Source organism: Misgurnus anguillicaudatus, chromosome 11 (genome assembly GCF_027580225.2).
Source record: "Misgurnus anguillicaudatus chromosome 11, ASM2758022v2, whole genome shotgun sequence".
In the NCBI taxonomy this organism is placed as follows: Eukaryota; Metazoa; Chordata; class Actinopteri; order Cypriniformes; family Cobitidae; genus Misgurnus; species Misgurnus anguillicaudatus.
In genome coordinates, this window is record NC_073347.2 from 2344131 (window position 1) to 2464782 (window position 120652).

At 39.1% G+C, this 120652-nt stretch overlaps 2 protein-coding genes across 2 annotated transcripts; one reads left to right on the forward strand and one right to left on the reverse strand.

The window, feature by feature from the left end:
• Nucleotides 1-6926: 6926 nt before the first annotated feature.
• Nucleotides 6927-27290, forward strand: LOC129416784 (filensin). The gene is made up of 8 exons (XM_055171170.2): nt 6927-7431; nt 8602-8662; nt 11894-11989; nt 16092-16178; nt 21714-21827; nt 22430-22650; nt 22981-23072; nt 24794-27290. Exons 1-8 carry the CDS (start codon nt 7043-7045, stop codon nt 25672-25674), a joined length of 1941 nt encoding a protein of 646 aa, XP_055027145.2. The 5' UTR covers nt 6927-7042; the 3' UTR covers nt 25675-27290.
• An 8253-nt stretch (nt 27291-35543) lies between these two features.
• pcsk2 (proprotein convertase subtilisin/kexin type 2) lies at nt 35544-89167 on the reverse strand. The gene is made up of 12 exons (XM_055170553.2): nt 88790-89167; nt 86853-86957; nt 78256-78369; nt 77797-77905; nt 77451-77488; nt 71805-71881; nt 66061-66149; nt 64642-64817; nt 59924-60139; nt 56037-56137; nt 47078-47305; nt 35544-36696 (listed from the first exon to the last, which is right to left on the reverse strand). The coding sequence occupies exons 1-12, from the start codon at nt 89006-89008 to the stop codon at nt 36207-36209; spliced, it is 1962 nt and encodes a 653-aa protein (XP_055026528.1). The 5' UTR covers nt 89009-89167; the 3' UTR covers nt 35544-36206.
• Between the last annotated feature and the right edge of the window lie 31485 nt (nt 89168-120652).

Sequence of the window (120652 nt, forward strand, 5' to 3'; positions counted from 1 at the left end):
AGCTTTTCATCTCTTGCTTAAACCTATTGCAGAAACTCTTATGATGCTGTAGCTGCTCATGATGATCTTGCTCATGTCAAAGTCTTGTCAAATTGATTCAGATTTCATGCCCTTACAGGAGAGTAAGCAAATCACACACTAGATAGTGAGTGGAAATGTGTATAGTGCATAGTTTTGCACACTCTCAAAAAAGTTGTACCTAGTTGTCACTGGGGACTTTTGAAAAGGTACTATTACAGTATGTACTGTAGATACAGATTGAGGTACCAGTATGTAAGGTACCAGCGTGTACCTTCAGAGAGCACAAATGTGTACTTTTTGAAAGGTACCATTCCAGTGACAACTTTTGTACCTTCATGTGCCTTTTTTGCCCTTGTGTCTGCTGAATTTTTTTCTTGTTATTCAAAAGAGATTGTTATACTGTAGGTTTTGAAGCATTTTCTGCACCTGTCTAGATAAGGTTTCGGCTTTGGACACATCCCTTGTTTCCCTATACCTAATTTATCTTCTGTTATAAAATAATTGATCACAATCTAAATATAATTAAAAAAATGTGAGTAATAAATGTGCATTATTTTAACAGGCTTTATTGTAAGTAATAAAAGATCTTTATTCACAGTGTTGGGAGTAACGCATTACAAGTAACATGCATTACGTAATAATATTACTTTTCTGAAGTAACAAGTAAAGTAATGCATTACTTCATAAATGTACACATTTTTATTTGATTGACTTTTTAAAAAAGAAGTAATGCGAGTTACTTTTCAGTTTAATTACTTTGATTTAAAAATAATAATGTACTGAAATAAACTGAATGTAGTCATGTAGAATTATGCACTTTATGAGTGATTAAATTATTTATATGAATCATTAATTTACGTACATTACTTGGATCTGCTGAAAACTGATAGTATTGGGTCCTACCTAGTATTAACCTGATTAAGTTGTATTAAGACCACTAAATAAAGAATGATCATTGTGGGTCAAACATAGCACACAGTGATTTACTTTTCATTTTGTTTAACTTATTCAATGTCCTGAGAAGGCTTAATAGAGTGGATTGGAGTACATCACATTCACAGTATATTGTTTATGCGCATAAAACGTCAACATGCCATGAATACAAAGATCGGCATCAGTCATTTTATGGAAAGGCTTACTTAGCACTCTGTATTATTCTAAGCACGTGTCATTGCCTTTCCAAATTAATGCAATGTGTTTGTTTGTATGCCGTGAAGTAACAAACTAATTCAAAAATGATTGGTAGACGTCATGAGACTGTCTATCCTGTACTACTGTTTGAACCACAGTGAAACCTGGTAACCTATTATAGGTCCTTTTAGGTCATCTCCTAAACTCTTGATTTGTTTTATTTCTTAACAAAATAAGGAAGTTTGTGTATCCTTCAAAACATTGGATTCAATTAAAGTTCCCTATGGAGAAAAATGCAGGAATTCTTTCCTTAAAAAAACTTAATTTCTTTTCGACTGAAGAAAGAAAGAGAAAAACATTTCATTGTGGAAAAATACATTTGAGTTAATAGCTACAGTTGTGCAGATGGAGGTTGCAGACTGCATGACCTACATGGCTGTGCTGTAATCTGTTAGGTGAGTGGTAAAATGTCAGCAAGCATTACACTTACAAGGTCAGATCACAGATCAGCAGTATAAGAGGACGACCTGAACTACAAGATAAATGAAAACCAATGGAATACGGATGGTATTATTAAGAATTTGCTCTGATGTTAGAATACTTTTGATACAGATGTAAGTCAAAGAAAGGTACAGACAAAGCCACTGCAAACATCTAATGTACTTGAATCTAGGAGGTTAGACATTTTTGTCATTGCTACGTTTTTGGCATAAGAAGCAATGCATTCATTTTCAAAATGAAAAACTTAGTAAGGATTCTTCAAGGATTCTTTATTAAATAGGTCACAAAGTTATCATTGGTTTACAAGCAGTTACTGTGAACTTAAGGACTCTTTGATGTTCTTTCCTGTTCATCTTCACCTGATCAAGAAGACTAAGCAGAAGATAAAGCCTGTCAAATTAAGTTTTTAACTCAGGGTGTTTGTCACTACCTCATTCTCTGTGCCCTCTTGTTTTTCCCCTGTATTCACCTTCTGGACTTTACCCATGATCCCTCACTCTCCCTCACCTGATCATCATCATCAGCACACCTCCCAGCAATTGTCATCAGTCACCATATATGCTCTGTTTGTCTTCCCTTACCTTGTCGATCATTATTTTCTGTTGTTGATGTTAATGCTATGTTCCTGTTTTAGTTCCAGTCTTAGTTAAAATATTAAAGTATAATTTCATGTATAACCTTCAGTCTTCATCTCACCTTCATCCTTCACCACACCCTGACAGAGTGATCGACCAAGACAAGATTGCCAGCATACGTTCTCCAGAGGACTATAGGATCTTCACCATTTTCCAGGATGGCCGGCCTCTAGAGGATAGTGATGCAAAGTCCGATTCATTTTCGCAAAACGGCTCTTTTCGGATAGTTCGGCTCATTGAACCGGTTCAAAAAGCCGAAACACCGGTTCCTGACGTCATCAAGAAATGACATTACTACGCATTTATTGTATCAATGAAACATTCAAATAAAGTCGTTTGTCAACACATTAAAACATTTAAATAAAAAGTTGTTTTTGTGAAGACATAGCTGATTTATTGCCTTGCATTCACAAGTTAGTAATGTTTGTGGTCACAGTTTAAATCGCGGATCATAAATAAGTAAATGCCAGATATAACTGACCAGTTTTGACAAGCCTACAACTTGAATAAGATTCCTAAAATACACTGATGCACAATTGCGGATGTGTGTAAATAAACTGTGTTAAACTCATTGGTCTTCCTTAAACAACTACAATATGATTTGCATGCAAAATAAATCGTATCAAAATGAAAGCTTTCTAATAAAACAAGCATATCAAGAAACTAATAAAACAAAAAACTTTGCGCATCAGGCTCGTTCAAATCCTCGGTGATTCACACGCAGTGTCAGCAACTCATCCATCAGAATTGTCGGCAATCCTCGCCTCGGCAATCATCAACAAACTTTGTTCGGTTCTTTATGAGTCCGACGTACTATTTCGGCTGTGTGTCCTGCATCATCAACCCGGAACCTATGCCCAAAACTAAAGTTCGATTCAGTTCGATTTGCGAACCTGCTCGACTGGTTACTTCCTGAGAACCGGCTCAAAAGAACGATTTGTTCAAGAACCTAACATCACTACTAGAGGACTATATGCTGGAATTCACGGACAAGGCCCATCAGGTGAGCTGGAGGAATTCAGCCCTGAACAACTGCTTTCGTTTGGGACTGGATTGTGATCTTCAAATGATGGTTTTGCGCAATCTTTGTAAAATGTCCTTTATTGACTTCTTAAATTATGTTCTCCAATTAAACGGCTCAAATTTTGAGATAGATATTGTTCCTGAGAATAAATTTAATGGAAATGATCCAGTCCCAACCCCAAAACCGCCCTCCAGTTCACCATATCCATCACTCAGTACCTTCCACCTCATCCTACCTTCACCAGTGTCCGGTTATTACCTCTGAGATCTGCAAACCCCTGCACCAGATGGCCATCACCATTCCTGCCTCTGTTCCCCACAAACCACAGACTCGCCCATTTGATCCCCGCGAGCAGAGGATTCACTTTTTTGTTCCCTGTGAGTTGGAGACTCGCTCCTCTGATCCCCGCGAGCTGAGGACTCCCATTCTGTTTCCCGCGAGCTGGAGACTCAATCCTCTGAATCCCGCGAGCCGAAGACTCACTCATCTGTTCCCTGCGAGCTAGAGACTCGCTCCTCTGATCCCTGCACAAAGACCTTCACGCTCGTATCTATATCCCATGAGAGGAAGAATCAAAGTTTTATGTCTTGCCTGAAGGATAATCAGATGATGTCTGTGCGGGTGGCCGTATCCCGAGTCCGGTTGGTTATGGTCCCATGGTCCATCTTGCATCTGAGGTATGTCCTCTGAGTGCCGTGCTCCCCATGTTTGCCATGGTCCTGTGGTGTACATGGTCAGCTTACTGCTCTTCTGTTTCCTGTGAGTACACTCAAGCCAACGAACCTGAATCGCCTGACTTTCCTGAATCTCCAGAATCACCTGGCTTACCTGAATCACCTGACCTCCCGGAATCGCCTCTTTCACCTGGTTCACCCGAGTCGCCTGGTTCACCCGAGTCGCCTGGTTCACCCGAGTCGCCGGTTTTTACCCGATTCACCGGTTTCCCCTGGTTCAGCCGAGCACCCTGAACTCTTTACCAGGCCTAAGATAGCCGTTATCAAGCTCCCTGAACTCTCTGCACGGCCAAAGATGGCCACTCCCAAATGCCCCGAACTCTTGGTCTGTCCCAAATAATTTTCTGGGGGGGCAATACCACCACGGTCGCAGTGACCGTAAGCTCTTCGTGCTTACCTGCCTTCAGAGTCATGGTCACTGTGACGGTTGGTGCCCTGCCGGCGGCTCCAGCGCCTCCTGTCCTGCCGACACACCCGAACTGCCCGCACCTCCGTGGCCACTAGTGCAAGCAGCACCCGGCTGCCCCCTCTCCATCTGGGCCATCCTGGGGTTTCCTTTATCCAGTCCCAACCTCCAGGATTCCCATCCCCCTCCCAGGTAGTACTTTTATTCCTTTTTCAAGCACGTGGACACGTCTCCCAGGAGGGGGGAGTACTGTCACTACCCCATTCTGTGTACCTTCTGGACTTCATTACCCATGATCCCTCACTCTCCCTCACCTGATCATCATCATCAGCACACCTGCCAGCTATTGTCATCAGTCACCATATATATATACTCTGTTTGTCTTCCTCACCCTCTCGATCATTATTTACTGTTGTTGATGTTAATGCTACTTTCCTGTTTAGTTCCAGTCTGTTAAAAATATTAAAGTATCATTTCATTTATAACCTTCAGTTTTCATCTCACCTTCATCCTCCACCACACCCTGACAGTGTCAATTACATTCAACTTTAAATGGATGGGGATTTGTCATCTTGTAGTTTAATCCTGATTTTGAAGCTTAACACATATAATCCTCTTGGAAATGTACATACTCCTGACTCCTATGTAAAATGTTACCTTCTTCAGCATCAGTGAATGTTCATATTTTTTGTCATTGTTGTGTATGAGTCTCAGCTGTCTTCATTGTGAAAAGAATCTCAATGCCATACAGTCAGTATCGACAGGGGTCAAACATTAACGACTCAGATCAAACAAGAGACTCCTGAACAACCATCACAAACTATAAAAACATAATTGATCATCCAGGTAACATTGGACAGCATCATGAATGACTTTCACTGCTGCCCTATGGATGCGCTGCAAGAGATTTGCGCTGTCTGAATGTGTTTATTGAAAAACACTGTTTGGCTGTCGTCTTTCTGCAGAGTTCTGTGTATCACTGCGAGAGTTAACCGCGGTAGACACAGGAATATTCTGTATTGTGTACTGTCAATGCTAAATGACACAAACCCCATCAATCTCTCTGGGTGATTCAGTGAACAGGCACTCAGCGTTAGACACATTCAGTGCAGTTCTGTTCACTGTACACCCTGTTATTTGCTTCCAGACGGTCTGGTCTCTTACAATGTCAAAAGAGAGAGCGTGTGTATTTGGATAGTTCAGCCAGCCTTTGCTTTGAGCAATCACTTGAGGCTGCTCTTGTGTGATATTCATTTATTGTGACAGAGAGAAGCTTCATCTCCAATCAAAGCACGGCAGAGACCCCTAAAGCCCTAAAGGAAATGATTCACCCCGTACTGTTTCACCTGAGCAGGACCACCGAGACCTCAGAGATCCAGACAGATCACAGACAGCTGTAAGCCTATTAGAGCCCAACAGCTTTAAATAACAGATGCTTTCAAGAGGTGTGTATAAAATAAATCCACACCTGATATCACACAGTCTATATAAATGCACAGATTACTACATTACTTAACAGCCAATAACTAATATAAACATGATTATTTCAATCGTTTTCTTTAATAGTAGGACACTGTAAAAAATGCAGAAAGTCAGTTAAATTACTATTTTTAGTTTTGACCTCTGATAAGTTGACCTAGTGTACAAAAACAAATTGAAATTGTTTAACTTAATTTGTTAATTTAAAGTAACATAAAAATATATGTTGATATGACAAAAATGCTGCGTTTTTACAGTGTAATAATAGTACATGAACTGTTGTCTTACCGAATCAAAGTGTCAGTCTGTTTTGTTTCTTGTTGAACACTGGGATATGTCATTATTCTGCTTTTGATATTATATAATAATAGAATAATTTGTTTTGTTGTTTTTTATCTTGCAAAAAAGCATATTGTTAGGGGGGACATGCAAGTTAACCATCATGTTTTGTTTCAGACTTTATATTAGCTACAAGCAACCTTTTTTTGTAATTGCAGATGTACCGTTACATACCACATTAACATGTTTTAAAGAAAACACGTCAGACACACTTACAGGGTTTTGCATTTCAGCTTTTCATATTTCCTAGCCTGAAGTGTGCTACGAACCCCATTAAAACCATCAAAACAAACCAGCCAACCAGACTGCGAGACCATCTAGCCACCTAAGATGTTTTCATTTAGCAGGACACAAGGATAAATTATAATATAAGCAGGAATAGACCAATTATTAGCTGCGTATGTAACAATGCCAAACTGTAGGCGAAATGTTGTTTGTCCCACGAAACAGCAGTCCATGCAGTTTTTCATTGTCAAGCAGAGGGCCACAGAAGTCCATCACTTTGATTGTAGACAAAAAATGCACTGATCTGGACACAAAAGAAACGCTCAATAGATTATTCTACTCAACAAAGCCTCCAACAATAAAGGCGATTTTACCCCCCAGGACTCCACTGGAAGAATCCACAAGTGACATCATGTTAAATAACAGGTTGAAAAGTGCTTTAGCTATTTGGCCCCATGGAGTTTAGTCTACCATGAGACAGCAAAGGTTGAGCACCCAGGTTTTCACACAGTAAAGGTGCTGAGGGGTAAAGAAGAACAAGACCAGCATGTTCAAAAGCAGCTACCAGCACGAGGTGCGCAAACAGAAGTACCAACGCTCTGACGTCTTTGAGGAGCCCAGCAGCCCGGAGACAGAGACCACTCCTGGCGTCGGACCCTCCGCCGCCTCTGTTTCCGGCTGGGAGAGCCTACAGGAGCTGAACGGCCGTTTTGCACGTTACATCAATCGGGCCCGTGTGCTGGAGCAGCGCAATGCCGTGTTTCGCAAGCAGCTGGAGACTCTGGAGCGCATGGAGGAGGAGTACAAACTGGAGGAGGCCATCAGCGAGCAGATCAATGTCAATAGACGCCGCATCAGAGAACTGCAGTCTGACCGCGCCAAGCTGGAGAGAGAACTTAAAGATGCTGAACGCATGCTTGATGAATACAACAGCAGGTTAGAAAACATGAGAAATACATGCTTTTATTAATGTTACTACCTAAAAAATACTATACAGTCTGATGGGCATTATTATGAAATAAACCCAGACAGCACTTGATAAACTGATGATTAACTTACAGCAATGAACTGACTGTATAATTTATCCTGTTGCTTACCAAATATATATAAAAAACATGGACGTGTTATATTAGTTTAAATTATTTTATTATGATCAAATGTTGATCTTTACTGTAGATTACAGCATTTAATCTAAATGATTTGTATGCACACTGCCACTGTCCGGCAAATTTAGTTTCAACCCTGCTCCATCACACCTGCCTGTAATTTTCAAGTCATCCTGTAGACTTTCCTGTAGAGTTGGTTCAGACGTATTCAGTTGTATATCCACAAGAAGAACTGAAGACTCCTGCACTAGTTAACCATCATATTTATCTACTATATAACATATTATGCTTTAATATCTACATGTTGGGTGTACTCAAATAATCACATGATGTAGTGCATCTCTAGATCATTGAATTCTCTCATAAAGAAGCTGGCCTGTTCAAGAGCTTTTGTTTTCATACAGTATATCCGGTTTATATCATAGACCAGTGGTTCCCAAACTTTTTCAGCGTGCGGCCCCCCTTGTGTACAGTGTATTCCTTCGCGGCCCCCCAAAGAAAATTTGTGACAAAAACTGTTATAAAATTAAATTTAAATTTTTTTTAAATTTTAATTATACCAAAAAATAGTGCTTTTGGTTAGTAGCCTTATTTTTTTTAGGTTTAACTACACCGAATTCATGATAAATTAATGTATGTCATAAAATGTCATAAAACTGGGCCCCCCTGGCACCATCTTGCGGCCCCCTGAGGGCCCCGGCCCCCAGTTTGAAAACCACTGTCATAGACGACCAATCCATTATTAGAAAACCTTTGGGTTCTTATTTCAAGTTCCTTTGGATAAAAGTTGAATTAATAATTGCTAATAACTGAACTCTCTCTTTAGTCAAATAAATAAAGCTGTTAAAATTAATTCTGTGTTTTATAATTTATTAGGCAAAAAAATCACAACACAGAAATCATGCTGTAGCTACAGGTCAGAATAATCCAGAACAATAGCAACATTAACACGGATGACTGATCTGTAATAAACTGTATTACAACTCTTTGTTGTTTACAGATACAGAAATGAATGTGAATATCAAGAGCAGCTGAGGCGCTCACTGGAACAGCTCAATAAGGTAAATAATAACTCACCTGCAGTCTTATACAAGCACAGTAACTGCCCAACTTTGGCAACAGCAACTTTTAAAAATCACCAGTATTTAAAGGATTTTTCAATTTTCATAAAAAAAATCCTGATAATTTACTCACCTCCATGTCATCCAAGGTGTTTATGTTTTTCTTTGTTCATTCAAGAAGAAATTAAGTTTTTTGAGGAAAACATACAAGGTTTTTTAATAGACTTTATTGTGTCAGGATCCTGCCATATCCTTGTTTGTATTTAGATCTAGTTCAGCATGGCAGGGTTCTGACAGTACAATGTTTCATGTGGGAGATGCGTGGTTTTAGTTTTGGTTTATTCTGACCACGCATTTCCTGGGTCTCATCACTTTTTACCCGATCCCTTACCTGTTATGATTTTCACCTGTTCCCCTCATTAGTTCTCTTATTTAAAGTCATTGTGTTTGCTGTTCTGTGCACGTTCGTTTTGTATCCTGTGTCCCTATGTTGCTTGTCTTGCCAGTGAGTACTTTGTTTAGTCAAGTCTAGTTTAGCTTTTTGTTTAGTGTTTTAGTCTTAAGTATATTTCCTGTTTATGTTGTTTGCCCCCTTGCGGGTTTTGTTTTTCCTTTTTATAATAAAGTGTCAGTATTTATTTATCCCTGTCTGCAATTGGGTTCATCTGTTTCAATTCCTCACATATTGGACCCCAACAGTTCGAAGTTTCAGTGCAGTTTAAAATTGCAGTTTCAATGCAGCTTCAAAAGACGATCCCAACCGAGGGATAAGGGTCTTTTCTAGCGAAACGATCATCATTTTTGCCAAGAAAAATAAATATGTACTTTTAAACCACAACTTCTGGTCTTGCATTAGCCGTGTGATGCGCCAAGCGTGACCTTATGCATTACGTAATCACGTAGAAAGGTCACGAGTTACATATGTGAAACGCACTTGCGGACCATTTTTAAACAATAAACTGACACAAAGATATTAATTATTATCACTCCACATACAACAACATCTGAACGCTCCTCTTTCTCCACACTTGTAAACACTGGAGCGGTAGTATCACATACGTCATGTATGTAAGGTCACACTGGTGCGTCACACACGTTTTTTATTTTTCTTGGCGAACATGATGATTGTTTCACTAGATAAGACCCTTATCCCTCGGTTGGGATCGTTTAGAGTCTTTTGAAGCTGCGTTGAAACTGCAATTTTAAACATCATTGAAACTCTAAACTGTTGGGGACCAATAAAGTCTTTTAAATTGAGAGAAATCCTGGAATGTTTCCCAAAAAAAAACCATGTATTTCTTCTTGACTGAACAAAGAAAGACATCAACACCTTGGATGACATGGCGGTGAGTAAATTATCAGGATTAGTTTTCATGAAAGGGGAATATTTCTTAATGAATCATTACATCTATCGAGTCTTAAAGTCAGTACAAACAATTATTCGTCTAAAGACAAAATTTTATACACTGTCATAAAAAGGTTTAAAACTGTACATTTTCTGTCACTGGGGTGGTACCTTCAAAGGTTCCACTTTGTACCTTTTATAGCTATACAACACATTGAAATATTGTACCTTTTGGGGTACAATATTATACCTTAAAGGTGGAGTCCACGATGTTTGAAAAACGCTTTGGAAAAGAAGACGGGCCGACTACCAAAACACACTTATAGCCAATCAAATCAAATCAAATGCCGGGTTGTGTATGTGTGGGGCGGGTCTATCAACAGAAGGTCCAGATTCTATTGGGGCAGGGGCGTGTTTGGTTTGGTGATTTCAAATATCAACATTGGCTTTCAAACATCATGGACTCCGCCTTTAAGGACCTATTGTGTTAGCCTGGCTCCGCCTTCCTACATGCTTCCGCTTTTTTATTTTGCTTCAGTACTACTTCTGGGACTGCTCTGTAGAGTTTCGTTTTCTCCTGCAAAAATCTGCAGGACCAATCAGCGAACAGATGGGGGTGTCTAAGAACGATGACGTTGAGGTCGTGCGTCAGTTTGAGTTGTAGTTCAGTAATGGCAGCGGAGAAAGGCATGAGAAAAGCTATTCGGTCCGTTGTTGCAAAACTGCCGAATATTCAGAAGTTAAAGCCGGAGAAAGAACCAGGTTTGCTAAGTTTTGTTTGTCTGATTATTCTTACTTGTTGTTTCCGGACAGTTTCGGTGCATGATATACGTCACGACCAAACGTTAGCGATTGGTTATGGCAGATTCAGAGTGACTCTGGGCAGATCCAATAGTTTTAAACTTCAACAGAGGACCCTCCTTAATGGAAGTAACGCTTTGCAAAGGAGCGTGGCCAGACTCTCAGTACAAATGAAATGAATGTATGAGAGTCTGGTTGGACCAGGCTACTATTGTGTACCTTTTAAGGACCAATTTTGTACCAGATAAATGTTAGTGGTACAAAACATTTAACTGTACCTTTAAAGGTACACAATAGGTCCTTAAGGTATAATATTGTACCCCAAAATGTACAACATTTCAAGGTGTTGTATGCCCATAAAAGGTACAAAACTGAACCTTTGAAGGTACCACCCCAGTGACAGAAAAGGTATCGTTTTAAACCTTTTGTCTGACAGTGTAGGTGGTATACTAATAAAAAACACTTTCAATATAGCATTGTGTAATCACATGTGTAGATTTATCAGAATCGAGTGTTTTAATCTTGATCAATCCTACAGCAAATTAAATTCTGTTTATTTGCATCCTGTAGCAATATAATAAATAAAAGTAAAATAAACCTGTCAGGTGTGGAGGTGGACAGAACCCACGTGCAGGCAGATTTTCAACAAAGACTTTATTAAATAACAAAGAAAGACAATAACTTGCATGATATACATAACAAGCCAAGGCACACGAGATGGTATCGAAAGATACACAACAATCCAGCACAAGACAGCAAACACATAAACTAGGCAACAAGAGCATGCGGAGGGCATGAACTAATAATTGTATAATTAACAAGGAGACAAGGGGCAGGGTCAAGACACAAGAGAGGAGAGCACATAGCACATTGCCATGTGCTTTCACATAAAACATAGGACGGCTATGATCCTGACACAAAAAATGGCATCAACAGGAGGCAGGATCATGACAGTTACCAAAATAACAAGGAAAATATGTTTCCATCCCTATTATTTTTTATTAATTATAGCTAGGATTAAGACATTGAAGCAGATCATTTGTAATAATTTCTTTGCCACGTGTAAAATGACTGATGTTTTGCAGGAAGCGGACAGTGGGCTATTGAAGAATCTTGAATATCAGATTCAGCTGCAATTTCTCCATGATGATGTCAATGCCACCAAAGAGAGGCACAGAAAGGTAAGAGGCGAGCGCTATTTGCTTTCTTCTGTCTTTTTAAGTATACTGGAAAGCTCTTGTATGAAATTGGCTGTGGCCAGCAGAAGTGTTCACTGAATGACAAATCAGTTTTGAAGCACAGATGAAAAGTCACTTATGAATGCTTGTTGTGTAGAACGCCAAATTAAAATCACAGTAAATCTTTCAGAGAACAATCCTAATTAAAATCCTGATTAGTACAAATCTTTGTTCAAAACGAAACTAAACAACACTACTAGTCATGTCAATAGTACATGTTTTGGTCTTTTCACCATAGTTTCCCTGCACATTTAAGTCTCTAGTTGACAATATTCCTTTTGTCAAAACAAACTCTAGCTCAAAAAGGTGTTAAACTGTTAACATCGATATTTCCAGTCAGTTTTTGGAAAGACTGCTGTAAAGAACCTTGCAATTCAAAAACCCTGCAGTGCGTATGTGGCCATTGCGAATCAATAAATGTTGCATATGTTTGTCTTTGCAATCCATTTCAAAATGTAATTAGGTGCTCCGCCTCTCAATCGATGTGCATTTTCGAGTGACATCTCTAATCCCTCAGCTTTTCCAACCTCTTCTCTCAGTTCCTAATGGATAATGCAAAGTCCTCATCTTTGTTGTTGTATAATTTTATTAAAAATATTTAAGATTACAAAGAAAAACAGGTTGGAAACATTTTAGATTTTTACACATTGTGTGTGTCGTGCCATTTAAGGTGTTATTTCATATTAAAATAAATGAAAGGGACAACACAAGTTGTGTTAAAAACAGTGATACACTGTAAAAAAATGTCTGTAGAAATTACAGTATTACTGGGTATTACTGGCAACTAGCTGCCAGTAACTTACCGTAGATTTTACTTTTATGTTATTTACTTGCAACATTTTGTTCAAAGTTAAATGAACATGAAACATTTTTAGACTTTGTCTTCTACAGTAAGTTACTGGCAACCAGCTGCAAAATTACAGCAATTTTTTTACAGTGTAGGAGTAACGGGTTACGAAGTAATTCCATTACTGTAATTCTACTTTTAGCGGTAACGAGCATGTAACAAAGTATTTTTTTTAAATCATACAATTACAGTTACAATTACTGAAATTTAAATGAGTTGGTTACTCGCGTTACTCTATTTTGTGATAAATGAACACTTGCAGACAAGTGTTCATTTATCAAGACAACTTGTGTTGGCCCTTTCATTTATTTTAACATGAAATAACATGTTAAATGGCATGACACACACAATGTGTAAAAAATTAACACATCATTTTTTTGCAGTGTAAAACAAAACGTATTTATGCATATGAAACAGCAGCCAAAGTTTTCTTCTTGGTGTGTTGTAAGCAGTAAATTAAGTTTTAGTGCAATGAAGCTTACACGATTCTGCTTTGCCAGTCTCTGCAGGTGAATAATGAGTTTATACTTCACAAGCTCGCCATTCTGCTGTTTATAGCAATGACTCAGAGTATTATTTTTAATAGTCTAAACCAACACAAAGTAGTGCGGTCAAAGTAGTGAGTCTAAACCAACACAAAGTACTGAGTAGTCTGATAGATCACTCATACTTGAGACATTAGAACAAAATATATCATAAAAAATAATGTTTCCTTTTCAGATACAGACCGGGTTTGATATACGGGATGCCAAAAAATGCCAAAAGCATTGCCTTTGTAAAACTACCCCCCATACAATCCTAATTAGATTTGTGAATAATGTATGAATTTATCATTTATCAAATGAAATGTTAACATTTTCTAGGTATTATAATTACTAAACTATACATTTTGTTGCAAGTACAGAAAACATTGCACACACAAAGCCTTTTCTCATCTTGCGAGTGTGCACAGAATTGCTTGAACGGACACGTACACACCAAATTATCTGGAATTATCACAGTCTCAGCATGTATTCCTCTTATAAACACAGTCAGTTTTGTTGAGAAAGAAATTGGATGTGTATCATTATATTGGATTAGTGTAATCGATCTTAAAGCAGTCCCGGATTAACACAGTGTAGTGCCCCAGGGTGACCACATTTGAAGTCCCCCTCCCCAAAATATATATATGTACACAGTACTGTGCATATGTCTTAGGTCACCATGCTAGCATTATATTTGTTGTTTTTGCAATGGTATAGTGATCATTTATAATTATTTTTTAGTCTCTTTATTAGAATACAACCAGAAAATACTGTAAATGTGTATGTAGTATTAAAAACTGTGTAAAAGTGTGAAGTAGAGTAAACTCCCCTTCAGGAAACTGCAGGATCTCTTAAATCTAAATCAAATTAAATCCTAATTTTTAATTCTAATCGAATGACTTCAGGACTTTAGTCTCTTCAAAAAAGCTCAAGATGTTTAATGCCAAGAGAGGTCACACTAAATACTGACTGATGCCTGAAGAAGACATTTAGTTCTGAAATTTGTTTTGTTTTTAATTTTGTGTACATGTTTCCTGTATTTTCTGTTTGTATTTTTAAAAATAGTAAAAAATAAATATGGATGGATATTAAAATTTGGCTAATACAACAAAGCTGGTGATGATGGCCTAAGACTTTTGCACAATACTGTATATATTTTAAAACCTTAGTCATTCAGGGCTCCAGACTAACTTTTGAATTAGTCTGCAATGCAATTATTCAATTTTTTCTAAAATAACTGCATTACCAAAAATACTAAATAGACTTAACTCTATGCAGTTCCTGCACATGTCATTATGCACGATAGATGAAATTTAGAATAGGATGATATGAACCAAATAATTCTAGACATAAGATACACACATATTCAATAAGTTATATCCAGATAGCATTGTAATGAGATGAGTGGCGTCGCAATATATTGTATCCTTTACACGTTTCTCAACTTTTATCCGGTTTTCCTTAACTGGGCACTGATGTCTGAAACCTTTATTCTCATCTATAATGTTTTTGGTGTTAATGTAGACTAAACGTTCTCCTTCTCTCTTTGTCTCTCATCTCTGCAAGGTCTTATTTTAAACCCACACGTGCGCGTCTTTTCGCAGTTCTGAGTGAGATGTGTTGACTTTGCTCGGGCTGTGTAGACCCATCAGTAGATTCAACTGAGCGCATGGTGAAATTTAACGATTGAGCGGTTGAAACCCGATCGCGCATTCCGTATTTTTGTCACGAGTGCGCGCACATGCACAAGTACTTGTAAAAATAATTTTTGGTTGCAGTCTGGAGACCTTGGTGCCCCCCTATTGCCTGGTGCCCCATGGCACTCGCCCAATCCCGTCTATGGATAATGCGTCTTGTCTTAAAGTAGCAGCTGTTATGTAAATAATGTTAATGAAACAACAAAAAATTCACAATATTACACAACTCTTGGTGAACTTTAAACACTAAGAAATGAGATGTATTGCATATATTAATAACTAACATTTCATTAAAAAAAATGATGATAATAAAATGAGGCAGGTTTTGTTATTATTGTGTATTGTGTAACAACCTCCCCAAGCAAAAACACTTCATCACACCATCCTCCTGGACATTTTTAACAATTCAACCACTGAATACAGAGCATCACACAGTTACATACTATGAAATCAGACTTTGTGGGTTATTTTTGCCACATTTATGCACATCCTTCATCGTGTGAATTTTGGTCTATTTTAACTGAACATTTTAAGTATTCATATCTACAAGAATTTAATTAATTTTTGTTCATCTTTTAGTTTTTTTTTTATTGTGTAATAAGTACATATAGATGACGATTTGACACAAGGAAACAAAAATGCACTTCAAGCAGAATATGCTGTATCCCAAAATTACTTTGAAAGGTTTAGTATTTCTAAATAGGAAATGACAGAATATTTGTAAGAAAGGCTTCAGCAGCTTTTGTTTGCAGAAGTAAAGAGCACTGATATTTTGTAATTTAATGCAATGAAATTGCAGACAATTGAGAGTGACTTTAGTGTCCGAGTACTTTCCCATGGCCACTATATGTTGGAGGATCTACAATGCCATTTTTGTGCCTAATTTATTATTGTTACTGCCTAATCGTTCATTGAATCTTCTAAATGCTGAATATCCAGTACCTGCATTAATTTCTTCTCTTGTTGTTCTCCAACAGAACCTTGCAGAGATTCAGACGTATCTTAACATTTTGCATCAGATCAACCAGACTATTCCTCTCTTGGCGAACGTGTCGGTCTCAGAGGTAAGGTGACCTTGTGGCTCTCAACACCTTTTGTGCTGACTGTCTGTGACACGCAGAATAAGATTTGGGAGGCAGCGATGCCCTTGCAATTAGCGTGGTGCTCTGAATGTGTCCTGAGTCATCAGTATCTCTGTGGCATGACACCTTTAATGGTCCTGTATTACAGCAATGCTTCTGCCATGAGCAGCTGGGGTGCTGACAAAGGCGTGTCATATTACAGTATATACAAATTTAAAATCTGTACCCGAGGTGCTTAGAGGAAAGAGCAATAATAACCTAAAAATGCTTGCTTAGATTTTGACAAGTCTGGAACTTCATCTATGTTAAAGGTGCAGTGTGTAATTTTTATAAGTATCTCTTGACAGAAATGCAAAATAATATACAAAACTATATTATCAAGGGTGTATAAAGACATTTTATAATGAACCCTTATGTTTTTATTACCTTAGAATGAGACATTTTTATCTACATACACAGAGGGTCCCCTAACATGGAAGTCGCCATTTTGTGCCGCCATGTTTCTACAGAAGCTCTTAACGGACAAACTTTTTTTACGAAGCTGTCTCCGAAGATGACATGTTTGTCTGGTGGTGGCTACCCATCTTCTCTATGCGTTTTAAATGCAATGGGTGAGCAGTTAACTGAGCCATTGGTTGCAATTTGCAACCTCACCACTAGATGTGGCTAAAATTTACACACTGCACCTTTAAGGAAATGAATACGAGACTTTGCAGCAGCCTCTGTCAGTGGTTGACCAATATGGTGGCGATTATATACACTGTCTTTTCAACCACATGTTGATGCAAATATCTAATCAGTCAATCATGCTGCAGTAAGTCAACGCATTTAGGCATGAAGACATGGTCAGGAAGATCTGTCAAAATGGTTTAAGTATGTAGAAACAACTAAATCTTGGGTATTGACTTTTTCAAACAGTCAGTGAGCATGTACTGCTTCTGACACTTTCAATATTAACATGAATCATAATGTATTGCTATTACTGTATATTAAATCCAAATATTCACTAAATGATCAGACAATGTCTTCCTTTATCATGCTCGTCTGGAACACAGTAAGGGTACATTTTTATTTTTGGGTGAACCATTTCTTTATTCAGTTATATATCACCCTCCCTGTGGCCATGTAGTAATTGGGTGCTTTAATAGGCGACATGCTATCAAACTCAATCTCCCTTTCGTGCCCGTGACATTTCCTTGCTTTTTAAAGGCCAGACAAAACCACTAACACCTTTACAAGGCGAATTCAATTTGGACTGCAGGTTTATGAGTGGAAATGTAAATTTTAGTGCAAGTAACAGCCAAGGAGTCTAGGTTGCCAATTTAGCCTGTATTAGTGATGCAATAACACTTAAGACTTTCATTGCCTGGTTGGTTCAGCCATCACAATGAATAAAATAGACATTTCTAGAAATGATGCAATTAGAAAAGAGTTGAGAAGTTGATACTAGACTGTTTTCTCCCCAAGTGCATTCCGGTATGGAGAATTAGAAATACTACTTCAAAAAACTCAAATCAATAAATCACTTTAAAGTTGAAACTTCAAGTTAAAAGTTAAAATGTTAGTTCTTAAAGAACATGCATAGCTTCATATAAAATTATCAGAATTGTATAAGGTATAGAGTAATTCCCAGCCAGCCGTTGCATCAGTACCAGGTGGTACTTTGGAATGATCTGCCATTGTCCATGAACCAGAATTATCCAGTTTAGCAATCCCAGTGCTCCCAGTGCACAATATGTGTGCTGCTTAAGATACAAAGTTTATTAACACTTCATCAACAAAGTGATGGTACAGGGTCACTTATAGTAAACTTATCTCATACCTGTAGTCCCTCTAAACAAACTGCTCAATGCTTTCGTCGTTGTATTTATCACTCGGTTGTGGTGATGTTAAATTTGTGAACGAATTGTTCGTTTTGAACGCATCTTTTAGGTGAACGAATCGTTCTTGTTCACGCAATCAATTGACTTCTATTTTTCGTTCACTGAAATCTCCCTCCACTCTTAAGGAGCACGGACAAATGAGGCGCGGCCTTCTTTTTTAATTCAAAGAGTAACAAAAGTACGAGCCAATGGCAATCCGGTATGAGCTGTGTCCGAGCATATGATTGGCTCAACGTTCTGAACAATTACGCCCTTCACTGAGTTGCTGTTTTACTATCAAGGTAATTACTATAGTAAAACATGGTATTTATGTTTAGTATAGTTTTACTACAACTATCTTGGTCACTCTGGTTAATGTAGTAAAAACAAAGTAAATGTGTGGCTACTGTTGTTTTGTTAGCGTGATCCAATCGTCTCTTGAGTGTGGGCTGTTAGGAAAAATATAATTGGTTTGAGCTGCTGAACGAATCTACCATTTCACTGAACTTTAATTTTCATCTGAGTCTGAACAAAGACATGAGCAAAATTACATGATTTATGAACGAGGATCTCATTACTGATTAAACCAGAGGAGGCATGCCAATCACAGTACCGCATACAAGTCTTTATTTACAAGAAATCCAGATTAGATGTACACTGTATGTGGGTCTTAGTATATGCTGTAGCTTGATAAAATTATGCTTCGTATTTCACAATTTGAGCTTTAATAAAGCATAATGAGTTTTTGTAAAAAATGTCATTGTCTTATAACACATAAGACACACTTCTTCACCACCTACTGGCGTATTATGTAATATAATGAAATGGTCACTAAACGAGTCAGTGAACAAATCTGAACGAATCATTTTGGTGAGTCCCTTAGATGAACGAAAATTTCCAACTTGACAGTACTTTTACTTTCGCTTCGTTTTCTCAAGTGGTTCGAGAGTTGAGCCTTGTCTACTGGGTTGGACGGTCTTTCAGTGGAATTTTATACACTTTTGGAAGTTAATTGGCCAAGATTTACATCATGTTCTCTTGGAATGCATTAAAGAAGGAACTTTACCATTGAGTTGTCGCAAAGCATTGCTAACGCTGAATCCAAAAAAGGAGACCTTGCATGCCTGAAAAATTGGTGACCTGTTTCATTTTTATGTGTGGATTTGAAGATCTTGTCAAAGGCACTGATTAATAGACTTAAATAATATATGACATATAATTGTATTCCTATATGCACAATCTTTGATCATTTATTTTTAGTGAGAGACTTGATTACAATGACTAAAAAACATAAATTAGACATTAGGTTTTGCTCTTTAGACCAGGAAAACGCTTTCAACAGAGTAGACCATCATTATATGTACTTTGTATAACATATTAGGCTGCTATATAATGAAAATTATAATATGCTTAGAATGAATGGTTCTTTAACTAGACCATTCGCTGTAAATTGAGGCATAAGGCAAGGATGTCGTCTGTCAGGCCTTCTTTATGCATTATCTAGAGAACCTCTTTTGGTTGTTTTGAGAAAAGTTACGTGTGCTTTCCTGAAATAGTTCCTATTAAGCTCACTGCATATGCAGATGATGTTACAACAATCATTAGAAATTCTGAAGATATTAACAAATTAGTTTCTTCCTTAAATGATTTCCAGAAGGCATCATCTGCCAGTATAAATTGGGACAAATGTTAATCCTTAGTGTAGGGAGAATGGCATTCAAGTGGACCCTCTAAATTGTGACCAGTGTGTTTTGAACAGAAATGGGTTGAATATGCTTGGAGTATACTTTGGAACTGATCAGTGGGCAAAAAGAATTGGAAGGGTCTAATTGATTGTGTAAATGGATGAGTCCAACGATGGAGATGGTAAGGTTAAGGAGGCAAATGCTTTTTTAATAATAATTTGGCACAAGTTTACTGTTCTGGGTCCTCCTAAAGATTGCCTTAAAACTATTCAAAAATAATGTATACATATTTTTCTGGAATGGCTATCATTGGCTCCCGCCTGGGATACTTTACCTCCGTGTGGCAGAGGGAGGTCAAGGGATTATCTATTTGGAGTCAAAGATTTTGACAATGAGGTTACAAACTTTGCAGAAACATTTGTATAGCTCATATGAAGTGCCCTGGGTTTGGAAAATCTATACTTACAGACAGTGGAGGAATAGGTATTGATAAACAATTATTCTTAATGCAAAGATCTTTCTTCAAAAATGTTTCTGAGCCAACTTTTTTGTTTCTTTATGTCAGCGCTTAAATAGTGGGAATTGTTTGAAGTATTAAGAACTGATGATGAGCATTATGGTGTGGAAGAGCCTGTTTTTTTTAACCCTCGTATTAAACCTCCATCAAACATATTAGACCATTTGATTAATAGATTTTTTAATGCTGGAGTCACCAAAATTGTTAATTTGATTGATTTAAATACAGGTCAGTGGAGAACTACAAAATCTCTTGCTGACCAGGTTGGGTTGAACTCTTTAAGAATTATAGAAGGATTTGTCTGGGTATTTAAATCATCCCTTCCTATATCAATTTTGTAAATCATATGTAAAAACAATTGTGTTTTGCAGACTTCCTCAATTAAAAGTGTTTCCCAAAATCTACGGAATTGATGAAAATATTGATTGTGCATCCTAATTAAAGGGTTATGGTGAATTGGTCTTTGAATGTATTGAGAAAATAAATATTGTATGATATATGTGTTTAAAACCTTATTCTTGAATTAAATGAAGGGAAAATTTATACTGGAGATGTCATCTTTCAATACCTGATGAACTTTCTCTATCTTGGAGACTTTTGTATAAACCTCCCATTCCTAAGAGATGTGGAGACCTTCAGTGGAGGTTGATTCATTGTATTATTGCTTAAAATCGGTTAATTTGCGAAGGTGGATAAGAATGTTACATCAAACTGTCCCTTTTGTGGTGCCTCAGACACTGTTACAGTATTCATGTGTTTTGTGATTGTTACAGACTTGTCTATTTTTGCTTTATTAAAGGTATAGCGGAGGATTTTCTCGAATTTTAGAAAAGAACCGCCTTCTCCACTTTTTTAAAAAAATGCAATTGCGCAACACTCCTGATTGACAACTAGGAGGACCAAAAGTCTTGATGATCCACCCGAAAAAGAAAATCCTCCGCAATACCTTTAAGAGAAATAATAACAAAGTTAGGTTGTATACTAATAGTTTATTTATATTGGGATGCCTCTATTGTAGATCTATGCAAGAACAGTGTGTTCTTGTTAATTTTGTAATTGGTCAAGCTAAATCAGTAATTCTAAAAACTCATCAGGAGAAGACTGCAGGAAAAGCTATCTGTTTAGTATACCTATTTAAGTCTTTAGTGGAATCACGAATATAATATTGAATATACTTATTATACACACTGACAATGTGCTCTTCTTTAATAGGCTTTATGTCCAGCTGCACTACTTCCTGAACTTCAGCCAACTCCTTGTTTCCTGTCTGCCATTATTGGACAAACTGATTAATCCAGGTGTGCCTGACCTCAGTAGTCACAACAACAATAATCAGACACACCCGGATTAATCAGTTTGTCCAATAATGGCAGACAGGAAACAAGGAGCTGGTTGAAGTTCATATTGTTTAACATTAGTCTCTCTCTATCTCTCTCTCTCTCTCTCTGTGTAGGATCAGGCTAAGCTAAAGGCTCAAAGACAAGTTCCTGCCATGAGGAATCAGTTGGAGGAATACAAGAGCGCCATCTGCCAGCTGCAGGCTCAGAAATGTCGACTGCAGACTGAGGTACTCTATGACAGTGAATGAGAAATGATTGATGCTCTTTGACTGTCTACCTTCGGAGATCAGTATAAATTAAATCATTAGTAAACTAGCACAGTACGGCGAACAGATGCAATATCTGAAATATTTTACCTTTGTGTTGTAATGCAAAAGCCAAGACTGTCAAAGAAAGCGGAAACTGGAATAATTATCTGCTACTAAATATAGGAGCACTCTTTATTCCCAGTAGGAAACTGAGTACTTTTGATAAATGTTTCAAATAGTTTGCTGTTATAAAAGTAAAACCTACTGTTTTAAAAATATAAAACATATATTTTACATAGATCGGATCACTTCACAGGTGCGGACATGATTATATAATTAGAGTTATCCATTTATATATATATATATATATAGAAATTACATGTGACCCTGTAGGAACAGAGCTGCATTCCATTTTCTGATTGTAAACCATTTGAGAATTGAAATAATTGAAAAACTTTTGGCACAATTGTCTCAAGAATATTGCATGTTTATTCCAATAATTATTGATGACTCAATTTATTCTTATTTTTTAGCTTTAATTTGTACTACATAACTGGCATTTGTTTAAATGTCTCTTTCAGACCTCTGTGGTGGAACAAACCATCAAGACCACACAAGAGAGCTACGATGATGAAATTCAGCTCTACAACGAACAGATTGAGTCCCTCAGGAAAGAGACGGAGGAGGCCGAGAGGTCGCTGGAAAAGTACACCAACCACTGTCGACAACTGGCCACATATCAGACCTCTCTGGAGAATGAGCTCGAGAGGTACAAGAGAATCATTGAGAATGAAGATAACAGGTAACAATATGACAAAGTCCCTGAAAGCATTTCACACGCATCAATATCATCACACAAGTGGCAAGATTCATCCATTTATTTTTTAATGATTGTTGGTGGTTTGTAATTTTACAATTGGTCTACATACCACACAGTGGCAGTATAACTACATTTAACTACTAGAGCACAGTAAGCTTAGTTCTTAGACTCTTAGACAGATATCATTCATTAATCCAATGTATGTTTACAAGCCTTGCACATCTATAATGAGCTCTTTCTGTAATGTTATATCAAACATTAATATTATCCTGTAATATGTTTTTAAATTTTGATTTTCTCTCACTGTCACAGACTGAATTCAGCAATAATCGGAACACCCGTTACCCTGTTAACAACCAATTACAAAAACACCCAGAGTCCTAGCATGAGCAGGAAAGCAAAAGGTGAGAATCTTTGGGGAGGAGGGGTTATGTAACACGCATGCATCATTATGATAGTCTTAACATGCGACAAATCTGCAGCTGCCGCTGGCTCGAGTGAAGATTTGCACCCACGCAGCTGTCGATCATGCCCACTCTGTCTGTGTGTCTCAGGCGTTATCCCTTCCAGACCGGTTCAATTCTGAAGCACAGTCCAATTGCTTATAAGGTCATTGCGTGTTAACCGTGATAAATGGCAGTGCCCTTTATGTGTGAGAACATTGATGAGTGTGAGGCATCTGAGTAATTGCTGTTTGTGCTGAACCACAAAAGGTTTTTTGAGAGGAAAAGAAAATGGTTACAGGTTGTCCATGTGTTTATAAGCATGGCATTTCGCTTTATGAGTCATTACTATAATGCTCTGGTAAAAATACCAGCTTACACCAGTATACTCTCTTTACAGTACAGGGTTTAGCAACAAAAAAGTTTCCTTTTCATCGTTTGTAACATCCCTTTTCTGCTACACAGAACATTTAAGGAACATTTTTTGAAGCGTAGATAAGCACAAATTTCCACATGTATGGTCCAGACTGGTTTCTGCTTGTTAGCACAGTTGTTAGTTTAGTGGCTTTTTGCCAAAACGTTGTGATCACACATACCAGGTAACCATATCTGCATGAGATAATATGTTTGCATAGAAATTAGCAAACCTCAAACAAGCCTGTGATCTGTAAGGTGCAACTTCAGCTAACTTGGATATGACGTGAACTACACTCCTTCACTTTCATTGAAAGATGCTCCCGAAAATCGCTTATGATTTGCATAAAGGAAAACTTTTCTCAATTTTATCACGTCGCTGGACACGTCTAGTTCCTTTCGCCATTGGTCACTGTCGTTTGTGTTGTCAGATGTCGCCAAGCTCCCATCGAAATGAATGAGATCATGTCACTCTGCCACTGCTAGTCACTGGCGGTCTGAACAGGGCTTGACACATTTTCGAATGCAACCATGCACATAACTGAGCTCGCTAATTGTTTAAACTGACATACAAGTATGTTTGGACCTAAGTGCCAAAGCTTGACTTAAAGGAGCATTTCACTGGTAGAAACATTAATCTTTATTGAAAGTGTGTCATATTTGTAGTCGAAATGTAACATACATTTAGAATTTGGTGCCTATTTGACCGAGAAAAGGGGTGTTTGTAGTCTCACCTCCTTAACAAAGATATTGGACTTCCTTCTTTCAATGATGCAAAATGATGATTTTTACATCATTGAAAGAAGGAAGTGCAACACTGAAATCTGTATTTCTCCTGTCTCAGCGGCAACTGAGGAAATGATGCACGACCATTCAAAAACATGACTGGGTTCTAACTTTACAAACCTTTATGCAAATGGGTGAAGTGTCCCTTTAAAGGCGGAGTCCACAATGTTTGAAAGCCAATGTTGATATTTGAAATCACCTAAACAAACACGCCCCTACCCCAATAGAATCTGGACCTCCTGTTGATAGACCCGCCCCACACATACGCAACCCAGGCAACGATGACGGTTAGTAGACACGCTCCTTACTGCTGATTGGCTACAAGTGTGTTTTGGTAGTCGGCCCGTCTCCTTTTCCAAAGCGTTTTTCAAACATCATGGACTCCGCCTTTAAGCATACAAGAATGTTGATTTTTTTAAAAAAAACATTAGGAATGGATTACACTCTTGTTAATTTCTTTACATTTCTAATTTTATTTATAGATATTACCCAAGCTATCCAAGACATTACTAACATAAAGCCTCGTCAAAAGAACTTAACCAATAAAGTGTTTAAGAAGAAAGAGATCACTTCCAAAGGAGCTATAGATAGCGGATTGGAGGAAAGGACAGCAGAAGAGTTTGAGAAAGAGAAGAATAGAGAGGTCATGGAGGAACAGGTTGTAAGATGTAAGGAGCATGTTCCTCGTGAAGACGTGCCTGATGGAGCCCAGATCAGCAAAGCCTTCGATACTCTCTGTAACATAATTCGTGGCCGTATGAGCCAAGTGAAGAAACCAGAGCCCATCGCTGACTTTTTCACCAAGGGACGTTACGTCCTGGTCACGGGCGACTCTAACTACCTGGACCCTCGCTTCTTATCAACCACCCCTTCCGCCAGCCACATCTATGTTACAATCCGAGATGATGCGATGCCTTACGATCCTTACCGGACCGGTACACCCTCCCCTCCCCCTTCCTCCCCATCTGGACCAATGCCCCAGCCCCTAACCCCTTCCAAACCTTCAGATGATACAGAACCAGAAAAAGGTAAAGATGATGGAAAACAGATGAAAGATGGAAAAGGAAAGCCAAAAGAGCCAGAACCAGGCCCTCATGACAGGCCCAGCCCTCCTCCAGGACCCAGGCCACCCTCATCCCTAAATAGAGGCAAGAGCAAGACCTCGAAGGATCCGAGTATTTTCCGAGGCCCCCCGCCCCTGTCATCGCTCAGTTCTATTCCCCCTGACTCCATGACATATGAGAAGGTAGAAGTAGTGGAGTCTGTTGAGAAGCTCTCGCCAGACAATAAAGTGAAGGGCTATGAAGAGACGACCACAGTGGTTGAGACCATGATTGAAAAGACCAGCAGAAAGAAGCATTGAGACAGATCTTCTTGAGTTACGCTTGCTACTGCAACATTAAACCTGCTCCAGCTTGCCTCCAACATGCTTTTAACTCTTTCCCCGCCAGTGTGCCACCTGGTGCATAATAGCAGTGTTGCGGAAAGCCGGGAATACTCGTCATTGGCAAGGAAGCGTTTTCTCTTAATTGACAAGTTATGAGTTGGCGGGGAAAGAGTTAACTACTGCTGCCTGTTATCTCCTGCATTATTGCCTTTGGCCTTTACTGTCTGAAAACATGGGAAGCCAAAATTGAATTGCCCCCCCTCACATACATAGATCAAAAGACTACAGAGCAGTCTCAGAGGTGGGTTTTGAGTCATAGGCCCTGTTCTAAAGCTTACTGTTCTAATGTTTTTCATTCTACTGCCAGATCATTTGGAAGTAGTGCTCATTAATAAAAAAAAAAGTACATGGGAGTCTTCACTTATAATTGATAGTTTCACAGAGCAAGCATGTTGCTAAGCTAACAACACAAAACATAAGCAAAGACTAATTGGATTTAGCAATTTTTATTGGTACTTTCTAAACTTTCTAATTTATATAGAATCTATAATTATATTATAATGAACACTTCTTTGTTTGCCATTTCGGATGGATTGTTTCTGAGGCTTTTCGCAATGCATTCTGGGGTCGCCTTTTCTATCAGACACATTTGAAGTATTTGACCAAGTTGAGTTTTTGCTCCCTTTGTGTTAGGAGCACATATATGGTGCACTTCCTTAGGCAACTCACTAGGTTTTAGAACAGAGCCACTCAACCATTTATCGCCCTCTTCATTTCTCTGTGGTCACACCAAAGCTATTTTTGGCATTTCTTTTGCTATGATTTGTTTATTTGGTTTGCCAACATTCATTGCCCACAGCAGAATTGATGTGTATTATCTGCACCACAAATAAATTTAAGACATTTCCAAAAACTATTCATCAGTACTGTGTGTTTGGTGACTCTACAGATGACATAGTAAGATGCACATGGACATATTGAAGGAAAATAAAGCACATAGTTAGATATTAATTGACACTCATACTATAACACTGAACACACATTAACTCTGTCAGTCAGACTCGTGTCAGATTAAAACCAACTGAAAATGCTAAGAACCAGGATTTGTAAAACTAGACTTGCTTGTGAAAGTCCTGCTGGTCGTCACACAATAGTCATCTCAGAGTGCATTGAAGAAAAAGTTAAACTATCTTTCAAATCTTGGTCATATAATGGAGTGTCCCATTTGTAAATTGCTTGTTCGTCTGCCTCCTACTGACACACCATTGACATGCATAAAAAGCGTTATCCTACAAGTGTAAACCTGGTGTGTGTGTGTGTGTGTGTGTGTGTGTCTATATTAAAGTATCACTCTAAATGGGAATCAGATACATAAAAAATTTGTGGAAAACAAAATTTGCTTTGTAATTCTGGAGTGACTTTATAATATTGACAACAGCAGCAAGGCTTAAAACTGAACAGCAAACACAAATCTATAGCGTGTCTTTTTCACTTCACTCTGTGTATGGTTGGTTTTTGTGTGAGCCAGCTGCAACTCATCAATTTTTCATGAAAGAGATTGAGAAAAGAAAATATATTGACATTCAAAAAGGCCTCTGACTCTGCTTACTTTTTTGTCAAAGATTTTTTTTTTTGTATTTGGTCAAACCACCAGTTTATAAAAACGGATCAATACTGTGACTCTTTTACAGACAGTTCATGTAGAACAATGTCAAAACCTAGTTTTCACTTCCATGCAAAATGGGTCTACAGTGATATTTTACATTAAATGTTGAAACTAATCTCTTTTTTAAAAGTCCCCCTGTAGTCAATAATTTTACCAATTAAAACTAATTTTTGAGCATCAATAAAAATGTTATCTGTCACAGTAAATTCTTAAACAGCTTGAATGTAACTACACGCTTTCCTCATTTATTATACACAGATCTATGAATATGCAAATTAGCCCTGCCTTCACTCTTTCATACCACCTTGGACCATAGATATATATGCAAACAGATGCTGCATTCTGCAGTTTCAGACACATAACTAGTAAGTCCATTTTCAAATAATTTATAAGTGAACTGCGCATTTGCAGTATTTTTTTCAGAGCTGGTGTTAACAGGTTAAAGCATTCACACGTGTGAGGATCACAGTAGTAGAGCTGAAGAAGTAGTGCTGCAATCGTTTCAGTGTGGACTCGATTTTGATGGTTTCTTTGGAAAACTCCAACGCATATATTAAAGCATATTAAAAACACCACACAGACATATAAACAAAAATAAAAACTTGATTTTCATCACAGCGGGACTTTTACTTTGGTGATGCAGTTGTTTATCGCATACAAAACCCATAACAACACATTTTATAATTATATGCCGCAGTAAGACATTGCTTATCTACTGTAAATATCATACAGCTGATCTATATTACTTAATGGTGCCAAAGAATGCATTGAAATAATTGTTCTTTAATATTTACATAAAAGGTATGTAACTTTATTAAGTGCAAAAATTATCGGGAAACATCTTACATGTCCATTTAACACCCTAAGATTTGTCCTTTAAATGTAATAGTCTATTTTTGCCCTATTTGGAAGGGTCATGAATAATAATGTTGAGCTCTGCTCTCTCTGAGGCTCATGCCAGTAGCTCACATTAGTAAACATGTTGGGGTGTACATCTCAACTGTTAGATCACAGTTGGTGTTGTGTTGAGATTGGCCTGTTTTTTAGCAATCTTTTGCATGCACAAGGTTTACAAAAAAATGAGGAAACAAACACGTTTGAGGCTCACACTGAAAAAAATGATTCATTGAATTTAATACTTTTTTAAGGTAAGTGGTTGCAATCAATTTATTTAAGCTACATTTAAAAAAAAGATAAGTAAAATAAAATATAAAACTTTTGTTTAAATGTAGCCCAAACAAATTGATTGCAACCACCCACCCCAAAAAAATTATTAAATTCAATGAATCATTTTTTTCAGTGCAAGATATGTCATTACCATGTATAGAACTCCTATTATTCATCTGTGCCTACATAAATACAGTTCCCTTTCAGTCGGTCACTACGACGTCGCGTCGTGGCCGACGAATTGGGAACTCGCTTAGAGAGACCAATCTGCTTCGAATACTACAAAAAACGCCAATGAACTTGGCATTGAGATATTTGCATAATGCTGGCGCCGCCCCGCCAGGTGCGTATATAAGGCGCACGTGCAAATGAGGAAATCAGCTTTTTATCGCTTCGAAAGCCGGCAGTATCTGCTACTGAGAAGCTACTTTACTCTGTTGGGATCGATTGCGGAAGTTGGTTGGACTGGCAGTACCACAGCGGACGCTTCGCAGCATTCCACAGGCTCTGCATCTTTTTGTTTTGAGTTTAGTGTGTGCGTTGCCTTTCCCTGTGCGCATCATCAACTGAGCATCTGAGTGAATTTCCCTAAAAGAGTGATACGAGAGAGCTTTGTGCCTTGTTAAAGGCAGCCACTCTCTCGTATATCCGGCGATTAGCGTCCTTTTCAGGATGGCTTTTCGTCCGTGTGATCTTGGATGCGGGAAGTATATGGGTCCGAAGGACGGTCACGAGCGTTGTCTTTCGTGTTTGGGCATCGAGCACGCAGAGGCAGCGTTCGCTGGGGGTAAGTGTTCTCACTGCGAGAACATGTCCCTTGTGGATTTGCGGAGACGGTTGTCTTTCCTCCGGGAAAAACGCAACCCACGTCCAGCGAGTTCCGAACGCCGCCACGGAGCGGCCGTGAGGCTCTCAAAGGACGATCTCCGCATCACTGTGCTGAGCCGGTCGGGGGATTCGTCCTCCGGCTCTCAGCCTCCTCATCCACAGCCGGTTGATGTGCCGATGGAGACTGTAGAGTCGTGTTCTGCGATGTCTGCAGGATCTGTCGTGCCTCCCTCCGGGTCCACGGAGACCGCAGCATCCGAGGGTGGGCCCTCTCCCTCTGAGGATCCGGATGTCCTCCCCCCTTCCGGACGGGTCGTGACGCCGGATTTCGATCCAGAGATGGTGGCCGTGCTCTCTCGAGCGGCGGAGACCGTAGGGTTGGAGTGGGTTCACCCCCCACAGCCCGAACCGTCCCGCCTGGATGATTGGTTCTTTGGAGCTGCCCGGGTTTCACAACCCTCTCCGCCGGTACCATTCTTCCCCGAGGTGCACGAGGAGCTGACTAGGACCTGGAAGTCACCGTTTTTTACCAGATTACGGTCTTTTCAGCCCTCCCCCCTCACCTCCCTCACCGATGGAGCTGCTAAGGGTTATACGGGGATCCCCCCCGTATAGCGTGCGGTCGCGATGCAACTGTGTCCGGCCACCGCTCCCTCCTGGAAGGACCGCCCAACCCTACCCTCCCGTGCTTGCAGACAGTCTTCCGGTTTAACGGGGGCTGCCCACCAGGCATGCGGAGAGGCGGCTTCAGCCCTGCACGCTATGGCGTTGCTGCAGGTACATCAGGCGAAAGCTTTGAGAGATCTGCATGAGGGAGGACACGACTCGCCTGTGCTTTCGGAGCTCCGGGCCGCGACGGATCTGGCCCTTCGTGCTACGAAGGTCACAGCGCAGGCGATTGGTCGTGCGATGTCCACGATGGTGGTCCAAGAACGCCATCTATGGCTCTGTCTGGCGGACATGTCTGAGGCGGAGAAGAACAAGTTCTTGGATGCCCCCGTGTCCCAGGCGGGTCTTTTCGGCGAGTCGGTGGAGTCTTTCGCCCAGCAGTTCTCCGCCGCCCAGAAGCAGACGGAGGCGATCGCTCAGATCATGCCCCGGCGCAAGCGACCTGCATCTCGCCCTCCAGCGCCGGCGGCCCCGTCTGCTCCTCGCCGAGGGCACCCTCCGGCGGCTGCCTCCGCCCCCCCCGCTAGAACATCTTCCAGGCCACGGAGGGGGACCAGCCGTCGGCCGCCCGCCCCGCCCGCTCCACCCGCTTCCCGTGGTAAACGGAGGTCGAAGCGGCCCTGAGACGGGCGACCTGGATTTGGATGGGATCACTCTACGGGAGACGGTGATGGCACCACTCCTTCCACCGGTAGAGGGCCGGGTGGAGAATCTTTGGTTTCGTTTTGTTTCTGTTCCGCCGGCTTCTCAGCCGGCACCCACAAAACCACAAAAAGAGTGCATTCCTATTCCTTCTCCAGGTCTCCAGAGGATCGAGAGAGATGTGAGCGGGCAGTCAGATGCTCTTCCTCCCTCTCCTCTATCGCCAGCGGGTGTTCTGGCGAGTTCGAGTTCTCCACTGCGGAGACCGGACCACCAGCATACCCTTCGGAGTCTGCGTCCTCCGCTGAGGAGACCGGACGACCGTCTCTCTCAGCGGGCTCAGGTCAGTGTCACACACACACACACTGTAGATGCTTATGCTGTCACGGCAGACGCACCGGCAGTCCCGCCTGTCCCGCCTCGCTGCCCCGCCGCGGGTTCACCGGTTGTGCCGCTAATTCCTCTCGTACGGTACTTGGGAGCTTGGCTTCAGCTTCCCAACCCGTCTCGTTGGGTTTTACGCACGATCCGCCTCGGTTACGAAATTCAGTTCAATCGGCACACTCCCAAATTTGCGGGCGTACGTTTCACCACGGTGAAAGCGTCCGATGCACATGTACTGCGTGCAGAGGTCGAGGTCCTGTTGGCGAAGGACGCGATCGAGCCGATCCCTCTTACCGAGATGAGATCGGGTTTTTACAGCCCGTATTTCATAGTTCCCAAGAAAGGCGGCGGGTTACGACCGATTTTGGATTTGCGTGTCCTGAACAAATCTCTTCAGAAGAGGTCTTTCAGGATGATTACACCGAAACAGATTTTCAGTGCAATACGCCCCCACGATTGGTTTGCAGCGATAGACCTGAAAGACGCGTATTTTCATGTGTCCATTCTTCCCCGTCACAGACCGTTTCTCCGGTTTGCGTTCGAGGGTCGGGCATATCAATACAAAGTTTTACCGTTCGGGCTGTCTCTCTCTCCCCGTGTGTTCACGAAAGTGATAGAGGCGGCGTTACAGCCCCTCAGAGAGAGCGGTGTTCGCATATTGGCTTACCTCGACGATTGGCTTATAATAGCGCATTCTCGGCGGACGCTGTGCGAACACAGAGATCTAACACTTCAACATCTCGCCCGTTTGGGTCTTCGGGTCAACTGGGAAAAGAGCAAACTCTGCCCCACGCAGAGGATCTCTTTTCTCGGTATGGAACTGGACTCGATCGATTTATCGGCGCGTTTGACAGAAGAACGTGTTCAATCAATTCTGACTTGCCTCGGGTCATTCCGAGGGAAGAATGCGGTCCCTCTGAAACAGTTTCAGAGACTCCTGGGGCGTATGGCAGCAGCAGCGGCCGTGACACCGCTCGGACTGCTCCATATGAGACCGCTTCAGCGTTGGCTTCACGATCGAGTCCCGAGGAGAGCGTGGCGCGCCGGCATTTACCGTGTAACCATTACACCTGCGTGCCGCCTAACATTCCCCCCGTGGTCAGATCCTGCGTTTCTCAGAGCAGGGGTCTCCATGAGACAGATCTCCCGGCATGCTGTTGTACACACAGATGCCTCCGACACGGGCTGGGGAGCCACGAACGGCGAGCTCACGGCTTCGGGGGTGTGGACAGCACCCCAGTTGCATTGGCATATCAATTGCCGCGAGTTGTGGGCAGTATATCTGGGACTCGTACGCTTCGCGACGGAGCTGCGAGGGAAGGATGTACTAGTACGCTCAGACAACACTGCGACTGTAGCGTATATCAACCGTCAAGGCGGTTTGCGCTCTCGTCACCTGTCGCATCTCGCTCGTCATCTCCTCCTTTGGAGTCAGAAGCATCTGAGGTCCCTTCGTGCCATTTACATACCGGGCTCGCTCAATACAGCGGCAGACGCGCTTTCCCGAGCAGCGCGCCCCGGCGAATGGCGACTCCACCCCCAGACGGTCCAGCTGATTTGGAGGAAATTCGGTCGAGCGCAGATAGACCTATTTGCGTCACCGAACAATACCCATTGTCGCCTGTTTTATTCACTAACCGAGGGCAGCCTCGGAGTGGATGCGTTGGCACACAGCTGGCCGCGGGGCCTGTGCAAATATGCGTTCCCCCCAGTGAGTTTAATAGCACAGATTCTGTGCAAAGTCAGGCAGGACGAGGAGAGCCTTTTAATGATCGCCCCATATTGGACGACCAGGAATTGGTTTCCGGAATTAATGCTCCTCGCGACAGCCCCTCCCTGGCGGATTCCCCTGAGGAAGGACCTTCTTTCTCAGGGAGGGGGCACATTATGGCACCCGCGCCCCGACCTGTGGAATCTCCACGTTTGGTCGTTGAGGGCGCGCAAGGTTTAAGTGATTTACCCCAAGCGGTATCTAACACTATTGACGCGGCACGAGCTCCGTCTACGAGACGGGCTTACGCGTTAAAATGGAACCTTTTCGTCACCTGGTGCTCTTCGCAACGCGAGGACCCCAGAGAATGCCCTATTAACATTGTGCTTTTATATCTTCAACATAGGTTAGATGGTAGGCTGTCACCATCCACTATTAAAGTTGATATCGCCGCTATATCTGCGCATCACTCACTTATTAACGGCAGATCAGTGGGCCAGCATGATTTGGTTGTTAGATTCCTGAGAGGCGCTCGCAGGCTAAACCCCTCGCGCCCTCCTTCTATTCCTCCCTGGGACCTGTCCATGGTGCTGAAGGCGCTACAGAGTCCTCCGTTCGAGCCTTTGCAGTCTGCGAGTCTGAAGCTTCTATCCATGAAGGCTTTGACCCTGCTAGCATTGGCTTCGGTGAAGAGAATAGGGGATTTACATGCATTCTCTGTTGACGATTCGTGCCTTCAGTTTGGTCCTTCTGTCTCGAGCGTGACCTTGAGACCCAGACCAGGCTACGTGCCCAAAGTTCCCACTACTCCCTTCAGAGATCAAGTGGTGAGCTTGCAAGCATTGCCTTTGGAGCAGGCAAACCCAACCGAGGCTTTGTTGTGCCCCGTACGCGCACTGCGATTCTACGTGGACCGCACGCAAAGCTTCAGGACCTCAGACCAGCTCTTTGTTTGTTATGGTGGCCAGCAGAAAGGGAAAGCTGTCACTAAGCAGAGGATGTCTCATTGGATAGTTGATACTATCGCCCTAGCTTACAACTTGCAGGGCATTCCTTGCCCCTTTAATTTGAGAGCGCACTCCACTCGGAGTGTTGCCTCTTCTTGGGCATTAGCTCGTGGTTCCTCGCTGACAGACATCTGTAGAGCTGCGGGTTGGGCGACACCTAATACGTTCATTAGATTTTACAATGTTCGTATCGAGCCTGTATCCTCTCGTGTTCTGTCCTCACCAGGGAGGACACGGAGAGCAGACTCGCAAGTCGGCTTGCAGCCTCCGACTGAGGCTCCAAATTGAGTTTCAGTATGGAAGGCTAACAGAGCAAAAATGCGTAATGGTTTGATTTGCTCCCTCCACTGCCTTGACAGCCTTTGTTGCGGAGCATTGGCTGTCAGCCTTTCACTAGTTGTATTCTCACGAACCTACGTGTTTGGTCAGGGCTCCACATTGCGTCCCAACGGGTTCCTTTGTGAGTATTATTCCGTGGGGTTAATCCTACTAGCCCACGTTTCCCTTAGCAGAGCACTGCTTTGCTTACACAGCCACGGCTGTCATTTACCTCAACTACGGTTGACTTTCGCCCACCAATAGCCCTTAACGGGGCGGTGGCTTCCGCAGCGTTCCTATTCCGCTCTGGTAGGGCGCTTCCCAGTCGCTGGCACTACTGTGGGGTTAAAGGAACATCTAGTGCCCGGCCTTCTGCCTTAAAACCTAATTCTCCTTATCCTTAAGTGGAAACCGGAGGGCTTTATGCAGACACTGGAAGAGGTCAGCCACTAGTGGCGTTTTGGTAGGGATTCCCAATTCGTCGGTCACGACGTGACGTCGTAGTGACCGACTGAAAGGGAACGTCTCGGTTACGGATGTAACCCTCGTTCCCTGAAGGAGGGAACGGAGACGTCACGTCCCGTCGCCACAGGTGCTGCCACCTGCTGTTTAGGCCGGTCACCTTCCGGCTTTCTCAGCGAACAGAAGCTGGTTTCCTCATTTGCACGCGCGCCCCACATACGCACCCGGCGGGGCGGCGCCAGCATTATGCAAATATCTCAATGCCAAGTTCATTGGCGTTTTTTGTAGTATTCGAAGCAGATTGGTCTCTCTAAGCGAGTTCCCAATTCGTCGGTCACGACGTGACGTCTCCGTTCCCTCCTTCAGGGAACGAGGGTTACATCCGTAACCGAGACGTTTTATTGTTATATTTTTGCTGCTGTACTATTAAAGTAACTCGTCTGTTAAAATCACTGAAACACACAACTTTTAATTGCTAATTTATACCAAGAAACCCAAAGAACATACACTGAAAAAAATGATTCATTGAATTTAATCCATTTTTTTAAGGTAAGTGGTTGCAATCAATTTATTTAAGCTACATTTAAACAAAAGTGTTACATTTTATTTTACTTTACTAATATTTTTGTTTAAATGTAGCTTAAATAAATTGATTGCAACCACTTATCTTAATTTTTTAATCCTGAAAACATACAAGTACATACAGCTGTTTACCTTAGGGCGATACTTCCAGGTTTTATAAGTTGCGAAATAATATGGACAAAATGGATAACAGCAGTATTGCGGAAAGCCGGAAATACTCGACACTGGCAGGGAAGGCGGCGAAAGAGTTAAAGAGCGAAATATAAAACAAAGAAGACAGAATAAAGAATAAACAACTCTGTAATCTCGTCTTCAAAGCATTTATAATAGGAAGCTAAACTAAGTGTATAAGGCTCAAAACCACTGCGTCCCACGTGTCCCAACCCAATTATTGTCCAAATCACTCAAGTGCTTTAACAAACAGATAAATAGATTTATTATATATAGCGAATGCTCTGAAATATGCTTTGTTTGGCCATAAACAGTAAAATGACACATCTCTTCATTGGATAAAAACAAAATCATCTCACAAAAAGTAAAACAGGAAGAAATATCACTGCTGTGAGTTTTAAGTTACTAAACTAAGAAGAGTCACACAAACTGATTACAGTCACAAACTGTACAGCAGAGGCGAAAGACAGCGGGTTAGGCAAGAACATATTAAAGTTTATAGATATATTTGCTTTATATACATTTCTGTAAAGAGTAAAAAAAGAACATCAAATGAAGGATGTTATATTTTCATGGTGGAACCTACAGCATGCCCAAACAGCATTTGGACACATTTAAAGATGTTTTAGTGTCATGTGAAATGTCAAAATAAAGCCATACTTTGCATGTTTCTGTCTACTTTTAATCCAAGCTGATGTTTATGTTAATTCCTCTCAAAATGCAAGTCCATTTTTAGGTGTCCAAATACTTTACGGGGTCACTGTACCATTTAGAAAATTCATACATTCATCGAATATTCACACAAAGAAAAAATGATCAAAGCAGAAAGAAAATGAGCCGGTAATATATGCTAATACAGAGAGGAGACTGAGAGAGATCGGGCCGGATATCATGCACGTGGTTAGTTGCTTTTACTCAGAAGGCTTTTTAAGCTCCTCTCCACCGCTTCATCTAATTCCTCCTCCAGCTCTTCTTTTTTGGACATGGCTAGTTTGGACTGGTAGTCCCTCACCACCTGCTCTATGTACGGTGCGCTTTGGGTTCCATGCAGCATTAGAGTCCATTCTTTCAGCACACCGTTCTGTGGACTCTCTCCCTGGAAGCCCACCTCCAGGAGCCAGGTGCCACGAGGATCCTCGCCCCACGTATGGGTGGTCATGAAGGGCCATTTGTCAAAGCCCACTTTGGCGTCATCATCACGGGGTCTGCGGCTCAACAGGATGGACTTGGTGCCCATGGGTGACGTCATGTTGATGTTGAGGTCTCCGCGGCGACTGGCGTTAACGGTGACGACAGCCTGCACGTGCTCTAGATAGCGTACGAAGTTGTCCTTTCCCTGGCAGGCATCGGTTGTGATTGTCAGCACCAGTTTATTGCCTGACTGTATTTTGCTGAAGAAAGAAAGAAAAATCATAAAATCATACCATTTATTTCATTTTCAGGTTTATTTAACAGAGACAATGCACATCGATAATACATATGAAAATGTGCCAGAATTAGCCAAAATACTTGGTTAAATCCAGAGGAAACAGACAAAAACTGCTTGTGACCGATGATGGAAAGTATTGGCTTATATGCTAATCCTGTACACACACAACAGATGGGATTTTTGATCAGGTGCATGACACGTCCACGGCTGATGTATCTATCTCTGGCACCGTGCTAAAAGGGTTTGACATGGAAAACCATAGAGGACCCTTAAGCAAGCTCTGGACTAAGAAAAGCATTATATTCGTCCATAGAAGAGACCATGTATACTGTATTTTACTGGAAAAGATTGACATAGCTATTAACAGTCCCGCATGAAATTTGTGAAGGCAGAACTGTGCAGAAATAACCACAAAATTGAACTGACACCCATTATTCAGAAAGCTACATACGTTCTCATACACTGTCAAAAATGAAACGGGACATTTGAGCAAGAAAAAATGTGCAGGGGGATTTGATTTTATCTATTGGGATTTGATTGCATTGTAATGAATGTGAATTCTAAGACCTGATTCAGGTATGAATACAGTAGATCTCTTTTCACAATGGCAGTTATTCAGCTAGCACAAAACCCCAGGAAGTACGTATTTTTAAATTCAGCCATCACAGCTTTTTTGTCTTTTAAAACATCTACCAGTATGGACTAACTGGACCTTGATCATCAGGGGGATCCTTAAAATTCAAAAATCAGTTCATTGGTGAATCCGGGGCCTCATTTATAAAGCGTGCGTATGCACAAATTTGATCGTAAAATGTGCATACACAAAATCCACTGCAAACTCCATATAAAGAGTTTGGTTCCAAAACGCAATAAACGCCATTTTTGAAAAAAATGAGTTACTGCCAGAATCAGTATTATATCAGGTCAGTATTAAAAAGTAAATTCTTAATTTTACGCAAAATCCAATATCCGCCGTGTTATTCTGTCATCTTTTCACCCTTTTTTCCCAAAATGCAATAAACGCCACTCCTCCTTTTCTACAGAATGCCATAAATCCACTTCACAGATTACAGCGCACCATTCACGCAATGTAAATAAGCAATGGCGGCGTGTTGAGTACACGGAATCCTAGTTTTCCTCATCTACTTAGTACTTGGTGATCACCAAACAAACAAAAACAAAATAATACTTTAATAGCATTGATAAACCTGTGATGGTTTTCTGTGACGGGAAAGAAACGTAAGCCATCAACATCTAAAGGCACTCGGGAGACGGGTGCTTGTTTGCCCGGGCCGACAGCATCAAGTTTCTGTCATGATAACACATTGACCCCAGGGGATCTTTTCAAAAACTTTCCATAATTTTACTCAAAGTCAACGGAAATCGAGCAGGACCAAAACATTTTACAGCTGATCGGCGATCGCTGTGAAAAACGTTAAGCAACGACGTCAAATGAATATAACATGGCAAAGATGAATGCACATTTATATAGACGATTGATGCAATAGATTTATAGCATTTTTAATAAATACTTGTCATGGATTTATTGCATTTTGTGGAAAAAATAATCAGTTTTTATAATAAATCTTTGAAAATCAAGTTATGGATTTGAATTTTTTATGTTTTTATAACCTAAAGATGCTGTGTGAAAGTTTGTTAATCAACCAATCACATGGCAGTTGCTTTAATGCATTTAGGGGTGTGGTCCTGGTCAAGACAATCTCCTAAACTCAGAATGGGAAAGAAAGGTGATTTAAGCAATTTTGAGCGTGGCATGGTTGTTGGTGCCAGACAGGCACAGTCTGAGTATTTCACAATCGGCTCAGTTACTGGGAGTTTCATGCACAACCATTTATAGGGTTAACGAAGAATGGTGTGAAAAGGGAAAAACATCCAGTATGTGGCAGTCCTGTGGGTGAAAATGCCTTGTTGATGCTAGAGGTCAGAGGAGAATGAGCCGACCGATTCAAGCTGATAGAAGAACAACTTTGACTGATATAACCATTCGTTACAATCGAGGTATGCAGCAAAGCATTTGTGAAGCCACAACACGCACAACCTTGAGGCGGATGGGCTACAACAGCAGAGGACCCCACTGGGTACCACTCATCTCCACTACAAATAGGAAAAGAGGCTACAATTGATTTCTGTTAAGACATTCAGATGGTAGAGTCAGAATTTGGCATAAACAGAATGAGTACATGGATCCATCATGCCTTGTTACCACTGTGCAGGCTGGTGGTGGTGGTGTTGTAATTGTGTGGGGGATGTTTTCTTGGCACACTTTAGGCCCCTTAGTGCCAATTGGGCACCGTTTAAATGCCACAGCCTACCTGAGCATTGTTTCTGACCATGTCCATCCATTTATGACCACCATGTACTTATCCTCTGATGGCTACTTCCAGCAGGATAATGCACCATGTCACAAAGCTCGAATCATTTCAAATTGGTTTCCTGAACATGACAATGAGTTCACTGTACTAAAATGGCCCCCACAGTCACCAGATCTCAACCCAGTAGAGCATCTTTGGGATGTGGTGAAATGGGAGCTTTGTGCCCTGGATGTGCATCCCACAAATCTCCATCAACTGCAAGATGCTATCCTATCAATATGGGCCAACATTCCTAAAGAATGCTTTCAGCACCTTGTTGAATCAATGTCACATAGAATTAAGGCAGTTCTGAAGGCGAAAGAGGGTCAAACACGGTATTAGTATGGTGTTCCTAATAATCCTTTAGGTGAGTGTATACAGTATATATATGGTGCTTTTTATGTGTTAATGACATTAATTAGACATTGTTTAAAGGCGGAAATCTGCAACTGTTCAGCTGCGCACAATTTCGATCTCATTTACAATTTATAGATTTCATGTCTGAAAGTGAGGCGTACGTGCCCTTCTAGGCGTACATTCGTTTTATGAATCACACGTGCGCGCTTTTGAGAAATAATTGTATGATTAAATTTAGGACATTTCTATGCAGCATTTCATAAATGATGCTCAAGGAGTGTGGATTAGAAAGTATTTTTTGCTTCGTTTTAAATTATGAATATCTATATATTATCAAAAGCACTGCTAAAAACAACAACAACAGTTTGTAAACTCCGGGTCTGGCTATTAGATCTGTTTTATTTGTGACATTTAGAGAATGATTATTAACGCTGTGAAAGTAACTAATAAACAAGCACAAATCTGTCACTCTCTCTCTGACCATAATAGATAGATGCCTGTGAGAGACAAATGCATTTTTCAAGAACTACAGAAATGTCAAATGAATAATACACAAAATTAGCATTTGAACAAAAAGTGGCAAGGGCACTAAGCTTGTGTTTGTGTATTGAAAATGACCTTGAAGTTGTACAGCCTCAAAACAAGCAGTTAAACTCAACAATGGAAAGTAATGACTATATGTTCCTCTATTTTAATAGTGCACCATCCTGATGCCAACAATTGGTTGAGGCAGTTGATGGGTTTTATGGGCAGATTTGTTGTCATACGAGCACAAAGGCTCAGTGCTGCTGACGGTCTGTTTGGTGTTGCAGTGATGATAACAGTAGAGGACTGGAGTGAGTGGATGTAATGGCATTATCAGACGCTGGCCTCCCAGCCTGACCCATTACAGCACTCAGATTAGTGCCTCTGTTTGTGTCTTTCACGGGCTCGAGTTTCCCAGGAAACTGCTTTATAGATGCATTCAAGGGCCACGCAAGACAAGTCATAGGTGTGGATGAGTTTACGGTTACTAAAAACATCATGAAAAATACTAGAGGAAACCTACAAATGATTGCAAGGGCAGTGAGATTGTTACAATCCATATTAAAGAAAAATATCAATATTGTAGAAAGCACTGATTTACATTCAGACACATCTAAAACAACTTTTATTCCAAAATGATTTCCTGAATTGGTAGTGGTGTTTTACTTGCTACCCTATGTCACACAAAAAAGAGAATTGGCTTTGCTTTCACAGATTTTAAAATGTTCAAAAATGAATATATTGTCTAGTCAGCATTTTTATTATTATTATTATTATTATTATTATTAAAGCAATGAGCCCCAAGAAGCAGTGGGTTACCAGTGCATTTTATAACAGCTAAGGGGCGTTGTTAGGCACGACGCGAAGCTGTTATAAAATGCACTGTAACACCACTGCTTTGCGGGGCTTATTGCTTTTATAAAACGGTTACTTCATATGCATAACAGGATTTCATAAAATGAAACACAAATAAGTTGTAATTATATTAGTACAAATATTACTCTTCCGCCAAACAAAGTAGTTCCTCAGAGCGCAGTTCCAAACCAACACAGACGCAGCAAAGACACAATGAAAATACGATTAAAGACTGTGGTGTTTATTTTTATAAATCAAAATTCATCTAATTTATACACTAACATTTATATCGTGCAACTGTGTGATGATCAAATATGCTTGGAAGCATGCTTAACTCTTTCCCCGTCAGCTCTTTCCCCGTTTTGTTTAGTTGCCACCCAGTTTTAGTTTAAAGGAATATTCCATTTTCTTAAAACAAAAATCCAGACAATCTACCCACCACCATGCCATCCAAAATATCGATGTCTCTCCCTGCTCAGTCCAGAAGAAACCGTGCTTCCCGAAGAAAACACTGCAGAATTCCTCCAATTCTAATGGACTTTAATAGAACCCAACATTTAACACTTAACTCAACACTTAACAGTTTTTTTCAACGGAGTTTCAAAGGACTATAAACAATCCCAAACGAGGCATAAGGGTCTTATCTAGCGAAACGATTGTCATTTTTGACAAGAAAAATAAAAAATATATACTTTTAAACCACAATTTTTCGTCAAGGTCCGGTCCAGCGCGACCTAACGTAAATGCGTAGTGACGTAGGGAGGTCACGTGTTACATATATAAAACGCACATTTGCGGACCATTTTAAACAATAAACTGCCACAAAGACATTAATTAGTATCAGTTGACATACAACAACGTAGGAACGCTCCTCTTTCTCAACACATGTAAACACTGGGGCGGAGTTTCGCAATCGTCCTCTGTGACCTCTTGACGTGATGACGTATTGCGGTGACGTAGTGGGGTCAGCTGGCGCATCACGACCGGATCTACACGACAAGAAGTTGTGCTTCAAAAGTGTACACTTGTTATTTTTACTGTCAAAAATGACAATCGTTTCGCTAGATAAGACCCTTATGCCTCGTTTGGGATTGTTTATAGTCCTTTGCAACTCCGTTGAAAAAAACTGTTAAGTGTTGAATTAAGTATTAAATGTTGGGTTCTATTAAAGTCCAATAAAATTAGAAAAATTCTGCAATGTTTTCTTCAAAAAACATAATTTCTTCTCGACTGAACAAAGAAAGACATCAACATTTTGGATGAGATGGTGGTGAGTAAATTATCTGGATTTTTCTTTTAAGAAAATGGACTAATCCTTTAATGCCTTTCAGAAAAATGATCTTCTTTAAATAAACATAAAATATATCAAATGAAAGAACAGACCCTCCGCTAAAAAAAGTTTCATCCTATCTTCATTTGTTCTCTTATCACCTCTCAAATTTTCCACTTAAAGCGGAGATAATAAAATTTTTGTGAAGAATGTTTGTAAGAGATCAGATTCAGAGCATGATCAAAACTTACACGGTGTTTTTAGTGTTGAGTGATGCGTCAGTGTTGAAGTTGGGTAAGATCGCCACCCAGTGGATAGCGGAAATATGAATTTGAGGTAGAAACTACTCTGGGAGCGCTTTCTCTTTATTGATTAGATGACTCAGCAATATTTAATGAAATGTATCTGGATATCGCCATTAATCGTGCAATTGTTGAAAAATATGATTAAAGACTGCGGTGTTTATTTTCATAAATCAGCACGCAGCAACAGTGGCGCAGTGATATTTATGTAATGCGGTCTGAACCGTGGGGTTACCGGGGTATTTTATCATGGCTTAGAACGTGTTTCAACCAATCAGAATGAAGAACCAGAACTGCCCATTTTATAATATTATTTTTTACTATTATTACTGCATTACACAGCAGAGATTGAGTTACTTATGTCAGGATTTGGGGTAAACTGTAGCCTACAATCTTTCTGGGAAAAACATAAACTGTGATCATAAGCTGTGATCTGAAATCAGTGGAAGCAATAAAAAGAAGCAGTTACAAGGTACAACATGTGACCTATCTGACATCGTGAAAGTGAGTTGTAGGATTTTGGGGAAATGCTGATATTGACTGACTACACTGTAAAAAATCCAACTTTAAAATGTTAATTCAACAAAGAACATTAAGTAACTTGAACAAAGATTTCTTTGTTGAAGGGCATCAATTGATTATTTTGTGTTCACTGAATGAAAAGAGCATAATCATTCAGCTAACAAATATTATTTTGTTGAATGGACTTAGATGCATAAGTTTTTGTCCAATTCGTTCACCCAACTTGCCAAACTGAGTAATCTGAACAAGCAATTAAAAAAAAACATGGTTCCCAGCATGCATTGCGACATGTTCACTTCTTTGATTAATATTTACTAAAAAAGATGACTGTTTTAATGTTTGCTGGCTTTATTAATGTTCTTATGTTGTTAATGTTAGTTATATGTTGTATTTGGAGTAATTTTAAAAGAATGATGTTTGTTCATTGTTACCATGATTGAGAAGTGTGTGTTCAGTGTAGAGGGCAGCACAATGAGATAGCGCGCATCATTGTTGCCTCACAGCAAAAAGGTCTCTGGTTTAAGTCAGACAAAGACTTTGTTTATGAGACCTTTCTATGTACACTCCCACAGTCCAAAACATGTAGATTAGTTAAATTTGGTTATACTAAATTACTCTTTACCCAACTTAGCCACTAGTTGAGTAAACATAGAAATTTGCTTATTACCTAATCAGTTTAAGTTGGTTCAACTTTTTGGTGTAAGTTGACATTACTCAGTAAATTGAGTTAGGTGAACTATATCATCCAAGAGTTGAGTAAACTCAAAAAAGCTGTGCAGCAAGTTGCCTTGAAAATTTAAGTTAAGTCAACTTTTTATTTTTTACAGTGTAGATAGCAAGCAGGTACTGTAGTTACATAGAGAAGATGGTTTCTTTGTAATTACTGATCATCTGTGTGTCATTTATCGTCTGTAAACAGTGTTTATCTCTGAATAGTTGGTGTGGGTGCTGCTCAATGACAGCCGATCAATGAGCTACAGATATACTGTAAGGCTATTTGGATCAGCTAAGCACTCGGTTTCAACATTTCCAGTTTATTAAGAAATATTTTCAATCAAAATGTAGCAAACAAAACATTTTCTTGTCAATACTTCTTATGTAATACTTCTTGAATTAATTTTTTATAATATATATGTCCATTTATCTGCCATGCTGTCTGTCATCTGTATAATCAGCTGCAGTATTCATCTTCAGTGTTATGTTTATCAGCAGTGGCGGGGGGGGGGGGTTCATGTTAACCCAGTTATGTTTGGTTTCTCCAAGTTTTTTTATCCACTGTAGTTTTGTGCCTTGCCTTGTCACATTTGGTTTGTTGTCTGGGAGACTGCTGGCATTAGGTTTAGTGGTTTATAGGGTTTTATATTTTGTCAATTTCATTTTAAATATTTATTTAAAAGGCTGACTACAATCTTATAGACACCTAACTACACAATGATTAAATAATCGTCTCATCGCGATTGCTTGACCTCATCGCAATGATTTCAGATCACTGCAATGATTGCACATCTCTCTAAAAAACACAAGGGGAGCTGCAGGAATGTATTTTTTGCAGCCACTACACACCTGTGGTCCAGTACTAATATGACCTAAGTAGGATTGGCTACTATTTCTGGCCTGTTCTGTTATAGTTTATTTTTATTGCATTTTATTTTTCAGACATTTTATTTTGTTAATTTCTTATAAAGAATTTTCAGTTTTGAAAGATATATTCATTAAATAATTACTTTTGAAAATGTGTATTAATATTTACTGCCATGGTAAACCTTGCAAAATATTTTATTTAAATAATTACAACAATGTGTGGACATTATTTCATGAACAAACAAATATAAGCAATAAAACAGACAATTAATCGTCATAATCGTCAAAGCACTAAAACAGTAAATTAATTGTCACAATTTATTGGACAGTTAACCGTCAGCCAAATTTCATAAGCGTGACAGCCCTACTATTAAGGCTAGCATGCATTTAATGGTACTAGTGTACGTCCTTCTTGTATATCATAATTCTTCTTTTTTTTGGCTCATTTTTATGTAAACTGGAATTAGTCAGGTCAGGTTTAATGTAATCCTTGTCATCTATCAAACAAAAATGAATAAATGTTTCATGGTATAAACCTTCTGAGAAGGCCATCTTGATTCATTGTCTCTACAGTACATAAATCATTCACACCTGGCATGTATAAATATTGCATTGCCATTAAGAGCATTACTAAAAGTGCTATGAATATAACAGTAGAATAGACAGCTATTTATACAGATAATATCATTCATGTACATCTTATGGAAGATTTGCATGAATATCATGTACAGTTTTATCTTTTATCTTTTTTATCTTTTATTTTGTCTCTACTGTTTGTTTTACAATGTGTTTTCTGTAAATCACTTTGCAAAAGTGCAAACCTAAAAAAAGATACAAAAATAAATTTGAACTACACTAAAATATTGTTTCATTGGTTGTGTAGTGATTATTTAAAAAAATGTAATTTTTATGTATATTGCAAGGTACAGTATAGCTTTATTGTGGCTTTTGTTATAGTATTTTACAAGAAAATTAGCACACCAGGGTTTCCCGCAGCACTTTTCAGTTCAGGCGGCCCGCCTAAGCTGGGAAACCCTCCCGCATTGACTAGGTCATCCAATTTTTTTTTATTTGCTGCATACAAAAGGCCGTGAAATGCATCTCGGAGAATAGCGCGGACGCGCTTCACACCGCGAGCGTGCACACGCTCCACACGGCCGAAATGAGATAAAGAAGTGATCCGTCATGTTTGCAGGATAGCTAGTTGATAAAACACGTGTCCGTGAGAACTGTAAGTGGACTTATGTTTTGGGTTTATTCAAGCCTGTTATTGTATTAGTCTATAGTACTATATACTTCTTGCCAATTTAAAGTAAGTTAGCTGGTGATTTTGTTGTTTGAGCAACCTGCTAGCTAGGTTTCTCGTGCCTGTTGATTAGATATAATTGTTGAGCGCTCTTGCTTACTTTCTTTATGTGCATTATTTACATGCTACAGTAGTTACACTCCTTTAAGAGTGTTTCAAATAAAAATATTTTAATTTTCATCATGACGCCCCGCCCCTTTGATTGCAACGCCCCCTGAACCCGTCCACCCGCCAAACCCTACCACCTTAACTAACAAATTTTCTGCAGGAAACCCTTCACACTTTTTATATAAATGACAGCACTAGCATATTTATATCTTAAAACCTGAATATAAAAAATGCACAACAGGAATGCGATTGAACATTCAGTTCCAGTTGCAGCATCACTGAATCTTGTAATAGCCTAGACAGTGTAGTACATTCAAGGAACTGCAAGAAATCAATTCAAAGTCCATATTTCTCTGCCTATACTGACACTCGCCACATTATTTTGTGCAGGTTAGTTACATGCACGCTTGGAGGAATTCATTAGCTGGAATGGATGTTGCCCTTATCACACAGTAAACGCTCTGCATGCTTCTACTCATTACAATTCACTAACATCTCTCCTATGCTACAGTACTGCTGCTTCATTGTTATTCTCACATTTGCTAGAACTCCCGTGAACTGTGTGTTATATGAAAGAGCCGACACTGGCACTAGGGTTTTGACAAGTACACAAATATGAACATTCAGTCCCTCCACACCACTGAAACTCTAATTGCGGCGGTTGCCATAGCGTGATACTGTATATCCAGCAGTGAGTGGGTGAGAGAGAACTAATTATAGAAAAGGAGAGTCAGGGGGACTGAGACATGAAATGTGCCATCACATTTTGAAGCAAGTCTTTTAACAGATGAATAGATGTTAGGATTATGTCACTGATGTTTTGGGCAGGGGTGGACTGGGACTAAAAAGTGGCCCTTGAATTTCTCACCCAGAGCAGACTGCACACAACATAGCATACTGCCTCATTAATACACAGGCTATTTTTAACAGCACAATTCAGAAAAATTAATGTTTTTATGCTTACACAACACGGCAATAAAAATATAGATCTAGTACAAGAATCCAGTACCAATCTAAGAGAATGGATTTTATGAGATGAAAGTGTCTGAACTACTACTGTATGTAGATGTCACGTAGACACATATAACATGTCATGTCATCTTCAAAATATCCCTCATATTTGTTGGGTTCTTATCTGTACTTACTGTGTCTCCTGCACGGATCCGGCCACACAGTGGAAGCGTTCTGGAACGGTCTTCCATTCGCGGGCGAGTTTCACCATCCCTCCAGCATCTAACACACCATAACCAAACAGATGATTGAACTCCAGGCCCACGCCGTTTCTTCTCCACTGGTGAACCTCGTCGTGCAGTTTATTCCTCTTAGACGTGAGCACAGTCAGGTGTTGCAGGTCTCTCCAGGTCAGGTTTGGACTGCAGGCACACACAAACATTTCAAATGCAGAATATAAAGTCAAGCTTAGGAAAAAAATCACTTTAACATGATGATGACTGTTATTATAATAGCTGTTGTCCTAGACTGGAATCACTCAAGCCTCTTTAATGCCAGTAGTTATCGTATCAATTTAAAAGACATTTGCTCGGTTGAGTCAGTGGATTCCTGGAACATAGCACGAGAACAACAAAACCCTTATGGCTGCGTATGGCTTCTTGAAGCTCTTATGATCAAGATGAAAAGCTATTTGCAGTAAGCGGTTGTGTTCTCTGTGCGCTATGAGTCCTTTTACTGTATATTATGATGAAAACAATCATTTACCATGAAAATTATTTTCAGTTTTTCTATTTGGGACCACATTACTCAATTCTGATAACCCCACCAATAGACTATTTTACAGCTGGTAAACATTGTGACATATTTGTGTGGGCGGGGCTTAGCTGGAGGCAGAAAGAGGCAACGTTGACAAGCCTAAGATAGCACGTTTTAGGAGGGATTTATTAAACAAGGATGCAGAAAAAGTTTCTGAACTGTCCGAATATGTACAGTCACTGATTCTGCGGGACCGTGACAGCTATTTTTAACTAATTTTTTTAATGGATATTTCCTAGACAAAATATGAATTACTTTCGGGTGGTTTGGGCAATTTTGTTAAGGCTTATTTTCTAATGTAACCTATCGATGGGCTAACTATGATTAGCAATATGGATTATTTTAAGAGACCATTCAAATGATGGCACCAGAGGTGGAAAGTAACGAATTACATTTACTCACGTTACTGTAATTGAGTAGTTATTTTGTGTATTTTTACTTTTTTGAGTAGTTTTTAAAATCTGTACTTTTACTTAAGTATGTTTTATTTAAAGTATTGTACTTCGCTACATTTTAAATCATATACGTTACTGAGTAAAAAAATATTTTAAAAAGCAAAGTGATAAAGACGCGAAACGGATGTAAATGGGCGGGGCCCGGGGGAACGCGCAAAAAGAACCATGGAGACGGACGAGACAGGCGCGGAGAGGCATCCAGCTGCAGCCCCGCAGACTCACTTCTTGCTAGACACCAGTGGCTGGACACCAGTGGATGGACGGCTGACGTCATTTCCGTATCGTCATTCACTTTTCAAATTTGACGCGCCATGCACATGTCAGCGGTAAGAAAAATAATAAACTGTCGATGATTTATCGGTCATGTCAGAATTCAAATGCACAAACTAGCTAGACAGTTTTAGGGGGCAGGAATGAGGTGTGGTGTGCACAGTGTGCAATAGTTTATTTGGAACTGTTCATGTTTTATTTTCTCTTGAAATCGGGACTTCCCCCACAACCTTACGGGCCTGTTGCATCTTCATTCTGATGGTCAGATTTGTCTAATTTTACTAAGATGCGTGTAATTTCCAATAAATATTGCAAAACCACGAAGTGTTAATTTGATTTGCATTGTTTGGTAAATTGTCTGATCATGTGAATCTACGTATATTTTAAACACAGAAGTGGTTACATAAAAAAAACTGTGGTCAATTAACATGTAAAGTTACAAGTCTGTTGTATTGACAAAACGTTATATTCCACTGATCTGGCTGAATTTAAGTCACAAAAAAATTGTGAAATGATCTGAACAATATATATTTTCAAGGTGGTTCTTGTGAATGCAGTTTGCATGAATTATTGATGTTATAATATTAACCATATTATTGAGAATTGTTTTATGTAAAGAGATATGATAAAGATCATATTTCAATTTCCACACATTTTATATTATATATTTTAAGTCATTAAAGTAAAATGACAATACGGAAAAGACGTGTGAAATTAAGCCTACAAAAAATGTCTATCCACTGGTGAAAACCGAAAATAAATATGCTGTCTATCCAGATATGAAAATATAAAATAAATACGCTGTCTATCCAGAGGTGAAAATATAAAATAAAATTGCTGTTCGTCCAGCGGCAAAAAAGGAAATTAGCGGCGAAACGGAAATGACGTAGGCTGTCTATCCACTGGTGTCCAGCCACTGGTGTCTAGTCGGAGGTGAGTCTGCGGGGCTGCAGCTGGATGCTATTGGAGGCGCGCGCTAATGCAGACCCGCCTCAGTTCAAATCTTATGAAAGAACCCCCTGGCCATATTTAAAGGCGGAGTCCATGATGTTTGAAAGCCAATGTTGATATTTGAAATCGCCTAAACAAACACGCCCCTACCCCAATAGAATCTGGACCTTCTGTTGATAGACCCGCCCCACACATACGCAACCCGGCATTTTATTTGATTTGATTGGCTATAAGTGTGTTTTGGTAGTCGGCCCGTCTCCTTTTCCAACGCGTTTTTCAAACATCGTGGACTCCGCCTTTAAGCGACCACTTTCCACTGACGCGAAGCGAGTGTTTCATTTCTATGAAAGGTAGGATTCATGCTCTTCAGTACGAAATTACACGACACGTTTTAATACCATGCGCATTATCTTCCGAGGTCTAGCAGCTTCGCGTCAAGTCAAACACAACTTCAAAACGTCCTCGAGAATGCGCAGGTCATTAGACATTGCAGAGAGAGAGAGAGAGAGAGAGAGAGAGAGAGAGAGAGAGAGAGCGCGCGCGAGAGAGAGAGAGCGCGCGCGAGAGAGAGAGAGCAAGAGAGAGAAGAATAAATGTCATCAGGTCCCCAGGTCTGGGAAGTTAGAAGATAATAAACGTGTCAAATGTATATAGACATGGCACTCATCTCATTATATGCTCATTTAAACTAGATATATAGTTTAATAAAATAATGTCTGTTACCAGCAATACATTAATTACAACCTTACTATAGTGATTGTATTTACAAGCTGCTGACCACCTTCAAAAGTGCATAACTCACATGTAAAAATCATTAAACAATTCCATAAATGTTTCTTACTTTAAAAAAGCTTTTTATTTTATTAACTTTTTGTTATTGCACTTTAATTGTAAAGATGTTCCTACAATTAAAAACAACTAGTTTGAGATGTATATTCCCTTGTCGTTTTTGAACTATACTAGAATCCTCCACCTCTTCCCGCTGTAAAAAAGTAACTTTTACTCTGAGTAAAGTTAAAATGACTTACTTTTTACTTTTACTTGAGTAGATTTTTAGACAAGTAACTTTACTTTTACTTAAGTAAAATATTATTAAAGTAACTTTACTTTTACTTGAGTACAATATTTTAGTACTTTTTCCACCTCTGGATGGCACACACATCTATCACTGAATGTTTGTACTTACGGCCTCGTGCCTCTGGCCTAATCACAGCCGTGATGATATAGAGCTATATCACACTCCTACTCAAGCGATATTGCTTAAGTATTCAACCGCAATTGTCTTCTTAATTTCTGTGAAGGAATGTCTGCCGGGATCCAGTAAAACTTGAGTTTCGAACCAAATTCTATTCTGGCAGCCAAAAACACAAGAAGATGACATTTTAAAGTCAAAACCTCAAACTTTTAGTGCACCTGCTATAAGTTGCTACGTATTTTTTGCCTCCAGCTAGAGCGGTGACGTCACAGTGACGTAGGCCAGTGGTTCTCAAACTGGGGTCCGGGGCCCCCAGAGGGGCCGCGAGATGGTGCCAGGGGGCCCCCAGTTTTATGACATTTTATAAAATACATTCATTTATCATGAATTCTGTGTAATTAAACCTAAAAAAAATAAGGCTACTAACCAACAGCACTACTTCGTATAACTTAATATGTTTTGTGTAATTAACATGATAAATTTTAGAACAGTTTTTGTCATAACGTTTCTTTAGGGGGGCCGCGAAGTAATGCACCGTACACAAGGGGGGCCGCATGCGGAAAAAGTTTGAGAACCACTGACGTAGGCGATTAAGGGGTCTATTAAAAAGACATAAAACATTGTGGGAAACACATCACTGCAACCCCCCCAATCTACAGTTATGAACCCAGTATCTCTATCAGTTGACACAAAACTCAGTAGGGGCGTAAAACTGTATACACGGCTAAACCCACAGAAATCAATCTGTCTTTACGTCTGCTTGGACAGAAGAGGTCACTCGCTGCTAGCTACATCATTATTCAGTACTGGGTAAACACAAAGACTTGATACAAGGAAGGTTGTGTCAACAGTTATTAACACCATTTCTAACACATAAAACCTACTGAAATGTGCGACCCAAACCAGGATTGGTGAAAAAACTGTCTTCACCAATCTAACTCGTGTTTTTCATGACAAGCTCTGCTGGTTCTTTAATTTCATTTTGCAGCAATAAACAGACAGTGGTTTGAAAGTGTGAGGTGACATAATATATTTAATGTAAAAACAAACATTTACTAGTTTTTCTATGCAATTTCTAGCTTTAAATGGTAATAGGCAATGTCTCTGTCCATACTAAATCCAAAAAAGAGGCATGGCACAACACAATCACAGCAAATCAGAACAGGTTTTCTCTGTTTAAATTGAATTGAATCTCTGTGTAGGCGGAGCTGTCAGCCGCAACATCGCAGAACCGTTTTAAAAAATATAATCCACTGTCGCTCATCAGTTAAAGATACCTTTTATTCAAACCATGGCTGGTAAAAAACTACCTTCACCAATCAAACCTGCATTTATCATGACTGGTATGAAAAGTCCTGCTCAATCTATAATTTCACTCTGCAGCAATAACAGAGCCATGGATTTGAAAGTGTGAGGTGACATAATATCTTTACCATGTCGATGAAAGATACCTTTTATAGTTAGGACACAATGTTAAAGAATATTCTTGATTTCAGTCGGTTGCACTGCGCACTCTTGTTACTTCTTTTTGTTATGGTGCGCTGATCTATGTGGTCATGATTTAAACTTAAATACTGTATTAAAATGTTTTCTTTTATTGTATATTTTACATGGGATAACAGACGCATCGGCCTAATGCCTTCTTAAGTGTGTTTCCACCGATTGACTTTACATTGTCATTAGAGGTGTGACGGATCACAAAACTGATGGATCACATTATGGTTTTTGAGGCACGGATCGGATCATTTTTCGGATCAGGAAAAAAGGGGGTGGAAAAATCAAATAACAAATAAAGAAATTACAAACATTTATAAAAAAGAACCAAGTTGCATATTAAGTAAAGTCTAAAATTAGCATTATGTACAGAAATTGAATCAAATTAATAATAACTGTCTATATTGTATAAATTAAATATAATTAATATTTTTTTTTGAACTACAAAAGTGATTTTCTCTTTGTCTTCGGTTGTTTGATTAACATTAATGACACAGACTTAAGTATGTTAATTGAGGTTACTGTCTCTTTAAGACCAAATAAGCACAGGCGGGTTTCTGACTCTTTTAATCTATACATAAACTTAAGAAATAAACAAATGTTTTTATTAGAAAAAGAATACTGTGGAGATCATATTGTTTGTATGTGTCCTGTCAAGAACAGAAAGGTTTTATGTTCGCTTGCTTTTTGAAACGCGTCTCTCCATGTATGCACTACTGAGTGCCCTTAAACGCGCGCACACACACACACAGACGGAAGCGAATTCCAAGCAACGCAGCATAAAAAATGACATTGTTTTTTATTACTTTATTTGCCAAATGTATGTTAATGGACTACATTATGAGACAGCGCTACTCTCTCTAAGGTTTACACATCAAGAGTTCTGAATCTTTGAAGGGCATAGGGATGATCACGTCTGACTGGAGCGGGACTGAACACATTCAACTGCATGTGCGTGTGTGTGTAAAGAAAGCAGCTCACTTTAGCGCCTTTTTGTGGTTAAATTGTTTAAAATCTATTTTAAATAACCCTAAGCCTTTGAAACACGTGGAAATTATGAACTTTCTTATTTAAATTTGCATAATAATCCGGGAATCGCATGCGAGCCAAACCGTCACAGCACTAATTGTCATTCATCAATTAATTTGATTACACAGATACATTTAGATCAAGTATTCAAGTAGCCTATACATATACTGTAATATAAAGTTCCAAATACATCAACAATTTACATCAAAACATTATTCACATTTTTTATGTTTTTTTTTCTGTAAATTGTTTCCGTTTTGTAAAATGTTGTGTAAATATATGGCCAACATCCATGAAACATTTTTGTTTTAAGTTAAAAATTAAGTCTTGTAAATGACCCCTAAATAAAAATTGTTTAGGTGCAAAACTTTAGTAACATTATGTTTTACTTGAATGTCTAAGCTGCACATGCGACAGATCAACTAAAGCTAAGCAATATGATAGGCCTGTGAGAGGGCTGTGCGTCATCGCGCACAAAACGACTCAGAATAAAAAAACACAGGGCCCTATCATATACCCAGCGCAATGCAGCACAAAGTTTTTTGCTAGTTTCAGACCGACCAGGTTATTATCTTCACATCTAATGCAACGTTGTTTACAGTAAATAGCAAATGCATTTGCACCCATTTGTGTGCCCATGGGCGCAAATGTAATGTTTAGGCACATTGTTGGCGCATTGCTATTTTGAGGCAATTAAAATAGACTACGCTGTTGACCAACTAAAACCTGGTCTAAAGTCTAAAGTCAATGACACAATATTGTTTTTGTTATTTAAAGAGCGTGTTCAGAATATGTGCCTATAAACGGGATGACAACGTGTGTACACATGTATGCGCAGCAGCACACAAACTTTTCAAATAAAAAATAAGGATTAAAAGATTATTATTGTGTCTCTTGGACATAAATAAGGGCAGATTACAAGGCCTGAGAAGTTTGCTTCACCTGTAGCCTGGTAAGTAAGCAGATTTTTTTATGCTTTTAAAAAGTGCTAATATGTAATATTGCATTTATTTAGATTCTTTTTTAATGCTATCCCATGGATTTATTGTAAATGATGTACCTCTGGATATTGTGAGATGAGATCCATTTTTAAGTAATATTTTTCAAAACATTGAAACACCTCTCTACAGGTTTGTAAATTCTTTATCTCCTGTTTGTTACAAATAAAATATATTTACTTACGCAAACCTTTTTTTTTTGCATATATGTAAATTATTCTTATAAAACCTTTTTGAGATTACAGTGATCATGCATTAAACTTTACCAGCAATTAAAACACTTTTTTTTAATTGCTTATTTTACTTATTACTCCATTACTGAAATAACAGCTTTTAAAGAGAACCAAAGCTTTAATTACACAAATAATCATTTCAATAAATAACACACAACACAGTTTCTTTACATTAATCTTAAACTGGCGGTCTTCTTCCTCTGCTTACAGTTTTTCCGCTTACAAACTCCGCCATGTAAATAGGCAATCCGCCTTGGAGGGAGCGCAACTGGCTTTTAAAGGGGATGAGAGATGAGACTCTCATTGGTTTATTGCATGTTACGCCCCAAACACACCCATTACTAATTACGAGAATAGGAACAACCCTTTTACACTGTGTGCCAGGGACATAGACCATTTTTCCTGTCGTTAAACTTGCAAAAGTGGATTCGGATACGCCTTAAGTGCACTTGCGGCATGCGAATTAGACCATGCCCTTAGATTATTAAAATAGGGCACACAGACTTAGCATCAGGATGGTGCTAAGTGTTAAGATACCGCTTTACTTCCTGTTTTCTTTAAAACAACTGTATCCTAATGATGAAAGCGTGCCCGGGCTTGGTTTGGGTAAAGTACAGTACGAATGGGTGCTTCTGGGGGAGTAGGGAGGGAAGGCAATCATGCTCGGGCAGCAGGGTTTGTTTGGGGGATATGATATGTGCACCCTTAAGAATCTAAACTAGCAGATTCAGGCCAAACATGATTTATTTCCTGGCATCCAGTGTAAGTCAGGGTAATTGTTGGCTTGAACCAAAAGTGTTTTCCAATTATTATCTTTATGAGGCGATCCGTCACCTTCATGGCAGTTTAATTATTTTTCAACAGCTGACAGTATGTTAATATGAAGTGCGTCATTCAAGAGCCTCAGAAATCACCACTGAAAAGCCGTTCTTATCGAAACTGTTAGCACTGTTGATGTCAGTCAGTGTTCACTCTTAAAAATAAAACTTCCAAAAATCTTCTTTTGTCTTGCTGTATGGTTTTATAAAGAAACTTCATGGACTTCTCGTTGCTCAGTTAATAAAATTAAGCGTATATCTTCGTGTCTATTGGCAGTGGGGTTTGAATGGAGGGTGAGCACACATCTCCAAAACATAATTTGGTGCCTATGCCAACCATTTTGTATATTTGCCCACAAATATGCAGGTAAACAGAAATGTTCGATTTAAAATAAAGAACTGATAAGGTAATGTATTCAGTTGGATTAAATTAACTATAGTAGGTCATACACACAAATTTGCTTGTACATTAATGTTACATCTTAGGACGTTTTGAGGGGGTTTAGTGTTGCTAATTGGATAGTGTTTCGTTTTTTACAAACTAATTTAACAAAATTTGTGTAGTGACACAATTTAATTTCTGTTACAGTACATCAAAGCTACTTTGTGATTGTGTAAAGCTGAAAAATACTTTGAATGTTAAGATATTTTCTTAAAACAAGGTGCAAGACTCCCAAAACGGCATCAATGAAACATCAAGCCAGAGGTGTGCTTGTGATGCTGCCCTCTGACACAAACTTTAAGAGATATAACATACAGCTTCAACTAGAGGTCTGGTCTAGTGGCACTGAATTCCCTTTCTTGAGCTCTCGAGCTGACGTATTGTTAAATTAATCTTTACTAGAGGCTCACTATTCATCTGCGCTATTGTGTGGAAAACACAAGTATACATACTTGGCCTCCAATGCCAAAGCAAAGACGCCAGCAGCCTCGGGTGCAGCAGCAGATGTGCCTGAATGACGCAGTGTGCAGTTCCCATACAGATCTGTGGTGGCCTACAGAGACAAAAAAAACAAACAAATCCTAATTAAACATCACTACTCTTACTGACATATATTCAATTAGAGCACTAAACTCTTTGTACCTTTAACAAATACTAGGTGATTATAGAGTAGAGGTGGACCAATTTATCGGAATTGCCGATTAATCTGCACCGATAATGATAACAATAACTATCGTTCAGCCGCAAAAATTCTGAGCGATATTTTTTTCTGATTGCGTTTGTTGCATACGCAACTGGGAAGACAGCGGGGAAGCTCAGCTACTGCTCTGCATTATGAAGTAGTAGAGCGCCCTCTACTGGCGAAATTAAAACTAACACCATTAAAGGGAAAGTTTACCCAAAAATGAAAATTCTGTCATTATTTACTCACTCTCATGTTGTTACAAACCCATATAAATGTATTTGTTCTGATGAACACGACGGAAGCTATTTTAAAAAAATGTTTTTAACCAAATCGTTTGTGGACCCCATTTACTTCCATAATAGGAAAAAAAGAATATTGAGGACCACGAATGGTTTGGTTACAAACATTTCTCAAAATATCTTCCTTTGTAATCATCAAAACAAAGAAATTTATACAGTTTTGTAACAACATGAGACTGAGTAAATGATGACAGAATTTTCATTTTTGGGTGAACTAGCCCTTTAATTCCTCGTGGTGATTGTTTAACACGTGATGTGATCCTGTGCACAGCATCATCAGGTGCGTTACATCGCCTGTGGATGTAAAACCAAGTAAAAAGGTACAGTACACTACAGTTCACTTTGTCATATTATCTATTACAAATGATATACCTGTAAGTGTAAAATGCAGATGCTGCATTAGTTTTATATGTTTACTAACAAGGCTGAGATGATGTTAACATTAATAGGCAACCTTAAGCGTAGAAAAAAACCGAGAGAAAAGTACAAACAGTTAAGGTCTGGTTTCAGCTCATTTTTATCATCATTGAAATACATAATTTGTCATTTTGATTAGATTAATGTGGTATTAAGGCATTATGAGAAATCACAGGACTCGACAGTGCGATTGTTTTTTGTCATAGGATTGGGCGACATCTTTTTATATGAACTGCACAGATACGCTGTTTCTTTATACATTTATAAAGTCAGACCAGTCTGATCTGTACAGTACGAGGTTTTATGCTGTTTTATGATCGATGTACACAGCACAATATAGTCAACCAGACATAGCATACTGTAGTTTTATGATAAACAAATCTTGTTAATCTATTTTTATCTACTTTATCTTTTCAGTATGACTTACCTATGAACATGTTATTATATACACAACATAAACCTGAAATATCAGATGATGATAATAGTCAACATTTGAAGGGTACACCTACATACATTTAGGCTAAACTTTCATCATGTGGACCAAAGTGAATAACATTTCATTTTCAATGGATAAAACTGTTGGTTTATTAAATCAAGTTTTATTAGGTCAGGTTAGGTGTTAATTCAGATTCTTATCCATGAGTGAAAGCAGTGGATGAAGTTTAAGTGAAGTTAATCAAACGTTATATGTCATCTTCATTTAAGCACTTTCATTGTTCAGCAAGAAGAATAATGATATAATTGTTCCCTAAATCACTGCACAGCTGTTTTAACAGTAAAATATCATCATGAATTATTTATGCATAGCCTAGTTAATACTTATTTAGCTTTCAGCATTTTATGATGCATACGCGGTCTGTCCACCTGCCTTACCCTAAAAAACAAGACACCTTGATCTCAACTGTAAACTGGTACAACTTATTTCTGATGAAAAATATAAACATTCAGTGATGTATTAATGTATTACTATCCAGCAATTGCTTGTAAAACACAGTTGACCTGCAAGCAATAGCCATCATTTCACTCTTCAGGTTAACTATAGACCGATATAGGTTTTTGGCAAAATAACTTGTGAGATGTCTGACATTCCATCATGTAAGCAAAGTCAACAGTGATTATAAGATGTTTTATTTATTTATTATTTATGGGCTAAGCAGTGGTGGGATAGTTTTAAGTTGGGAAATCTTAATCCAACCAGGGTTTACATTAGCATTGACTGTCTTTTAATTTTTGTATCAAAGGGGTCGCACACCGGGCGAGAAGCGCTGCGAGGCATCGCGTGTAGGACAACTTGCAGGTATTGCATTAAAAAGAGTGAGCTTAGTCAGCGTCTATTTCAAAATCCAGAATATGCGTTAGCAGTCTATGTTAATCGTTAACGATTAGGGACCAATATGATGTTATATGTTAAACTATGTGAGTGGCGCGGCAGGGATTTCAGCAGCGTCCAGAGTCAGTGTTGTTTTGATGACGCACGATGCAGCCGTGAAACACTGACTGGTGGCGGTGTTGCCAGATTGGGTGTTTTTTCCGCTACACATTAAGGTTTGTTTACAGTGTGTTTTAGCCGGGTTTTCGCCTGGAAGACTCTATAGAAATCTGGCACCCTGTTGAATGACGTTAAACTGAGAGAGCGTGCCGTTCACAAACACCAGAATGAATGAGTTCACAGTAACGTTCATCAGACAGAAATACAGTATGTTCAGTTCACGTTTGCCCAAAATATGAACGAGTTCATAAACTTTCATTCACAACACTGGGGCTAAGGTTAAATGTCTTTACATTTGCACTGACAGTCCACATTTTGCCTTGTAGTCTGGGCTGTGTTTGGACTAGGGTTGCATAACGATTAATTGTAATTATCGTGATCTATTTGTGATCTATTGCAGAATAAAGGTTAAATTATACATAAATATACAAATGTATATACACATGTAAACAGTTCTTAAATATATACCTGCATGTGTGTATTTATGTATACAAAGTTATTATACACAGTACACATATATCATGTAAACAAAAACCTTTATTCTGCAATAGATTAATCACGATTAATCGTTATGCAACCGTTTTGATGGCTATTAGATATGTTTTAAACACAAAAGTGCTTGCAGAGTACACTTATTAGACCATAATAGAAGATTTTGTAGTAAACAAATACGGTTTTGTATAGGATAACATTAACATATTGTTTAACATTAACATGTTGTTAAGCCGCGTCACTCCGCTGGTTGTTTTTACTGGGAGGCGGGACTACAGCAGCCATTCTGACGGTTGCAATCTCCCCTATTCATATCAATGCCAGTGGCGCATGTTGGTAATATTAAATATATTTGTTTTGGTTTAACTCAAGTGAAACATTTGCAGATTTATTTTGGGTTTAATGGTACAGATCAGACAGCAGGTTCAACACTGATCACTCTGACAGACTAACAGCAGTCTTCATCTCCGATGCTGTCTTTCAGACTGAAGATATGTTCTCACTAAGATCTGAATTGAATGCATTCCTCCATTTCCATTCTCATGACATTGTTCAGTCACAAAATGAATGAAACAATCAACTTCATCTCCTTTTATCATTGTCATACTCTGTATTATTATGCTGTGAAATGAATCCCTCTCAGACCATGTATTTACACTGTAGAATTGTGTTAATCTGTGGTGAAATCCATGTTCTTTATGTTTTACTAATACTAATGTGTCTATGCAAATATGGCCGTTGTGTAATCTTACTATTTATTTGCGTCAGCATATTATATCATCAAAACCCTTCATCGGTCATTTGTATTTTAATGACAGTGCAGGGTGTCTAAATCCAAACACATCAAGTGGACTTTTACAGTCATGTGAGTAGTGAACGTTGTGTTTATGAATTGAAACAAAACTTTAGTGAAAAAAAGTGGAAAAGCACATCACACAGTTAAACATGCGCACTCACCACGCCAGCTTCAGGGTTTCGTTTACGTCCGTTGCTGAAGGTGGAGGCGAGCGTGGACGAGCAGCTCTCGTCATAAAGTGCAGTGCGTCCATCATTGATGGCCGAGTTAATAGAGATGGTCCACATGCTGGAGGCGTAACCATCACAGTTACAGTCGTCATAGCTACCGCCATCTCCGGAGGCCCACACATAGATGCTTCCCTTTCCACCTCGGCCCTGTTTGGCACACAAAGCCATGCATGTAAGAACTGCGCTCGTGGTAACCACCTCTCTTTAATGATATCGCCTTTTAAAAGCTTTCGAATCTTTGCTTAGTTTATTATACAAATTATGCTCACACTGCGGCATTTACAAATAAGTCATTTTTTTAAGAGATCAAAGAGAAGCTTTCAAAGAAAACACGCTCCTTTCTGAACGTCGATGATTCAGCCAGTGGCATTGTGTTTAAGACTCTCCTTTGAACATATAATTTGATGCTTTTAGGTGCCAGGAGCGATCTTTAGTCTTTGTATTTTATAATGTCGGGGACCTGACGGGGAAATCTGTGCTTTGCAATTGTGGTCTTAACAGGGTGCTTGATTATGGTTATTTTTATAGTACATGGTAATTTACTATCCTTACACATCAAGAAGAGATTATGGTTTTACAGGGACCCAGACCACCAGCCTCTCTGGAGAAAACAAATAAGAAAATAAGGTCTTATGATTTCGTGAAATTGCAACCTTACATTCAACAATTGCCGCTTAAAATCTCAACTTTTCATTTTATTTTCTCGAAATTGAGAGTTTATATCAGAATAAAGTCATGAATATATTGTGTGTTTAATACAGACGTAGCTGTCACACTGAGGATGAAGATATGGAAGAGGGATTTACAAAATGACATATAACTTTAATAAAACTCGTGCACACACAATAGACAATAACCGAGAAAGACTGCAACTCAGGAGGGGAATATATACGCAGGACTACAGGTGGAGACAATCAGGGTAATGGGGTGATGACACTATACACGATGAAGACTAAACACATGACAACGACGGTCCTTACAGTAGCACTGGGGGTTGAATCATTATTACAAATGATATTTCTAATTTCTTTATTTATATCACATCTATATCTATACATATTCAAGTATTGTTTGTCAATATCAACTTTGCATTTCCATTCTTTTGGACACTGTTAAATTAGTTCATCAGAAATTATATCATCAGATAGTTACTGTATAGATCAGATGGTTATAGATATAGGGTTAAAGATATAACTACAGTAGGGCTGCACGATTTGGGTAATTTATCCCATTGCGGTTATTGATGCTAATATTGTGATGTGCGGTTGCGGTTATAATAAATGGTATCATGAGTCAACTTGATGGGTTTTAAGGAAAATCCACAGACAGTTTAGTGATAATGCTAAAATGTGTATTTGTAAAACTAGAAATGTTTTCGTATTGCCATGTGATGTAGCAACTGCTCAGTGTCAGTAATCCTAAATCCAAAATACTGCCATACAACAGACGTAGAGTTTTTTTTAGCTACCAGATCACTGTCAATCTCCTCTGCATCCATCTTCGCTGTGGTATTTCCGCGCTGCGCACACACAAGTGACGACGCACGCCACACACGTGCATGCCACACGTGCACTGCCTTTTTTGTTTGTTTTTCTTTCTTTTTTTAAACAGCAAGGAAAATCTTCAAACTGTTATCAGAAAGTGTGTGTTAACAAGTCCACACATTTATTTATTTAATATAATTGCAACATTTTGCTGTCATATAATCGCACAGGCTGACATTGCGATTGCGATTAATTGTGCAGCACTAGATATAACCCTCTTACATAGCCTTAATGTAGTCAGCTGCTTTGTCTTAGTAACTTGTAATGTAAATAACAGCTTACAAGGATTAGCTTGAATGCATTAAACATTCTGAAGGGTTAAAGTTCATCAAATCAACAACAAATACTCTCATCATCCATCAAATCCCATTGGTTCTTGTGTGTCTCATGCCTTATGATTTATTGATGTGTCATAAACCAGTGAGTTAATGTTATTAATGTTCTTTCATTATTGATTTGTCCAGTAAATCTGTGATTTATTTTTAAAGTCGAGAAGTTTAATACAAACCTTTCTCCTACATACAGCTATGGTTTGTTTCAGAAGACTCCATTGGAGTCACATGGATTACATATCATGACTGTTTGTCCTTTTGGGATCTTCTACATTTTGGGACATCTTACATTGCATTGTACAGACCTTAAGTAATGAGATATTTTTAAATAAATGTTTATGTTCAGCTAAAGATAAAAAAATATATATACAAATGAAAACTCACATTACTGCATGTTTTATTAAGCATTAAATATCACGTTCTTCCTGATACCATTTTTTTAAACTTTAAATAAGGTGTAATGTTGCTGTTAGATCATAAATAATGCCTGCAAAAATGATAAAGCTCAAAGTTCACTGCCAGGCGATATATTTTCTTTAACAGAATTTGTCTTTCTAAAGGGGGTCGCACACCGGACGCGCATCTCAGTGCGACTCAGCGCCGCTCTGTTCTAAACAAACCGAACACATTGTTTTCTATAAGTATACGCACACCGGCGTCGACAGGTGGCGCCTGTCCGCGGCGCCCAGCTTTGACTCAGGAAGTTGCTCAAATCCCTGTTGCGCCACACAGCGCCACTCACATAGTTTAACATTAAATAACATCATATTTGTCCCAAATCATTAACAATTAACATTGGCTGCTAACGTATATTTTGCATTTTTAAGTAGACGCTATCTGACTAAGCTTGCGCTATTAAATGTGCACTTCCGGTTTACGATACCTCCGAGTTGTCCTAAACGTGACTCGATGCACCGCTGATCTGCGCGTCCGGTGTGACCCCCTTAAGCCTACAGCGAACTGCCGGTTTGGACTACAGCCCTCTACTTTCTGGTTGAATAACGTCAATATTAAATCGTTTTTGACTAAGATCCGCCCACAGGAATATGTCAGTCGCCAGCTAAGCTTAAACGGCTCTGCTAAGCTGCTGTCGCATCAAAACACACCAAACAAACCATACAATCAGAACTCGTTACGTATTTCTGGGACTTCATAGAACAAGGAAGACATCACCCCATTTTGAGGACAGTGAAAACAGCGCTATACAGATAAGTAAAATGTGTGAAAAATACTGTGTTTTTTTACACGTGAAACATGAACACATGTTATATTGCCCACTATAAACACAATCAAACTTCAAAAACACAGGACCTTTAAAGTAAATAATAATCTACAGACACTGTATTAACTCTTTCACCGCCATTGACGAGATATCTCGTCAATCAAGAGAAAACGCTTCCCCGCCATTGACGATTATTATTATTAGTATTGACTCTGTGTCCCACATATAGATATATAAATGAAGGATATGAGAAGTGTTTGTCATCTGACCCTAAGGATGATTATACAGGACTTAATATGACCGTTGGTGTCAGGCTCACCCCACACAATAATACCTGAGTGACAGAAACGGTCTTCATCCGTCCTCTCTGAATTGAATTGGAAAGGGCTTTTTTTTAATATGCAAAGACATGGAGTACTCTCATGAATCCGGCTCAGCAGAGAAACACTTGCCATGATTTATTCTCATTAGTCACGAACAGGGATATGCAACTAAACGACACATTTAGCATCAAGTGATTGAACTTTGCATGGTTGACATACTGTATGTTAGAAACTCCTGGAGAGTCAAAACCATTTGGTTGGAAATGTTGAATTAAAATAAAAGAAAAGAAAATGTACATACACTGTATACATTTTGCCTAGTACATAATAAAAACTTGCTAGTGCATCTCTAATAAAATCAGCACAGTCTTACGAAATTTCGTTATATAGTCACGTAAAATTTGGATTCTTTATTCATGAAATTATCACAAATTTCTGCGTTTTTTCGTGATCGTATAACAAATTCCTGTTTTCATGTGATTATCACGTATTGGTCTTGTTGTATTTTCTTACCATTGTCGCTTCGGTTTAGGGTTAGATTTACATAAAATGACATCCCTACCCAAACCCAACTCTAACCCTAATGCCAAGCGACATATACAAAAATAAATCAGAAAAAAATTATATAAACCAATACATAAAGTGACATTCTAATGCTAGCACCAAATCTAACCCTAAACCGAAGCGACAATGATTTGAAAACAGGAAAAAGCAGTTGAGTAACCAATACGTGATAATCAAACCAGGAATTCGTTATATGATCACGAAAAAATGCGGAAATTGCGTTAATATCACAAAAAAAGAATAAAAAAATTTACGTGACTATATCCCGAAACCTTGTGAGAATGGGTAGAATAAAACACAGTGATTAATGGTAACATACAGCACCTGCTTCTTATGATAATGCAAATGCAAATGCAAAGCAGCTCTAATACATGCAAAACCTGCATTTTTTACTTTAAATTTCTAGTCTTTTGTAACTGCAGCATTGTTCGTCACCGGTTGGCTGCTGTTAAAGTTGATCTAAATTGGCACAGATACCAGGAGGACTCTGAACCCCAAGTTTTTCATTCGACTGAGCCATCTGTTCTGATTTTTTTTCTCACACAACAACAGGTGTTTCATCTCACTAAAATCAAGAGCAATCATGAAGGAACTGATTTTGCAATGCCAAGCCTGTACTGTCTGTATATAGAAAGAAGGAGAATGTCTGGTCTCATTATCTTACCTTATTGACCCCATCTGCCATTGCCTGCAGGGTAAGCTCACGGGGGCCGTCCACTGTTTTGCCATCATCGGTTGGACCCCAGCTGGCGCTGTAGATGTCAATGACCTGCGGCATGTGGCTGATGGAAGAGGCCTCGATGATGTCTGTCATGAAGGGCTGGTCCAGCATACGAATCCCTGCAATGAGACAAGATCGACATTAAACTCCACTCGTTCAATAATTTTTCTTGCAATTAAAGCTGACAGATCAAAAACTCTCACAAATGCCAACCGAGAGGCAACCTTCCAATCTCTCTGATGAAGCCAATACGGAAGTGATTTAAACTGCAATTCATCGACTGGCCGCTAGAGGCAGGCTCCAAAAGGGACTCAATTCACATAGACCTCCATGTTAAAATGGCCAACTTTACAGTAGAAAATAATGTTTACAGCCTGGTACAAAAATACAACTGTGAGGGGGGTGAATTTTTTTGTAACTCATCTGTTTAATTATATTAAGCTTTAAAGTTCTGCATAATTAAAAGCGTGGCCACTTGAGTGACGGTTGAACAGCCACTGCCGTCACTAGAGTCGAGCTAGCATGGTTTCAACAACCAGTCACCTCCGCTTCACCCACGTCCCGCCTTTTTACCCATTTTCGGATATCCGCGAGTGATGCGTGGTGACTCGTGGTCAAGATGGCGACGGCAGGCACCGCCTACTGTAAGCTTCAAAAAACGATCTTCAGAAACCTATGGGTAACACTACGTCCATCTTTTTTTGTACAGCCTATGTTCCCAACCCATTCTTATTAATTGCTTATAAATGCCAGTCCTTCCCATTCACTTAATACCATGCATCTTTTTTTTCCATTTTTACCACAGTTTTTTACTAAAGCTGTCAGTAAATCTGGCCCCAAATCTTTTGTGTAATTGGCAAAGTTGAATGGCAGCATTCATTAAATCAAGATTCAAATGCACATGTGTCCCATCAAGATTTGATTGGTTTACAAGTCTACAAACCCAGACAGAGATTATGTATATATACAAATTCATTCCATCCTTTTGTAAATGACTAAAAATAAACCAAAAACATTCACAGTCTCCTTTCTTTTGAAAAGCAAAACAAATGAGTAAGTGTTTGGCAGGGCATAAATGATGGTTTTATTAAAGCTGATGTGCTGGATAGGGTGGTTATCAATTCAGCGTTTATTGCTTAGGCTGAGAAACAAATGGATGTGCAAATAAGGACAAGTCATTTGTCACCGATACTGACAGCACATTTCAACAAAAAATAGACACAAATATCTTGCATATTAGACCTGATAACATCCTACCACAGTAAAAGATACACCTCTTCCAACATGAGCTGCATGATTTACCGTATTGATGCTACAATGTTATTATCTAGTCATAACTTCAAAAACCAATCAGAAATGTACCTGCCACTTTGGAGTTGTAGGCCACGCCCACCCCACAGATGTTGTTGTTGGACACTGCAGACACCTCTCCAGCACATCTAGTTCCATGACTGAAAACAACGCATGCATTAAAAAACAATTCATCTTCATGTGGGTTAATATGTCTACATTATATCACAATGTCCTTTTGATTTTCCACCATGATTGCATATAGAAACCAGAGATGTCAAGGTCTGAAGAATATATATATATATATATATATATATATATATATATATATATATATATATATATCATGCCATGTTTCTCTGGATCATGACAAAGAAGATCTTAGCAGTGTCTAATAATAATACCTACAATTACTGGTCTGAAATGTTTCACCTTATCTATGTACAATATTATATGTTACCTATAATGGCTTATAGAAAAAGCTATAGACTATACAGTATAATATTACATTTATTGTTCTTTGGGATTTTGTTCGCTAGCTTATATTTCACAAACTGCACCAATTTAGCATACTGTTAGCCAAAGGGTCTTGAACAAAGGATCTGTGGTGTTACTGCAGGAGGTCCTCCAAATCATAACATATATAAAAAAAAATGAAATGCAGCATGCAATTTTGTATAATAAACCAATTAGTATGTAACTATACACGTTATTTCAGTCCTTGGTCTGAAAAGGTTGAAATCTTTTGTGGTCGATCAGCCTGCTGTACACACATACTGTATACTTAACATGTATATTTAATGCCTGGGTCATAAAACAGATACATTAATGATCTCCCCTCACTCAAATAACAACCCACAACACAAGACACCCCGCTAAAATGGCCTGAATACAGAAAGTCAACAGGACAAGCCCTAGCACAATGTGTCCCTCCTCCCATCCGCTCATACGGACACTGTTTCTATTTATATATGAACCTCTGATTATACTGTAAGACTGCAGCACACAGATAATATTACTGCAGTACACTCTCACAGCGGGAAAAGAAGACCTAATGTGTGAGAACTTGCCTCTTTGGTAGGCTTGCCAATCTTCACAGAGCTTCTACGTTGGCCACATTCTGTGCACAAATCTCTGCTATAAACAGCTATACACATAAACCAACCTGTTATGGATTTTTGCCTCATTGACTGAATATCGCTTCTGGCTCTTCATTTTCCTTCCAATAAGAACTAGTCAACAAAGTCAAGCTTGATTTTATAGATGATGTGTATAAAGAAAAATACTTGGTTATCTTATAATATAGCCCAGTATCAGTTCATTACGATGCGATACAGTATCGATTATCTCCGCCCAGCGATAGTGATATTTGCAGAAACATCAACCATTTCTTCAAAGCAATTACACTTTGATTCGATACAATTAATATATCGATACTTTTATATTATGTGCAACATTTTTATTAACTCACGAATGTTACCAAAACATATAACCAAGGCTTTAAAAAGGTTCACGGAACGAAACCAGAAACTTTTGATGTTTTGTAAGGAACAGAAACGGAACCAGAAACTTTCCAAAAATATATGTTCCGGAACAGAATCGTTTATTTAAAATAATGGTAACCGGTTCGTACCGTTATTTTTTGTTCTTTGACAAGATTTCTGTGCAATATGACTCGGTGAAGTTCACTTCCGGTTGCCGTTGAATCATTGGAGAAATAAGAAGCATGCCACCAGCAAGGAGACTACTCAAACCCAAGTCTCTAATGCTCATTAGTGGTGTAATGGATCGCAGTTAATCCGTAATTCGTACAGATCATGACCCACGGTTCGGCTCGCATCCGATTCGCAGATTAATACGCAAATTTAAATAGGGTGAAAGTTGATCATTTGCCCAAAGGCTTGCAAACACTTAACTTAAAGCTATTGCGCAACACTCCTGATTGACAACTAGGAGGACCAATAGTCTTGATGATCCACCCGGAAAAAGAAAATCCTCCGCAATACCTTTAAGTGATTTTAAACAATTTAACCACTAAAAGGCGCTTAAGTGAGCAATTTTTTGTATGCACAAACGCACATGCGGTTGAATGTGTCCGGTCCAACTCCAATCAAACATGATTATCCCTGTGCCCTTCAAAGATCAGAACTCTTGATATATAAACTTGAGAGAGAGTTGTGCTACTGTGTCTCATACTGTAAATACATTTGGTGAATAAAGCACTGAAAACAACGTAATTTTCACTTTATGTGGAGCGACTGTTTATGCTGCATCTCCTTCCTGAACCGCCGTTTGGGATTCGTCCTCCATCTGTGTGTGTTTGTGCGCGTGTTTAAGTGCACTCAACAAAAGTAGGCATGTCAGAATTACAGTTATGCCGCTTACATAATGTAGCCTTTTTTAATGTTCGATGACAAGAGATAGAGACTTAAGGAAAATTATGTAGACTAATAATTTAAGTTTAATGTCCTAATGATCAGCCTACTTATTTGTATGTCCCACAGCTGACATGGAGCGTTATTAACCGATTTGGGAACTTTATTTTTTTGCTGTAACCGGTTCAGGAACGTCAAATTTAGGGTTGAACCGAAAACCGGAAACGTTAAAATACTGTTTCTGTTCGGAACAAACCAATTGGGAAAAAATTCTGGTTCAAAGCCCTGCATATAACATGAACGTTTATTTAAACTCTTTAAAAATGAGGGGGAAAAAATTTAATATACAAAAAAAAATAAGGGAAAAAATGTCTAACACAGTCTCACCCCATGGCGTCAATATTTGACGACACTTGACCATGCGTCAATATGTTGACGCGGAGGGTATACCTTTCGCGTCATTTTTTGACGAACTGGGGACTTCAATACTATTACGTCCGTTGCATTCTCTTTTCCTATTTTCTAACCAAGTCCCCAGTTCGTCAAAAAATGACGCGAAAGGTATACTCTCCGCGTCAACATATTGACGCATGGTCAAGTGTCGTCAAATATTGATGCCATGGGGTGAGACTCGGTTGAAATGTCACATAAAATCAAGCTTATGATGGCAACAGTCAAAGTCTTTAGTGTTTCAGCTGGTGCTGGCAAAGAATTTCTGCAAATCTGTTTGTCCAATCCATTTTCCAGAAACAAAATATTTCAAAAACCACGATTTGTGTCCGATAACAGTCACAACATCTTCTGCCTCTTTCGCTGTGTTTTCACTGCTACAACCACTTTGTTGCTGCATTGCATTCACTTGCTAACACAAGCACACGAAAATAAATGAAAATGCGCGCTTTGACGGAAATGCGTAGATGGACGTTACGTCAAGGAATGAGGACGTGGAGAGTGTCAAAATAAAGGTACCTCATATTGATATCTTATGTATGGCATCGATGCATTGTATTGTTAGAAAATTAAACAATCCATCGATCCATATCGATGTATTGTTATATCCCTAATAGTTAAATGGTTACAACTGTGAGTATGCCATATCCCTTTAAAATGTAAACACTGTATCTCTGTGGCACTACCAGAACCCATTCTTTCAGCATCCCAATGAGCCCAAAACAACAACACTCGATTTATGGGTCGCTTTCATGTCAGTCAGGAAGCTCCTGCATTGGCCGTACACTGCATCTGGCTTTTCTCCTCTCTTCCCTTTTATCCTGAGCAGATTTTTATTTTTCCTAGTTGACATGAATCGCTCAGAAGGAAGATCAGGGTGGAGGCGACCATGAATACACACTGAATCAATACAGCATCATACATCAGTCCTACCGGTAATAAGGATTGAAACACTATATGAACCACTAGCTGTAGCCTGGTCGGTAGAGCATAGTGCTTACACACAGACACACACACACACACACACACACACACAAACACAAAGGTTGTGAGTTCAATTCCCAGGGCATGCACATACTGATAAAATATACACTCTTAATGTGCTGCGAGTCTCTGGATAAAAGCACCTGCCAAATGCATTAATGAAATGATGGGCATTATTTGACTCTTAATCTTCACCTCTGGTTGTTTTTCGGTCAGACCCCTGCTGCTCTGTGTATAAGAGCGTATAAGAGAGGGCTCAGCGTGCTGTGTGTTAATGCAGCTGGGCTAAGAGCCCAGTGAGAGATGACTTAATGGGGCTACATGTAAGGAAAATCAATACTGAGTGGCAAGCAGTCCTTCATCTAACCACTGCTAGCAAACACGCTTTCAGCTCCATAAGCTGACTGCTTGCTAAAAATAAAATCTTATGTCACGCTCATTTTCTAGTCATTTTGTTTTGTGTTAATGATGTGTATCATAATGTCTGCTCAATGTAGAAAGCATTTAAATGTACTAACAATGAAAATGCCCATTTTTATTAGATCAAATTGTTGCAATGATAGTATATAAAAACACATACTGAATAAATATAAATGCAAAAACATTGTGTTAAACACTTGGGTCAAAAATAAAACAGTTTCTATGTGTCAAACACTGATCTGTGCCTGTAAATAATTACATTTTGCTTTGTGTCACAGTTAATATCCTGAGACAAGTTTGAGACACATTACCCTCTGTATTTGCACATTACTGCTTGTTTACACTATTATGCTAGCCGTACAAATTAGCAAAATCTTTAACCACTCAAATTTGTAGCAAAGCACAAACTGTCATATACGCCTTATTCATATACGCCTTACCGACGCTGTGAGGGATGGACGTCCGCTTTAAACCTATTGTTTTGTATCAAGATGCTGGTCATTCAGTCATCAAAACACAGAAAATACATTTTACAAATGTGACAAAGAACCTCTAAAAACGTGAATTGTTAAAATGAGAAGGGACATATGACCTAATTTAAGATGAGAATAGCGCATTGTGTAGATAATATCTGTATTGGATATTAGCCTGTTGGCTAATCGCTAATTTCCCATGTGGTATATGATTACTTTTCTTTAAAACACCAATATAGTGCCACAATATTTTACGACACCAACTGAGCATACATCTCCAGTTTGTATAGATCTTAAGAGTATGTCCCATGTATTTTCTCTGTTATGTTTTTTCAAGATATGAGCATTGACTTAATAACGTGTGATTGACTTGATAACAAGCTATTTACGTGACAGTTCGTTGTGCAAGTATTGTTAGAGGTAAAACCCCATTTGAACCCCAAAAGTTGTGTATTCATGTAATTTAGTTAGAAATGAGAAAGGATTTTAACGTATGAATACATGTCTTTGCATTTTTTTGTAGATATGTACTTCGTTATAGGACTATATTGGTGTTTTAAAGAAAATTATTACAACATTAGAAATTAATGATTAGCCAACAGGCTAATAACAAAACTGATTTTATGTACACATTGCGCTGCTCTTATTTCAAAATTAGGTCATATGTCCCTTCTCATTTTAACAATCCATGATTTCTGAGGTTCTTTGTCTTGTGGAAATGTGTAAAACAATGCATTTTCTGTGATTTGATGGCTGAATGACCAGCCTCCCAGTACAAAACAATAGGTTTAAACCGCACGCTGTGGGTGTCCATCCCTCCCTGCTGAAAAAACCAATAAAACCATTACAAAAAATTATATTGGTTTAATTAGGAATTTTATTGGTTCTAATGGAATATGGCCCAAAACACACTACAGTATAGTGGTTTTAATGGTAAAAGCTAATGGTTCCTATTGGTATTTTAATGGAAACCATTAGAATTTTCTGTAATGGTTTTATTGTTATTTCAGCAGGGCTAACAGCCTCATTTTGGAATCAACATGGCGGCAGACTGAATAAGGCGTATTGCACAGTCCTAACACATAGCATCTCAAAGAAATAGAGTCCTCATTACCTGTTAAACCAGTCATCTGTGTACCGGGGATAAGGGTACGGGTCATTGCTACTAAAGTCAAAGCTGGCTTCAGCGTTCTGAAACAAAACAACCCAAAAATTGTCATCAGTCGTCATGCTTAACAAACACGACACGAGCCAATTATGTCAAAATAAACAATAAGCTGCATTTCAGTAATTATTCATGAATTATTTAGAGCTCATCTCTAGAATTCTCATTGTGTGAATGCCTCAGTGTGTTTTATTAATGAGCTATCTATAAGCACGAAAATAACACCCAAATTCTGTCAAAACTTTATTGTGGTATATCACGGTTCAAATTATTTGATCATAACTTTTTACAGTTATTGTCTTAATTGTCTTGTTGTCTTTCTCTGTCAATCTGGAACCAGGAGATAACATAAATGAAAAATAAAATGAACAGTATAGCATCAACAAAAAGAGAGGCACATCTGTCATATTCACATAAATTCAGCCAGAGCAATAAACAAATTTCTCTCTTCAGGATAAATACAGGCGTAACCCTCTGGAGGCCTTAGAATCATGCACTGCGTACCAAACCGCCTACTTCCACACTATATAGTAGGCAAAGAGTATGAGAAGTAATGCTTTTTGCCTACTATATAGTATGGAACTATGTGGTTTGGGACGCCGCGATGGTCTTGCCGTGCCCATCAACGGGCGGTCACTTTCTCGCTCTGATCTACCAGCTTTTCATGCCGCTATCCTGGACACCATACATTCTTTCATTATATGAAACATTCATTACCCAGAGAGACCAGAGCGTGGCCTTCGTTAGGCTGAAGCTGAAAAGATGGCTCACTGGAGTCATGGATGGCTTTGGTCGATGAGGATGAGTCAGTTAAGAGACAAAGAGAAGCCTCTTATTCCCGGCCATGACATGTTTGGATCAGGTAACTGGGAGGATGGAATGACCTGGGGGAGGGGGTTGTATACTTGTCTAAAGACCAATTGTAAAAACTGGACCCATTCAAATCAGTTACACTGCCATTAATAGAGTCATCTATTTATAATATATTAATGGGAGAGTGAAATAGCAATGTGAATTCTTTGTGAAGTGTCATGACTATTAGGAAAATATTTTATACTTTTACGTGTAGTGGTTCTTAATTTGAACAGCAAAATTAATAGGGTTATAAGGTACAGGAAAGAGCTTAGCATATCTTTTGTTGATGATTTGAAAGCCAAGGGTTGCACCTTTGTCAAAACAAAATAAAGGATTCGCATGGCAACAAGGATGAATGTGATTTGTGCTAACCACAAAATGTTTTGTGTGGTGGATTACTGGCTATGACATATTTAGAAACCATAAGCATACATATGGTTATTGCTGTGCTTGCAGTTCATAATAATAATATATAATTTCATTGTTAGATTTTAAGCCCAACTCTTGTATGATAAGCTATTTTGGCACTGTGTTAGGTTAATGATTGAGGTTAACTGTAAAATCTTAACCAATCAATCCGGAGGCATTAGTTTTGGTTGAACTGTTCCTTTAACCTCTAAGGAAGTTATGTTTCACGTTTGAAGTCAATAGGCCCAAAAATGAGATACTTGCAAGAGTTTTTGTAAGACTTGTGCCTTTTCTAAGTGCCAGTCAGCCACAAAATAAAAGTATTTTGTTTACATGCACACATGTGCGTTCTTATTATTATTTATCCTTATGTTAGCGTATAAAATGCCGTTTCCAGGAAATAAAACGTCACACAAAGATTGTTGGATTCATTATCTAATTGGCTACACATTCTGTCTATCAATATTTTCCATTAAGTCATTGGAGGAACGCGCGAGTCAGATGACGTCACGATATTTGACAGCCCTGTTTGGATATTATGTAATATACGCCCGCCTACTTTTAGAAACAAATTTGACTGCGGGTTTGAACGTGAGTGTAAAATGTTGCGACGAACATAATCCTCAGATTGTTTATATTCTATTACAAGACGTTCATGCGAAATCTGATGTAAACAATTAACAATATATCTATATTTCATGGATTATATGCATTTGTGGACAAAAATGGTTTCACACATCTGAAACAAGACTGGATTCGACTCGCGATCGTTATATCAACACAAAGGTAAAAAGTCCCGTTTATATTTTGCATGTTGTCATCTTGACTTCTGTAACAAAATACTACATTTATCATGCTAGAGCATCTGTATCTCAAAACAGAGACCATACACTGATGCTAAACCCGTAGACCTTTTAAACAATGTATAGTAATGTTAATATTATTAATGTTTGTAGACAGTAGGCTATAAAGATATTGTTAGCAGCATTAAAAAAAATTGATGTCATCCTGCACCTGAGCTAGTGCGCGTCGAGAGGTTAAAAAACAAAACATTATCACTTTGTAACAACTTAAATGCATGATATGGTGCTATAAGACATTTTGCCAACTTCAACCACACCCCTCTCTCAAAAAAACCCAAATGTTTAATATGGATACTCCTGCTGTGCACCTTATTTACCTTAATCAAGAGGAATCATGGCCTCGAGAACACTTTGAGGAATTTTTGGGTCCTGGCATGCCTAAAGCACTATATGGGTCACTGCCTCTGTGTGTTCTACCGGTTCTTAATGAGTAGTTCAATGGATGCCTGCCTGGAGACAATTCTTGAAGGAGGTTTGTTAAGTATGGAAAGTGGGACATTTCCCCTCACAGTCTGTGAGACAGAGGAGGACCATATGATGATGTCAATGCCCACCAAGGAACCTCCAGTCAGAGAGATAGAGCCAGCAACAATTTCCATCCCAGACCCTGAGCTGATCAACATTTCCATTCTGAGGCTGGAGCCAGGCATTGGGTCGCTCCATGGTCTCACCCTGTTCCATGGCTCCATTGTCCCCACTGGACTCCTACATCTCCCCTGGTTCTGCCTAGCACCTTTGTTGGTCCCTGCCAGCTTCCCGGCTATGTCCAGGCTGCTTATATCCACTAACTCGTCAGGTTCTATCACTACCTGTTCACATCTGACTCCACGCCAATCATTCCACCTTGCCTCGAGCTGAACCAATAGATGACAACGATTGTGTTTATTATTATTCTCATCATAGTTTCACATTAACATTCTTTCATAACCAACATCAACAACAATTGAAAGTGACACTGTTTCTACAGCGGATGCCTTAGTTCCACTGGGCTCCTTCCATCCAGCTCTGCCTTGGTTCTCACTCTCTTCGACTCCGCCCTGGTCTGCTGAGCCCTGGTCTGCCAAACCTACGTGGCCATGACATGGTGCATGGGAACCGTGACGAATGCTGCAGTGGAGTCAACAGCCTCGAAGCTCTCTCTTGACTCCCAGCTGCCCCTATGCTAGCTGCTAGGTGCTAGATTTCCTTAGAGGTATCGTGTCCTCTAGACTTTCAGCCACCTTGACCCTAGTGACATCCTCCATGTTGTTGGCCTCCTCTATCACTTTATCAAAATATAACTGAGGACAGCACTTGCACATTGAAAAATAAACATGCCACACAGCTGAACGTGCTGCCATATGTTCTCTGGCAAACATTCATTTGGCTGAAGATCGCACAAGCAATGAATTAAATCCAGTGCCCTGTCAAAAGATTTTATTCACTCCCCAACCCACATTAGTTGTTATTAGGGAAATTATCCTGAATCTATTTTTAATCTAGTAGATCTGCTATAACTCTGCATATAAACGACGGTAGTAATGGTAAGAAACCAGGAAGCCGAGCTACAAGTCTCTCCCACAGAAACAGTAGCAGAGGAGGACATGGTAAATTTGTGTTTCAGCTGGGCTCAGTTGGAGATGTCAGACGAGTGCATCAGCCGCATCCACCACTGCAGACAAACTGAGGTTATTTTTGGGTTAAAACCCATCTGTGTTCCACATTAAGGCCTTCGCTGTCACTAAGCACAGCAGGTCCAAAACAACAACATCTCTGTTCTTTGGCTAAAACATAGCTTGATACTCTGATTTCAATTAGCCTTAATGATTCCAGTTCATCAATAATCCTTAGAATGTTTAAAGAATGATGATATATTTTAACTGATGATTCAAATGAAGCCCCAGTTTTTGGTTCCAAACCCTTTTCAGAGAAGAAACAGAAAGAAGCAATAGTTCCCCCACTGAGAGACAGATTGGGAAGGTTTTCAAACAGGCCACTGAGATGTGTGGCAGCAATCTTTTAATTGCCAAGGTGCAGTAAACTCCGGTCTCAGCGGAGGAGGAAAACTCAACCATTAGCTGCACAGGACACAAATCTGTGTCATCAATTTGAAGAAAACAAATCCTGTCATTCCGAACATTCAGAATAGAAAATATTGCCAGACATTAGATTCGGTCCACTTTCTGTATGCTCTAGTTCATAAGATTAAAAAAATTCAACACGTTCTCTTTGCACAGGGGAGCTTGCTGGTGACTGAGACAGACCTACATTAATCCTAAACATAGACTTGAGCATTCTGCCACTAGCTGGTTTCTATGTGTGTGAAGCCACAGCTAACTCAAAACCTGTGAACATCTTCTATGTGCATATCAAGATCCAGTTATTTTTGTTGGAAATGCACATAAAATGGACATAAATTATTGTAAATCAGTATTTTCAAAGAACACACAGAATTCACTTTTTCCCCACCACTGACAAGTTAATCTAGTCAATTAAGAGAAAATGCTTCCCTGCCAATGAAGAGTTTTTACAGCAATCCATATTTTCCCTTTTATCCACTAGGTGGAGCTCTCACCCAACTTATAAAACACATAAGCATCCATTGATCCAAAAACAGTAAAAACTTTGGGTACGTTTTGATCATCACTCTGAATCTGATCTCTAACAAAAGTCCTATTTCAGCTTTTTGCTCAAAATGTGGTCTTTTTGAAGAAACCTACCCATATTTGAGAGGTGATAAAAGAGAACGAAGATAGAATGAAACGTTTTTTGTTTGTTTGTTTTTTGTTTTGTAAGAAAGGGTCTGTTCTTTCATTTGATATATTGTATATTTATATATTTAAAGAAGACAATTTTCTTAAATGTATTAAACTTTTGTGAAAATCATAAAAAATGCAGGCGAAGTTAAATGCTTAAGCAGTTGAAAAGTGCTTCATCTTACCCACATTTATCCAAATCTAAAAATATATTTATTAATAACATGTGAGTGGCATCATCTAAAACAGCTCTGACATTTTAAAACCCCTGTGAAATGAATTTACAGATATAATGAATAATTTCAGTGAGATGCCTTTCTAAAATTGCTGATATTACCTCCTTACATTTACTTAATGACATAGTAATGCAAAAAATGAGAAAAAATACTCTGCTTGGCTTTACACACCTTTTTTCCATTTTTGTTTTGTTTTGTTTTGTTTTGTTTTGTTTTGTTTTGTTTTGTTTTGTTTTGTTTTGTTTTGTTTTGTTTTGTTTTGTTTTGTTTTGTTTTGTTTTGTTTTGTTTTGTTTTGTTTTGTTTTGTTTTTCAGTCTTCGCATGTCTCCTTCTCTAATACATTTCTACCATCACATTCAGTATAGAAAACGGTGCTGTTAACATGAGCATTGTGCATCGTTTCATGTATTCATTCATCTAGACCCTCTGTTTCATCATACCAAAATCCAACATGAAAGTGTAAAATGACAACAAACAAAACAAAAGGAAAAACTTACGTAATTCAAGGCGAGGTCTGGATGTAGATAATCAATACCTGTGAGGTGATTCAGAATTAGTTATCATTTAACTCATATTTGAACATATATTCACATTATCAAGATTAGGGGGGTAATTTCTATGTCAGTAAGATGTTTCAAAACTGTCCCGCTAAGAATATCACCCATCAGCTGCCATTGGTCAGATAAACAGATAAACACTCATTCTCAAACATAATGATTCAATGATCTAATTCTACAATTTTGACACTTTTCAAAATCAACCTAGAAATAACTTTATGAAGTGTTTTAATATCCAACATAACATGAAAAATAATCGATCACCACATTATAAGTGATCACGCACCATCATCCATGATGGCAATGGTGACCCCTTGGCCGGTATAGCCCATGCTCCAGGCCTCTGCCACATTAAGGTCCAGTCCTGGGGTTCCATCCGCCTGACCTGTATTTATCTAATCCAACAAAACAAACACATCACATGAGCCGAGCATCTGAAGCTCACCAGGACTTCATCAGATATTACAATGGAGGTAGCGGGGTGGAGAAAATAAATGTCATTCAGTATTACACATGGCTGGTACCCTGCTGTGAAGCGTTTAAAACTGACAAACTAAATGAACAAACAATATTCTCTTGTAAAGCAGACCAGTACGCTGTCATGACAAGACTTTTTAAATGCTGATGATATCAAAACATTTGAATGAAAGGCCATCAGCAATCTAGATGAATTTAGTAAACACAGTCACGATGATAAAGGTCAAACTAAAATGAAGACGTCATGAACAGTAATTACAGTACTCACAAGATACCACTGTTTGGTGAAAAGCGGGTCGCTCATATTAACGTCGATGTTGCTGATGTCTCTGTAGCCTCTCTTTTGACGGCCAAAATTCTCCTGGGGAAACACATTTTTCACCTAAAGAATAAAGCAAATGCAACTTTTATTGGATTTTCATTTTCCACAGGTTAACCTTTCAGTCTTCTTCGCTTAAAGGGGTCCTACACTGTAAGAAATAAAGGTACAGAAGCTCTCACTGTCTGGGACAGTCCCTTTTGTACCATTTAGGTACAGATATGTATCGGTAAGTATCTCTGAATTACCAATGTGCACCCTTTAAGTACAAAGGTGTACTTTTTGAAAAGGTAGCACCCCTGTGACAAATTTTGTACATTTACATTTAGTGGACGCTTTTATTATATGTGACTTACAAAGATTAGGAAACAATAAAGCGACCATTTAAAAAAAAATGTATTTCGCCTTTTTACAAAGATTTTGTTTATTAGGTCTACTACTGTAAAATACATTTGTGTGACTTAGGGTCAGTTTCCCGGACAAGGTTTAGATTAAACCAGGACTAGGCCTTAGTTATATTAGGACATGTAATATATGTCTTTGGAGTAAACTTTAAAGGACAAGTTTGGTATTTTACACTTAAAGCCTTGTTTCCAGATTGTTTATAATGAAATAGAACATTTTTGACTGAAATTTCGACATATGCGGCTGCCCCGATAATTTTCGATTGTTTGTGTTTCACCTCCCACCTTTACAATGGGTTTAATGGTGCACTGGAACAATCCTTTCTAAAATGCATTCAACTTTCGTTTACAAAGACGTGAAACTCACCGAGTGGTCAGGGGTGTTCACTGATATGCTCACACAAAAATCGCTGCAAAACATGCTTTCCAACAGGTGTTGTAAACTCGTTGTAAACTTGTGGACCTATTTTTCCAAACGCCTCACACCCGTACATTCTTCCGCTGAGAGCTTGAATAATAGACTCTCCAGCCCAGGTGGTGGCGCTAATCCACCTTTGCCAATTGCAAGAATACAAACAACGTTCCTGGCGCGGAGTAATACCATACCTCACAGCACATCTAATACAAGTCAATGGAGTTGGACAAAAACTACGATAAAACCTGTTGGAATGCGTATTTTGCAGGATTTTTGTGTGAGCATACCAGTGAACACCCCTGACCACTCGGTGAGTTTCACGTCTTTGTAAACGAAAGTTTAATGCATTTTAGGAAGGATTGTTCAAGTGCACCATTAAACCCATTCTAAAGGTGGGAGGTGAAACACAAACACCTGAAAATTCTCTGGGCAGATATGTCGAAATTTCAGTCAAAACTGTTTTATTTCATCATTAACAATCTGAAAACAGGGCTTTAAGTGTAAAATACAGAACTTGTCCTTTAAGCTTTGTAACTTTTAATATGAATGAACAACATGTTATTTATTTGAATAAACATTAGGGTTTAAAATGTAACTTAAAAAATGTGTGTTTACCTTATAATTAACGTACATTTTAATAAGAAATAAAACGTTTTTATGCATGGTGGGAAATACATTAAACATTATAATGTCATTACACTGCCACCAAATAATAATATTAGTGATGCAACCAAATGAAAATTCTGGGACGATAGCAAAAACGCATTGGATGCTCTAAAAAATACTTTTTGTAAAATGTCGACAAATAAATCTTTGGTGTCCCAGAGTACATATGTGAAGTTCCAGCTCAAAATACAATATAGATAATTTATTATAACATGTTAAAATTGACACTTTGTGGGTGTGAGCAAAAATGTGCCATTTTGGGTGTGTCCTTCTGAGTGCTCTTGAAATGGCAGTGCCATAGTTGGATAGTGCAGATAAAAGGGCGCTATTTTCCCCTTCTGACATCACAAGGGGAGCCAAATTTCAATGATAATTTGTTCACATGCTTGCAGAGAATGGTTTATTAAAACTAAGATACTGGGTTGCTATTTTTCACATTTTCTAGATTGATAGAAGCACTGATGTCCCAATTATAGCACTTAAACATGGAAAAAGTCAGATTTTCATGATATGTCCCCTTTAAAAAAGGTTTTGTATAATTGTATTAATATTTAGACAGGTTTGAATCCAACACGCCAAAATTGGATGAAAATAAAACAATACTACCTATTCTTTATTTATTTATATGCAACACTTTTATTTTTAACAAATTGAACTGCTTTTTAATCGAAATAATGTAAAGATCCAAAGAAAACTATAACACGCAAAACAGTAGTAAAGTAATGCAGTAATGCAGCTGGCGGTAACACAATCATGCCAGCATCTAATTTCAGCCATAACAACACACTGGTGGCCAGCAATACTTGTCTTTCATTATGAACAAACAGCACAACAGAGCACAATTTTATGGGTGTGAATAGTTTTATAGTGTAAAGTTACTCATGCTTGGATCATTGGCCCTTAAATCACCAAACTAATGAAGCTTTACAGCTTGACCTTTCACCTGAACATCAGTGGAAGCCCCCTAAAGCCCACCGCTACTAAAACGTGATGTCAAGCATCCCTAACAGACAAAGGAAACTCAAATTAACCTCTCACATTTGCATGCGCTCTTGTTCTCGGCATAATGATGAAACAGATCAAAGTCTGTACATTGATTTTAAAAACACTTTGATGACGGCCCAAACAGTCCTCTAGACAACAATTCATGCTTTGATCTTAGTTGTAATACTACATGTAAAGTCAAACACGTTATGAAACAATGATTTTCATACTCAGAAAACACATACTTGATGATTATTTTGAAATGTGAATTGAGAGTTGCATAAAACATCTATCTAAAAACATAAAAACAAATGATTCCCAACGACTTCTGTTCTGCAAATAATAACATCTGTGTTGATCTCACTTTTTTAAGACCTCTGTGTAGTCACAAACGTGGGCATTTAAGACATTCTTAATATAGACACATCGGTGTTGTTGGTAGTAATACATACTGTACCAGCTGGATCAAATGTTCTGTTCTGACATATGTGCATGTTTCTCTGCAGTGAAGCAGACACCAGAGTTCAAGACATGATAATTGTAAAGTGTAAAAAGAGCAGGTACAAGTATAACCGTTGGATTAAATTGGTTTCATATGGGTTGATTCTGTACTTTACATCAGATGTCACAGAACAATCTTCAGTTTAAAAGATTTGATGGTCTCTTTCTCCGTTTAGCCATGTGTTACCATCTGTCAAATTATTGATTGTGAAAATAACACTTATTAGAAAAATTGTGTGTTACAATAAACTCTTGGCAAGTTTTCCAATAATATGAAGTGTATTGGGAAACATATTCAGTCATGCTGTATGTTCTTTCATGCGTCTCAGCTCTTTGTGTAGTGTTTCCTGTGGGACTGCACTGAGAACAGCCTGTTTTATTTGCTCGCATCTCACACATTTGTGACTCACATGATGCTGCTTCTCAAAATGGCCCTGTGCGCTTCATATGTGCAGCACCTGAATTTATTTAAGCACATTTGCTTTATTTGGATTGTGGGTCCTTATTAGCTTCTCAAAGTGCAGTTTTAGCCTTAAGTACTGAGAATTAATGATATTTACTACTACTTTCAGATAAAAAAATATTAAATATTTTTTTTAAAAATTATGAAAAATATTAAATTATACAAGCAAGTTATCAAATTTCTTAAAATCGCTCTTACTCTCACACTTATTTAAGACAGCTGAAGAGGTCTCTCAAGTGGTTAGAAGTTGACAGAAGAGGCTTGTGATGGCACTGAGTGAGGACTGAATGTTTTTGAAACGTTTGATGACAAGAACTAAAAAGCGCCAGTTCGATTTTCTTTTGGAGTCCACATTAGCTGATTATATCATAATATCTAGGCTATATATACTGTTTGCATGTCAGTTTACAGCACACTGGTTTATAATTTGTAATTAAGACATGGTGGAAAACGTGTTTTCATTTTAAATGTGTGTGTATCATAATGTATTCTCTTGAAAATTCTTGATTGTCAAATGTGTGTTAAACGTAAAACTCCTCTTAGGAATTCCAACATTCAATGTGAATCAATGGTGAGAATATTCTTAAATATGATTGGTCCATGCATCATCCAAAACCCAGTTTGTGGCACAGCAAAGTGTGGTGAATCATCTCTAAGACTGACACTTAAGATTTAGTCCTACATTTCACTTAAACTACCATTGAGGGGCTGTTTACACTTGGTATTAAGATGTGTTTTCATTGATCGGATCACAAGTGGACGAGAGAGACACATTCTGTTTACAGCTGGTATTTAAATCCGTCTCTTTTATCCACTTTCGACCGCTTCTGTCCTGATTACTTTGAGGGGGTGGTCTGTGGAGACTGTGGGCGAGTCTCTCTGCTGTCATTTAAACATTGGCGGGAGTATTGATGAGTTTATATGGACGCAAACTAATATTATGTCAGAGTCCACTGCTTGTGCACAGTGCTGCACAGTGTTTTGTACATAAATATGTTAAAGCTTTCTCTGATATTTCAGTGCAATTGATGAAATAAGATTGTGCAACTTTACACGCTCGCAAAATAAAACTAATAATAGACGCGGAGATCAGCCGCTTTAGTTTTATCAATAAAACTAAAGATAGTGCTGTACACCGTGTGTTTGCACTAGAAGTCAGAAAAAAACGTAAAACATTGTGTTTAGTACCTCAGATTAGATAAATGGGTGGAGAGAACGCGGTTGCGTGTGGCTGTTTGAACACATTCAACCACATGTGCGTTTACACTACAAAAGCAATCCGATTGAAAGGGGTTTCGACTACCTCTGAATGTGGCTGAAAGTGGACGAGCTCAAAACGTTTTGAACACCATTTACACGTCTTTTTTGCCATAGAGATAAACAAACAGCATGGCAGCGAGCATGGAAGAACGCGCTCCCAAGAAAGGCACAGTGTCATCTGTAATTTGGAATTGGTTCAGTTTTGCGGCGTCAGACACAAAACAAACAACACCCCGCTGCAAAGTGTGTTCGAAGTCTGTTGCTTGCCAAAGTATGAACAATTCAGTGCAGCACCTTAAACAAAGGCATAAGTAATTCTATATACTGTAGAAATAAAGTTAAAACTTGTTTTGAACAATTTCTTTGCAATCTGCAGATAGATTTTTTAGTGGGGGGGTCGATTTAAATCGTAAATCTGAATTTTTTTTTGTGGAAAAATCAGGGATTTTTATTTTAGGCCATATTGCCTAGCCCTAGCCAAGTGTTCTTTTAAGTAATTCTCAGAGGCTTGATAAATATGGGCCCACATCCTCATTCCAAATTTCAAGTGAGCACTATTTGCATTTTCTTAATAGAAATAAAAAATTATGGCTTCCGCATGCTTTTTATTGATCAGATCAAGAATAATATTTGTTCCAATCCATAATGACTGTTCTACTCTTATTACCCAATAATAATGATAGACTGTATCTGTATCTTCAAACATGTTTTTGAGATACCCCAACCAGCTCTTACGAAGTCAACTCTAAGTATGCTGCTTGCATGTTGTCTTTGCATACTAACGCTGAAGAACAGAATTGTGAAAACTGTTGTTTTCATGCAGGTTTTCAACCCCTCCCTCCATCAGTCATGTCCAGTCATTGGTCATGTCCAGATTTCAGCCATTGTCACAAAACAATGTGCGATGTCCTGATAGCACCGCTGAGCCACACCATTTAGACTTCACTGGGAATCTACTGATGATTTGCTTATATTCCAGCTGTCTCTATATTAAGCTGGGATAAGAGCGATAGCGTTTAACCAAAAAACAATAACACACTCACTTCACCAGAACTGAGGAAGGCATTATGCAACATCCACAAAAGACTGAGGACTGTCCAAATGAAGAGCATAGCAAATATTAGCTATCCCTCAATGTAAACAACCTGAGAGGAGAGCATGAACAAAAAGACACAGATCAATACACAACACGCGCTCTATGCCAACACTTCAGCTGGAAAAGATTTTGGTGACAGAGGAACCTCCTCTTCATCCTTTCTCATTGATTCTGAAAGACCTTACAGGGTTATGCTGAAGGCTATTGCATTGAATATAAATAAGCCAACACATTTGTCTGTATGTGTGTATTATATGTGTGTGGGGGGGAATGCCACGGAAAAATGAGCAAAAAATTCCGTGACTATGCCACGGAAATTCGTGAGATCAGCTCTGATTGACACCATAAATGTTACACATGGAAACAGGTATAAGACTAGGGCTGCACGATTTGGGTAATTTTTCCCATTGCGGTTATTGATGCTAATATTGCGATGTGCGATTGCGGTTATACTAAATGATATCATGAGTCAAATTGATGGGTTTTAAGGAAAATCCACACACAGTTTAGTGATAATGCTAAAATGTGTATTTGTAAAACTAGAAATGTTTTCGTATTGCCACGTGATGTAGCAACTGCTCAGTGTCAGTAATGCTAAATCCAAAATACCGCCATACAACAGACGTAGAGTTTTTTTTTAGCTACCAGATCACTGTCAACCTCCTCTGCATCTATCTTCGCTCTGGTATAAGTGACTACGCACACCACACACTTGCATGCCACACATGCACTGCTTTTTTGTTCGTTTTTCTTTCTTTTTTTAAACAGCAAGGAAAATCATCAAACTGTTATCAGAAAGTTTGTGTTAACAAATCCACACATTTATTTATTTAATATAATTGCAACATTTTGCTGTCATATAATCGCACAGGCTGACATCGCGATTGCGATGCGATTAATTGTGCAGCACTAGATCAGACAAATGTTTTAAAAATGTCCAAACTACAATTTCAGAGGTAAATATTCAGATGAAATGCTGTTTGTGACCCATTAATACAAATCTACAAACAGTGTAAAACACAAACGGAAACATGTAATATAATAATGAAACCAGTGCTGGAAAAATGAGTCGGAAAAAAGAATTATAGATATTTTGACATTCTCTATTAAAAAAAACTTAAAAACGATGTAAGATTTGTTTGAATTTGACAAAAAATGACAGAGCTACACCTGCTTGAAAATCACTGATAAAATTAATAGATTAGGCACACACAAAGTCAAAAACAATATCGATAGGAAAATATATGATTAAGTTTTTCTTTTCTTTTATTGTTTGATTGACGTTGAAACAGACAGCTTTAAGATCTACTGTAATTCAAGGATCTAATATAATCTTATACATCAGATATTTTTCCTCAACAGTTAATCGAACATTCACTTAAGACATAAAAAAATTACATCTGCTTGAATTCTGGTCAAAACAGATATTTTTTAAACTGTAAATCTGTGTAGATGTCTATATATCAAGATGTGTGTGGAAGCTTCAGATCTGTCAGTCAGCGTGAGGAAGATTGTTTTCATGTCTTATCTCTCTTAATAACTCCTTAAATATCGTTCAGGTTCCGAACTTTATCTGTCTTCATTTTTTAACATCAAGCAAGTCCTTCACTTTATTTTCTAATTCCTGCATATTTTAAAACCAAAATGTCAGACGCGCATGTTGATGGTGACGCATGTTTGTATAGATTAAGTATTTAGGACTGTACACCTGGAAAACGTACAAATAAAGATAATTTTAGATGTTTAATGACTATTTAAAGGATTGAGATCGCTAGATGAGAGATTAGTGTACTTATTTTTATGACAACCTCAATTTCTACCAAAATAGCCTTTAATAGATTCTTTTCCCTGCAGCTTAAAATTAAATGTTGCGCATTCTGACTCATTTTGCCAGCACAGGTCACATATGTATGTAATGAACAAGTATAAAAGAACAACTACAAATTGGGACATGAATTTATCCATTGGGAATTAACTGGATGATAAGTGACTATTAGCAGTAGAATAGCTGGAGAAGGTAGACTGTAGTAAAAAAGACAACATGAAACAGGAAAACGATGGAAGGCCATATTATTTCTGATCTCTTTACAATTTTTAATTACAAGCATGAACAAATTGTGCATATGAGACCAGAACATTGCCGTTATTATTAAATGTTATTATTAAATGTTATTATTAAAAAGTAAATTGGGTCAATTTAGATTTCATAACTTAGATTTGTTTTAATGCATACTGTATAACCTGTAGAGCAAGATTTTAGTGTGATAATCCCAACTACTACTACTCCTGAAACAGACATCTAAACTTTTTAAGTTTATGTGAATGTTAAAAGAAGTTTAACCTCTGATCTTGCCCCTGGGTTAAAATGTTCCCGACTGAAAGATGTACAGTTGAGAGGTTTAACACAGATTAATAAATAATTCAACTATTCAAGCCTTGTTTAAAGCCACAATGAAAACATCTATGGTTATTAAACATTTAGCTATAAAAAGTGTACTGAAAATGTAAGCACAGGGGTGATTGTATGGTGATAAATATATCATCATCTTAACTGCTAAATGTCACGATGCCAGACAAAATAACAGCCAACAATCGAGGAAAGGTTGAAGATAAAAAAGAACTGACTGACTTCACCAAACTGACACCGTATGTAATTGAATGTAAACATTGGTTATCACATTAGATTAGGCACTGCGTCGGCTAACCGCAGCTGGGCTAGTTTCTATGAAACACAACACTGTAAGTTAGCAGTCTTACCCGTTGATCTTTGGCCAGCTGATGGTGGTGGTGAAGACTGCGCTTCCTCCGAGTTTTCGGGGTGTCCTGTGGGTAGAAATGAAATAACCCCTCGCCGAAAGAAACCTGAAATTTAACATAGTTTAATTAGAAAGCCTGTGTGCATTGTCGAAACAATTACTGTATGTATATGTTTTCCCTTGTGTAAGCAATTAAATGTTAATGGCCTGGTTTCACAGATAAGGCTTAGCTAAAGCCAGGGGTCACTAGTTAAATGAAGATGTTTAAGCATCTTTTATAAACATGCCTTAGAAAAAGACGTCATTGGTGTGTATCTTGAAACAAATCAATAGCACTGGCTTATTTTAAGACCTGTCAGTTCAAATTAGTTTCAACTGAGACTCAATCGTATGTTTAGGACTAGCCTTAAGCATTGTCTGTGAAACCGGGGGAATGTGTTTAATCTTTGAATAGGTCAAAGCTTTAACCATCTCTTTCTGTAGCTCAGTCGGTAGAGCAATCATATAAACAGCTCAAAGGTCATGGGTTCGATCCCCAGGAACACATATAGTGATAAAAGGTTTAGCTTCTTATAGATATACTGTATATCTGTACTGACTAAAGCTATGACATTTACTCCGGTATGAAAAGATGGGAAATAGTTTGTGTGTAACATTAAAAATTCACAAATATGTTATGTTTTATAAATATATATTGGTCAGAAACTTCAAATTAAATTGACACTTATTATGCTAGAGCAAATATTTTAAGCTGTGAAAATAAGAAGTGCTAGAATTCAAAGACTCGCTGTGTGAACAAAGCAAAGAATGACCTAATGCAAGGCGAGTGCACTATTCCTAAAAGGTTCTTGGCTGGTCTGTATGGTTCCATAAATAATGTTTACCATCCGAAGAACCTTTCTGTTTCACCAAAGCTTTTTTGTAGATGAAAAAGGTTTTACAGACTATATAATGGCGACAAAGAAATGGTTTTCTGAGTAACATTTCACTGAAAGCTGCTTTAGGGAACCACAAATGGCACCGCTGTGAGGAAACCCCTTTTATAGCAGCTTGATTTTTAAGCATGAATCTTGACTTCAACAGTCTGTGTGTTTTTGAGGTGCCTACATGTGTGCTTGAAATAGGAGGCAAAAGCATGTCTGCATGCAAAGGTGATATTCGAATGCATGGCCACACATAAACGTCTGTTCCACACCGTTGAGTGCTGAAACAGTGATATTTTGACATCTGACAGGACTCATTTGTCAGGCTAATCAAATCCTCTCTTCTGTGATAAATGGCCCTTTATGGAGATGGAATAAACAAACATAGCCGTGTCTGATGAAAGATATGTTTGCTATTTACAGGAGCAATTATTAACCATTTACTTACAGCTGATACATCTTAATAAAATATATTAGCATAGTACAGTAATAAAGTGTAATAATAAAACCATTATTAGTAATAAAAGTCCTGATAATGAAACTGTACATGATCTCCAAGTTAAACTTCATGGTTCCTGTTCGATTTTCCTACAGTATAAATGAGATCCTAATTCCAATCAGAATCATCTAAGATTATAAAAGGATAATATGCTATTCTTTTCATCCTTGTTTATTTATTAGACTACATTAAAGCATATATTCATTTGATCTTCAAAATACAGCAGCCGTTCCAAAATGAACATTCCTTAAGGATTTTTGACTAAGGAAAAACGCTAATGCTTTATTTGGCCATTTGAAAGCAATAAATGAATAAACTTACGTAATATATCATATAGGCTACCTTTTTGTTTTCTTAACAAGAACATCTTGTGCTCAGATGCATATGATTGACTTATATGGCTCAACGTGATTGCATACTTATCAAACAATGGTTTGTGTCGGGTGCTTATGCATGCACTACTGTAAATGTGCCATTCTTATCGTTATGTATACTCCACACATCATTGGCTCTTACCTTCCTTGCACTTCTAAAGCCATGCTCCAGGGCAAGTTGCTGAGCATCTCCGGTTGTCCCCTCGCGCAACTGCACGAGAAAATGATCTGTAAACGCGCGCTCCGCGTCCGCTGCAACGACGAGCATCAAAGCGTTTAAGAGCACGAGAGCCACGACTGTCCCGTCTCTACAGAATCCACGCATCGTGCTGCGAGTCCGTGATTGAAAGCTGTCACACATCGAGATGATGACTGATGGCTGAATGTAAATGCTGGAACACTTCACCAGGGGTCTTCTGCTCGCATCTCCTCAGTCATCCGTGGATGAGGTGATGGTTTGTGTACAGGAGCCAATCTGCATTTTCAGCCTCCCTTTAATCTATAATTCATCGCCATAAACGTGTGGTTCATTTCTACGTGACGTTGCACAGAAAGCTGGCCAATGGTATGAAGAGGGTGTGGCTGCGCTCAGCCTCCGCCCGTTCATCAGTGGATGCAGGGCTTCAGTACGCTGAACTCTAGATCCTCCTCCATCCATATAATAATACGTCTTTATCTAGCGCTTTTTACTTCGCACATTAACTGAAAACAGTTTTACATGCTGTGAACTAACAATAAAAAACTGTGTCTGAGACATGTAGTTTTTAATTATTGTGCCTTTTTAAAACTTTTCTTTACTGTTTTAATAAAATAATATATATTTTATTACTTATAGGTTTACATTTTCATATGAACAGTTCAATCTAAATTAATAGTTATATATAACTTACTGTATATGTAGTGCTAATGACTGGTTTAGGACGTTTTGTCTACTGGTGCTTATATACCCTGCTGAAAAAAAACAAAACCATTACAGAAAATTCTAATGGTTTCTATTAAAATACCAATAGGAACCATTTGCTTTTACCATTAAAACCACTACACTGTAGTGTGTTTTGAGGCCATATTCCATTAGAACCAATAAAATTTCCAATAAAACCAATAAAACCATTGGATAAAAAACGTTCATCAAAATTGTCCTAAGAGAAGAACGGGTATTGGTTTTAAAGAGCATCAATGACCCGATTCACAATTTTTCATTTCCTTTGGTGTGTATGTGCAGCCTGTTGATACGTAGTATTTACACGTAACTTTAAAAAGCAAAAAAACATATTTTTTGTACGTTTAAATAGATGCTTAAACTTACAATGTATACGTATTTACAACATTTAAACGTAGCATTATTACGTTTTGACAGCTAAAAAACTTAAAACATTTACGTATCTTTCATTCCATAAAGATTGCTGTATAATTTCCTTTTAACCATTTTAGCGATAATTTACCACCTTAACCCTATCCCAAATGAGCGTTTGATATCACTGCCGTAAAGTAATGTGTCCTAAAGCTTCTTGAGGCGGGATATTTGAATTCACATTAACAAACGCGTGATCTGACTTTACGGTTGATATGAGAACTCGAATCAAGATCGCATTCCTCGCAATCGTATGAATTTTAAAGATGTTGATTACAACAAATGAATAAAAGTAACATCTTTTGTGAATTTATGTTGTATTTTGTTGTAATTATTGCTTAATAGTATAGCATATTGCATAGAAGACAGCAGGAGAAAACGCGTTTTTGTGTGTCATGGCAAACAAACTAAATATAAATACAGAAATGCTATTCATTTTAAAGTTTTAAAATGTTAAATATTGTGAAATTCTCTGAATATCATTATCATTTCATTAGGTAAATGGGTAACCTGTCTTAAATAAATATGACTGAAAATGTCACACCGAGGGGCTGGCTATCAATAGGCTAAAGCCACGCCCCTCTTCAACTTCCACCTCGAGGAGGTCCCCAAAGCCAACCCAATGACCAGACAACAACAAGGGCAGGTAAGTATAAAAATAATCTTTTATTTATTCATTAAATATTTAAAATGTTCTTGGGAAATGGGGAGGGGGGAAATTAAAACTAATATCTGTCTCTGCCCTCCAGGTGGCCACGGACAGGGAACAAGGGGGCAACGGGATGTCCAGGACACTAGGGACCAGGGGGGCGTGGGACTCAGGCTCCAACCTGGTCTGGAGTATCCGTGGCGCGCTCCTTTGTCCTCCTGGAGGCAGAATCAAAAGTGAATGAGGGTTGTGGATTTTTATTTAGGCTGCGTACCTGGGTCTCCCTGGTGTGGGCTCTTCCTCGCACTTTCACAATGTTTTGTCGAGTCACTCAGTATTTCCTCTTTCTTCTCCACAGGTAACAACTTAGGCACAAAGCTCAGTTAATCGGCTTGGAATGGTTCTCACCTCTCTGCTGGACACAGCGTACCGTAAGTACAGGTTTCTTCGATCTCTCCTCAGGTTATTCACTTTCTCTGTTCTTTCATTCACAGGTATCAACTTGGACACAGAAGCACAGTTAATTGGCTTTGAATGGCTCTCACCTCTCTGCTGGTCACAGCGTACCGTAAGTACAGGTTTCTTCGATCTCTCCTCAGGTTATTCACTCTCTCTGTTCTTTCCTCCACAGGTATCCGCTTGGGCGAAACGTCTGATGGAGTAAGTCGTCCCTACGTGGCGTCGGAGGCGAACCCTCTCGACGGCTGTGCGGTGGCAGGGGGGTGGAATAACTCAACGTCTCACCGGGCCGAGCGCTTCCCTTTCCTCGCTGCCGTCAGGCGTTCGAACTCTGGACAGGGGCGCCCCTTTGTAGAGGCCACGGGACGATGAGAATCACTTCACCTCGCTCTCTGCAACAATAAGACTCGCACAGTTTACAGTATTGAATGGTAATAGCCACAAATCATACTCACAATGCTGCTGCTTCTCCAGCTCTTCGTTGATGCTCACACCACCCACCAAATGTCTAGGCGGGAAAGGATCGTCCCGGGGCACCGTGCTACTTTCTAAGATCTGAAACACGCTCACAACATATGCAGGGTTGAGTCAAGCTAAGGCCAGCAGCCTCTTGGTCTTCCCTTAGCGAAGTGCGTGAAGGCGGGGGTCTGTCAGACAAGACATACAGCAATCCACAGCAACCCACAGCAATATACAACACCACGTCAAACTTAAAGGTTTTCACAGCACAAAGACTCACCCACCACGCTCAGTGCACAAAAAGGACTCCCGTCTTCCTTTACTTCACTTCAGTCAGATCTGGCGATGGATAATGCGGCCCAGCTAGTGGTGTCGTTGTTGTGACTGCTTCAGTAAAACGTCCACTCGACTCACCCACCACCCTATAATTGGGGTAGGGCCGTTATCTTACTCCTGGAGGAAACTAACATACGGCTAGATCATTACACAGGGCATTTACAACTTGCACTTGGTACTCACAACAATGGCGGTTTCAATCCCCGTTTTCTCTTGGTCTCAATTCACCAAATACTCCGTGTGTTTTTCAACCTTTAAGGTTCGCGATGCCTTCCACAACCATATGGCTTCAGCCTGAGAGAGAGAGAGTTTTAGACAGCCCACAGCAGCGCACCAAATGGCACAACACAGCGCTTCAAACACACACCAAAAAGCTTCCCAAACTGTGAATAAACTTGGCCTTAAGTACTGCCTTGCTTGGCGTATCCTCCAATCGCCAGCCGCTGTTCCTTACTAGGCATAGGTGCATCAAATTCGCAGATTTTCCCGCAGATTTTAATATTTATAAATAGGCATAACGTACGTACATATTTGTACGTTTGTAAAGCTGTAAATACGTAATTAATTTATGTATTAGTCTTGTCAAAACGTCGATATTGTACGTTTCAGTGTGTTTTAAACGTAAGTAAATCTACGTATTGTACAACCACACTAAAAGTAAAATACACACGTATTCTCATGAGATCACGTTGCCTTTGTTGTGTAGGTGTGTATTAGTACATGTTAATGATATGCAAAGCCCAAAGTAAACGATGACGTGAGTTATTGTCTCCAATGTAAATCTCTTTTCTTGGACTACTACAAACACACGGATTGTAGGCAACAGTTTACTTCCTGGGATTGGTGATGTAGACAAGACCAACATTATCATAACTCCTCCCGCTTCAGACTCACATTCTGTAAGTTAACTCCTGTTAGCATTGCATTGTGAGCGAATCTTTCAAACATGGTAAGGAGCATCACATTTCCGGCTGACGTCAGAGGCATTCAGGCCATTCACAACATACGGATTAGCTGGCCAATCCGGGACACAGAGCTTTTCAAATCCATGTGTTTCAGGAAGAGAGTGAAATCTGGAGCTACAAAAATGTATGCTATGTGGAAAAATATTGTTTTTTACCATAAACCATGCGGACACATTGTATTATAGCAAATACACAAAAAACATTATTTTTTTAGCAATGAAATAGGTGCTCCTTAAGACAGCTTTTAAGAAAGGTTTTAAAGCACTTCAAATGTTGACTAGTGTAAATACTAAATACTTTTGTAGATAAAAAAGCTTATATTGAAAAATATATTTAGTTTTAACCATTATATATCAACATGTACACAAAATGTAGGGGCAAGGAAATACATTACAGACTTACAATAGCCATAAATTTAGGCTAAAAAAAACAAATGTTTTGTAATGCTGCAATTTAGGGGTTGTAATATTGTTGTAAAATTCTAATGTTGCAATTTTGGGGTTTATTTCAATATGTTTCCTGCTAGTGGAGGTTTTATTACAACACATTTTGCTCAAACCTAATAACCATCTGGGGTGTTAGCTGATTTTGAGTCCTGGAGCAGTTTTGACCAGCACTGACATTTGTGCTTTTATCAGTTGCTTAAAACATAATAATGGCAAAAGTCTCCTAACACTGTGTTCAGAAAAATTTTATGAATTGTTTTTGAAAAAGCTAAATTTTTAAGTCACTGATATAAGTCCACAAAACCAATACCACACATTTTCGCAAGACTTTTCAAAACAGGATCTAGTAGTCTAGAGGTTTTTTTTATTTAAAATCATTGTGAAAATCATTATGTCTACTCATTCACATAAAACATTATATTGATTTAGAATTTCTAAGACACTTTTTGCTGAGAAAGGCCATATGCGAGGAGGCGTGAAAGCTCCTGAATAATCTGTGATTGACACTTGAGCAAACAAAAGACCTGCATACCTTTTAGGCAGGAATGTAAGTCAAACATGGAAACATGGTTTCATGGTTTCATGGTTTCATGGTTTCATGGCAAAATATTTCAATAGAATGTAAATATATATGGTATATATATTTTGCCATGGTAGGCCAAAAATAATATCCCTGGTAGAGTGCCAGACCTTCTGTCCCAGATGGTAGATGGAGTGGCAGATCTTCATGCATTTGCCTGGCTCTTGTTTTTTCGAATGGCATGCTTGAGATGGATGTGTGTTGAGTCTCATACCATCTTTCTCTCCTGGAACCAATGGTTCACAACTGAGACATCCGATTGTTCCCCTGACCAGGGACACAGGGGAGGCTGGTAGCAGAGTATGCACAGGAATGGTGTTAACCCAGTGGTGGACGATCAAAGGGAGTTCTGTGCATACTTGACCCAGGGAAGGAAACAACTGCAGTTGTGTTGATGTTTATTAGAGTATGACTGCAGGTTTATCCTGATTTCCTGGATTTTACATTCAGTCTGGCTATTGGTTTGTGTATGGTATCTGGTATAGAAGACTGATGGAGACACAGAGTAACTTCAAGAAGGAATGCCAGACATGGGAGATGATTGTGGTCCATGATCCAAGACAATATCTTCAGGCAGGCCAAAGTGACAGAAGACTTGGTGGAAGAAAACCTCTGCAGTTTCTAAGGCTGTGGGCAAATCTTTAGAAATAATAAGTTTGCATACTCTTGAGATCTGTCTACAACAACCAGAATGCAGGTGTATGAGTTGAATAAAGGGCGAACAGTGGTAAAATCTATACCCAGGTAAGAACATGGATGGTTGGGAATGGGTACCCTTACGAAAATTAACCATGGTTTTACTACAGTTAAAACAAAAAGTGTAGTAAAACCATTGTTTTGCTGATAGTAATCAATACACCAATAAAACATGGTTACTACACTTTTACCACAATAAAAGCATGGTAAGTTTTGTATTTTTGTGTATTCCCATACAGCAAAAATATGTTTGTCTGTCCAAAAATATTTTAATTCATAATGTAAAAAATTTATATGAAATGTATTTTAGAGGCAAGCAAATACATTTCTAATCTTAATATATGCATACATTTAGGCAAAAAAAATTCAATGCATTTCCTGCTGGAGGACATTTTATTACAACACATACCATTTAAACCTATTAAGTTAGCAAGTGTTAGACAAAAAATAGAGTTCCCTTTCATGAATTGGGGAACTTAATTAGAAATTCAAATCAGCTTTGATGTAAAGAGCCAATGAATGTTGGCGTGCAGTATTTGCATCTGCTGGCCTTGCCCTGCCAGGTGGGTATAAATGCCAGTGGGTGAACTGCATTCATTAGCTTTTCACTTCAACAGCTACTGCTCTGAGAAGAAGCAGATTTATTGAGGGGGACCATGTGGCGGATAAGTTGGCATGACAGCGTTTCAGCGGTCTCCACTTGCCTATTTTTGTGGTGTGTGGTGCTATCTACCCCTGTGTGCTTCCTTTACCCATCTGCACTAAGAGAGTTTTCCTCACAAAAGAGCGGCCCAGTTGATTTCCGTGTTCACGAATGGCTTTGCGTCTTTTTTTTAAAGATGTCGTTCTGCCTGTTTGAATTATGGGGCTGCTAAGGGGTAAACAGCGGTCCCAAAAGTGGAGGGTTCGTTTGCGATGCAACTGTGTCCAGCCAACTGTGCTGCCTCTTGGAGGGATAAGCTGCCCCACACAGGTTCGATAAGCATTTGTCTGCTCTGAGCGGCAATGCTTATCAAGCTTGTGTGGAGGCGCCCTCAGCTCTGCGTGCCATGGCGTTGCTGCAGGCCCATCAGGCTAAGGCACTGAAGGATCTGCACAAGGGTGGTCATGATCAGACAGAACGCCCCCATATCCCAGGGCGGCCTTTTAGGCGATGCGTTGAGAGTTTTGACCAGCTGTTCCCGTGCTGCGGGAACATAATTCAGCATCTTTATGATCCATCTGTCCATTCGCAAAGCCGAGTGAGTGTTTCCATACACTCATCGCCCCCCCCCCCCCCCCTCATTCACTTACAAAGTGCACCACAGACCTTACCGGCTGCCCCACTGTGGGTACATCTGTCTTGCCTTTAGTCCTGCTAGCACAGTATCTGGGGGCCTGGATAGAGCTTCTCAGTCCCTCACGGTGGCTTCTTTGGACTATCAGACTCGGCTATGTGATTGAGTTCGCCTGGCGTTCCTCCAGGTTTGAGCACATCCTCTTCACTTCTGAGGAACGTGTACAGCCAGTGCTCAACTGCTTGAGTTTGTTAGAATGCAAGACAGCAGTCCCAATTAGGTTATTTCAGAGGCTCCTGGGGAATATGTCAGCAGTGGCGGCTGTATCACCACTCAGACTGCTTCATATGAGACAGCTACAGCACTGGCTTCACAGCCGAGCCCCGAGATGGGCGTGCCGCAGCGGTATGCACTGGGTGCATATCAAACCAGCATGCCGTCACACCTTTTTCCCATGGTCAGACCCTTCCATTCTCTGGGCAGGCATGACCTTAAAACATATCTCCAGGCATGCTGTGGTTTTCACCTACAACAGGCTTGCAGTTTCAGGGGTTTGGGCAGAACCTCAAAAGCACTGGCACATCAACTGCTTCAAGTTGTGGACAGTTTATCTTGCTCTTGTCAGCCTTAAAAGCGATCTACAAGGCAAAGATTGTCTAGTCCATACAGACAATATTGCCACTGTTGAGTACATTAACCATCAGGGTGGTCTATGGTTCCATCGTATGTAGCAACTCACCTGCCATTTCCTCCTGTGGAGTCAGAAGCACATGAGGTCCCTTTATGCCATTCACATCCTGGGATTGCTCAATCGTGCGGCTGATGAGCAGCTAGCCCCGGCTAGTGGAAACTCCTCCCCCAGATGTTTCATTTAATTTGGAGATGATTCGGAGTAGCACAGGTAGACCTCTTTGCATCCTTGGAAACCTTTCATTGCCAGCTGTTTTATTCCCTGACCTAGGGAACCCTCGGCATGGATGCACTGGCACACAGCTGGCCTCAGGGTCTTTACAAATACACATTCCCCCAAGTGAGCCTTCTTGCACAAACATTGTGCAAAGTCAGGAAAGACGAGGAGTGAGTTCTACCAGTGGCCCCATACTGGGCCACCAGGACTTGGTTCCCCGAAATCATGTTCCTCACAACAGCCCCTGCCTGGTAAATTCCCCATGAAAAAGGACCTTCTTTCTCAGGGACACGACTCAATATGGCACCCACATGGTCTTTGGACCAGACGCAGAGGTTCTAAGTGGCTTTCCTTTGCAAGTAGCGAACACAATCACTTCGGGGCGAGCACCGTCTTATGGACTGAAATGGAACCTGTTCATAGAGTGATGTTACTCTTAGCAAAAGAGCCCTCAAGAGTACCTGATCAGTGTCATGCTTTCTTTTTTACAAGACTGGATGGAGAGGAGGCTGTCCCCCTCCACCATTAATATCTATATTGCTGCAGTCTTCACCCACCATGACCCCATAGCAGGGAGGTCAGTTGGTCAGCACAACCTGGTCATCATGTTCCTTAGGGGGGTGAGGAGATTAAATTAACCTCGTCCTCCCTCTATACCCTCTTGGGATCTGTCCATGGTGCTTAAGTTTCTCCAGTATGCCCCCTTTGAGCCTTTGCAGTCAGTGTGTATCAAGTTTCTCTCAATGAAAACTTTGATCCTGATTGCATTGGCCCTGATAAGGCAGGTAGGGGATCTGCGTGCAATCTCGGTTGTTCAATTTGTGCCTACAGTTTGGGTCCAGTGACTCCAGTGTAACAATAAGACCAAGACCCGGCTATGTGCCCAAAGTTCCCACAACTCCTTTTAGAGATCAGGTGGTGAGCCAGCAAGTGCTGCCCCTGGAGGAGGCAGACCCAGCCTCTTCCATATTGTAAAATGCCACCTAAAAAACCTGTAAGGGATATGGCTTTCGCAGTGTCCCCTGCTACCACCAGCGAGAATGCTTCCCAGTGTGCCTATGGTTGCTAAGTGGGTTAGAACAGCAGTGGCAGGCCTTCTCAAAGGGGCAGCCTTCTGTGGCGCTTTGATAGGGATTCCCGATTCATTGGTCATGATGTGACATCATAGTGACCGACTGAAAGGGAACGTCTCGATTACAGATTTAACCCTCATTCCCCGAAGGTAGGGAATGGAGATGTTCCGTCGCCACGGTCGCTGTGCCACTGCTGAGGTTGGCTCCTCAGTGAAAAACTAATGAATGCAGTTCACCTGCTGGCATTTATACCCACCTGGCATGGCGGGGCCAGCAGATGCAAATACTGCATGGCAACATTCATTGGTTCTTTACATACAAATTGAAGCTGATTAGTCTCTCTATGCAAGTTCATCAGTCACGATGTGACGTCTCCGTTTCCTACCTTCAGGGAACAAGGGTTACAACCATAACCGAGATGTTTTTCTTCAATTGTTTTTGAATGTATTTCCTTGGATTAAATTGTAAGAGTAAAATGTATTACCAAAAATGTATTGGTAGAAAATATTTTTACAAAAATACATGGCAACATTGGGGGCGGCCTCAACCCCTGGGAGCTGGTTATTCAGGGTGGCTGGTGTCAAAAAATGGTCGGGGCGCAACGTCAGAGAACAGCCGTCCAGACCGCACCGTTTAAGCGCTCCAGACACCCCTTAATAAAAGTGCTTCCTTTAGGCGTGTACCCAATAAATTATGATTAAATAAATATTATTTGGGGTTTCAAAAGATACTAGATGGATCTTAGTAAAAAGATTTGAATACTTAAATGCTTTTTAAATGTGCTCTTTGAATGTGAGACAGCAGTTTGGACCAGTTCTGTAGAATGGCCCTTATAGATCTAGGATGCAACCTGAGGAAAATGGATGTGTGATGGTATTACATAGCTCTTGTCAACTAACCAGATCATGTTTTTAAAACCGTTGAAATCATATTAATTGTTAACACCATGTCTTTAACTAGGTGAAATGTGTAAAGCAGTGAATCACCAGAAACAGGATTTAGAACCACTGACCTTAATGCTGGTTTCTCATTTTTTTTTTAGTCCTGCAGAGTAGAACATTTCAATATACTCTTTAAAAGGAATCATCCTCAATCAGTGTTCTGAACAGACCAAACCTCATTGAATTATTTTGTGCTGCTAGACGCTGCTATTCACCAATCAGCCAATGAACAATAAAAACATAAGGTCAGGAGAGACGCATGTACAAACAGATGTTGTTTACTGAGCTGTTGTCTGAGAGAATAAGAGTATGTAATGGACTACGCCACAGACTCAGAGACCTTCCTCCTCATCATTACAGTGCTGTCTTTAATGCATTATGATCAAAGGTAGATATGATATTATGAATGTCATGATATTATCATCTATTCATAAGCTGGGTTTCAGTCACCTCAATTGTATGCAAATTTTGAGGTATCGCATAAGAAACGGATGATGAAGTTTTTACGCTCGCTTAAGGTTGTTTTTGACTTGAGAAAAAGAGTGAATGCATATAATTGGAGAAGGAAACACATTTCCAGAATAAATTCTGATGTAGCGAACATTAAACCCATGATCGTCTAGCTCTATCAGCTGACGTTGTCTTTACCAAATGTCGTGTTACCCATATATTATCACTCTTGTTGCTCTTTGTCTGTCTCTGGAAAGGTTTTCATTGAGAACGGTGTGCTGAACATCAAGGTCAGAAATGAGCTGAAATCTGGTGTATTACAAATACTGAAATACATGTCAAAACAATCATTTTAGCTTTTAAATTTCTAATATAGGAATGGTTAGCAAAAAAACACAGATTTTCTTAAAATTAAATTTTCATTAACATATAAAGCAATTTCAAGCAAAACTGCTGTCCTGCTCCCTTCCATGAACTGCAAAAAAATTATGTATCAAAGTGAACAAAGTATAAGTAAACATATTTACTATTTAAATGTATTGTTATTAAAGGCGGGGTGCATGTCATGTGTCTTTACACGATTTGTTTGAATGCACACATATATATAGAAATGTAGAAATCATTAGCAGTGTGAAAACCCCCAAAATCAAACAATCCCAGGACAAATTCCAGAAACACTTTACATGTATTTTCTAGAATATCTGTGTGAAAAGGGCTCTACAGACAAATTTTTTGTGTATCAAGATTTTTTCTTAGGAAATTTTTGGGTATTAGAGAAATATAGGCTTCTGCGTATGGATCACTGACAAATAACCGCTGCCCACGTTCTTTTAAAGGACAAATTGGGTATGTTACACTTAAAGCCCTGTTTTCAGATTGTTTATGATAAAATAGAACGGTTTTGAGTGAAATTTCGACATATGCGGCTGAACCGAGAATTTTCGGGTGTTTGTGTTTCGCCTCACACGTCTACAATGTGTGTATGGTGCACTGGAACAATCCTTTCTAAAATGCATTCAACTTTAGTTTACAAAGACGTGAAATTCACCGAGTGTTCAGGGGTGTTCACTGGTGTGCTCGCACAGAAATCGCTGCAAAAGATGCTTTCCAACAGCTGTTTTAGCATTCGTTGTTAACTTGTGGACCTATTTTTCCAAACGCCTCACACCCGTACATTCTTCCACTGAGAGCTTGAATAATAGACACTCCAGCCCAGGTGGTGGCGCTAATCCACCTTTGCCAATTGCAAAAATAGAAACAAAGTTCCCGGCGTCGAGTAATACCGTACCTCACAGCACATCTAATACAAGTCAATGGAGTTGGACAAAACTACGATAAAACCTGTTGGAGTGCGTATTTTGCGGCGATTTTTGTGTGAGCATCCCAGTGAACACCCCTGACCACTCGCTGAGTTTCACGTCTTTGTAAACAAAAGTTTAATGCATTTAGGATTGTTCCAGTGCACCATTAAACCCATTGTAAAGGAGGGTGGTAAAACACAAACACCCAAAAATTCTCGGGGCAGCCGTATATGTCGAAATTTCAGTCAAAACCGTTCTATTTCATCATAAACAATCTGAAAACAGGGCTTTAAGCGTAAAATACCCAACTTGTCCTTTAAGTTGCATTTTGTTTATTTATTCTAATGAGTCTGGGGTGGTGGGGCTCATGAACCTTATCTTGAAAATACTGAGGGCACCTTTAGAAGAATTGTTTAAAAAATATTTCTGCAATACCTTCAGATTATAATGTGATAAGCATGTACTTCGAATTGGTATCATATTTGAGTGTTAATAGATCTTTCTTTAGCCCAAACGTGTAAACATCAATCGTTCATTCACTGTCTAATTTACTGTAAACTGTTGCTTCAGATATTATGTTGGTAAATCATGCATGCGTATTCATATTACAATAATATAGGAGCAACCAAGCAATTGTAAATCAGTCTGAAACTGCCTTTCATGATTTACTGTAATTTGTCATGAGCGTGTCAGAAGGGAAATTTGCTCAACCGTAATTTACAGTCGAGAGATAATTATTTGAGCTGTTTGGGCCTATTTTATGTATTACAAACAAAAGATAAAGCTGCATCATTGAGTTTATCAGAGGAGAACTGATCCTCTGGAGATTGGCTCATGCCTTTTGCTTGCTCCCTGAGAGTTTGCTGTTTATCAGGTGAAGGGTTGCTGTTTTATAAGGTTTTATAATTTGTAAATATCTATTATTATGATGGACTACAACCTTTTGCAACCACTTTGCTTTTTAATATTTATGCAAAATGTACATTATTCATGGTATTATTGCTGGTATTATTGTATTATATATTGTATGTACATCATAGCATTTTAATATGTTTATAATGGTAATATGATTAATATGATACCTATCATACTTCAGGCTAATTGTCTAAATGTCACAGAAAAGACTGCCGCATGGGATGAAATATTTGTGGTAAACGTGGTGTAAGCGGAATAATTGACTCCGGTCCTTAAAATTATTTTAAAATCATGCACAACCATGGTGTAATGTCATGACGCAAAGCATTTTTTTAAATAATTAAACAGCCGGTCATCAATAATTCCTTATATATGCGTTTGTTAAAGCTATCGAGCATATTAAGAAGACTTTAAATATAGTGCATGAAAACTTTTATGATGCTTTTATAATACTTTGTCCTTTTTATAGCTTGACTTTAACAACCACGGGTAAGACATGGAGAATCTCAGATCTATAGAATGGGATTCCATCCAACTGTTTCCTGGAATTCTTTTCAAGTCATCGCATGGAACAAAGAAATTTTGATGGTGTGCCAAAAGCCAAGCAAAAAAGCTATGTCAGTATTGACCTTTCACTGTATCAGATTCATTCACCTGCTCATTTTGACCTTTGAAACATAATAACATATTGATCTGATGTTTTCTCTAAGCATCTGTCATTTGATGTGGTGGAGGTAATTTACGTTATATCATTTTCCCTTTGCTTTAATAAAACCTTTTCAGAATCCAGCATGTTATCAGAGATGAGGTTAAGCTCCCACCAGATGTACAGGATTGGTTCAAATAATAGCTTGCATTTTCACTTACTAGTCTACATGGAGGAATGGAACAGAACTTAATTGTAAACATTGCATTAAATCAAGTAAAGTTACAATGCTATTATACAATTAAACACATATTTTGTGTATATTTTATAATTTTTACCATCTCATTGTTAATTACAAAAAAAAGAAATGATTATTCATCTCGAGTCTTCGGCTCCTCCGAGTCGTTTGTTCCGTTCACACGTGACAACTCAATAGGATATGCTATGCTATCTGTACCAGGAAGAGAATTGAAGTTAATCTCGAGACTATGGGTCCTCTGAGTTGTTTGTTTCTTTCACATATGACAATATGTCAATATATACACAAGGACTGACTTAGTAGGTAGGCTTATCATTTCAGTCTCTTGTGCAGGTTTCAGAGCTTATGTGAATGTCAAGAAATAATGAAATAAGCATTTTTATTTCTCATAACTTGTTCATCATTTCTCTTCATCCCCTATGGGACATAAGGCTTCTTTGAGCCCTCTCCATTGCATTCGGTCCCTGGCAGCATGTTGGGCCTTTCCCCATGACAGGTTCATGGGTTCTAGGTCTTGTGTCACAGTTCTGCGCCAGGTGGTTTTGGGTCTCCCAGGTTTTCTTTTGCCAGAAAACCAGGTGTCCATCTTAGGGCAACTTTTGTGATGCTGTCCTGCTCCATCCTCAACACATGTCCTAGCCATCTCAGGTGTCTCTGTGTGTAATTTCCTTGGTGATGCTCCGGCTTCCCCTTTTTCTTGAACAGATCGTTGTTGGAGATCTTATTAGGCCAAAATATCTAGCATATTCGTTGAAAGTATACATTTTGGAACACTTCAATTCTCTTCATATCAGCTTTGATAACTTGCCAACTCTCTGAACAGTAGAGCAGAACAGACTTTATCTGCAGCGCAAAGCGCGACGCAATTGTATTTTGCTAGTTTTGACCCGGTGCACTTATATTTTTCACGTTTAGTGCCACATTGTTTAAATAGCAAATTTAGGTTTTGTGTTCAGGCGCATTGTTGGCGCGGTGCTATTTTGAGGCAACTAATAATAATGATTTTCTTACATACTTGAAAAGAATTTTTTTGATGATATTGGATAGCCATTTAAAGCAATTAAAAGCCTGATTTTTTTACTTCCATGACTAAAAGAAAACGGGTTTTAAAGGTTTTAATAATAAAAAAAAACATTTCAATACAAGTGAAAAACAACACAATTATTTAACATTAATCTTAAACTGGGGATCTTCTTCCTCCGCTTAGTTTTTCAGTTTACAAAGTCCGTCATCTAAATAGGGATTAGACATAGCGCCAACACAACCTGCTTTTAAAGGGGATGAGAGCTGAGACTCTCATTGGTTTATTGCATGTTATGCCCAAAATACTCCCATTACTCATTAAGAAAAATAGGACCTACCCTTTTCGACCATGCGCTCGAAGCACAAACCAGTTTTCCCGTCATTAAATTAGCAAAAGTGGATTCGGACACGCCCATTTAGACGTTGCGCTGTACGCTTTAGACAATGCGCTTAGATCATTAAAATAGGGCCCAAAATGTTCATAGAATGATTTAATGACTGAGATAATCTTTGATGGGATTGTTAGTAATGTCATAATTATTTGCATAAGTGGTCGTTCTGGGGGAATTTCTGAAATTATATCATAATCATATTTAAACAAACGAAAAGAACGAAATGATTCGTAAAAAGATTTGTTCATTTTGTTGAACGAGATTCAAAGATCCTAATCAGAAAAATGATCCGAACTTTCCATCACCACACTCTAAAACTGTCTGGGTTATTTTTGACCCATAATGTGTAAATATTGGACAGAACACATGCTGGGTTAAAATTGACCCAATGCTGGGTTAACTCAACTGGTTTATTTTACTCCATGGTGGCATAACATCAACCCAACATTGGGTCATTTTTTACCCAGCATGTGTTCTGTCCAATATTTACCCATTATGGGTCAAAAATAACCCTGCCAGAGTGTAACTGACAGCAGGCTTCGTAGAGAAAGGCAAGCCAAAGTGAAGGCAAAGTTTGCTTTTAGCTTGCTTTTACTTAAAATTGCCTTACTTGCCTTAAAATTCCAAGTGATCTGTATGGTACATCCAAATAATTTTAACAAGGTAACATCTTGCCTATCTAGAGAAAAAATTCTTGATATTTGGTGTAATGCAATGTGTTTATGCAGTTATAAAGTTAAAAAGACATTGTTTTTCAAACACCGTAAATTCTTGTTGCGCTTCTGTGCTCCGCCTTTTTGAGACCTGTCGATTTGTGTAAAGCTCTTTGTTCGAAAAAAAGTGTGCTCTGATTGGCCAGCTATCCAGTGCATTGTGACTAGCCAAATACCTCAAGCGTGTAATAGAAATGATACGGTCCTTACCAAAACATAGTGTCTGCACAACATTATGATGGTGGCAACAATACATGGAGAATAATAGGTACGCCTTTTTTCACCTTCTTTCTTTGTTTATACAGTTGGACGGTGTTATGCAATCGTTTTAAGAGGACTAGATAAGCCTTTACTTTTAGAAAGAATATCTCTTTGGGTTTGAGACTGCAATCTTTACGACTATAATAGATCTTCTATATAGGAGGGGGTGCTGGGCAACTTCATCCTCTAAAGAAAGAAGAGACCAAATTAGTCTGTTTACAGTCTTTTGTTGAATACTCTTGTGTCCTTGCTGCCACTGTAAACTAGTATTGTAATGCTGCTTAACATTATAAACCTTAATGTAAAATAAAACAGATCATAATCTCGGTTTTAGAGCTGTTCAAGGTAACTCGGCAAGCCTGCTTACATGTTACAATGACAAGACAACTGTTTTATTTTTCTGAGGTAACTGTGGTCAGCATACCTGTCAAGTTTTGGATTTGAAAATAAGGGAAATTTTCCGGCGCCCACCGCGAACAGTCCCACCACCAACCCAAACAAGCTCCAGTATTCCTTACATTTTAAGACTGGTGAGGGCCGGATAAAATTTTTTTAAACCTTCGTGCTGATAATTGTGTTAAAATTAACTAAACAAACTAATTAATTAGCAAGAAAACTAGTGAAACACACAGCTCTGTGAAAACTACATTTCATAAGTCACACTCATACTGTACATACTATACACACAAATTTGCATCTGTACAAAACCCACTGGCCTTAGGTTGAAAAGCCTTATTTTAACTTCTTTTGCATTATACCTTAATGCCAAAATTATTTATAAACCATTCACTTTTCTTTGTAATGAGAACAGTCATTTAGAAAATGAAAATGCTAGATGGGGCAGTGGCCCAAACCAAAAAGGGCACTATGGGGGTGGTACTATAGTATGGTTTTAATATAGTATTATAAATAAATGATGTGTTACTATATTACTAGCATCAACTTAGACAAGTGATTACAAGTGATTATAATGGGAAAATATAATAACAAGAATTAAAGTGTGACAATAGATATTCAATATGATTTACCTGCTGGCTTGATGGAGCTTTCAATGTTTGCAATGTTGAACTGCCTTTACCAGCCTCCCTTTCCGTTCTCTGTCTTTATTTTGTGAAGGCATTGGTGTTTTTGGTATTTTTTGTCTACAAAGTGTGCCAACAACAACAAATTTAGTGTTTATGTTAACTTAGATCTGACCGGGAACATTTAATTCATTAGACAAGCATTGTAATGTGTATATTTTGTTGCTGTTTGCTTGCTATCTTGTTAGCACTTTTAGAACACCGACAGCAAATCATTAACCAAAGAAATACATAAGCAAACTTACAAATTAGTAATTCTGCGGTTTAACAACTGATATATTATGTAATAAATCTACCTGTTAATGCATCAAACTTCAGACAGAAACTGTCGTCTTCGTCTCCAGGCAGAGAGTGCACACAGAGATGCTGCGGTGCGGGTGGGAAAACACGAAGTGGATTAGCGGAATCAGTGGATCTTTAGCGATCTGGGATTGGGAATGTTTTTTATTACTCCGCCCGGGCATTATTATTTTTGTAATAACGCAGGTTAAAATACGGGAGATTTACGGGAAAATACAAATACGGGAGGACGGCGGGAAAGAAGGGTAAAATACGGGACTTTCCCGGCCAAAACGGGATACTTGACAGGTATGGTGGTCAGCCAAAGCAGATGGTGGTGCTGCATCCAGAGATGTGAAGCTATTAAATGTGAAGGCCACACATCAATCGTGACCCTAGTACAGATCGTGCTAGGTACAGATCCAAACGGGTGTGATGACAGCCAAGTAAGTCCTCATACTAGAAGCTATAAGAATGAGATAGACTTATTTAATATTTTTTCCCACTTATCTGCCAGGCTGCCTGCCACCTGTCTAATCTCACAGCTCAGTTACTGTATTCATCTTCTGTTTCATTGCAGCAGTTATGTCAATGTGTCAGAGGAGAACTGATCCTCCCGCTTGAGTTTAGTTTCTCTCAAGGTTTTTCTCTGTCATCTTTAGCTTGCTGACTGGAAAGCTACTGCCATTATATTTATAGTTTGGGTTTTATATATGGTAATATTGCTTAAATATAATGGTCTGACTACAATCGTATATAAGGGCGCTTTCCCAGACAGGTTTTATCCTAATCCCAGACTAAAATGCCTTAATTTAATCTTGCACTGACACATCTTAACATATATCAGTGCTATTTTGTCTCAAGATGCAAACCAGTATTGTTTCATTACTTTTTCAAGATATGTCCAAATATAACTAAAGCCCAGTCCAGGATTAACCTAAACCCAGTCTGGGAAACCGCCCCATAGACACTTTGTTTATCTTATAATTCTATTGTCTGTACTGATATATAATGCTTTGCAACAGTGCAAAATTGAGAAATGCACTACAAAAATAAATTTGAATTAAAACAATAGGTTTAAATGCTTTAGTTGCATATGTGTTGTAGGTTTCTTTATCTTTATGTGCTGTGGCCAACATGCCTGCCCCTGTTCCCAAGATGGCTGCCATGCCTGCAAGATGTCTGCACCAGTTCCCAAGATGGCCGGCATGCCCGAGTCTGTTCACAAGATGGCCGCCAAGCCCAAGCCAGTTCACAAGATGACAGCCACACCCAAGATTGACAAAATGGACACTGCCCCAGCTCTCCTAGTGAACTTCAGGACAAGGTCGCTTGTGTCTCTAGTGCTTCCCAGTGCCTTCTGATGTATATTCCTGGTCTATTGTGTTTCCTGTGACAGCAGTGGCTTTGTGGTGTGTGTGGTCTGCCTTTTGTTGTTTACTTCCCTCAGAGGACGAACCTGAGTCTCCTAACCTTTCTGTTTATGGCTGAAAAGACTGAACCCGAGTCCCTTGAGCTTCCTGTCCTGTCCAAGTTGGCTGAGCCTGAGTTCCATTGTCTTCCTGTCCCATCCAAGATGGCCATCCCTGAGCGCCATAGACTCTTCGCCTTAGCCAAGATGGCTGTTCCTGAATTTCCTAGTCTCTCTGTCCCATCCAAGATGGCCAATCCCCGAGCTTTTTTGAACTCTCTGCCTTGCCCAAGATGGCCTATCCCGAACTCTCTGAACTCTCTGCCTTGCCCAAGATGTTCGGTCTCCCCTTAACCCTCTAACATGGTCAAAGAGTCCAAACTTTGTGCTGACGTTTCTTTCTCTCTGTCTCTACGCAGGTTCTTGCTGCCACCGGCACTGCCCTGGTCTCCATTTCCACCTGGGTTTTCGTTACCTCCAGCAGCACCTTGGGTTCCAGCTCCTCTCCGATCTTGGCATCCTGCTCTGCCAGCTTCGCCCTGGTTTACTGCTCTGCTGCCTCTGCCCTGGCTTCCTGCTCTGCCACTGTCCCTCCACTGGTTCCACCTCCATCCACTGCCCACCTGAACATTTCCTTTTGCCTGAGAGCATCTGGAAGCAATTATTTTAAGGGGGACTCTGTTATGATCACCACAGTGGCTGTGCATCTCTGTTCTGTTCTGTTCTGTTTGCCCTGTTATTTGGGCTGATTATCTGTGTATGACCTTGTAAGATTAAAATTGAAGGAACTTATTCCTTGGTCACAACTTGGCACAACCCCCTGTGCTGATCAAAGACTATTGTCACAGCTGTTTATCCAATACAGTGGGGGTTAAAGATGGTCTTCTGATTGGTCAGTTTGAATGTATTATGTTGGGTTTGGTCAAGTACAGTGGGGGTTAAAGGTGATCTTTTGATTGGTCAATTTGAATGTATCAAGTTAGGCTTAGACACATGGTCAAGAGATAGAGGATAAAGGTCAATGTTTTTATGAGCTCTGGGCCTTTGCATTTTAGCTTTTGCCTTTGCATTGGCCTTTTCCCCTTTCCTTTCTTTCTTCACCTAAGTTCTGGGGTTCGGGCCATTAGGCCTAGATTTCAGTTCTCAAGTGTGAATCTTTTTTTTCTAAACTTTCTTTCTCTGTTCTCTATCTTATCAGGTAATATCTCGCATACATTGGAAACAGTCAATTGTTTGTATTATTTACCATTTCATGCATTTATAGTGTAACCATTTCAACTGTAACTTTAAGTCAGTACTGTAATTAAACCTTTTCTTTTACAAATCTGTTGTTTAGTTTTGATTTAAGGTTAATACAATATATTCGTACTCTAGCAACGCTCTCAGACATATTGTGTCCGAAACCGGGGAACGATTGCAGTTTTATTCTCCTTCCGAAACCTGAGATCCCTTACAACCTCCTGTCTGTTTTATGAATTTATTATTGTGGATTATCCTTCAAATAAAACCTGCATTTGGATCCTCAACCCTTCATGTCTCGGAGCAGTAATGACAGTGCCACAAGCACAAATTGCCTGTTACTCATGCAGTCACATTCATGCAATCGGGGCTTGACATTAATTTTATATTAATGCGTCAAATGCAGGTAGATTTTGGCTGTGGCGGGTAAGACAGCTAATCCCACTTGCCACTTTGGCAGGTTGAATATAATTTTTATTGTAGTTTTCTTAAAAGGTATGCGAAATTATAAATAATGCGCTATGCGACACTGGGAAACTACAACTCCCAGGAGCACTCCTTGCATTCAATGCAACGTGTAGGGGTAATTTACCAGAGAGTTTGAGCGCTGATGGATTTGCGAATGCACGGGATGCAGTTTGAGCGCATACACACACACTGGGAAAGATAAAACAATTGCAAGAAAGTGGCTGAAGAGATTTAACGTGCGTGCACACTCTCTGGGCAAGCTAGAACGGAGAGAAATTCATAATGTATACCTGAACATACACGTCCTAGTTTTGTGTGAAATCAAGGGAAACCTGCCAGTGGGGAGGTTCGCGCATCATATTAATGTGGCTACTTTGTGCAACAATAATGCCCTCTTGACATTTGTCAGTAAAGTCTTAAATCACTTTTAACAGAAATCATGATCAAGCTTATAAAATACCATCTGTATAAACAAGTTGACAGTAAAATTCATGTATTTACAGTTTTTACTGCTGTTGTTAATAAATATTTAAACCGTTTGTCGAGGGGTTTTGTGTTTTAACTTTTCAATTAATCTTCTACACCCCTGCTCCACTTTTAATATATTTATTAGAAGTTAATCTATTTATGCCTTAGGATGTTTTTCATGCACCTAAATACTGTATATGATCTATACTGATATACCTGGTTTATTGTGGCCAGTGAAAATGCTGAGGGGCTAGTAACTTTGGAAAACAACTAGCCACTTTGACTGGTGAGCAAAAAAGTTAACGTCAAGCCCTGCATGCAATGTATGCGTTCCTGTCTTCTGCCCATTCAGCGCAAGCATCAATGCTGTCATGTAAGGGGATCGCTCGAAGGGCTCGAAGACAGCATGGGTGGAATGACACAAAGGCGAAATGTCCTTCAGGATGCATCTGTGCTGTGCACGGATGAAAGCATACAACACACATTAAAGATGCTCTTTGAAAGTGACTCTTTTAAAAGCAGATGATAGCGGACAAGCTCATTTTGTCAAGATCAAACTGACATCTGAGAATATGCTCTCGTGTGTGATAAAAATACAGTTGGTTAGGTGAATGATGAAAGGAAAGGACTTTTACTGTAAATGTTGGAAAATTATTAAAATTGCATTTACAGTACTGCACATATAGTGAAAATCTAAGAAAAGGAACTGCAGAGATGGTTTAGAAAGACATTAAAACTTCAATATATAAAACAAATCAATAATGTAATGTTTAATCAAAGAAATCAGTTGTAAAGTGAGAGACCCGATTCGGGCATCAGACAGATCTGTGTGCGTGTGTGTGTGCGTGCGTGTGTGTGTGTGTGTGTGTGTGTGCGTGCGTGCGTGTGTGTGTGTGTGTGTGTGTGTGTGTGTGTGTGTGTGTGTGTGCTTTCGTGCGTGCGTGCGTGTGTGTGTGTGAAGTGATGTTCTTTTCCCCACCTAAATTACATCAGCTGAATGGGTGATGGTTTGTTAGCATTGTACTGAGCCGTCACAGAGGCACCTGACCCAGCGTAAGAACACACTCCATTAAAAAAGCAAACAGTCTTTTAACAGACAACCTGAAGGTGTAAAGCTTAAGTAGCTTTCCACTTTTTTTAGCAGGGTACATTGACGCTGGATGTTTGCTCAGCCGGCACTGATAACAATGGTCTAAAGGACCTCTGTCACAAATGGAAAGTGGGCTATTAGAAACGCTTCTGTTGTTAAAGAATATACGGTATAGCTCACACTATACACGTGAAACTTGACTTAACATCACTTTGATTCAAACCAATATTCTGTTTTTATCATTTACAAATATCAATTAATATAATGGTTAAACTATACAGCCTACAATCACTTTATTGTTTAAAAAAGTATGATTTATTAGACAACTGGCATGTTTCATAATTGGTACTTTTTAAAGTAAATATCATTAATCTACATGATATGTAACTTTCAAAAACACAAAACTTACTTTTTTGTACGTTTAAATAGATGCTGAAGCTAACAATGTAGACGTATTAGCAACATTTATAATATTACAGCTACAAAACGTAAAACCTTTACAAATCTTTCATAACACAAAGATTGCTGTATAATTTCCCTTTCACCATTTTATCGATAATGTTACCTACCTTTCCTTATCTCAAAGCTTACCCTAAAACTAAACTCTACCAAAAAATAATTATAATGGACTCTTTTTGTATTATGCAACGTAATGCACAGAAATTATAGGACATTTTTTGTAACAATATAGCATTTAAAAGATATTTTAAGGCGCTAATACAGTCCTACCCTTAAACCTACCCAAAACAGTTTATTAAAATCATGTAATGTTAGAATAAAAGAAGCATAACAGACAGACAAGTTCACTGACAAATCATTGATTTATTGCAAAATTTCAAAAGCAGTACCAGAAGTAGTTAAAATGATGATGTGGTGCAGCTGTGGTCCTCTCTGGAGTATATGATGAAATACAGAAAAGTATTAAAATTATTCATCTATCAGAACATTAATCCAGCTTCTCTCTGTCAAGGTGCACATTTTCAATTTAAAAAATAAATCGACTGAAAGACCACAATGTCGCAAATCTGCAAGGTAGCAACCAAGAGCCATTGAGTGTTTGATATCACTGCTGTAAAGCTTCTTGAGGCGCAATATTTGAATTCAAACTCAAAATTTGACGTTTACGGTCACTAGGATCAAGATCGCTGGATAAAGGGTTAAATTTGGATCTGTTCCTCACAATCATATGATTTTTAAAGAGGTGGATCACAGTGAATGAATAAACTTTATTTATGTATTGAACTTATGTTGTGTTTTGGTGTAAATATTATTGCATAGGAGTAAACGCCTTTTGCGTGTTATGGCAAACCAACGAAATATTGCAAAATGTTTAAATGAGTACAAAAATGTTGTTCATTTTAAGGAGACATATCATTAAAATCTGAAATGTCCATGTTTAGGCAATATAATTGGGTAGCCAGTGCTTCTATCAACCTAGAAAATGTATAAAGGATGACCTAGTAACTTATTTTTGGTAAACCATTCTCTGTATGTCACGACTGGGAAACAGGAATCAGGACGCAAGTGCAGGGTTCACCATGAAATAAATAACATTTGATATAAAATGAACAGAAACAAAACACGAGGAGTAAAACAGCAACACAGGAACATCCAAAATGTGACACGGGGAACAGACAGGGTAGTAATGACAATGACAATGATCCGGCGACAGGTGAGAAACAGACAGCAGTATAAATACACAACACTTAACAGGGAACAGGTGTGATGAATCAGTCCGTGAATGTCCAGGTGACGTAATCGGAGAGACAAACAAAACATGACACGGATCACCGTGACATGACCCCTCCCTCTAAGAGTGGCTACCAGACACTCACCTAAACAAAACAAACACAAAAGTCTGGTAGCGAGAGTCCAAGGGAGGGGTGGAGGGCTTGGGGACCCTGGCGAAGCCGGCAGCCGCCGGGATGAGACCAACAGGAACGGTAGGCCGGACTGCGCCAGGAGAACCGGAGCGATCGCTCCGAGAACCGAGGCAGACGAATTACCCCCCTCCTGGGAATCGCCGACGATCAGCTGCCCCCGGAAGTCATCTCCCATCCCCTCGCGGAAACGGAGACCCTCTCACGGTAGCCACCCCGGGGAAATGATCGGGCGTGGTCCGTTCCGGATCCCCCTGCGAGCAGGATGGTGGTTCTCCGAGGGACCGTCGACGACGACTCAACCGTTGGGGGACCGCCTGGGCCGATCCTCCTCCCGCATGCTCGCAGGAGCGAGCGATCGCGCACGGTGGTCCCCAAGAGACATCGGGGCTGATGGGGAATGAACCCCGATGTCACTACTCCCCCTCGACGAAACTCCTGGGGGAGCCGCCCTCCGTGAACCCGCTGTGTCCAGTCTGGCCGGATCATTCTGTCACGACTGGGAAACAGGAATCAGGACGCAAGTGCAGGGTTCACCATGAAATAAATAACATTTAATATAAAATGAACAGAAACAAAACACGAGGAGTAAAACAGCAACACAGGAACATCCAAAATGTGACACGGGGAACAGACAGGGTAGTAATGACAATGACAATGATCCGGCGACAGGTGAGAAACAGACAGCAGTATAAATACACAACACTTAACAGGGAACAGGTGTGATGAATCAGTCCGTGAAGGTCCAGGTGACGTAATCGGAGAGACAAACAAAACATGACACGGATCACCGTGACACTGTAAGCATGTGAAAAATAGGTCATTGAAATTTGGCTCCCTTTGTGATGTCAGAAGGGGATCAGCTTATAATAATCTTGCCCGTTAATCTGCACTATCCAAGCACTGCACTGCCATTTAGTGCAGAGATCCGCTCATTTGCATTTGAAAGGACACACCCAAAAACGCCACGTTTTTGCTCACACCTAAAAAGTGGCCATTTTAACATGCTATAATAAATTATTATGATATTTTGAGCTAAAACTTTACATGTACTCTGGGGGCACCAAAGATTTATTTGACATCTTAGGGCGGTTTCACATTTGGTGCGATTGCCTGGTCCGAACCCAAGTTCGATTGCTCCCCCCTCCCCATGCCCCCCATGGACTGTGTTCACTTATTATTTTTGCATCCGAACCGCGGTATACGCTTGCATCATCAAGCTGCAGCCGGCGCGTTCTCATGTTGCTTGGCAACCGCTGTAAACGAGAAGACGACAAGCGTGATTGAAGCAGAGAGATGATTTCTGAATGCCTCCGCAAAAGCTGACGTTCGGCGGACAGCCCGTTGTCGTCGAAACGACTTTAGTATATTTGCGGCAGACAGACGCAAGTGCGTTTCTGTATTATTTCTTTGAAAACAAAACCAAAGGTTTAAAAAAATAAGAACAAAAGTCAAGCAAGCATTCTATGCATTTTGTTGTCAAGGTAAGTGCACGCACACAAACACACACGTCTGTTATCTTAGTGGGGACTGTTATAACCTTTCTAAAGTTATATGTTTCGAATTGAATCACGCGGACACCAGATTGAACTTATCTTTCCACTTTACTTTTCCAAACTTACGTGATGACGTCGATGATGTCACCTCAATACACAACATCCCCCCTTACTTGAATATGAACTTACCCAACTAAAGTTCTCATTCATATTTACATTCATTCAACTTAAACTTCAAACAGTTAAGCATATTCAAAACACATGCAACATTATGCCACTTTTACATCTGAATATAACATCAGTGCTTTCCCTTTTTTTTTAAACAGGTGATTTTAAAACAAGTGTATTAAACCATAACACAACTCTCTCTTCTTTTAAACACCACTTAACATCTCTTTGTCAATAATTGTGGATTTCATTAATCACTCTATAACATAGTCTCTAAACCTTTCAGGCAATTTGATTTTTCTCTGAGGTCTGCATGGTGTGGAAATATGTTCCTCTCTCTGAATTGTTTCACAGTTCATTTTGAATTCACCCTTTTGCTCCACATCATACATTGGCTCTTGATCACGTTTGATTTTATCACTCACTGCTGGCATTTCCTCAGAATGAAACTTCTTGACAAATGTTGTGTTCCGTGCATATGTTGCTCCAGTGGGTGACTGAACGACAACACTGTTACCTTCTCTGTGTATGACCTTGTGAGGTGTGCTTTGAAATGTTGTTGTGAACTTGTCTATTTTGTCTTGCCTCACAAGCACTTGATCTCCAACCTGTATGTCGGATGACTTAGCACCTCGTCTGTTGTCTGTGTGTCTCTTAGCTTTCCTTTCTGCTCTGCATCTTTGTCTCGAGCTTCAAGATCACAGTGTGGTGTTGTAATATCTGGTAACTTTCCTCTTATCTTCCTCTGAAAAAGAAGTTCTGCTGGACTTTTGCCTGTTGTGGCAAGTTGAATGGACCTGTAGATAGTCACATATTTACGAAGCTCTCTTTTCCAGTCCTGGCCCTCAGCTTGGGCAATCCGTATTCGTTTAATCAGTGATGCATTTTGTCTTTCTACTCCATTTGCTTGTGCCCACTTTGGAGTCGTTTTAACATGGTGTATGCCGTTTTCCCGACAAAATGTCTGAAACTGACTAGACCTAAATTGTGGTCCACAATCTGACCTGATTGTTAAGGGAAGTCCATGCCGACTAAAAATGCCTTCTAAGCGGTCAATCACTTTCTCTGCTGTTGTGGACTTGAGGATTGCATATTCATAATACCTGCTGTAATAGTCAACGACAAACGAAAGTCCATCAGGAAAAGGACCGAGCAAGTCTGTGGCTAAGTTTGGCCATGGCCCGTCAGGCATCGCTGTGGGTGACAGTGGTTCTGGAACATCTGGTTTTTCTGCAGCCCTGTCCATTCCGGGCCACCAAACCTTTGTTCTGAGGTGTTGTTTTGTTCCTACAACGCCAAGATGACCCTCATGAGCCAACTATAATGCTCTTCCTCTCAGTGACTGTGGCAAAACAATTCTTGTTCCTCTGAGTATTATTCGGCCAATGACACATAGCTCACCCGCAATATGCCTGTATGCAGGGCAGTAATCAAAACAACCTGTTTGAATGGCCTTTCTCAGTGTCTGTAATTCCACATCCTCTGCTGAAATCCGCTCGACTTCTTTGGTGGTCAGAGCACAAGGTGTTGCACAAACAGCTATAAACCGCACATATTCTTCTGCTTTATGTGTGTGTCGCTCAACCTTTGGCAGATGGGCCCAGCAGGCGTGACAGAGGATCCGCAATGTTGTGTGTTCCTGGTATGTGAATAACTCGGAAATCGTATGGCTGTAGTCTCAAGACCCACTTTTCGATTCGTGCACATGGTTTTGAGCGAGGGCTATAGATTGCCTCTAACGCTTTGTGGTCTGTGACCAGATCGAACTTCCGTCCATAAACGTAAGGGTGCAATCGTCCACACGCCCACACCAACACAAGTGCTTCTCATTCTGTTTGCGAATATCTTTGTTCACACTGTGTCAAACTCCTGCTCACATAACATACAGGAACTGTTCCTCCTTGTTGGTCCTGCACTAGTACTGCTCCAATTCCCTTTGGTCCAGCATCCGCAGTGACTTTTGTTGGTGCGTCCTTGTCAAAATAAGCCAGTGTTGTGGCCTCGGCCAACTCTTCTTTGAGAATATTGAATGCTTTCTTTTGGTCAGTTCCAAAATGAAATTTGGCATCTTTTTTGTCAGTCTGCGCAGAGGTTCAGAGATACTTGCAAACTGAGGTATGAAATGGCTTCTGTAGCCAGCTAAACCAAGAAAACTTCTCACCTCTGAAACGTTTTCAGGCTCTCTTGCCTCCACGACTGCTCTCACCCTTTCTGCTGTTGGGCCTATGCCTTTCTCTGGCAACTGCATGCCCATAAACACAAATTTGTCCATGTTAAACTGGCACTTCTTTACATTCAGAGTCAAGCCGCAGCTTTCCAGTGTCTTTAGTACTGCATGCATTCTTTTCTCATGAGTCTCTTTGTTCTGTGGATGGATGATGATGTCATCTGATATGTTCTCTACTCCTTTGATGCCAGCTAGAACAGTGTCATGCTGTTACTGCTCGCTCGCTGATGAAACTCCAAACACCAGTCTTTTGAACCTATATATACCATTGTGAACGGCAAAGGTTGTGATGTCTCTCGATTCTGGAGTCAATTCCAGCTAATACCCCAATTTCAGGTCTAGTTTCCTGAAAACAACTGATCCATTCATTCCTTGCAACAGTTCATCCAACATGGGGATCGGAATTCTTCCACGAATGATTGCAGTGTTTGCTTGTCTCATATCCAAACACATCCTTATTTCCCGGTTTGCTTTAGGCACAATGACAACTGGGTTTACCAAAGGGGTTGCTCCATTGACTTTCTCAATAATGTCCATGTGGAGCAGCTCATTTATTTTTTCCTCAACAGCCTCTCTTAGATGGAACGGAACACGTCTAAGGGGCTGTGCAACAGGAGTCACTGTGTTATCTATGTGCAAACTAATGTGCAGTTCAACACGTTCACATTGTGCAGCTATTTCTAAAGTGCGAGCAAGTGTTAAATCCCTGCCTTCCTCTAGCAATTTTCTATGCACATATTCAGAGTTGCACCGACTTAAAACAGCATCCCTTATTTGATTGTCTTTATCGGCTCCAAAATCACAATCTTTTGCCGCTTGTCTTAAACATGTAACAAACTGTTATGCGGTCTGTCCCGTCTTCTGCATTAGCTTATAAAACGTCTGTCTTGTGAATGCCGTGTTTACCTGAGGCACAAAGTATGCATTCAGTGCTGTTACTGCTCGCGCATAATCCGTTGGCCCTACCGTGTCAGCGAGTGTGGAGAAAATATCCTGCACGTCTGTCCCAGCATGGTGTAAAAGCAAAGCCCTCCGTCTTTGTTGTTTTGTAGCATCGCTTGCATCATTAGTCAGGATCAAACCCTTTCCATCGGCAAAGAGTTCAAAAGCATTTAGCCATCTTGTCCACCGTGGGCCCAACGTGGCTGGATCGCTGTAACAGTCGAACTTGGGAAAGGTACCATCCATCTTGCCGTCTATCTCCGTTAAACTTTTCAACAAACTGAAAAAAACGACTGCGTGACACGCGTCTAACTCACTTTCAGATTTAACTAACAAGTTAGTCCTTATATTAACATCCTCGTCGCCAATGTTATAACCTTTCTAAAGTTATATGTTTCGAATTGAATCACGCGGACACCAGATCTTATCTTATCTTTCCACTTTACTTTTCCAAACGTCACCTCAATACACAACAGGGACATTCCACATAATACGTAATTAACAGCGGTTCACTTCCGCGATTTCGTAAGATTGCGCTCACATTAGCAGCGAACCGTTCTGGAGTTCACATGAACCGGACCCCAGACCACAATTTTTAAGCGGACTCAAGTACGTTTCGCGGGTGCGCACCCGAGTTCAGAAGACAGTGTTCACACCATCCAAAGGTACCGAACTCTGACGTCAATCGAATCCGGGTGTGCGCCAAAAGTGCCAATGTGAAAACGCCCTTAAAAAAGTATTGTGAAAGTCCCCTTTAAGGTTTTAAAGTGTAGTGTTGTTTAATATTGTGTAATTCTCTGTAAGTCATGAACATTTCATTAAGTAAATGAATAAACTCTCTTAAATAAAAAAATATGACTAAAACATGTCATTAATATGAGTAAGAAAAACTGTGGCCACGTTTTTAATAATTATGAATAGGAATACATACAAATCTTTACATCTGTAAAGCTGTTAATATGTAAAAAATTTACGTAGTCCTGTCAACATGTCGATATTATGTTTCAGTGTATATGAAAACTTAAGTGAATGTATGTGTGGTACAACAACCACACTTTAAGTGAAACAGAAATGATTGTCGAGATTTTCGTTTCAATCCTTGATAAGACCTCGCCTACCTGTAGTTTTTAGGTAACTCTTTAGACCTTGATTAGCTTATTTCAGGTGTGCTTGATTAGAGCTGGAGCTTAACTCTGCAGGACATCGGCACTCCAGGACCAACGTTGCCTACCCCTGATATATATATACATGTATATAAGAAATAGGTTTGTATTGAATATATGAAGACTTTTGAAATGTTTAAAGGGTAACAGTTACAGACTGCTATGTTTACGACAAAAAAATATATAGTCTGGTAAGTGACTAATACTTCACACAGTTCTGCTGGGCTAAAAAGAAAGACCATTTGATTTCCATTGAGCTGAATCCTGTTGGCACGCTCAGACCCTGATGAAAGAAACGTCTGAATGGTTCAATAACATCTCAGACTGCAGTCTCCTTCAGACATCTGCTCTTATAAAGAACATTTAACAGCACTCAAAACAAATCATAAATTACACACGACCTGAGCTATTTAACTAAAAAGGTGTCTTAAGAGAAATATCTAGTTTAAAAGAGGATTGCTCTATCTATTCCAACAAGTAGGTACAAGCACAACTAAATCAATGAAAAAGCCATTAGGATTAACAAACCTGCTGAATCTCTAAACCCTCTATTGATTCTAACAAATAAATAAAAGCACAACCCAGGTATAAGCTTTTCAGTGGCCTTTGACAATAATATGTACAAAATGTCTGTATTGTAATTATTTTTTGTATTACGGCATAGTGTCCAGCAAAACACATACACTGAAAAAAATGATTCATTGAATTGAATGCATTTTTTTAAGGTAAGTGGTTGCAATCATTTAAATCATTCATTTAATCATTCAAATTTAAAGGAATATTCCATTTTCTTAAAAGAAAAATCCAGATAACTTACTCACCACCATGTCATCCAAAATGTTGATGTCTTTCTTTGTTCAGTCGAGTAGAAATTATGTTTTTTGAGGAAAACATTGCAGGATTTTTCTCATTTTAAGGGACTTTAATAGACACCAACACTTAATACTTAACTCAACACTTAACAGTTTCAAAGGACTATAAACGATCCCAAACGAGGCATAAGGGTCTTATCTAGCAAAACGATTGTCATTTTTGACAAGAAAAATAACAAATATACACTGTTAAAGCACAACTTCTCGTTTAGATCCGGTCGTCATGCGCTAGCGCGACCTCATGCAATACGTCATGACGTCAAGAGGTCACAGAGGATGAACGCGAAACTCCGCCCCAGTGTTTACAATTCTTGCGAAAGAGGACCGCTCCGACGTTGTTGTATGTCAACTGATACTAATTAACGTCTTTGTGTCAGTTTATTGTTTAAAATGGTCCGCAAATGTGCATTTTATATACGTAACACGTGACCTCCCTACGTCACTACGCATTTACATTAGGTCGCGCTGGACCGGACCTAGATGAAACATTTTGGTTTAAAAGAGCATATTTTTTATTTTTCTTGTCAAAAATGACAATCGTTTTGCTAGATAAGACCCTTATGACTCGTTTGAGATTGTTTATAGTCCTTTGAAACTCCGTTGAAAAAAACTGTTAAGTGTTAAGTATTAATTGTTGGTGTCTATTAAAGTCCATTAAAATTAGAAAAATCCTCCAATGTTTTCTTCAAAAAACATCATTTATTCTCGATTGAACTAAGAAAGACATCAACATTTTGGATGACATGGTGGTGAGTAAATTATCTGGATTTTTCTTTTAAGAAAATGGAATATTCCTTTTAGCTACATTTAAACAAAAGTTTTATATTTTATTTCACTTTACTAATCTTTTTTGTTTAAATGTAGCTTAAATAAATTGATTGCAACCACTTACCTTAAAAAAATTATTAAATTCAATGAATATTTTTTTCAGTGTAGCTTATGTTTAATCTTGTTTTAACAAAAGAAGAGTTTTGAAAAATAGCTTTTCCATACATGGACAGTTTATAGTGGCATAAAAGTAATGCATTCACTTTATGCTGTCAATCATACAAAGTGAAGAATATTTATAGCCATTATTTGCTTATTTAGTTATTAGTTAAACCAGCATGTTGTGTTTACAC

Coding starts and splice junctions, on each gene's coding strand:
- pcsk2 (XM_055170553.2), bottom strand. CDS start 89,008: ATGTGTGACAGCTTTCAATCACGGACTCGCAGCACGATGCGTGGATTC. Junction 78,370..86,852: donor AGCTGGCCAAAGATCAACGG/GTAAGACTGCTA, acceptor TTTATTCTTTAG/GTGAAAAATGTGTTTCCCCA. Junction 64,818..66,060: donor CTACAACTCCAAAGTGGCAG/GTACATTTCTGA, acceptor GTCTCATTGCAG/GGATTCGTATGCTGGACCAG.
- LOC129416784 (XM_055171170.2), top strand. CDS start 7,043: ATGTTCAAAAGCAGCTACCAGCACGAGGTGCGCAAACAGAAGTACCAA. Junction 8,663..11,893: donor CACTGGAACAGCTCAATAAG/GTAAATAATAAC, acceptor GATGTTTTGCAG/GAAGCGGACAGTGGGCTATT. Junction 23,073..24,793: donor CATGAGCAGGAAAGCAAAAG/GTGAGAATCTTT, acceptor TTTTATTTATAG/ATATTACCCAAGCTATCCAA.